General features: G+C 38.6%; 1 protein-coding gene across 5 annotated transcripts; it reads left to right on the top strand.

The window, feature by feature from the left end:
* Positions 1 to 45,541: 45,541 nt before the first annotated feature.
* On the top strand, positions 45,542 to 140,975 carry RAP1GDS1 (Rap1 GTPase-GDP dissociation stimulator 1). 5 transcript variants are annotated; one of them, XM_082759111.1, is made up of 15 exons: positions 45,542 to 45,829; positions 77,415 to 77,522; positions 95,579 to 95,701; positions 99,401 to 99,526; positions 114,661 to 114,807; positions 122,908 to 123,036; positions 125,453 to 125,578; positions 128,688 to 128,831; positions 129,103 to 129,234; positions 129,647 to 129,781; positions 131,265 to 131,390; positions 132,660 to 132,799; positions 134,956 to 135,082; positions 136,437 to 136,565; positions 140,305 to 140,975. In XM_082759111.1, exons 1-15 carry the CDS (start codon positions 45,826 to 45,828, stop codon positions 140,430 to 140,432), a joined length of 1,824 nt encoding a protein of 607 aa, XP_082615237.1. In that variant the 5' UTR covers positions 45,542 to 45,825; the 3' UTR covers positions 140,433 to 140,975. The 5 variants fall into 5 exon arrangements, with proteins under 5 accessions (XP_082615237.1, XP_082615236.1, XP_082615238.1 ...); XM_082759110.1 differs by having other exon boundaries at positions 77,412 to 77,522; XM_082759112.1 differs by lacking the exon at positions 114,661 to 114,807 and having other exon boundaries at positions 77,412 to 77,522.
* Positions 140,976 to 142,035: the final 1,060 nt, after the last annotated feature.

Here is a 142,035-nt window from a genome sequence, read left to right as displayed (position 1 = left end):
TATCCTGACCCTGGCAATGCCAGAGAGTGCTCGCTGCACTGTGCTGGGGCCTGGCCTGCACCTACCAAATGGCAGTTAACATCATTCAGCACCCTCAGGGGGAGAAGAAGCTCTCTGAATCTTAAAACCAAATAACAGACACAGTAGTTAGACCAGAGGGCCAACTGTCAATGGCATTATCTGCTCCCATAGTCAAGAAAAAGCAATGGAAGCAGAAGTCAGCTCATTTAGTAAGGAAATAAGCTCCTCCTAAGAGCTCTGGAAGGGAAAACTGTAAGGGGCAGGCTGATGTAAGGCAGGGCCATGACACAAACTGTGGCTTGAAGGCCACAGTTGGCTTTCACTTGGAGGACTATCCAGTACACCTGGAATCGACTGCCTTCGTATCTCCAATGAATTTATCCTTTTCCATTAGTAACACGGCTGTCAGAGTGCCCCTCCTAGATTCGACTTGCTCAGGGATCTACTTGACTGTTCCCATGGGGCATGGCTTTGAAAAGCCAAGGGGCTCAGGAGAGCTGAGCTGGTTGATATTCAACACTCTCCTCAAAGTACATTCTAATGTGTGAAAAGGCTATCAAGTGTGGCAAGAGACCAGCCTGGATGAACAGTCAAAAGCTCAAGCACGTTATCCAAAGTCGATTATATTTTTTACAAGCCATCAAGTATAAAGTAAATTGACTTTCAGTAAAATAAACCTGTAAAAATGTGTTCATTGCTCTGAAACCACAGCAAAATTAATAACTACAAGGATTAAGTTTCCAGTGAAACAAGTAAAAATGTCTGCATATGTGAAAGGAAATCTTAGTGACGTATATGAGCCCAGGAGTAGCAAAGAATCCTAACTGCTGCAAAGAGAAAGGTTAAAATCATACATACAAATACATATATAAAAGCATAATTCGTATAAATCTGAATGCCATAACAAACTAATTCTAGAGAACAAACAATGATTTGGAAATCAACAGCTAGAAAACAAAATAAAATATCCTGGCATATTTTTACTTAATGAGTCACATCGTATTGCCCAGATGGGCATGAGGTTTAAAATCAGTGTTTTCCCATTATTCTTCTAAAATGTAATCCTTTATATCTCATGGCAAATTAAGTAACACTCATGTAAATGGGAAGGAAAAAAAAAAAAAAAACAGTTGTGGTATTTTCCAATTTCTTGGCTACATTTTTGGCATATTTACAAAGCACAGTGAAAATATATAATAGCTACCAGAAAAAAAATAAATAAATGTAAACATTACTTACATGCTGTGGTGAATCTTATGTACATGTATTTTGTTTGCTAGATATTCCATAATTACACTACAAACCACAGAGTAGTTTTATTTTATTACATTGCAAAGGCCTCCAAGCAGGTTTTCACCTCATTTCCTCAGTTGCATGATCTCCATCCCACTCAGTTTCACTGTTCTCTACGGATACCAATTCTGAAGCTAACAATTCCCTACTAACATCAGTTTGTTTCACTAATGATGTTGTAATCGGTAATGCCGAAGTTAGAAAACAACAGCCTCAGTTATCTGCTAGCAGAGCTTTGAGGATTTACAACTCCACTGCAGTCCAGCAGGTAGGCAGCTTGTGATTCCAGAGAAGATATTTTACCCTAGAAATCTTTTAAAATGCTTTTTCATTTATTCGGGTTAAATTTTTCATTTTAGTGTCAAAGCTGCTTCTTAAGACAAAGGACACATCAAGCAGAGAACAGGCCTGACTCCAAGAGATGCACTGAAAACTGCCATAAGAAAGTACTGATTAACAACTTAACTTCAAACTAATAATATGGAACAGAATGCATAAAAACGGCAAATATAACAAAATGTAGGTTATCATAGTCCACAACAAGCAGCTACAGTCCTCAAGACTATGACCCTGCTCAATGGGCCACTTATCTGTCCAATTACACTTCCTGCACACATCCACATGTTCATTTTCATGGTTGTCAAATGCACATACAGTTATGTCCTATTCCAGATCTTATGATGGAAGTTAGACCAGAACCGACAGTTCTATTTAATATGATGTGTGTCAAAATTTTTGAAATTTTATGTTCTTATGTGTCATTTTCTTCTATTACGTACTTATGTCACACCCCTTTCTGGTTGTTTGTTTGCTTCTTGGTTTTAACCAAAGTTGGGGCCTAAATTGCTGGTTTCCACCATCAGTGCATTAATATAGCAGTCATGAGTTGTAAATGACAGAAAGAAAGTTACTAAGCTGGATATAACACAGCTTTTTTGACTCTCAACGGGTTGTATACATGTTTAGTTTCACTTCGTTACCACCTTTTCAGCTTCATACTCAACTCTATGTGAAATTCAATCTAGGCTAAAAGTCATTCTACACTAGTTAAAACCAAGTAAAAACACTAACTAAAAACTATTGGAGTTTGTAGCAGATCTTACAGCATTTAGTACCAAATTCAATAGGTGGAGCACTTAAATCCACAAAGTTAAATCCATTGTGAGCCTTCACACAAAACATAAAAATACTTTTTTGATAAAAAGAAATAGCGAAACATCAGAGACTGCTGTTAAAGAATTACCTGGGGTATGCACGTTTCTTTGTAGAATCTGATTTTACTAGGATAGTACAATGGAAGATCCACAAAACATTTCACAGACAATATGTAGAATTCTACGTCTTGACCAGTTGTATATGATCTCATCTATGCAAACTTACTCTCCCAGTTCAGTTATTACTTGCTCACAGAATCAAAACTGTGCTAAATAAACACCACACAAGAATGGAAGTAACGTGGCCTGTAGACTGAATGTATTTAGAGATTCAAAAAGCAGAAAAGCAACCAGATCAGCAAATATGTTAGATACCTAAGATTTCAATCACTAATTCTAAACCCAATCAACACAATTCACAGCAGTTTTTACATGATCTCTAAAAAAAATCTGTTCTCTCTGTGATGAATATATCATTACTCTCAGAATCACAAGCTAGGAATAACCTGTTCTTCCATTCAGCTTCTGCTTAGAGTGCACTATCTTTACAGTATTTTGAAAACGAGGCTCTGCCACCATTAAAATAATACAAATCCAGGTTAATCCTGCATATTTTTACAATTAATTCAATAATTTTAGCATCAACATCAGTCCTATCTCAGGGAAAATATATATATATATGTATTTTTCCTTCATTTTGATTTTGCACAGGTAACCTCAGAATCATGAAAAAATTCAGTTAGTGTCTTCCTTGTATTTTATTCCTTCTTCATAAATGTGTATCAGCTATACCTATATTAGCCGTTACTGGAAAGAAAAAAGAAAGACAGAAAATAGAAGGTAGAAAGGAAAGTAGGAAAGTAGCAAAAAGTAGAAAGGAAAACGAAAATATTTTCCTTGCTTGTACATTTCTGCCTCTAACATTTAAAGCACCTTCGTATACCATCATTACAAAAGAAAGATGAGAGCTAAACTGAAATTTCTGAGTAAAAGGGTGACAGCACCATCAAGTGGCTTCGGTATGGCATTATTTACTACTGTTCTAGTGCATGATAGAACAAGCATTATTGTCCAGATATGTACAGAATTAAATTCTTAAAGTTGTTTTAAATAGTAATATATTGGATCCTATAGAAATTTGATTTATTTTGAAGTCTATAATAAGGACAAGCAGACTGAAATTGTATACAATTATTTTTGCAGAATTATCTACATTTTATTATACTAAGAAAGGAATAGCATGATATATTAATGCAACAGACCTTTCTCACGGCAGGAAAAGTCTTGTATGTTCAAACCACACCAGTGGAGGTCTGTGTGAGTCGGATGGCCCTGATCGCCAGCATATCCTCTATGGTCCAGGAAAATGTTAAGCAGATAGCAGCCTCACATCAGTCAGACTTATTCTCTTTGGCAGCTAAAATTGTAAAGTGAACTCCAAATTGAATCCCAACCAGAGGGATGACAGCTGGGAAAAAAAAAAAAAAAAAAAAAAAAAAAAAAAAAGTCAGTTTGTGGGTTTGTGGGTCTAAAGGAATGAGGTTAAATTACTAACAGAAAACTGTAGAAACTGTAGAAATATAAAGACCTGTTATGGAGAATAAAGTGTGCAGATTGTCATTTTACCATGAGATGATGTACATTTTTCCTTCTCTTTTCTGAGGGCAATACTTGACAAGTAAATGAACTTGTCACAGAGCAAGAATATTATATTCAGAAACATATATTAAGCATTTTATACCTCATGGAATCATACACTTTATCACAAAAACAAACTAATAGTATGCTATTAGAAGGGATCCATGCTTTGCAAATCCAAATGAAAAACAATTAAAAAGAAAATGACAAACATTATATCCTATTTACACAGGTGAAGTTTTCTTTGAGAGGTACCATTCTTACAGAACAGTGAGCCTTGTGGGAATGAAACAAATTGCAAAATTATGAGCAACTTCAACTACCACTGCTGAGTGAACTCAAGATTAGGAATTTTCTGATTAAAAACTGAAATCGTGAACAAAGTGTTAGATGTGGTCTCTGCTGTTCAAATAAAAATATTTAATTCTAATCACTTGCTAGTACAAATGAACATGTATTTCCAAATCAATTTAATTTGAGAGAAAACTTTACCACAGAAATACATTATCCAACCGTATGATTGGCATTTCTAGCCACATTCTTACACTTATGGAAGAATGCTCAGCACAACTTTACCGTAAACCTGAAAACCAATAAAAAAAAAAAAAAAAAAACATATATATTTTGTATAAAGAGATGAAAATATTTATATACCTAGATTTGAACACATGATTAGGTACCTTCTTGAACTGAAATCTTTTCATGCTACTTACTATTGCTAATGTCTATGTGTGGTGCACTACAGTGGTCTACTATTGAGTAATTTTGCCCACTACTATTCAACATAATCAAAAGTATCCAAGGCACCTCAATCTCAAGGTGCCTAGAGAGAAACTGCACAGCCCAGAACCTGTTTAATAATTTATTAGACATGATACAGAGACTGAGAACAGAGATTTAGGATTAAGAAAAATAGATTACAGTAATTAAATCATATGGTTTCTCAGTTATGGTGTATGCACGTCGTGATGACTCCATTAAAGTCAATTTTTATGGCATATTAACTCAATTCTTGAAGGCAAAACAAAGGGAGTAGGTTGTTAAAGATCTGATTGAGGAAAGACGGAGGGTGGTTTTTTTTTTTTTTTTTTTTTTTTTTTTGTAATGGCCTGTAGTTGGCAGTACTATCAGCATATGGAAAAATAACCAGAACAAGTGAACTATGAATGTATAAATCAGAACATTAAGCTTAAAATATTTTTAAGTAGTGATATTTACTTATTTCTAAAATGACTAAGGTTCTTTTTTATCCTTGAAGTCAGGTACAATTTCATATAAAAATGTGAGGAACAGGAACTAATGGCAGCTCCCAGCAGATAATGTGCACAAATTTAAAGTGTGATTATGTATGCCTCTTGATTAAAAAGACATGCAACATCAACTTTCAATAGGAGAAATGTTATAAAAACTAACAGAGAAATACAGAAACATTTTTAATGACATAATAGAGTTCATTCCTGCAGGCATTTGTCCCAGATATTATTCTGGTTGCCTAAAATGTTCAAACTAGCCCAATGTAAATTACATCTAAATGCAAAGGTGTTTTGCATTATTATTGAACTATGACTTCTATATGTTCTGGTATATTCTAAATATTTTTAAGCTGTCTAAATGTAATTTTATTATTCATCCTTGTCTTAAAGAAGCATTCATGAAAAATCAACATCTTACTCTGTTCAATTATACTAGCATTTTTTTTACACATATGGTGAAATAAACTAGACAATGATAGAGTATAACTTGAGATACTGAAATTCAATGTCTAAATATTTATAAATGTATTTATATAAGTAGCTTACACCCAAGAGAAATGTGACAGTAATAAATTGCATTTGTAGTGATTAAAGCAACTCAATTTTAAAAGACGATCCAATTTAGTACACTTTTTCAAACTCAGAAATAATAAAAATGCCGTCATACATACACCCATATTTAAAATCTGCAGTAAAGATAATATAAATTGACTGTTACTTAACTTACTAACCTGTACATTATTCAGGTAAAGTATCCTATCTTTAATGGAATTAAAAAGCTTTTCAAAAACACTGACAAAGAGTGAAGAATAAATTGATGCACTCTTAATAACTCTAAATCACCTAGCTCTTTATACCAAGAAGTGTTGACAATACCAACTTCAAGGTCATTGTCAACTTGGTAAGTCATTAGCAAATAAAATATGGCTTAATTGGAGCAAACTCAGCAAGGAGCTGCATTATTTTAAGTGAACACTGCAATATAACTTGAAGAAGAATTACTAATCGCCACTCCCGTTGACAATGAAATGGATGAAGAAGGTGCTTTGTAACTTTTTTCTATGACTTTCCCGTAATTAAATATGGAAATAGATTCCGTGAAGAATTAAAAGTCCTTGAGAGCATTAATTCAGGCACTAATGGACTGCCTTCCAGTGTTACAGCACACAGGTAGTTCCCAGCGTGTTACCAACATTAGCTAATAGATCAGTGTCAGACACCAGCAGTCCTCTTGGTTTGAATACGCAATGCTGTAAAGCAGATTTAGGCTGATTACACACGTTGCTTTAAAAGGACATATTTCTCACATTCTGAAATATTACCTCAAACTTTATGCGCATTGATGAAAAAGCTTGGTTTAGCCCTGAGATCCAGTCGCCTGAAGATGTATCATGTACCCACAGCGCATATGAAGCCTTGCAGTGATCCTCACTAATGTGTCACATAATTATCAATGGCTTGATCTTTAAACAATTCTTTAAATACAACACTCTTCAAAAAATAACCTCATTTTAATATTTTTTCATTTCTCCTAGCAAAAAAAAAAATATCACAAACTCCATAACACAATTACACCACCGGGGGTTATAACATTTCAACAAAGGGAGCTCCTCTCAGCATGGACCTCTTCCTACCACTGCTCTGTTCAATCACTCTTTCCTCACTTTATGCCACCTCCTCCAGCTCTCCCTCCAAACCATCCTTTACAGGCAAGCCAGCCTAAATCTGCAGGGCTCCCTAGGCCCCAGCCTGAAACACCAGCCACATATTTCATATTTACATATTTCTTAAGCAACTGCTAATCTATCAGAGCAACTGAAAATTAAAAGATTTTTCTTTTAACTAACTGTGTGATATTTAGAGTGCATATGTTTAAATAGCTAAAATACTTGCATTATAAAATACATGGGGTTTTTTTGATCAAAGATGTTGCAGACCTGTATGTGTATCAGAGGGTCTCCTTCAGTACCATAATGCAAATCTGTTGCTCTGCCTTTGGCACTACACGTAGGCACCCATCTGCTAAAATACTTCAGTATCTAGTTAGTTTAAAATTTGCAAGCAGTCCTACTGCAGACAAATGTAACAGTTACACATTAATAGTTAAATACAATCTTAACTGCTCTGCTGGACTGAGACCTACATTTGTTTGACAGTCAAACTGTGCTTTGGGAATTCAAATTATCCGAATTATGTGCCTAAAATAAGAAAAAAGCAACAACTTGAAGGACCTCAGACAAATGGATCAGGTTTGAAGGATCAGTGAAGGAGCTCTGACCTAGATGTAATAATTATGTAAATATAAATAAAGATTCGATTCAAACAATTACTACATATACTCCGTCACTTCTCTAGGGAAAAGATGATGCTGTAGGAGCTGCTGCAATTGCTAAAAGACCACTCAAAATAGAGTATTATCTGCTAAAGAACTTAATTATTGTATTTGTTTTCCATGTTTCATGTTGTGCCATTATTTTTTAACTGTGAAAACTCATTAAATTATTAAAGTTTATGTACTGTATTATAAGTAATTTTATATTAAACAAACAAAAATGTGTTTCTAATGAGAAGGCACTATCCAAAAGAAGAAAAAAAAAAAAAAAAAAGAGAGAGAGAGAGAGAGAGAGATGACAGAATTGCTTTCACTGTATTTGAAGGCCCTTTCTCTCCTGAGGATCATAATGCTTTAGCTTTATATTGTTGGTGTGCAACCCTCATACTTTCATACTTGGGAGCTGTTATTGCTGACATACCCACATGCAAAGTATTAACAGATGCTATTGATCCTGTAATAAGTATTAAGAGAAATGTACATCTGCAGCAGGTTTTCTCTTGTGAAGTTACTGTGCAAACAAGTCCTTGGGACAAGTAAAAAAACGTCCCATTCTTAGGGATATGGAAGGGCGACAATACTCAGGCATGGTATGATAAGGGAATCAGAAAGTATTGCTTTGTTTGATATGTTTAGTAGAAAAAACTGATTTGTTGAACAAAAAGTTCAACATATGGAAAAAGAATCATATATATATATATCACATACAGTGATTCTTCAAAGAATCACTATAATATTTTCCCCTCTAACCCTTAGTTATGATCACTTGGAAAGTGTGATCTGAAACTAGGACCAGAGTTTCTATGCTGCATCTATGTCTAAAATCTGACTAAAACAGGGCAATGACCCTTGAGAAGCAAAAACAAATAAAAATAAGAAATCCTATAAGCAGAAACCAAGAAGAGCTACACAGGATAAGACACACACACAAACCAAAACCAAACAGGGCGATATGACAACAATTTAATAATCTATTAACAGTGGTTAGAGATATGGTAACAACTGGCACGATGATCTAAGGACTTAGAAATGTACTGAGCCAAACAAACATTTTGATCTTTAAACAGAAACTAATAATTACACTTTTGAAAGATGCCTCTTCCTCCATGAAAGTGTTCATTATCTCCCTTAACAGACGGAAACAAAGCTCCTGTTTGTCCTCAAAAAGTCACATTTTTCCAACAAATTCAAGATATAAATATAGTAGGCAAAGCCCTTATAGAGCTTTATGATTTTGTGGCCCAACCATTTATGTAGAATAACTAACTCAGAAGTAGCCAACCTTTCTAAAATACCATCAGTCAAACAAAGTGAAAGCTGTCATGGTGAAAGACCTATCTCAGCCACCAGAACACCAGAGCTGACAAAAGGTGCCTGCTCTTCTTACACAGTTTCTTTAAGCTCCTTTGTATCAATATCTGGCAATATTTATGCCATAACAGTACTAGCTGGTATTTACAAAGGAATTTGCATCCATGCAGAACTTGCAATGCAAGCGCTCTGAAGTTCTTGTGCATTCATTCATACACACCAGAGCATGGAATATTATATTGCAGTTGTTGGAGTTTAACATGGTCAGCATTCTTTAAAACACAACCATTCAAATGCATCTTGAAAAGCTGTCTTTTTACACCACCCAGTTAATATAGAATTCAGTGTTTCTGAATAAGTTACAGAAGAGCAATACAAATTTTGAATAAAACCTTCAGTTGCAAAACCTACCATGTTTTTCTTGACATTTTGTCTCTCCCTTCCTAAGATAAAACTAAAATACTACCTAAAACATTCCAAATCTAGAAACTGAAAACTTACTTCAGATTGAAATTCAGACATTCCCAAGCAAACACCTTGTCGGTGTACCATTTAATCTCCATTCATATAAATACAATAATTACAGGTAACTACACAGATTCACACACGATTACTTAAGAACTGCTCATTTTGCTTATTCAGTGTTTAGAAAACAGGATGCCTTAGATTGGTGCAACAGCATTCACAAAAATGAGATTCCTAACAAAAATACTGAATACTGAAGTGCTCGCATTAGGAACGGTTGCAAACTGAATCAACTACACGACTCTGCTGCCCCCTGATGTATGTCTTGGAAAAATATTACAGGGCAAGAGTAACCAAAAAGAAGTGATTAATTATTCTCTTTTGTTTTGGTTAATTGTGAACTATAATTCACTCTATGCAATTAGAATTGCTGAAGCATCCCCTTTGTCATCAATGCTATATATAGCTGAAGTTGCTACTTCAGAATCATCTGTAATAAGGAACAATGAACATTAGCTATTTCGAGGAGGACAATATTCAAATAAAAGACGCCTTTAATTTACAATTTGTTTGAGAAGATACAACAGAAACATTAAAGAACATTGTAATAAACATCGTTTATTACAATAATATAAAAAGTTACATCACATTGCAGAGCAGAAGAGTTATAACCCATGATTTACAAAATTCGAATCCATCACATTTTAGACTGGTTTTAAAGTAGAACTGCTAATCCATATACATGTATATCATCTCAAAATAAAAAATTAAATAATTTAAAAAAAAAAAAAAAAAGCTTTGTAATGTTGAGTTGATACCAGATTTATGGTCTTTCAGCTCTAAAAGTGATTTAACTGTCTGAAAAAATTTAAAAGCTTAGTTATTTGAATAAAGCAAGAAGCTGAGCTAGAATTAAAACTGCAAACAATTCAAAGACTTCAGTGTTAAAATAAAGTGGCAATCTACACACTTTGAAACAAGCATTTTTTGCCACAGACTGTGCTCTACATCTGCCAACTACACCAGAAGCAGGAGTCACTCAGTTAAATCCCAATTATCTTTTTGAGAAGAATAAAAACCAAGAATACACCACTATCCTGACCTACAATGATACTCTCTTAAAGACAAAAAAAAAAAAAAAAATCAAGATTGTTGAGGACATAAACTTTATAATCAGGAAATTGAATGTTGCAGCCAAAAAATGATCAGCAATAACTACTCAGTATGTAGATTGCTTTAGTGATGCTTTAGATTTGGAACTCCTATTTTTCTTATTAAAGTTGCCAGACTTTACTGTAACGTCTGACACTTTGGAGAATTACAAATAAAACCACAACCTACTAAGATTCAAAAACACAGTAGAGCTAGCAAAACTAATTATTTTTTGAGTCCTTACTTTTCTAAGATAACAAAACTATGAGAAAATCAATTCAAAGAATTCAGGTATGTCTGTCATTCAACAGGTCTCACATATGGAAATTTTTAGATAAAATACTAGAACTTAAGTGTTTTCTGCAAAAGTTCACCTGTGACATTAAAATAGAATTTCTGTTTTATATAATACAGATACATACATACATATAGTTATGTGCTATTGGCCATGAACATCCCCAGGGATGGGGCATCTACAGCTTCTCTGGGCAACCTGTTCCAGTGCCTCACCACCCTCAGAGTAAAGAATTTCTTCCTAATATCTCATCTAAGCCTATCCTCTTTCAGTTTAAAACCATTCCCCCTTGCCCTATCCCTCCACTCCCTGACAAAGAGTCCCTCCACAGCTTTCCTGGAAGCCCCCTTTAGGTACTGGAAGACCTCTATAAGGTCTCCCCACAGGCATGATCCCCCAAATCTTGTGTTTGAGCCTTAATGTTTTCCTTTTATATTTAATCTCATGTGAAAAAGTGAAGAAGGAAAGCAGCAATTTTGTGGTTTAATTACTTCTCACTTCTAATGTTCTAATAAAATGGATGGCTACCTCAAAAGCTTCAACTGCTATATGCAATTCACATGATCATGGAGGTCCATTCCCTCAGACTCAATTAACAGAGAAATGAATTTGCAATTCTTAGCTCTATTTGCAAATAAATTTAACATGTACGTTCTATCTCAATGGAATGCTTTATCAAAAAGGTGACTGTCTAATTAAGGGCTGCAAAAGCAACATACATTTACAGGGGAACAAGTCTGTTGTACAGACAGCTCCGTTGCTGTGATTTCTGATTTCAGTGTTTTACTCTCATTCATAAAGATAATTTTAATGTGGGAAGGATTTATTTTTGATGCATATTCCTAAATTATTTGGAAGGCAAACTGAAATCCCTGAAATTCTCTCCCATGGAATGATACAGGTTCTATATGAAACTGAAATTTCTCCAGAAATACCCTATATACAGCCAGCAACAGAGTGGGAACAGGTTGCTTTTTTGTTTTGTTTTTTAATTCTAAGAGAACGTATAGCAGGACAATTGTAATACAAAGGCCTCTATACTTCAGTATCTCAAACTAGAACCAATAGACTGTGTTTTTATAAATGACTAAGAACCTACAGCATTATTTATATATATATATATATTCTGGAGAATTTATACTGTTTCATAAAGCAGCTCCATGGTAATTATTAAAACAAAGGGAGTAACTATTGTACGTCAGAAATCTGTCATCATCTGCCAAGAAAATTAAGTAGGAAATAAGACTGAAGTATTTAAATTTGTAAATACTTAAAATACTTTAAAATTGTAAATTTACTCTTGTAAATTGGACCTAAGATATGAATCAAGAGGAAAGCCATAGAGAAATTCCAAACAATTTCATCATTAGCGCTGCTACTGTGACTGTCAACCTTTCAGGATACTTGTTTTAAAAACATGCAGAAAATACATCTTTAACTGGTTTAAATTTTCAGATACAGCTTATCAACATTATTTCACATCATAAAATATTATTTATGCAGTATTATGGCAGGTGTGATTGAAAATTGTGTAGCACAAAAGTAGATAGAAGTACATAACATGCATCTCAGCTGAAACATGACAAAAGTCATTCTACAAAGCCAGTCATATGCCAATTTTTGTAGCATATTCTTCTCACCACTACCCTCTCATAAAACACAGGTGATCCACAATGATCCACAATAGTCAAATAGAAGTGCCAAAGTTAAAAGGATTATACATTTATATCACTAACTTCAGAATATCAGGTCTAACAGCAGAGCAAAGGTTCTCGTATGTAATTCCACTAATTGATGAGTTATTTAATCTCTTTCTATTGTAATTCAAGCTGGAGGAAGATTCAGGAAAAAGATGATAAATGAGGAAGAGCAGTGAAGACACCTTATGATACTCTGCCCTATGACTGTCATATCATCATTCTAGTACAACACTGAATGCAACAGCATTATCACCTTTTCCCACCTGGGGATGTACACAGCAGTCAGCCTGTCTTAAATGATTGTGCAGTAAGAAAAAAAAAATAAAAGCCCTAAAAATAGGTACACTTCATTATGTATTATGCAACTGTAATAAGAATTTTTGTCATTATCAGTTAGCCCCATGCTTTAGACAGTTCTAATTGTTTCTGTAGTCCCACCGTTTTATATATTTCATAACTGTTGGCACTGATACCACTTCAGAGACATGCTATTCTCTTGTTCTGTAAAGTTTACCTGACATATTAAAGTTTAAAAAGCTGAATTTACATTTTTTCTTTTGGCATATGAACTTAATCATACATCAAATTTGGATTCCATTTCACGGTACAAGCATCACTCTTTTCTGGAGTTTTAAGTACTGCCTCAGGCAAACAGCATCCCTGCTCAGCTTCCCGTAGTGAGAGACACTGTTTCCACACATTTAATTATCTTTGCTAACAGGAGAAGAGCCAGAAATTTTCCATGATGCCTGGAAGTACCCAAGAAAGCATTAGGAAGATCAGCCTTCTGCATTCCCCAGAGCACAGGGCTGCAACTGCAGCATTTCGCAATGCGAGGACAAAGGAATGGGGAGAACTTGAAGTACATCTCTTTCCACAGATATCACAAGATACATGTCCAATTCTGATTTTTTTTCCCCCACCTGATCCCTGCTTTGTGCTTCCTAGCTAACTACCTGCAGCCCCTGTGGCAGCAGGTTAACAGCATTGCCTCCCTCCATCTGCGAGACGTCACGCAACTGCAGCTGTGGCTGCTGCAGTTGTATAGGAAGGCATGCAAACACTTCTCTGCAGTCACTGCCCCGTTTTGTTCCCGTGACATAAAAACCTACGAATGGCAACACTGGATGAAAACAAAAGTCCATCTTGCCACATATTACCATCTCCCTGGCTGATCTGCTGTTGGTCACTGCAGAAGAAGCATGTGGCAATCTTTTTCCTAACACTGACTGCTGTATTTTATCAGCCGGCAGCTAAACGAACTCCTCCTGAAGCACATTTAAGAGCTCTTTGGGATTCCTGCTTCCACCAATTAGCCCAATTGTTGATCACATATCTACGTATCCTCTTGTTATGAACATCCCATTGGATACCCCAGTTTGTGCATTGGGAGGACTGGGTGAAGGAACTGATCAGCAGTCACTTCTTGTTCATCTTTCTTGTGCAGCTCAGCGCTACACAGACATAACTTTTCCAGGCTGAAGAATCCCAATAGCTTTAATGACTCCTTAAGAAAATGTCTTTTCATATCTATGATCATCCTTGTTGACCTTCTCAGCATGTATTTTAGTTTTATAACACACTTTCAGAAGCTGGATAACCCAAACTTCAGGTAACAATCAAGCTGCAGGCAAACTGTGTCATTTCTGCAAGGGCACAATAAGGTTTTATGGTTTGTTCTCTATTCCTTTTCTAATAATTCCTAATAGTCTAGTTGCTTTTATTTTCTTCTGTCTGCTCATGTGCTTAGAGCAGGCATTTGCGTACAATGAAATGTTGTAATTTGAAGATCTCTCTCCTGCAGTAATACATGACTCAGTGCCTTTGGTTTTAATATGGAAAATTAAGATTGTTTTTTCCAAAGTAGACTTACCTGCGCTGAACCTCATCTGCCATTTTACCACTCCATCACACAGCATCATGAAATTTTTCTAGAGCTATAACTATTTCATTTTTACTACCTTGAATAAATTAGTAAAATGAGCAAACTTTAGCACCTTGCTCACTCTTCTCTTCAAGATCACTTATGGAGGTATTAGATAGTACAGACCCTATCGCAAATTCCCATGAGATTCCTTTACTAAAACCTTGAAAAGTTGAAGTTCAATTTAAAAGAAAAAATACTCACTTGGTGAGTGACACTGGTTAAAGTCTTCCTGTACACTCTTGTCAAATATGTCAATCTAATCAAACTATTGCTTGTTTACTGGCCCTTTCAAATGCCTCTTGTAGGGCTGTAAGACATCCTTTGCAATTTTTACAGTCTTTCCCATTTTGTCATTCTTATCCACATGCCTACAGCTCTATCCTTTATTACATACCAAACTCATACCGAAGACAGATATATTACACCTAGAGATCCCAGTGTTTCTGTTAAAGCTCCTCAAAAGCAGGAGGTGTCATGTTTGCCACCAGCTGTTCTTTGAGCGCTAATGAAATTGTAAGCAATGGTTTGCACACCATAGTTAGTGATTTTATACATGAGTTTGATTAAAACTCCGTGGTGAACACCATATTGCTTGGGAGCCACGTGGTTACTCATCTTCTCTATTTCTTCTTCCAGTATTGCAATTTGAAATAAGATTCTCCGAAACTCATTCAGAGAGACTGTACCATGGGAACCTCCTCATGCCCCTCTCCAACCAACAAGGACAAGATTCAGTTTTCAGCTTTTCTTCTGTTTTCTTTGGATAATCCTTTCACACCTGTAAACGGATGTGTTTGCCCTGTAAATTCTCTGACAGACTTCCTACCTGTGATGGATTTGTATAGGAATTATTAGTTATTGTTTCTTTGAAAACTCATTCATTATATTAATTTTCACCTGGTCTGTTTTGTTTTTATATTAAATTTGTGAGCGAGAGGGTTTCATCTTACTCTCAGTAAATTGCTTTATCCGTTTTTGTTGTTTATTTTTATGTACATTGCTTTGTTATAATTATTCTAGAATCCAGCTGGTAAGTGACAGGCATTTGCCCTGTAACTCCAGCATAAATTTTGTTGAAAAGCTCAATGCTACTTGTACCATTTTCCCCATTTGGCTAAGCCTTTCTATTCCTTTTTCAAAAAGATTTATCACTCTATATAATTCCCCTTTTTGAAATTAAGTACAATAACCATTAACTTCTTGTTCCTTCTGTTCTTTCAGTGCTAGATTTAAATTTTTCATGGACACTCTCAGAATAGCTAGGCAGTAGTAATTTTCTGAAGCATGCTGCTCAGGTCAGAATGAGCTCTCTTTTGCAGTCCATAAATCTGTTGTTTACGTTATGTAGAGTGATGTGCCACTCCTGCACTGCCAGACCTGGTGAGATCTCAGCCTAGAAGACAGAAGATTAACCAAAACTTTCCCCATGATTCTGTTTTTTTCATCACAGCCTTTCTGATCTTCCTTCACATGTCTTCACCACCTTCATCAGTCTAGCACCATATATTTGCTCCTGAGGCATGTAATTTCAGGGCAGCTTATAAGAGCTATTGTTAAAATTAACTTAATTGCATGATATGACTTTAATGGGACTCAGGGAGGGGGAGTTTGTTTGGGAATTTGATTTGTTTTACAAACTGCAATTAACACCAAATGTCCTGTTGTTCTAGAGAATTTGTATACTGACCGTGTCCAGCTGATTGGTTAATTTCCACCAATTTCTGATAATGTTTTCTCTCTTTGAAACCAAGCCTTTCCCATCTTTCACATTTCTGACATCTATTCAAAAAAAGAGCACAACTACTTAGTCCAGCTGCCCATTTGTTTCCTAAATGAGTTGTATTAACATCCATCCTATCTTTATTTGAGACTTTATAACAACCAAGAGGATATATCATGCCAAATTTTGTAGTCTTTCACACGGGTAAGCTGTGCCTCCAGGCTTAGCTTAACCAACAACAGTCAACAAAAACATCTACTAAACACACAGAAAAATGTCACTAAACTAGATTACAAGCTCTATGTTGTGTTATTATTTAAGAATAAATATATGTGTAAAATATAGTAGTAAAAATCTGCAAATCTTGGGAAGATCTCTACTTTTGTTCTCAACACACAAATCCACTTTTCTCTTTCGGAGACATCTATGTGGCAAAACAAATATATAGTTCTTATTTCTTCAGGAATGGTTCTCTTGTCAGTTCATTAAGCTACGAAGATATTTTTTACCTACAGCAGAATCTATAACTTGAAATAAGCAACAGAAGTGAAATGTTTAGGACAACTATTCTAAAAAGACTAAGGCAAAACTGAGCTTTCTAGACATCAGACAGCTCGCAGCTTCAGGGGCCACATTATTGCTACAGAAAAAAAAAAAAAAAGGTAAATCACTGATAAGACAAGTAAGATTAAATAACAGTCAATAGTCAAAAATCTTCTTTAATTCGCACAGTAAATGTTAAATCTCAGCTTGGTAATGAAAGAAATGGAGCATACCCGGGGGTGGAAATCAGAAAGAAACACACACACAGGTAAACAAACAAAAAACACCATTTTGAAACTTTGAAAAGCTCATTTGGGCATCATACTACTCCTTAGTAATGGAAACGTTTGGTCATATAACACACACACAAACACACAAAAAGATACTTACAAGCATAACCAAAACAAAGTTTGAATGTAGGATGCTGTGACTGGCAGTTCTTCAACAAATATTCACAAATTTAGAGCTATTTAAAGCCACTATCTTCTATAAAACCTTCAGGTCACTGGTAGCAGAGAATTAATTGAGTTTAAATGTAAATGACACCATGATTATATCTACTCTGATTTCGTCTGTGGACACAGGAGAAGTCAACCATAAGAATCACTTGTTACAGTTGGAAGGGTGTTGTCTTTTTGTTACTGCTGTTTGGATGTTGTTTGGTTTTTGTTGTTTGTTTGTTTGTTTTTGTCACTTTTGAAATGTTTTTGCTTGTGGTGTTTTAGTTTGGGGATTTTTGTTTGTTTCTAAACATAAAGCTTTCTGCTACAGGGAGCACTACAGGAACACCTACAGATGTAAAATTTCCTCACTGCAATATATATACTCTTATATTGACTACCAATACTCTTCAGTGGTTCAATTTTCATTTTCCAGTACATGTTTTTAGAGAAAGACCAATACAACACTTGGAACTTCATTTCCTTTTTCAGTCAGACCACTTAGTGAAGGAACCAATTTCCCCACAGTCTGGTTGTCTGGAATTTCCCTGTTTCTTCCTTTAATTTACTATCTAGTCTATTCACATTTAAATTCAAGCACATCTTTCATCTAGTCTTCAACTCTCCTTCCCTATTGCTTACCTCTCAAATTGTTATGGAACTTAAATGCCATCTTAAACCAAAATTGTTGGGCTCACATTGCCTAATAAATACAGTAAGTAGAAAGGGATGAACACGTAAAAGCAAACAACAACAACAAAATTAATGTTGAATCTGTTTCGCTGTGAAAGAAGCAATGCCTAACTGTAGATTTATTTTCAGCTGAGACCACGTTGTGCTCAAATGTGTTGCTCTCCTCAGGGTCATTGGAGTAGTTTTCTATCTAGTCATCACTTTATTTCTAAGCTGTAGCAATGCTGAAGTCAAAAGAAAATAAGAATATCACATTGTTTTTCATGCTTCTGGTGATTTCTGATGTTTTCTTTAGTCAAACCAAAGTAAAAAAGATAAACTTTTTGAGTTGGTTTAAAGCAGAAAATTTTTCACCTAACCATAAATATGAATCTTCTGGGCTTAAATGCTTCTATTCCAATAAACTTTATTTTTAATGCTACCATTACAAAACAAAAACAAAGCCAGAATTCTACAATCCCGGAACAGCTTTTTAAGAAAACAGTGCTGAAAGGGTTTAGAAGAATACCTCAAGGCATCATATGCCCTAGTAGCTGCAGATGCAAGGACAGGGAAAAGACTGATTTTTACATAATATTTTATAAATATATATATATATAGCTCAAGGGCTAACAGAAATGAAACTTGACAAGGCCAAAAAGACAAATGTATGTGCTACCAATAGAAATACGAAGTCATTGAAAAGTTCAAGTCATCTTAAAGTTTAGTGAAGATAGAAAAATTGAACTGCCTTCATACTGTCACATCATTGACATGATGCTATGTGGCCTTAGTCCTCATAGGCACAGAAATGAAGAACTTACATGGAGAAAAACAAGAATTAAAACATTACTGTGCGCTAACTTCGTTCTGGAATCCATGTTACTTGACTACTGGCTGTGCTAGCGGTTCTGAAGTGATTTGTAGTCTTGAAGAGGTGGGCAGGGGGGAAGACACACACATTTTAGGTACAGCGCAGTGGTCTCTAACCTAATGAACACCGGAAACAATCTTGTTGAAGAGTGAAGCACAGGTAAGCCCACACTGTGGAGAAACTGCCTAGCACAGAGCTATGAACTGAGAGGGCACCTCTCAAAGCACCAGCTGAACGCTGTCTTCACAACAGCCCCCAATGGCCCCAATGGCCCCAAAGGCTCATGCTGCCTGAGGAGAGCCAAGTGGGATCAGCCCGAAGCAGGTTGCCTGGCCCTTTACCTGGCCCTTTACTGTGCCAGGGAGGCACAGTAAACCCGACCCAAACAGTGCCCTGGCACTTTTGGGCTGTGTCGTTTGGTGTGTTTTAACAGGCCTTACCTGGCTCAGAGCCCCCTTTTGGGAGTCCGGAGTGGAAACTTTTGGGAGGCAGGTGGCAAGCCGCAAAGCTTTCCTCCAGCAACCCTCAGAAGGGTCTGAACTAGCTGCCTGAATAATTATTGCTCATCATTATAACTATTACTACCTCCTGAGCTGCTTCCATCTTTGTTTCCCAAATGTTGCTTGCATGGCTTCGTGCTCCCACAAGGTGGCTGAGCTCCATGGATCATTTCTAGCACTGCATCCATGCAGCACTAATTCTTGAACTGCTGGCAGCTAGGGGCTCGGCTGCCTGCTCTCTGAGCACAGCACCGTGTTCAGACGTGCCTGATTTCTGCGTGGGCTCCAGCAGCAGCAGCTAGCTGGCTTGTTTCTTTGCACTAAGGTCCTCAGGAGAGAGTACAGGGGATTTCCCGAATAGGGATACCTCATCTTGGCATATCCACTAAAAGCATGAAGAAGTGTGGAAAGAACAAAGGAGCCCATTTTCTCCCTTGACAGGCATTCAGGTAAGAGGTATTTCAGGTGAGATATTGGCACACCCTCACTGGTGTAAACAGTGAACAGACAGAACAGTGACAGAACTCTTGATATGGTTTTCAACAATAGCTTTGTGGAAAAGATGTTAAAAAATCAAATGATACAACCACAAGAATATAAGTACTACAGCGGTAACTGTAGATGGCGTATTCCCCCAATTTTCTCAAGCTATATGCAGTACAATTGAACTCTGCCCATTTCACCATTGCGAACATGATGCAGCAGAAAGCTTTCCCCATTTTCAGTACTTTCACCAAGAAAAAATACTTACAAATGCTATCATCAGACTACTACAGCTCTGAGATTAAACATATGTATACAGTGCTACCTGCTCACACAAAGAAATCATGTTTCTTCAACACACATTCCAGAATTACGTGCAAGAAAAATCATTTTAAAAGCTGCTGCAAGTAAAAATCTATAATGAAACTCTTTTGTCATAAATCATACTCTTTCTCTTTTGAGAAAGTATTCACCATTTTAATTCAGGTTACGTCTGGAAAATGCTACTAGAGATATCACCTAAGCAAAATCTTAAATTTGCATGACAAAGATCATGCATATGATCTTTGAATATGGGCCTCTGTTCAGGCCTGACAGTGATCCCAGTGGGCTGTGCCAATAACTGCACTCAATATACAGAGATCTCTGCTCCTCTAATCATTTCTGGAACAGACGTCAGAAAACAAGACCTGCAAGCTCCTCTTTTTTTTGTTAGCATCCCTGTGGACATAGGCAGAGATTCTTGACTGATGTTGGAAAGAAGCTGCTGTAGTGTAAAATCCTGCAAGGAAACAAGTAAAAAATAGATGTGCTTTGCATCTCCAAAGAAAATTTAGAAGATCCACACAGGCCTCCCCGCAAAAATACTAACACAACATGAAATTTGCAGAGAAGGTCTATAAAAATACTCGAATGATACATTTTGGGGTAGTTCACAACAGAAATCCCAAATTTAAAATGCAGAGGGAGGGGAAGAGAGAGAGATTAAGCACAAATGAAAGCTTCATAGTACTGCTTCATGAAGCTTCTAGGAATAAAAGAATAGTGTTAATTGATATTTTTAAATAAAAATCCAAATATTCAAACATTGAATATTAAAATTAACAAAACATTGAATATATTTAAAAGGAAAAGATGCAGCCAAGGCATCAGGTGCTCTGATAAGGCTATGGTACTATTTCTGACTTCTGACACATACAAAATACTTTAGACTCTGAAATTCATCTATGCTATGAATTACACTATACAGGAATGCTTGCTAGGGGCAACATAGCTCTGAGAAGACTATATTTTAACAAAATCATGGGAAGAAGACAAGGAAAATAGGCTTATTACAAAAGAAACAATGAAGTGGGAAGCTGAGAGAATGTTTTTAAATTACTCAGATGAAATAGTCCAGATTTCTAATCCTAGACCAGATGTCTTTTTGTTGGGAATATTCCCAAGTGATGATTCTCCTTACATAGTGTTTCCTTCTACATCCTGCTGCAAATTTTGCATGTTTCATTTTTCAAGCCTGTCATGTGAAAATATGTAACCACAGTTTTCCACCAGTGTTGTTTCTGTGGCTGAGACATCACTCTGTTTCCATTATCACCTTCCAATTTGATGTGAGATTTATGGTTTCATTTCCTTCTCCCGTTTCCAAATAGCTAGCCAGTCAGCAAGTTGTGATGCTGAAACTGCTGCTACCAATTGACATGGACATAGGTACATGTAGAGTTTGTATGAAGAGGAGATGCCAGCCTGACCAAGAACACTTCTGATAAAAAGCCACATATTTGTTCTTCCAGTTGTTTTCCCTAGTTTCAATACCATTCTCTAAATCTTCATGCATAATTTCTATTTATCATGATTTATATCTATTTCTGTAGCATCTAATAATCCAAATCCAGGATTAAATCCTCAGTGCAGTAAGCGCAGCATGCACACACAAATACAAAGACTTACGCAGATAGAGAAATGCCTACACCATCAGCAGAATAATTTTTCCCATTAAAAATAAGCAAGCAGCATTGATAAATATTTTCCTAAATTGGCACTTTATACTGCCACAAAATGTTAGAAACAAGAAACAATTGCACAACATCCAAGACATACTGTCAGTTCAGAAAGGTAGCATGTTGCATTACTTAGTAAAGTTAAACATTAGATTTCTAAACAGTGGAGAACAGCCAAAGAAGTGGTCTTTTTTTCTTTCTTTCTTTCTTTTTTTTTCCCCTTTAAATAGAGAAGAAGATATAAATAAAAGTATTTTATCACATCAGTGATTCAGAAGAAGTTCCAAGCTTGCACTCCATGTAATATAAACACATTATGTATTACAGCTCTTCTCTCCAAAGGGTGATTATCACACAGAAATGCTTTGGAACTCTGAAGTTCTCTTTACTCTAATTTTTTAGTAGTTTCTGGCAACTACTCTCTCGATTTGCTATCACCCCAAATGTCTCTTGACAGGAGACAATTAAAATGAAGAATAACTGTCTCCTGCTACAAGACGTTTTCTAGTGGGGGGTTTGCTCCTTTGGAAGCAAATCCCATCAGCTATTGCAAGGAGCAGGACAGTGACCCCAATGAGCCCAATGGGCCATGGATATATTTTTCATAATTTGTAGGTTTAGGCTCTAGTTATATCCTCTGTGTTCAACCATGCCTGTGAAAAAGAATTGCAGGGCATTTTGCTGTTCTCTCATCACATCACCATTCTTTGAAAATAACAGTCTGAGACTCCCTTATAACACATGGAATCTCAGATAAAAAGTATAGGATCTGGAGTTGTATTTAGTAGAAAAAATGTATTTAACTGTGTCTAAGACAATGGCAAATAGACATTTCTCAAAATAAAACTACTTAAACAGTATAATCTACATAGCTAGCTGAATTTAGTATGTTCTATCTTGTTTTCATTAGGAACTGGATAAATGAACACATACTCTTGATATAAATACGGCACCAGAGTAATCTCTCTGTAACATATTTTTCTTTGTTAATAAACTGGTGACATTTTTTCCACTTGGCAGCTGAGAAACTTCTTTTTTCGAGTTAAATTCTATAGTCTTACAACTCAGATAAAATTAATTTAAAAGGGTGTTTCTCAAAAATCACCTAAAAATCATTCTAAAATATTCAAATTTATTTTTTTTCAGTGTCTTAAAAACATAGCAATTCAAAAGTAAGATAAAACTATTAGAAAATAATTCCCGTGTTCCATTGGGCACAATGAGGTTGAATAAAACCCATTGATTTGTAGTACAAAGATTACACAAACATAGTAATATTTAGTGGGGGGAAAAGGGTTAGTCTTGTCTCAGCTATAATACAAGTAGGTGAAAATGAGTGTGATGAAATTAAAGCGTAATTCCAAATTCATTGCTACAAATGAGGCCAGGATCTAGCATAAGCAGTTGCAAAGTAGTTTGTGATTCAAGTGCAGTCCAGGGAAGTAGTGAGAAGTGGTTTCCTTTTGCCACCTGTTCGGCAGCTTATGGGAACTGAGAGAGCAGTGTTCGTACTCCAGCTGCCAGCAAACAGCTGTCCACCTCACAAAAAAAAAAAAAAAAAAAAAAAGAAAAAAGTAGTATCACAAACTGACAGTGAGACAAATCAGCAGTTTTGCCCATTTTCTCCACGGGCCAAAGCCATGTGGCTACAGTTGGAGCATCACACCAGCCCAGAACTAATAAGCCTGGGGACCACAGTGGTACAGTCAAATAACTTTTGTTGGCTTAAAGAGCAGGTCGACCCATGGCTGCCTGTAAAATACTGTGTATATGTACCCAGAAAAATGACTGCTTTCTCTGTATTGTGCATAGGCCTTTCTTGCCCTTCAAAGCCCTTCACTACCTTCCATCAAGAAATCAGTAAAATATAGAGAGCATTGTTTAGTAACTTTTCTGCTAAACATTCACAAAATCCTGGATAACAAAAATCTGTCTTCAGCTAAATCTTGAAGTTACAAATTCATTTTTTTTTAAGTCCAGCAAAATGGGCCTTTTCCTAGTAAATTCTTACCATGACAGAAGTCTGAGAGAAAGACAGGAGGAAAAAGAAAAAGAAGAAAAAGAAGAACTCAAGCTTCCAGCTCTTCAGTGTTCTGTGTATGCAGTTGTATTGCTTCAATGCCACCCAAAATCCCACCCACATGCAGAGGCAAATTGGATTGTCAAGGCTGAGCTTGGATGCCAGATGAGCTTCTGCTGCACTCACTGGCTACAGTTTGCTAGGCTGCAGCTTTCAGTCAGCCTCTGTATTCATCAACTCCCGATTTATGTAATCATTTACACCTTCTCTATAGATTGGTAGCAGAGCACAACTCGTGTTTGACATTCACATTGCCCAGGTGTAAACAATAACCTAGACCCTAAAGCTGCAGAAAAACTAGCATCACCTCTATTGAAAGAAAAATGTGGATTGTGTCTCAGAACTGAAGCGAGCTGAATTCAATTCTGCTTACCAAGCCAGAGTCCCCTAACAAAAGGAAGCATCCTACCACCTGTTCCAACTGTTGCATCTCTAAGGTGCTTTCTTGCACAAGAGCTTTGCCATCTTCCTTACCTGCTTGCTTGGTGACAGGTCAGTTTGAAGGCACGGTGACCCACAAAGGCACTGTGAAAAGAACAGCAGGACTGGAGAAATGTGCATTTTCTGGAATAACGTGTTATCTGAATGTACAGCACCACTCAAATTCACACTTTGCTGGGTGTACATCCTGGGCAATTAGAGGGAGATTTGTTCTCATCCCTACATTTATTATTCTATTTTGGGAGCTGAAAGACTCATCCCTTCCTCCTTGCCTCCTCGGTGGCTTTGCGCAGCCTGTGGCCAGTTTCTATGGTAACTCTAAGGACAGGTGGAAATGAACCGGTGCCACGTGGAGCTGCACTTCCAGCAGGCAGCAAGGGGTCAAGGTGAGAGGACTTCACGGATATATCCTCCTCAACGCTTTTAGAAGTTAGGTCAGGGATGAAGGGAAAAGAGATGGCCAAAAGTTAAATGCAAAGTGATTAAGAGAAGAAAAAGGAGAGAGAAATTTGAAAACTTGGAGCACAAAACAGAAAAACTAATCTCAGTAGTAAGGTGAAAGCTGTGAACTATCTCTGTGAATAGTGTGTGCCTCGGCAAAAATTGCTATTTGCTCGCCACTCTACAAAGACACATACATACTGAAATAAGAGAAGAAAGACTTGCACAGTTGGGTTTTTGTTAAGTTCTTGCCCTCTGCTTAGTGCTGGTCGAGTTTTTGTTTAAAAACAGCACTGGTTATTAAACACAGAGGCTTTTACTAAAATCCCACTGCTAATTCCCTTTGGGATATTTGATAGCATGCCAGCTGTATTATGAGCTCAGAGGCAAGCAATGCAGGCATTTTAAACACCAGGCACTATAGGCTCCAGAGCAGCATTCCCTAAGTTTATATATATATATATATATGTATATGTATATATGTATATAAATATGCAAACTGCACTTTAAGAGACCTCTTTTGCTGTGGATGGGTCCCCTTCTCACCTCATTTATGAATGCTGGGCTCCTCTTTCCTATTTGAGAATGTGTGACATTTTTTAGTAATTAAAACCCTTAAGCAGAGGCAAAAGTTATATTAAAAACTGTTCTGTGTATTTTTAGGGAAAAGCAACGGGAAAGAAACAGCAAGCCAGCATAACACAACGTGGTACACAACTGCTCACTGTGGATTTGGGCCTGACAGACTCTAACAGCTTTCACTTTGTTCCAGTTTACAGCCATACGCACATCTAAGGACAAAAGGATCTCTACTAGAGCTGGCACGAAAGTGCACATAACACTGGGGTGAATCCAGTAGACAGGCGAAAAAAGGATGAATGACATTGTTCCTCAGAGTTACAAGGTGTTGCACTTCCATCCCTTCTCTCCCCTGGCAAATAAAATCTAAAGCCTCCTTTTGTTTATCAGCTTAGTTCAGCTCTTTCACAACCAAACCACACTTCAGCATCAACAAATAGAGAAATAAAATTGTAACACAGTGGGTCTGACAGAATGCTTGCCAAGTACTACACTTTGCTATTTCACTCATATGAATTATAAACACACACAAATAGTAAAACATGACCAACAGAAATAATAATAATAAATGAAACACACAATATATAGATACTTAACTACGTTATACCCTCCTGTCCATCTCTGGAAATGTAAAGTCTTCAGGGAATGGATGATAATGTTACATTTGTGCAGTATCTGCAGCACTATGAAACCTTGATCTTAGCCAAAGTCTATGTATGCTGCTAAAATACCTGCTTTGTAAACAGAAATAAAGACAGCAGTGACGCAGAATTTAAGATCTCTAACCTACATGCCTGGAGGTTGCTGATGAAAAGGGAAAAGAATTTCTCCTTTGTCTTAAACACTGATATACAGACAGCTAAAACGTGAAGTCTGAGGAATGACTGATGACTCTGACCAGCACTTTCCAGAAGTAAAGATTGTTCCCCAAATGCTAAGCAATATTGCACATTTCTATTGTTACACTTGGAAAATATATTACATAAATATTTCCTCTGACATGAAAATGAATTTTTATTAATATTTTCAGAATTATTAGTTCTTTCTACAAAATACATGTTTTGCAGGGTGGCTGATTTAATGTTGTAAAAGCTTTTCAGGATTTTTCTGCTTTTTATTTAAATTTTAAATCATACCTATAGCTATTGGATTAGTTTCATGCATTTAGTTTCCAGTAAAGTGTATGTATCCCTACAAATATTTTCACAAACCTATGCAAAGTAGTTCTCTACATTATTTGGAGAAAAAATCAGTAATATACATAGATTTTAAAACATACGTTCATGCTATGACTTTACTTCTTGCTTGTTTTCTCTGATTTCTGTTTGCCTTCTGTGTCTAGCATACCATACACAGCTGCAGCTGCCACTGGCCTGTTCCTGACTCCAATCTCTTCTTCTTGAATTAAGTTCCTCAACCTCCCACACATGCATTCATGGCACAGGACGCTGGGCAGACTTCTGAGTTTTTACACTACCTTACAATAAAGAAATTTGTCTGTCTCTTCCCTTTAGCCTTTAGGAAGGATGATTAGTACATGCATTATCTTGAACAAAGTCTGCTGTTGCTACCTCACGCTTGCTCCTGCATAATGTAGTTTCCTCCCCCGCCTAGCAATTCTAGCCCATAACTACTGAATCGGTCAAGTAATTAACGCTCTGCTTCATTTGACCTTTTTCAAATCCTCTGGAAAGGGAAAAGCTAGTGTGTAAACTATGCATATCGTAACACAATTCATTAAATGTTACTGCTTGCTTTAAAACTGTAAAAGCCACCTGACAGGTATCCTTTGGGCTGTGTAAAATATTCATGTTAATGGTTTTATACAGAACTTGCACAGACAGTTCTGTTGCGTGATCTCAAGTGCCCAAAGGCCATTTCAGCTTCAGCCTCGTACACAGTGAATCAGAGAGCCCTCAAAACTTGCAGCACCTTCCAGTGCCCTCACATACGAAATCTCAAATCAGATGTGTGTGCACTGAGCATAGACCCAGCACTGCAACCAAGCTAATAAGCTCTTTTTAAACTCGGATTAATAGCACAGTCTGATAGTCACACACCTGATTTGCCCAGAAAGAGACAACAGGAGACCTGGCAAGGCTTTAAGCTGCAGCTCTTTGCCAAACTTTGCCAACTCTGCAGCACTCTTAGGTCTGTCTCAATGTTCCTACCTTCCATACCTGAATTAACCAAGTGTTTTTATTAGTGTTTTCTCCACTGCTCTCAGAAATGGACTGCAGACTGCATAAAGATTACATTCTGGCATGCCATCGGCTGTAGAGCATACCATCAAAACAAACAGTGGTTAGCTGACTATCATCCTTTTATTTCCTCTGCTGGCTGGAGGAAAGTGCTAGAACGGCGACTTTTTGACTGCTTGGAATTAAATATTTGCAATTCAGAACCCCAGGAACAATGGAGAATTTAGCCAACAGAACCTTAGATGCTGTTACAACATTTTGGATTCCTGCCAGCTAAATTTCCAACTATTTTGTAGGTTCCTCTACCAGTCCATGTATTAAAGAATACAAACTGCCAGACTCTCCCAAGCAAAGCTCTCACATCAGTATTCACACAGGCAAAGCAGTTTCCTTTAGTATTCCTCCTTTGCAGTCAGTTTGTCTTCTGCTGGGGCTTTTCATCTTTAGCCTTAAATTCCAATGAACAAGGAATTGGCATGCTACCAATCTACTCTAGAATGCCTCAAGGGCTTTTGCCTATGTAAGGAACAAATATCATCTCACACCTTTAACAGTTCAGATTAGATTTACTTTTTCTCTCTCTTTCTCGTGTTCAAGTGTCTCCTGGCCAGCTGAGATGGATGGCTAGTTCTAAGGTGCATATTACAGATTCGTTTAAGGTTTGGATGATGAGATTTCTTTTCTTATGGATAAATTCTGCAGCACCCTCAGAGGTGGGTCACTTAAACTGCTGACTGAAATCCCTCTTTTTGTCCATTACAGTCAAATAATCATCACAAAGAGCTTTTTCCTCAAAGATAATATCATTTAAACTGAGACAATCCAATTTCTTCTCTCTGCCTTCTGCAGATTATGAATAGAGGGTAAAATAGGAGTAGGATGGAAGAATATCTTCTCTTACCTAAGTCCTTTGGATGTTCCAAAAATGCACCCAGAAAGCTGGCTCCTTTCTGAAATCTTTTTCTTTCTTTGTGAGCTACTTACTTAGCTCTTTCACTACCTACAGCATCTTATCTCAGCATTTTCCTTGTTGGCCAGTAGTTTTCATGTCTCCTTTATTTCCTGGAAAACTTTCTGGGTCGTGATAGTCAGGTCACTGAGCACCTCATCAATCTGTCTTGCTCTTACAGACCAAAAGCTCTGCACTTTGGCTTCTACATTTGCTCAGACACTTTTAACTGCATGGCTAACAGAGGTTTTATCTCCTTTGACAAGTCATCTCCCGATCCCTTCTGAGATATGTATAGCCCTCAAAGCAGAACATGTTTAGCAAGGTCCACTATCATTTAACTTTTTAATGCCTGTCTTCTGTCAGACATTAACATAGCACCAAAGCTGCAGGCTAACTGTGAAGGCCCTTAGCAGGCCAAGATGGTAGCTCAAAATTACATCCACACCTTCTTTACCTGCCAATCGCCTCTCTTCTGGAAGAAGAGAAGTGTAGGAGCCATTTCGTGAGCTCTGCATTGTGCCTGCACTGTGATGCTGCTGTTACTATTAAGGCAGCTCTAGGGCTGTTTTGTACCTCTGGTCTGCCCCAAAGCAGTTATTGCTCAATTGCAGAGCAGCATTTTTGTGTCAAATAAAGCTTGAAAGAAAAATAAATAAAATAAACCCTAACCTGACAGCATGCCTGAGATAGGAATGCAGATTGCACTAGTCCAAGGGCTAGTTCTTGTTCAGATCAGTCTGGATCAGTCCCACAAAATATTACACTGGAAGAGTCCCATTGAATTCTAGCTGCTCTTGAGTCTTACAATACTACATTTTCTGTATTTTGTACAATTTCTACACCATTCAAAAACAGAGGACCTCACCTCACCAGTAATAATGAGTTGCTTCTAGAATTGGCATGGACCACAGTTCCAAATCAACGTGTTTGTTAACAGGCATCTATACCCAACAAAGCAGATCAAGGACTATTTAGACATTACCAAACCAGCAAATGAAGCTTTAAACTTGCTTAAAGTTTACAGACATATTAGAAACTGAAGAAAGCAATGAACTTTCACCTTTGTAAGGTAGTTAGTGCTGCGTACAAGCACGTCCATCTCCATCTTAAAACAGTAACGTACCTCAACTCTTCAGAAGGCTGTTCCAGAAGCCTGTTTTTCTTTTAATTAAATGGGAAGGACAGAAGAAGCTAAATTAATGAAAAATCTATGTCCATGTGCAATCCCTGTTTTAATTCTGTTTCTCTTCCTCCTTGATTTTTTACCTCAATTCAGTATACTTATAGAGAACAAATGTGGTCTTTCAGCCTGCATTTCCAGGCTCCACAACAGGCCACAGTAGCCTTTTAAATTATGCTCTCCATCTTCCTGTACAGCAAATTTCTATGAGTTATTCTTGAACAAGGATAATCATACTTATGTATAGATTACAAGTAAGATCTAACCAGCAAGATGTAAGATGCCTTACAACTTGAAATGTTATGTTGGGAACAGATCAGGAGAGCTGTGAGATGCTAATGAGGGTGCAGTATTAGGGATGAGAATGTTGACCACTTACGAGGATATGAGGCTATGGATTAATGCACACGCCCTTCTTAGTTGAAATCTCTTAAACCCCACATTAAATTACTGCAAAAGAAAAAAATAAATAACATAACATAACATAACATAACATAACATAACATAACATAACATAACATAACATAAAATAAAATAAAATAAAATAAAATAAAATAAAATAAAATAAAATAAAATAAAATAAAATACTGATTACAGGCTAGGTTGCAAGAAGCACAACAGCCTGACCATATGTACTTTGTTCTCTTACTAACACAGCAAGACTAAAAAGACTAGAAGAATTATTCTTTGCTACTTTCTGCCTTGTTTAGCCCTTTGAAGCTAACGGATCAGGTTAATGCAAGTCAACTAAGACAGAATTTCATGATGCATTTTGAAATCAAAATCATTTTTCCTTTTTTGTGCTTTTATTTGAAGTTGTTTTTTGATTTCTGGGTTGTTCACAGAGATTGTGCCATTTGCACCAAGGACCAACTGTGGCAAAAATGCAGGTAGAATCCTCTTGTGTATGTGTTATGTTATGTTATATTATGCCAGGCCAATATCCAGTTCAAATGTTCTTAATGAAAATTAGTATTAGCATAAAATTTATATTAAACTAGTAAACAATAAACTGTACTTAACATTGACACAACTGAACTGTTAACAGATCCTCATCTTGCAACCGATGTTCATACCAAGAGAAATACTTGATTTCAGCAATTATCTTCCAAGTATTCTGGAAACAGGCTTCATTATCATTAGCACCAGAGTGCTTGGTAGCTTTTAGATCATTTTCCTTCTCATTTCTAGTTGTACTATTAAAAGCATTTCCTCGGTACTGAGGGCTGCAATTATATTCTGCCTGTGCCTTAAACCTCATACCCAGTCCATTTAGTTTCTCTGACAATCTCCCATGAGGCATAAGTCTATTTCCCTCACCAAGCTCATTAGTATCTACTCCCACTCCAGCAGGTAGATCTCAGACTTCAAAGGTCTTTTACTTGAAAGCCTATTTTAATGGCAACTGTATACAGAGAAAAGAATTGTTATGAAGAGAAGATTAAAGGAAATCAGTGGGTATCAACTTTTAAATAAGAGTAACAACATCTTTGCCAACAAAACCTTGCAGTGTAGATCTGACTTGAATGACCACTTGAACCAAAAGTCCAGAAAGAAAAGTGGGTTTACATAACAAGATGCTAATGATATGGTTAAACAATATGCATTTTACTGACACACTGATATCTGCAAAAAGGTAGATCCTAATGGCAGGTATGCATGCTTAAAGTGTATCTTTCCCATAAAACTGCTTCCACACTAGAGTTTTTGTCATTGTGCCAATTTTATATTTTAAAAATGATATCTTTATCTATTAAAACAGAGTAATTATTCATAGCACTGCACAACATTAGGATCTGCTAACCCTAACCCTAACCCTAAACCTAACCCTAACCCTAACCCTAAGGTATGGGTAAGATATTACTTAAATGAAGCCCCTGACCCTCTTTCCCTCATCAACTGAGTTTTTTGGTTTTTTTTTCCTCCAAGAGTCGATCATGCTGTTATAGTTATTGTGTCTGTGCTCCAAAAAAGATAGTATTTCTTCTGAGAGATATATTTGCATCTCACTATATGCCCTTGATAACACTTAAGACCTTCATGAGTTTTCCTGAACAGGATAAAATTCTATGTACATCTCAAAAGCATGACATACCTTGCATTTTAAAAGCATTCGTTAGGAGGTATAATACATACAGCTCTGTCTCTGAATGGTAAAGCATAAAAAAAATCTGACAGAGGAAGGGAAAGTGTGGATGCGGATTATGGGAATGCTACCAATTCGTATAGGAAGAGAAATGACTCATCTTTTATGAAAAGTTATCTGAATGCACTTAGCCAATGCTAGCGCTTTATATCTGTCAGGCTTAGAGTATTTCTGGGAACCTAAAGAGCCTGACATTCCTGTCAGCTCCAACAATGTGTACTCTTAATTTAGATATGCATACATACATTTATGAAACATTGCTCCTGTCAAGTGATCTGGGGGCTCATCCGCAGAGGGAATCTATTCTGGAACACGCCAGGGCGTGAATGTAACCTGTCCACACAGGGAGTTGCACAGAACTGGTACTGTGTAGCTGTTTTATCCTGATTCCCCTTTAGTCAAGGATGAAAAAAGAAAATAATCACTATTTTGCTGGCTTTTGTGAACTTGCAGTCTCATTAATTACATGTCTCGTTAATGCCCAACTCTCAATTTTAAGACGATACTTTACAGGGTACATCAGGAAGGAATACAGCACTTACATAACAGCAAAGACAAAATTACTCTGATTAACTAAGCACTTGATAGATTTAAAACACTAAACAGAAGAAGTAAGAACTCTTAAACAGATATGTTAAATTGCTTTAAAAAGAAAAACACGTGCTTACCTGTGGTATTATCTTAAAAAGGCACTTGCAGAAGTATGGAAATCAGCAAATCAGTTGTTGAAATCAAAGACTGTGGAGTTCTAGTAGGGATCACAGGCAAAAACTTTGCTGAAGATCTAAGAGAATCACAAGCTGTGAGTATTTGAAAGGAGGTCATCCTTCAGACTGCTTGCAGACTAGCCTCCTAGGCAGCTTCTGCAATCATTTATTTTCAATATTCTGGGAAATAAACACAAGATTTTGCTTTTGCAATGTATGTATTTCTGGAACTATTTTGTTTTCACTAAGTTCTGAGATATAGAACGCGAAAAATAATAATTTGATAACCAGAACCTGAAGATCTGGACTTTCCTCCTCAGAAGGAAATTAAATAGAAATAGTGTATTGTGTATATCCCTCCTGATCTGGATACTTCTACCTGTGGTGCACAGTTACTCTAAAATAGAAGCAGACAGCATAAAATGCCCGGAATGCAGTCTGCCTGGTCTTTTTTCTTTGTGATTATTTTCTTGCACTGTCTGTGACGTGATGTAAATGACAGTCTCAGTTTCAATCTGGAATTTCACTGTGGAAAGCCCAAGCATGTCAAGTTAATTCTATTATACAGAACGTCTGCTCTACAGTTTGCAGAACTACGCTGACCGCTCTAGAATAACATCTCTGATGTGTGCCTTAGCATGGCAAATAGCAACAGACACCCTTTGCAAGGGAATTGCATTCCCAAGACCACCAACAGCAGTAAGACTGACCAAATACATACAATAGAAACCACTTTGAGTTATAGAAGGCGAAATTGAGAACGATTAATACAGATCACCCTTGACATCTTAATAGTTTAACTCTACACGATGCAGTCAAATAGCATAACTTCTCTAAAGATTGCAGTGGTTAAGAGTAATTTCTTTTCCTCCAACTTGCCCATGGCAATATTTTCTCGTACAGCCAACAAACTTAAGAGAAATTTAAATTTTTATGATGAAAAATGATCACACTTCTTACCGAGCAGTTTACAAAAATGAAACTACCATAACTCAACGACTGTGCCAAAGACTAGGAAGTAAAATTAATTATGCTTTTCAATAAAAACACAGAAGTTCAAAGGCATAGCAATCATATAACAAGAGAGCAGTTGTCCCATAATGCACATACCCACATACCTCATTACAAGGGCCCTGTCATTTAGGAACTACAAATCTCAGTTTAAAGCACTACTCATTACCGAGTTTGAGGGCTTCGCAACTGTGAGTAGAGTAAAATGTTACAGGGGAGACTGCGGTGGAGCAGGACAAGAAAAAGATGGCTGGAGACATGGAGGTGTTGACAAGGTTGATGGGAGAAATTTAATTTTGAATTGTATTTAATTGTATTTGGCCACTTATATTGACCTTAAAGCATACACTTTAAGTTTCCTCTTCTAACATTCAAAAAAAGATCAAGACACTATTGTAAAGCATCATAAATACTAATAAATGTGTTTTAGTAACATATTACTGTTTTGAAGATCAGTCACACAACTGTTGTACACTTCAGGCTGTATTTTCACATCCAGGCTTCCTAAGGGATTTATAATTTCATTTTCCTCTTACCCAAGTTCCCCTCCACCACCAAAACAAAAAGATGTAGCTTCTGTTTAACTAAAAGGTAATCTCACCAAGTTTATAATATAAAACACGATGAAAGCAAACAAAGAAGCAAACTCAACTCTGTTCTTGTCACAGCCTATCTGCTTGGATTATCTCCTTTGGTTTAATTGGAATTGTATCCTTTTGTACTGACATAATGGTGAAGAGCATGGCTAATTATCTTCTGGGTTTTCAGGACATCACCATAAAAATACTGTAAAATCAAGAATCAGTAACCACAAACCTGCAAGAGATTAGATTTGTTCATTCTCCGTCTAGACAAAGTAGAAATGAGTCAGTGTGTGCCTTCCCGAGTCAACAGAAATACATGGAAAGTTACAATAGGTTACAAGGACTCCACAAAGGGGTTACTTGAGCTCATTTCCAATATAGAAAAGGATCATTTTTCACATCACTAGCCAATTAAATGAGTTCAAGCAAACCTCTTATATCCTGGGGCAATGCAAATTCACAAGGAATAAAAAAATAGCACTCAGTCTTAGAAATCCAAAGTAAGAGATCAAAGGAAAACACACAACAATACTGCAATGCAAATGAGGTTTTGCCTGGAAAATAAAAAGCTCTGAAAAAATGTCCACAACAGCAGAATTCCTAGAGCTCTGCGTTTTATAAACCCAGTTAGCAGGGCTTGACTCATCATCTTTTCGATACAGAAGCATGACCCTTAGAAAGAGATCTGTGCTATTGGAAAGGCAGTCTCAGCTCCCCAAAGTTTGACACTTCAGAAATATTTTACTTCTGTTAAATGTTGTATTGAATTTTTTTTTGTTCATTTTGAAGTGATTATATCCTATCTACCGTGCAAACTTCCCATTAAAATAGGAAGCTTCGGGAACGGGAGAATTTTTCAGTCTGAGAATAAAGAACCGAACCCAAAAGCCTACAAGTGCAGAATCCCTTTACTTTAGACCCTCTGACAAGTATCATCTGTCTTAATAATGCTTCTAATTTGGTAGAGGAAGATATCATGGGAAAGTGGACCAAATATTGCAGTGAAACTCTGAGGCAGAAATTACAGTTGCTGAAGACTCCAGTTACTTCTGGTTTTTCCCTCTTGTAAAATTACCCACAAACTTTTTATTTTCAAGGTTTACAATCTATCAGGGTAATACGCTGTCAAGCACTGATCATTAACTTTTCCCTTCTGAACAGCCCATTCACTAGCCAGCGTTTGCTCTTACTTCCAGATATTTTATGTAGATAAGCCATTTGTAATGCTGCATTTCGATAGCATCAGATCCCACAGGCATCTGTGCATGAGCCCATATGGGGTCTGAGAGGCTCAGCTTAGACTTTGCTGTGCATTGATGCTGTCAGAACGTGCAGCTGCTCCGATTAAGGCACTTCTCTCTGTTGTGCATGTAGTCCGGTGGGAGACACAGAGGTTTGCCTGCAGTTAGATAAGCACAAAAAGAAAAGGAAGAGGCTTCCCTGCAAAATACAAAGCCCTACAGAATCTCTCTGAAGATGATGAGACAGGGAAAACACAACACGTACAGAAAAAAAAGATGAATTTGTCTCTGTGTGTAATGATGCAGGTATAGATCTTTGATTAGACATCAACTTTAAGCAAGCCCTTTGCATGAGAGGAGTTACCAAATTTCAGACCTACATCTCTGTGACATTTGCAGATATTCCACATATAGATTCACACACACTTCATAATGCATGTGAGTTAAACTTCCAAGTCCGATGTTTTCATAAAATTAGCATGAATACACAGGTGTACCCATAGGCCCAGCTCTAGCTAATCCCCAAACTATTCTTGGCACATCACCAAGCAGCAGCAGCTATAATGAATGGCAACAGCAAAGCAAAGATAGCCTTATCTTTCTGGCAAGAGCTCTGAAAACTCCACAAGAAACTCATTATCACTAATGCAAACCCAATAAAGGAGGGAAATGTGCATTTGCTAAGCGGCACTCTCACGGGGGCATCTGTTCAGAATAACATCCATAGGAGCTTATAAAACTTTCTATAATAAAAAACAAGCAGTAAAGATTCTTGCAGTACAAAGCACGTGGGGAAGCAAACAGCCATTTTAAACCATCCTGGATCATGACTTTTTCTATATTGTTTTCTCCTGCTTATTTCCCCTTGGGGTCTGTTCATTTATTTATTAATTTGGTTTGTGAAAATAAAACCTTTTGGGGAACTATTAGTTGAGAATATCAGAGATTTTTTTTAACAAGTTTCAAATTATGTTTGTAAATTTAAAGCTTGGGTAGTTAGTAATTTCATGGACAAAAAGAAAAGTACTATGTTGTGCCTGACCTCAGAAAAATAAAAATTAAAAATAATCAGCAATACAAAGCAATAATGAGGCTCCTTGAAACCTGTTCTTAAATACCCCTGCAGTCCATGCCATCAGCACGTGCAAGAAGCGCAGCTGTGGTAGGCCCTGCAGTGAGGAGGTCAGGACTTCAAAGCCAAGCTTTTCAAAGGCCTCTCAGTTCCTTGCAGCCCTGCAGAAGACAGCAGTGTTTCTGTTTCAATTCCTTATAACTAAAAATACGAAGATATGCATACCTACAGGGTGTCTCTGAATGCAGACTAACATTAAATGAGAGGGGTTTTTTTAATGCAAAAAGCATCAATGGGCAAGCCATGGTATCAGTGGGTGGAAGGCAGGTGTCAGGGCCGTGTCAGAGCCAGGAAAGGTGCAGTACGCTGCTCTGGAATACTGCCATTGAAATCAGAAATGTCTTTAAGGCTACAGAAAATGTACCTCTTAGAAAACTTCCATTTTAAAACTCCTTTATATGAGCTCTCTCTCCCAGCTTCAGTTTTTGCGCCCCGTGTCAATGGGCTGGATTTCCTCTTGCAGGCTGCAAGTCCTAATGCTGTGGCAGCCCTCCTCGCCACGCCAAAAACATTCAGATTGCACTCAGTCAGCACTGCAGGCCCTGAGTCCTGCCTTCCTGACTCTCCCCCAGGGGAAATCACTCCTAAGAGCAACTTCCATTGCCTGAAGATCAAGAAATGCAGCAATTATGTTCATCGTGATTGCCACCCCCACTCGCACCACTATGGGTAAGATTTTCAGGCATGACAAATACCAGCGAGGTCTTGCAGTTTGTCACAGTGCCTGACATGCTACATTCTTTTTAATTCATGTTTTATTTTCTTTGTGCTTTTGGTCACTAGCCCAGTAGACAGTGAAAATACAGAGATATTAATATATTTCTGCATTCCTAATCGCGTCTGGTCTTCAATTCTTTGAATATGATCTCATCTTCTCCTGCTTTCTGATCTGATCTTCTCAGGCTTTAGCCTGCACACCCCCTGGTCTTCTAGCTTGGCAGCTTTTGCTACGTGTCAGAACACTGCTGCTGACCACAGATCCCTTCTCTTGCATGTGTTGAAAACATTAGATACTCTATTGCCTTGTTTTTTCTTGAAGCATCGCATATAAGCTTTCCCTTGCTATCTAGAGCATAATAATCTTACTTATTTCTTTTTCTCAAATGTAATTTCCCAACACAAGTGTAAACTCTTCACAATCCTACTGTCTTTCTTACTCCTTAGTCCCTTCCCAGTCCAGCAGCTGCTGGATCTTGTATCAAGCTGCTGTCTTGTAAGTAGTGTGGTACTTGTGTCAATGAGGTACAAAGTTGTTTTAATAGCATTTTATGCGAGGAAGGTAAAATTGAGCCACTTCTCAGATTTTGCACTCCTCTACTGCAGTTATTAGAGTGATTTACTTTTTTGGGGTTAAGGAAACAACATTAAGGAAGGAGAAACTGCCACAAACATTTTGAGACACCCAGCCTTCTCTGAATGCAAAGCTCAAGAAATCTCATGAACCAAACATCTTGATTTAACTTATCAAATACACATAAATTTTACAGTTACACATCTGCTGTTAATCACCTTCATAGCATAAGCTGCTATTCCACTCCAACCTTCCGAATGATATGATATGGTAGAAGGAAATACACGGAAAAGAATCTGGCAGAAGAGATCAGACCAGAGCGCTACACCTATCTGAAAACTCAGTTTTCTTATCAGATGCTTCAGATGCCTCAGACCTGCCCAACTGCAGCTTTCAGCTGTCAAAACCACAGCTGTTATTACAGGCTACAGTTCTTGCAGTGTCTCAAATACTGTATGAGTTTTGAGGACTTGCCTGGGAAACGTGACAACTCAAAAGATGATTTCCAGTCACCAGGATATACCTGCAGCTGCCTGCTTGCAGAGTAGGTTCTACCTCTGCCAGCCAGGATAACAGGGTGAGACTAACAACTTCTGTTGTGGAATACACTCAGAGAAATATGGGTTGCAACAGCTCGAGAGGAAAATAAGAGTGAATATATGTATACACACACATATATAGGTATATAGCTGCAGCAAAATGGTCCATTCAACAGGAACAGGAGGACTTCAACATACTTGGGAAAATGCCAAATTCTATAATACTGAAAACTAAAGTCTAAGATTCTGTCTCTGATATTTAGAGTCATTATTTCAGACCTGCAAATACAGAAAGACTCGTCTCATTCCATTCTTAATTTGTATTTTTAGGATACTCCAGAAATATATATGCATGTAGGCACGTATGTTTAAATATATTTAATATGTGTATGTCTCTATATATGCACATACACAAATAAGTGAAGATATAGATTTGTTTTAATTTAGTGAAACTTCTATTTCTGAAATCCAGTGAAGCCCATAGCCAATTTTAAAGTTAAGGAATTATGAATGCATACATTAAAGAATTTCTGCTACCTAAAGATACAGCCTGAGTTCCTGCTCTGAAGAACCAAAAATTAAATAAACCACAGAATTCAAATTTCATCTGCTTGAAATGAAGACAGGCTTTAAAAGGACACATTCCAGGCAGCTCCCTTCCCCATCTTTGTGTAATACTAACATGTTGTGGACAATAATGTGGCAAGACACTGCCCTAGGAGCTGCAGATTCCTCTGAAGACAATCATCTGCATAATATATTACTCAGTTACTTTCAGTCAGAATGAGTTCAGTTACCTGAGTATGGCAAAATTATGTCCTAACAGTGATGAAGCAAATGGGGTCAAAACAAAGAAAGAGTTAAAGAGTACTCAGAGAGACCAAGCTTGCTGGATTGCAAGGCTGAAAGGATACAGAAAGATAGAAGGGGGAAAAAAAAAAAAAAATAGAAAAAAGGAAGAAAAAGGCTGATCTACACAGTTCTCTAATACCTATTTGAATTCTGAGAGTTTACTGACACTTGAAGCTCAGTAGAATTGAACCTAGCACTGAGAAATATACTCTGTGGTACAGCAAAGTGTATTTTTTTTTCTCTGTTATTTTGCCTGAATATATATAATGAACAATAGACCAATTCTTACCCATCAGTTGCTGGAACGTTGTCCTCATGCAAAGACAATCGGACAATTGCAGCACAAAGACATTTGCCTATAACATCAAGGAAATATAAAAGGTAGAATTTTAAATCAGGTAATTTTTGTTAGAATTCCCTAAAAAATCATTTTCATTGTATTGCAGTGTATTGTTCTATGCACCCCTCTAACAACTGATCACAGTGGCTTTACTTAGTTACAGCTCGACTCTCATAATTATTATTGTTTAGGTAGAATTCAAACAATCTCTGTTAGTATTATCCAGTCAGAATCTGTTGTTACAAATTAGAAGTTGCTTATGTGTCTTATTTTTATTTGAACCAAAGTAGATAGATTGATAAAAGCACAGAAATTAATAGAAGGTAATTGTCCCACTGGAGGAGTAACATTTGCGTAGTGACAAATTATAACATGTACCTATAAAATGCTTCATAACGATCAAATAAAAAACCCTGTAGCAAATTCTGCTATGGATGTGTGCACTTCACTGGGGTAAGTCAAAAACCATACGATTTGCATAATAGAAGATACAATGAAGATAGACAATTAAAAATAAAGAGCAATGTCTAATTTATATGCTTATATATGTAATATGCTTACAGAACAGATAGAGATCTCCATGGACAGAATCTCTGTGGTGAATATTTTAATGTCTTTCATTTTATGGCATTTAAATTGGCTGAAGAGAGTTGAGCTTCTGCTCTCTCCAGTTTAAGGGATATCAGGCAGAAAGCTGGTCCATCCTTTTATAGTTTCTTCTGCTATCCCTCTCAACGTAACACCAGAAGAGGCCACAAGATCACCTGTGTGTCACAGGCCACTAAATTTACCCTAGACGCTCCACAGATCAGTCTGACTTTACTCTCCTGAATGCTGAAGGGATTTAGTCAAATTCAGCTGTGTAACACCTCCAAGGAATGGGAACCACCAAGTTACCATGCCATGGGGTTTCACACAGGTAGCTAAACACCACACAGCTTCTCCTCAGGACAGTGGGGAAAGTACTACGAAAAAAAATCTCATGGGTTGAGATAAGGACAGGAAGATCATTCACCAATTACCACCATGGGCAAAACAGACTCAGTATAGGGAGATTAATGTAATGCATTGCCTGTTGTTAACAGATTTGGGCAATGAGAAACTAAGAGCAGACTAAAACCACCTTCTCCCCATCCACCCTCTTCCACCTCCTCACCCTGAGCAGTGCAGAGGAACGGGGAATGGAGGCTGCAGTCAGTCCATGACGCTTCATCTCCACCGCTCCCTCATGGTCCCCCTCTGCCCCTGCTCCATGTGGGGACCCTCCCACGGGATGCCGTCCTTCCTGAACTCATCCTGTGTGGGCTTTCCACAGGCAGCAGCTCTTCAAGCACTGCTCCCACACAGCTCTGTCCTACGGGGTCCATCCGTCCATCCCCCAGGAGCAAACTGCTCCAGCACGAGTCCCCCACGGCTGGGCGGCAGCTCCCCCCAGACCCCCTGCTCCTGCGTGGGCTCCTCTCCATGGGCTGCAGCTCCGGCCCGGGGCCTGCTCCACCGGGGGCTCCTCCACAGGCTGCAGCATGGAGATCTGCTCCATGTGGGACCCATGGGCTGCAGGGGGACAGCCTGCTCCACCAGGGGCCTCTCCACAGGCTTCAGGGGAACTGCTGCTGCCTGCCTGGAGCACCTCCTGCCCTGACCTTGGGGGCTGCAGGGCTGGTTCTCTCTGCATTTTCTCATTCCTCTCTCCCAGCTGCTGTTGCACAGGAGATTTTCCCTTTTTTGAATCTGCTCTCACAGAGGCCCAACCAGCATTGCTCACAGGCTCAGCTCTGACCAGTGGTGGGTCCCTTTGGAGCCAGTGCTGGAACATGCCCTTATCTGACACGGGGCACTTCTCACAGAGGTCACCCCTGCAGCCCCCCAGCTACCAAGCCCTTGCCACACAAACCCAATATACATACTCAGCTTGGCTGCATGGCTGGACACTGTTTGGGTGAGATTTACAGAGAGCATCTCATCTAGCAAAGGGAAAGATGAATATACCCAAGGCCCCTACCAATCTAACCTGGAAGCAAAGTCTTTCCCAAGCCCAGATCTTGTGACTAGGTCATTCAAGATTACTTTAGACATACAAAACTATCCTGGGGCAAGTTTTCCCTCCAGTTGATTTCCTGTCTCTTCTTGAGGGCTTCAAGAGAGTCATAAAATACAAAGAGTAGAAGTTAACAAAAATAACACAACAGCCTGGTTATATGTGATGGGAAGAATGAAGAGACTCTTTCCTGTGTAGGAAATCTGCAGTTTTGAAATGTAGGGTGATTCTATAGCTACAGTCTTTATGTGTTATGAACACACCAACCACTAACTGGCCTTTTTACTCTCCCAGAACCCAGGAAGAAAGAAGGAGACGTGCCATTCAGAAAGTCCCAGATCTTTTGGGACTTTCTTTTCAGGAAGAATTTCTGCAATATCTGAGCTTGTTGAACAACGCATGCATGCTCATGAACAACACACACAGAATGAAGCTAAAGCTTTGCTTTTTGAATGATAGCTAAGCTGGGGTGCAACAAACAAACAAACAAAAAAATTACATTACACTTTCCCAGGTCAGTCATTCTGGTATTTAAATTGCACTCACAGCTAGAAAATTGCACCTTATGCCAAGGTTGGAGTTTTCTAATTTCAACTTCCAGCACTTAACAGAAAGACTTTATCATGAATACTTGTACACCGGACATGGGAACATAAATGAGTTATCATAGGACAAGGTCAGGTGTTAGCTTCTGTATTAATAACTGTTCTTATCCCATGGAAAATGTGAGGCAGCTTGCTCTCAGGGACAGCGAATGTCTAGCAAACATCAAGCCACCCCTGGGAACACTCTTTCCCTGATCACATTTTGTTGTCTTCCTATTCACATATTTCAGGAAGACCTCAAGAAGTAGCTTGTCCTGGTTTTTTGCATGCATGTTCACAGACAGCCCTGCAACATCTCCACCTCTAGTTTTACAAGAACTTGAATTTCTCACAGTGCCAGGACTCACAGGGTTGGTTGCCTGTGCCCTAATATCAAGCAGGGGCAAAGCACTACCCACACTTCTGCTTTCTTTGCCCTTCTTTTCTTAGGGAACAGTTTATGAAAGTCTATTCCTGTCAGATGATCCCAATTCCACTAAATTACAGTAATACCAACCATATCATATTTTCCTATGTATTTGAGCATCCCAACATCCTCTTGTTGATCAGGTAGGTTTCTAACATTAGTACAGAGTCAATTAAAATATATTTCTTACATGCACCTTTGTGCCAAATTAAATTAGATAATGTATGCGAGAATATTTTCAAGGAGTTGCTGTGTCAGGGGTGAGGAGATGTGCTGAGAATTTGAAACTGATGCAAGATATGGAGAAGAAAATTTGTGAAGTAGTAAGCACTGGAAAGTCACTTTGACCCAATTTTCCATTTTCTTGCAGAATGTCAGATTTAGTCAGTATCTAGGAGTGCACAGACATAGTTAGGTAACAACTTCATAATTTCCGCAGTCTACAACTCAGTTTTCACAGCTGCATTACAACTGCAGAAACAAGCGGTGTTCTCATCAGCTGTTCCAAAGGATGTTCTTTTCCCTTTCATTCTCTTGGCTGAAATTAAACATCCCCTGAAATCCACAGAACATGCTTGTACAGCTTTCTTCCTCATTTCTATTGCAAACCTCACTGGCAACTTAATACATTGCTTCTATTTCCCAGTTTTCCTCAAAAACTTGTTTTTTAATTAATTTTTTTTCCTTGATGAATACACGAAGGATATCATCATTTCATTGTTTTTAATGAGACATTCTCACAGGCATCACTGCATCGTACTTTACAGTTGCTAATTCCTTTTTAGAAATACAGTGCACTGATTTTGCATATTGTCTTTTATAGCTATGGCACCTTAAAAGCCTGATGGCCTAAAGCTTTCCTGTGTATGCTCTTGGAGATGGAAATTCCTTTCCTAAAGACTCTTCTCCCTTCTGCAATGTACAACTACATTCTCCTTTGTGTATGTACATGCATACAGAACTTGCATTCAACTGCAAGGCATGTTTTGATATGGATATTTTTTACAGTCCCTTCCTCATGTTATAAGCTTGTAGCTAACTGAGAGATTGACAAAAAGCAAGTCCTCAATTCCTTCAGAGTTTTCTTTCTCCACTAGAACTAAAACTCAGTCCAGAGTCCAAAAAGTCTCCCTAGCTTAGTGCATTTGGGGGGGGGGATCTGCTAAAACAGTTGCAAACAAATAAGTTTTGCAGTGCCGGGCCTCTTTATAGCAATTTTTTTCAAAAGTAGAACCCTTTGAAAGTCACTATACTCCACACCCTCTCTTGGAGTAGGTCATACTCTTACCTATCTTGGTCTTGCAAGGATATTTTAATTAAGATTTGCAAGTACATTTGTGAAACTCATGAATTTTACAGAATGTGCTGATGTATCCCAGGTATCCAAGTCGGGGATAACATGGAATAATACGTGGAAAACTCTCCTTTATGATCCCTCATAGATGGATCAATGAGAATTTCGATGCTTTTTTCTCATGACAAGCAAAAGAAACATTTAGGACACAGTTATAATGCCATAGGAAAAGTTTTTGCAAACAGAAAGAAGTAATTAGGTAAAAATATAGGAGAAAGATAAATTTCAGGCTAGATTTGAAAACAGATGAAGGCAGAAAAAATGCAGGACTTAGACTCGTCTAGGAATTCCTGTATTTTGTTGGAGATTGAATTATGCAAACCCTACAAATAAAAATATATGTATTCTGTTTTGAATGAATTTTCTGCAATCTCAAGGCAATGAAAACTGTTTTATTTATGTAAGCATTGTAAAAACATACTCATTTTCAACATCAGCTGATGACAAAATTACAGATTTTCAGGGTCAAGATCTACATAGTGGGACTGTGGTTAACCCCACTGAAGTCAGCAGCAAAATTCCTCTGGAGTCCAAAGGAAAGATGTGGTGAATCACAAGGCTACACCAAAGTAAATGGACAAACCTCAACATGTTTTGTCTGTGCTCCCCAGTAGGACTGATGAATTACTCTGCCTGTCATGTCACACTGCCCTTTTTTAGGCATAAAAACTGCTTGGACCTCTTCCAGAGAGGAAACCCCTGGAAGCTGCTGACTGCTGGTGTCACTTGTGAAGCCACTGCAGGGCTTGACTCATTTGCAACTTCTTTTTGCCTCGCTCATCTTTCTTGTGTCTGCTCTCCATTTCCACACAGCAAGCAAGACCTCCTGTCATTGTCTTTGCTCCCATGCTGTTCAACTGGACTTTAGTATTTACTCCGGTAAAGCTGTGAGTACATAAATATGGAAAGATCTGCAGAAAGTGAAAACGTTACAAGGCCTATTTGGTTAATTTTACCATTAACAAAAAGGTTCCCAGTGGAAGAGATATAACGAGAGGACTGTAAACGCAAATTGTCCCCACTTGCTCCTGTTACAAAGATTGAGTCTCCCAGGGCAGAAAGGAAGGGGGAACGCAGTGATTCATTTGTTCGGTAGAAAAAAACCCTTCCACACACAAACAAACCACCTTGGGCAGAAGCCTTATAGCTGCGGCTGCAAAACTCCTAAGGTGCCTTCAGGAACTGGAACCTGCCCGCTGCTTTCCTTCCTCCAGAGGGTCTGCACTGAGCCCACCTCAGAGATGCTCTGCCACCCATCTCAGCCCTCCCTTGTGCCCAGGGTCTCCTCCAGGGCTCCAGCAGAGGGGCACACACCACAACACACCATAACACAGCACCACACACACCATAACACACCATAACACACCATAACACACCATAACACACCATAACACACCATAACACACCACGGCCCCGCTTCCTCCCGCAGCCCCCTCGGCGGGGAGGGCTCGGGGCGGCTCCTACAGCCAGGGAGGCAGCCGCAGCCCCCTCACAGCTCGTCGGCAGCCCCCGATCCTCCATGCCGCTAACAAAGGAGCCGAGGGGCGGCCACAACCGCATCCCCCCCCCTCCCATCCCCATGCCCACCCACCCCCGGCGCCGCCCTCAGCTCCCTCCCTCCCCGGAGCGCGGCTGCCGGGGGCGCTGCCGCTGGCCCCGCAGCGCCTCCCCCGCGCCTCCCCTTCCCTTCCTTCCCCTTCCCTTCCCCTCCCCGGTGTCGGTGTCGGCGGCAGGGTGCCTCCGGGTAGGGCTGAGCGGGCGGGGTGTCTCCCTCCCTAGGCGGCCTTGCCCGGATGTGCTGCCCTGACTCATAGCAGCGCCGCACGCAGGCTCCGCGCACACGGCTGCCCCAGCACCCGGAGCATTGCGAGGAGGAGGAAGAGGAGGAGGTGGAGGAGGAGGAGGAGGAGGAGGAGGAAGGCTGCCGCCGCCATGGGTAAGCCCCCGCTGCCGCCCCTCCGCCCCCAGCGGCCGCTCGGGGCGACTTTGGTGCAACTTCCCCGCCGGGCTCCGATCCCTGCGGTGCAAAGTTTTCCCCGGCTGCCGCCGCCCCCGAGCCCCCCAGCCCCACCGGGAAAAGGCTCGGGGTTATGTAAGGCAGCCCCGGGGGGCTGGGGGGCAGGTGGGATAACGCGGGCAGGAGGTGATGATATGAGCCCCACGCGGGGTCTGCGGGAGGCATCGGGGTCTCTGTGTCCCCCCCACCCTCCCCTGCTTGGGGAAGAGCATTGCTCGTGCCTCCCGGTGCAGCCATGTTCCCTCTGCCTCTTTCTCTTTAATATTGTACTTTCACGCCGTGCGCCGCTTCCCTGAAGCCCGTGTTGCGCCTGGTTGTTGCCTCCACAAGGAGCTCGCTGAATTTCTCCTCCCTTGCCCACCTTGCTCCCCTTCCACGCACCACGGCTCCTCCGCCAGCAGCGAGAGTCACCAGCAGCCTGGCCGCAGCGTAGGAGCCACGGGGGGCTAAGGAGAGACCCCCTTGGTGTCCCCCCAAGGGCCCGGCCACCCTGCCGAGTGGGCTGCGGGTCACAGATCCTGCTTGTGGTGGTCCTGAGGGCACCACTTCACTAGCAGGGCGAGGGGGTGGCAGCCCCCAAATTGGGCTCAGGGGGTTGACAGCGGCACTTCCTGTGGCCCTTTGGTAGCTGGGTTGGTTTCTCTTTTTGCTGCTCGCACGCGCCTGTCCCTCGTAGCTAGAAGTTTCCATGGAAGGAAGCAGTGGCAGGGCCTCGGTGGTTGCTGGTGGTGAAGTGGGGGTAAATGGTCGCTCGCCTCCCGTGCAGGAGCGGAGAACTTGTGGGGAGCTGCTCAAAATGGAAGCTGTCAGGGTCAGGCGTAGAGAACAGCTACTGGGTTTCCTCAGAATAAGGTACAACAACATAGCAAAGTTGTCTTTATTTTCATGCAGGTTGAAAAGGCAAGGCACCAGGATTCAGTTTGAATATATATCCTGTCTGTGTTCACAAAGTACAGCTACTAAGCCCATCATTCTGGGCAAAGTATAGATGTAACTAATCCTGTTTCGGCTTCCAAAAATAAAAACTTCAGGACATCAGCTAAAACCTGTTCAGAAAAGCTGATGCAGAACTAGTGCAGCTTGCCTTTTTAGATGAGACTACATTTCAGTTGCAAGCAAGTTTGTAAACGGCTTGAGGATCTGCTGCAGCTTGCTGTATAAGTAAGAGTAATTGTAATGTTTTTCAGGAAGACTGAAATAATTTTCTTGGAGAATCTGTCATCACCTGTCCATAACTGACCAGAGAGATTACTTGTGAAAATATCGAGGAACCTTTTTTTTTTTTTCCCCTACTTCTTCACATATCAGGGCCCGACAACATTGTCCTTAAAATCAAGGCAAACTCCGACAGCCTCTGCAGCAGCTCTTGTTGCTCCAAGGAGTGCATGGCAAAGGCTGAAATTGGTTTCACCTTGACTAGCAACTAATAATGACTTCCCCTGTTGAAGGTCTATGTTTAAGATCACAATCAATGCAGTAGCTTCCCTTTTTCCTTGTACAGTATTTGTTTCATTGCATAGCAGCTGAAGATTTCTAGAATTAAATCAAGGCAGAGTATTTGCGGTGTTCAGTTTGTTCTTCCTATAGCTCGTACATCATTCCATAAATCATGCTCAACAAACAAGCATTTGCAGCAGAGGGTGCAGTAGTGTCTTACAGTTAAACATATGTTTTATTCTGTGCTTAGAAAGGCAGGTATGGTATTAGCTGATTTGTATACTAATGATATAAAGTAAGTATAGAGTGAGTAAGTATATTTCAATTCCAGTCAAAAGATTTCTGCCATTAAAAATATTTATTGTGTATACATGGATCTGCATTACCTTTATTGTATAGAAATCTTTCTGCTGCCACTTTAGCTCCATGTGTCGATTCCTCTGGAGTTTCTTGTGGTAGCTCTTTCCTCCAAGAGGACAGTGGCTTCCTTTCATTAATATCAGTTCTTCCCCAAATTGTTACTTTTGTTGCTTGTATTTATGTTGTTTTTTTTTTTTTTTTTTTGTAAGTCATGTATAAGTACAGTTTAAACAATATTCATCTTTTGGCTTTGTGCGTCAAGTTGCTTGAAGTACTCCTGGCAGTACAGCACTTTGAGTACTTGAGATGATGTGCGCCACCAGTAATTTACTTCTATTTTTATAAGGACAATTATAGGTTGTTACTTTTCAGTTACTGATGTAATGCTACAGTTTCCCAATGAATAGTCCCTTTCCTAGTCAATTTTCTTGTTTTGTTTTGTTTTCAGTCTTGAAAAACACAACTTTGTATACTCTTTTGCAAACATACTGTAGCAAGGGTAATTTTACTGTTTTAGGGCAGTGGCTCATGGAGGTTATTGTAAGCAGGCTGCAGTTACTTCACAAACACAAATCAGTAAGATAAAATCAGGAATATGATTACGTGCTGGCAATTCAACAGTAATCCATTGGCCCCAAAAGATGGAGAAACACCATGAGAGTTTGTATACAGAATACAAATACAAATCACAAGATCATTTTTAGAGCGTGTATCAGTTTGCCTGAAATGTAGATGTTATGGTCTGCAGTAGTGAAAGCTCATGAACAATGTTCTTGCATTTTCAAAGCACTGTTTTTGTTAGCAGGAAATGGAAGGCAGCCTCTGTTCTGATGAGGCTTGATATCCAGTTGGGCAACAAACTGTGGAAGCGACCTGCCAGTTACACAAAGAGACCGAGGAGTTTCTTAGACTCTCTTTACAATACCTAGCAGTAATACCATCATGGCAAGATACAGGGGATACACAGGCTATAATGTAGATGGACTTGTTTAAGTACTGCCTATTTAGCTATGCTGTTGTCAGAACAAAGGTTTATATTACCCTTCTCCTCCCAAAATACTCAATTTTCTCTCCCAGTTTCCATACAGGTTTACCACATGCGGCTATGTATTAAGCTTTGGGGTCAGCCTGGTGGCCGTGAACTCCAAAGTGAACTGCTGATCAGGATATAACAGGCCATCCTGTCTTCAGGACATTGATTCATTAAGTAAAGGAGGCAGAAAGGCATGAAGATTCAGGCATAGTAGTATGCAGGAAGATGGGGATAAGCCTGCATGCTTTCTGTTTTTTTAAAAAAAAAAAAAAAAAGTATCAGTAGCTTCAGACGTGAAAAGAATGAAAATCTTCCATCTTGAGAGCTCTTTTGGTACTTCTTTTACAAGAGGTGCAAGTCAGCTTAACAGATTGCTTGGAAAAGTAGTGTATTAATTGCACAAAAAGATCATTTTAAAGTCTTCCAAAGTTTTTGCCAAAACAATGAGATTTCTTACAACACCAGCATATTAGTTCTACGCAGCAAGAATACACCAATTTAAGCCAATACAAAATGTATTACCATTTCCCAAAAGCAAGACTGATTTTAGCAAAAGACTTGACTTGAAAACACAAAGCCAAGAGGAAACTGATTTTAGACTCTCTTCTGTTTCAGTAATGTTCCTCGATGCCAGAGAGGTTAGGTTAGTTCTGACTACCCTTCCTTAATGAATACTGTTCCTGTTTCTTGGCCAATATTTGTGGTCTTTCATTATTATATAAGACAGAAACCAACCAACTTTGTCTTCAGCTTCAGGTTAAGGGCTTCATTCAAAAGTATGTTTCCTAAGAACAGAATATCAGAGGTTGCTTCAGAAGTCTGTAAGGAACATCTGGCTTTCTGTAGAGTCAAAATAAAAGTGGGAAGAGAAAGGGCAAAAAAAAAAAAGAGAACAGATGAAACCTGAAGGAAACAAAGCAGTGATAATGGAAATGAGAGAGCTACCAAGACAAGAGACAAGAATAGAAAAGAACAAAAGTCCCTTAAGGGAAACGTGTGGAGGGTGAGAAATACTAGAAGCAGAGGAAAGACAAGGATAAGGAATGAATGAATGGAACAATAGAGAACAGAAATAGCAAAAAGAAATTGGGAACTCTACTACCCATCTTTGTGTTCTCCCCACCACCATCAATCTCCCAAGCTGAGAAAATAGCCAGGGTATAAGTGATCTAAATAAAATCAGAGAATTCTTACCCTCTTTTCTTTTGTAGTTCATTCTGGCTGCAGCTGACAGTCCTTGAGAAGACTCATTATAATTCTCAGCCTTCCTCAAGTAAAGCTGATCTATTTCTGGAAATTCTGAGGACTTCATTATTTATGAATATGTAAAAAAAAATAAATATGAGATTAACATAAGCTAACAGTTGTTCAATAAAGGGGAAAATAATGTCACCATTTGACAGGAGAGAAAGCTAAGTTCCATCTGTGGCATCTGTCAGTGAGGCTGGGAATGATCTCTTCTTAAGTCTGTTGTAGGATGCAGTTCACGTGTTGGGAACATTAAGGGTGACCCCGCTACTGAGATAAGAGAGAATCCACTTTCCACTCTTGGTTAGGCCACCTGGGTCTGCATGTTGAGGAAAAGAAGTATCCTCTCTGTCTTTATACTGTTGGAGGTGTTACATTTAAGATTGTAACTTGTTTCCAGATTAAAATTGCTTAGGAGCTACATATAAACTTCTGAAAGTTGAGTCTTAACAATGTTTACGTGTATTCTTCAGCTACTGGAGAAATATTTTAATGACAGTTTGGATATTAATTAGACAAGGAGCTTTTCCTAGTAAGGCATTTTGTCCTCGCAGTGGAAGCTGCTACTTACAGTCTCCCAGGACCTCTTCTTGTTAAATATGGTCTAGAAACTTGTTTCTGTTTACAAATTCTAATATAATAGCAACCAGATGGAATTGGTTTTGGTAGAATAAAATGATGGTTAAAAACCACAGACTTCTGAGCGTGAAACTTGCATTTAGTCCAAAAAAATAGCTGATGTATTTTAGAATTTCCATGTGCTCCAGATATGCCTAATCGAGTTTGTAAACTCTCCGAAACAAATGGCTTTGGTTCGAGGAGCTTCAAAGCCGTGCACCCAGCCTGGCGACGTGTGTTCAGCCCGAGTCGCGCAGCTCTAGTTTAGGGAGCTTTGAAGTTGTGCAGAGACCCTGGTGATCTCATACGCTCTTAAGCTGTGGCTCAAGAAGATTACGAACTCGGCAGATATCCAGAAGAATTCGTCAAGTCTATAAACCAGATAACTGCTATTCACTTCTCTCCAGATAGAGGATGGAGTTAAGTGCAGGGTGCTTTGATACCTGCACATGAATACAGCATACCTGAAGTACTCACGTAAGGACGGCTCTTAGAAATGTCCCAGGCTCCAAGCAGTTTCCAATACATCTTTGCAAATTCTGATAAGAAGTGGCAGGGAATAAATGTGTGTGTGTGTGTCTGTAGTAACTGGAATTCAAAACATATATAAATTGAGAAAACGTGGATGTCTATATAAAGTTGTGTTAAAATTTGCAGCCTAAAATGAAAGCATTTCATGCTTTCTATCTCCATGTTAAACAAAAACCTCTTATAAAAATTACATTTACATATTTAAAAATCAGGGAAAATTAAAAAAAAAAAAAAAATCATGCTTTGCAAAGGAAATATTTCACATTATCCATTTCAATACTTAGTCCCAGTTTTCTCACACTTCACATCTCTTAACAAGCTTATGGCTTCCTAATCATGTATTACAGGAACATCCGAGGGAGAGGTCAATTCTGAGCTTTTGTTAAATCACTGAACTCTTCTTTGTGTTAGCGATGGCTTGGTGAGATTCATGGAAGATAAACCACAATTGTTGACATTCAGCAGTTGGTTTCTGCCACTGATACTTGCCAGCCTGACAGGCACAATTATTTTGAAGAAATATACAAAACAAAAAAACAAACTAATTCTTATTTTAATTTTTTTGTTGACATTTCCTACCAGTTGACTCAGATTTGGCAAGCCATGTTGGCCTCTGATTAAATCCAGCTAAGCAGGTGCTTAGATTCACTTGGTGAATAAGCAGCCTTTCTTTCAGGCTTAGCACCTCTGCTCTTGCAAATCTACTTGGGACTAAGGCTGGACAGAGAGGAACATGGAAGTGATCGAAGACAGGGATGGAGACTGAAAGAGAAGACTGAGATTGAGGGAGGAGATCAGCTAAACAGAATAGGATGTATGATGTGACGAGGATTGACCAGAATTTGGGAAGACTTGCAACTAGTCCTGTGGGGATCAGGCCTTTGGGAGGCCTGGGGAGGTGACAGCTTGGTATCTCCTAGTAGCCTGGAACCTGCTTGTCTGCTGTCAGCCACCTCTGCATTTTTAATGGCCTTTCTGATACGCTAACATGGGAGCGTCAGGACACACAACCAGTTAAAAAGCCCTCTCCTTACTGAATTCTTCACTTTTCAGTGATGTCTTTATCTCTAGAATACACCAGTCCAAAAATAACCCCAAATATAACATTAATCATTCTCACATGCTGTCTTAAGTGCAGTAAAGAGGTCTGCAGTTTAAAGACAACTCTCACACACCTTGCACTTTACAAACTCTGTTCTACCCCTTTTTTTCCTTAATTGTATCCAGACTGGAAACTAAAATGGCATTGCACCGTCCGGATTAATTCTGTGATAGCATTTCGTGGATGGAAGCTGAAAACTGGTGGCTTAACAATTCAACTTAAATGTAAAAAGACAAAATCCGGACACCTTCAAGGCTTTGTGGTTTCCAGGTTAAGTGAAGCGTTTGGCTGGGGAGATGGACATGGTGCTGAGCACGGCCTGCTATCTGGCAGCTAGGAACTCCTCTCGAGAGCGTGTTTAGAAACATTTCCTGTCTTTGATGCTGTAGCAGTCTCATGACATGATAATCCCGTGACATTATTGGGACTATTTTAGCATTTCTAGCCTTAAAAGAGCCCTTACGAGTACATGTGACTGTTGCACTGTAGCACTCGCGTTCCCTTCTCTACCCTTGCTAGGTTCATTCCCATATCCCTTCTCTGCTGAGAAACCCAAGATGCTCTCAATTTGCAGCGCCCAGTGCCCTGCAGGCATAACTGAGTTCAGTACTGCCAAATAGCTGCTTGTGCTACATGAAGGCTTTGGAACGATTTCCGTAAATCAAAATGCTGTTTTATCTTGACAGCAGGAATAAAGCATGGGAAGAGAAAAGGGCTTTAAAACCAAAGCAGGATTGTACACATCTTTCTTATCCAAATCTTCCCTGTCCACAGAATGTTTAACTTAACCCTCCTGGGCCTCTGGAGGAGCTGACTGAAGTCAGTCTTTGAGCCGGGTGTGTATGGTAATAGCATGCACCACCTCTGACTGTTTTCCCAAGCACACCCCTTCTGAACTTCACCGAGCAATTGAAGAGGAAACGCAGGGAGTGAATACGACCGTCGAGAAGAGTGGCAGCAGCAATGAAGTTTTGAGGCATTTCACGCTTGCTGCTGCCTCCCCCTGAAGTAACTAGTAGCCATCATTTTTCCTCCTTCCCCTCCTGTGCCTTCCATGCTTATGCACTGACCTGGTTTTAGGATCAGGACGTAGTTCTACCAAAAAAAAAAAAAAGAAAAAAAAAGACAAACCACAGCAGAACATTGGCCTGTGAACACATTCATTGTAAAAATGTCTGGTGTGATTAAATTCATTCAGAAGTACATTTAATAGGCTTTATACAAACACATTTGCTCTCATCGTGCCAAGCCTGTTGAGCAGTCCCCTTTGGTTTTGGATGTCTTCAGAGTTCAGGGGGGTTATACAGACCTGCTGCTCCTGCCATATAGAATTAGGGGAAATGATGGAGATTGAGGGAAAGGTACAGAATGTACATATAAGAGATGGCTGACAGGAACCAAGCAGGTTCAGTTTTGTTGTGTTTTTATTTATTTTTTTAAACCTCCACAATAAAAATTTTATCACCCGTGTATAGTAGGGTAGTGCTTCAGTTGAATCAGACACACTGATCAATAAATTTACGTGCAGCAGTGCCCGAAATACACTGTGTACTTCCCAGGCAAAAAACATACTTCTCTATCCAATGCTACAGTGTCCTTATTTTCTTCAAGTCTTTTCTGCTTTCCCTAAGAATCCTTCCCACTCTCTTCCACAGCCATCCTATTCCTTCAGAGTTCTTTGCCCAGCTCCCTATTTCATTGCCCAGTTTTCTGTAACATCTTCCTCCTCTCTACCTCCTCCAGCTGTCTGTTCTTTTCCATCTTTCCTCCCGTCTCCCACTCTCTCTCCTCTTCTGGTTCTGTCTTTATTAATTATCTGTCAGCTTCTTCCATCCTCTGCCCTTTCTGCTGTCTTTGTTAGAGAAGGAATTGAAAAACTGGTATTCCACTTTCTAAGTTTCAAAAGCGTTTTCCTTTAATTAACTATCAGCTAGTTAAAACCAGTTTAAAATCATGTTTTAGTTGTGCCTGATGTACCGTAAGCAAGACTATGTGAAAGAATGTATCTCGCAGGAAAGAAACCATCCAGAATTGGGCCTTACTCATGTAAACGCTATTTATACAGCGTTCTTGTACCCACACAAAGCCCACACCGAGTACCGCTGAAGTCACTGGGATCCTGCTTTTCCGACTCAGCAATAGTAGGGCTTAAGCTGCGTAGTTTGGGTGAAACTGCAAAACGGCATGGATCTCCCCATCCTTTCGATACTTAGAAACACTGGCTTTCCAATCTATGCAGTTGAGGGAATGGAAATGCTAGAGACTGGGCTGATTTTGACTATCGGAAGCACTGTTACAATGTCTTTTATTGATAGATGGTGATATTGATAGACTGTACCAGCATATAGCATGTGAAGGAACTTGTCAAACGAAGAAAGCCATATTCTATGTTGATGAAAATGATCTGTTGAACTCAATTTTTTCTTAAAAATTGATGGAATGCTATGGTTTATAGTAATATGTTATTTCAAAGAAGAAACCAATTTAACATGGAGATCATATTATTAGAACATCATCCTGTAAAAGCAATAGTAAGCACAGTGTCATAAGCTATTAATATTCACACAGTTCTGTCTTGTAGCAGCATGGGGAAAAAGAAAAAATATGGTTTCTGAAGTCTGTTTCAGAAATTCATTTTGCAGCCATCAGATAATGCCTTTTGATGCTTTCTGATATTCCCAGAAAATGTTAGGAATCCCTCTCTGCAAGGCTGCTACACGTTATACTTCTAATGACACGTATTAGTGTGTGGACACTTACTGCTCCAAGGGCAAGAATGGTGAAGAAGAAGAGGGAAACAGGAACCAATTCAATGCAGTTCTTCAGAATGCATCATCATCCCAGAAATGATCTGAAGTGCTTGTTTATCTTTATGAAGGCTGTAACTTCTCCTTTTATGAGGAGGGTGAAGGCATCACAGTTTCTTTTTTTGGCTGTGGAGAACAAGGTAGAATTTAAGTCTTCTCATACAGTCTCTGGAAGAGTTCTCTTGTGAACATAAAATTCAAGTTCTGTACATGTACCTAGTTCAAAACAGATGGCTGGAGGGAAAAATGCCCTAGATAATACAGCAGTTTATGTTAGCAAGGGGTGGACTGTTTTACTTTTTTTTCTTTTTTCTTTCTTTTTTTATTTTTTTTATTTTTTTTTTTTTAATAAATTGATATTGTGTAGGTTTTCTGATAAAAAGCACCAGATGTGGGCTGCTGGCTTACTTTTAGCATGCTTAGCCCTTCAAATTCTGAACAGTTCACAGTACTCAGGGCTCACAACAAACAAGGTGTCAGTCAGAAGCCAGCATACTTCAGCAACTATTTAAACTGCTTGCTTTTCTAAAATCAGAAATAAATGGTCATCAACAAAACAGAATTTTTGGCTGTACATAAAGAACTTGCTGACTTTTTCTGAAAGCTGATTAATAGGCACATTTTACAAAATGACAATACTTGGCAGGTTGCTTGAAAAACTGGCTCTTCTTTTTGACCCTTTTTATGCCTTTAAAATAAATAGATCAGTCTATTAATATTTTTTCCATTACTGGAAATACGTTTCTTACAGTCAGAAATATGCTGAGAAGCCTGATGTACATTAAGTTTAGACTATATTTGAGGGTGCGGAGATGTAGCTTTTCGATATCAAAGAGTAGATATCAGAATTGAAAGTTCAGGAATTGTTGCAAACTCCTGGTATTTCCCTTCTGATCTTCTCCCCAGACTCACGTTCTTCTTGCAAAAGCAGCCATGCTGTCAAAGTAGGCCTCTTCTGGTTTTGGTCAACAATTCAGAGTGAAAATATAGCAGCAATTTTCATTTTAACACTCAAGTCAAGTTAGACTTGCAGAGAACATTCAGGATAGGTTTTTGCTGGCTGCTGTGATTGTTTTATTTCTATAACAGCAAAGCGTTCTGTACTTAGGCTTTGATCACAGAGCATGTGTTGGACTTCAGTGTTCATTTCTAACACCTTAAGGGTGCAAGTGCAAATTTAGAAGCCAAATTCTGCTTGTTTACATGAGCACAGTGTTATTCCACTCTGCGCTTGTGGAACTAATTTGTCCCCAGAAGTCAGCATATCATCTGAATCTTTTCATTAGAGACGTTTCTGCTGCTTCATCTAATACAATCCAAGGGTAATGTAAAACCATCAGACAAGAAAGTCTGCTTGCTCTGACGTGAAAGGTCTGCAGGCTCAACACAGAGTTTATAAAAAGGCATTAATTCAATGGAAGAAAAGTTGTTGGTTTTTTTTTCAGTGCTGAGACATGACATCTTTAACTGTGATACAGCAAACTCCATCAAATGACAGCTTGAAGTGCGTGTTGATTTAAATGATGCTGGATTGCAGTGCTTCAGCTGACCTGGTTGCAGAGCATTTAGAAAAGGTAATCTGTTGAAACCAGCTTTGCTGCTGAAGCCTCTGTGTAGTCAGATTATGGCCTCAGTTCCCCATTGCCCTGCATTATGCATAAAGTGACTGCAAATTTGATTGAAGATGGTAATTGGGCCCAAATTGTAGCTTTTATGTTCTGCCCGGGCATAAATGACCATAGGATAATGAGCAATAAAATGATAGGTAATAAAATGATGCCCATGGTGCCTTCATATCTGAGATGACTTGAAGAAGTCTTGTTTTTAAATACTCATCCTGGTTTAGTAGAGTTACTGGTTTTAAGATCTGCATACGGTTTTGAGGGCTGCAGTGACTCACAACTGTAGAAGCCAAAAAAAGCTGCAGATGTTCGGTGTGCTGGAGAATTTGCGGCACCAGGGAATTAGAGGTTCTATTCTCCAAAGACTACAGCCACTCCGGTGTATCGTGGTGTCAGACTCTGGTCTGAGGAAATCTGACTTTTCATGCATTAGAGAGAAAAGGTAGATGTGCTAGTCACAGGTGACCAACGGTGACTGAAAAGATAACAGTATTGAGCTCTATCATTGAAAAAGTCCTCTTCAGAGGGATTTATAAACATTAATTCATCAAAATAGCCTTTTAAATGAGAGATTAAAGACCATACTGCGTTCAATTAAAGGAAAAGTGAAGCAGGGAAGTAAAACCAAATTCAAATTTAGCACCTTCCATCCAATCCATTTCTTTAAAAAAAGTGAAAACAAGCAAAAGAGTAGATTGTAAAAAAGGATTTCTTCCTCTCTACTGCTATTCTCATGCAGATTTACAAGTGAATGGACGGCGGAAGGCTGCTATTGACTCAGACAAGGAAACAGGAAATAAGTGAAACCTGGGTAATTGTTTTCTACCGTAAACTCTGAAATGTGAAAGTAAACAAGTAGCCTAGCAAATGAAAGGCGGGGTGTGCAAAAGAGATGTTGATTCACTATTTCTGAAAACATTTGCTCCCAAAACATGGTTATCTAATGTGGTGGTGCACCATTACGAGATGTATCAAGGTACAAAAGTTGTCAGAAAGACAAGTAGAATAAAAGCAGCATTTTCAGGCTTGAAGGCCTGTGTGCAGTCTGCAGCTCCTTAATTACCTCAAAACATAAGGTTTCTGGTCATTTTGATATTTATTTCATTATCTACATATCACCTCCTAACTATTAATAGGCTGCAAAGTTCTTATCAGCTTGTTTTAATAGAGTTAATGTATTTTTGTAGTTTGACTAGAAAATAGTTTACAAAATTCCAGCTGTGGTAATCATGTTCCATTTGTGTCATGCATGCTGTCATCTCACAAATTTTGTCATTTTAAAAAAAAATCAGAAATCACATTTTCATTTTTTTCTCTTAAGATCTAGAAATCATAATCTTTGCCAAGTATTTAAATCTTGCTACAATAAGCAAGCCTAATTCCAGCTCTTTTTGTTTGCTTTCACAACTGAAGACTACAGTGAAAAGGAGTCCACTTTCTCTGTTCATCAATGGTACGCTCAGATCCTTCTGGAATAAAATGAAGGATTTACCAAATCAAGATCATTTTGCCTCCTAGATAATAAGTTTCTTTGTCTGAGTAGTAAGACCTAACTTCCATGGTATTTTACAGTCCTACCGTCTGTCTGATTTGCAGGAACTCTGTTCACAGTAAAAAAAAAAAAATACACATACTGCTGAGTAAAGAAAGATAAGAATCTCAGAATAAAATCAACAATATGTTAGTAAGAGAAATGAAACAATTTTATACATACACAGGAGTCCTCTCTTATCCACGATGGAGGATTTTCCATCTCGAGCCCAGAATTGTAGAACTAAAAGTTGTATATCTGTTTGGAAAGGAGGGGAAAAAAAAGATCTGTTACCTAAGAGTTCAGGCAGCAGGAATAGTCAGATCAGGATTTTTCCAAGCTGTGCTCTGCTGATTTTTAACGAGACCGAGCAGTACATTTCTGTCACATAGCAAGACAGACTTAACCTATAATAAGGATGTCCTACTTGGAAGCACTGTTACAGTATACTTGGAAGCCTGTAGTAGAAACAGTGAAGGTGTTTGAGCTGCAATTTGAATAGATTCACGAACTCATAGGAGGAAACAAGAGCTGTCATCTGGAAGGATTTTGAAGCAGTACAGTTGCCAGCACTAGAAACAGGTCAACTGCGTCTTTGTCTAGGTGCATCTTGAGGCCTCCGTGGTCTTTGTAACTTCTATTTAGGTAGCTGCACTATTCAGTAGCCACTTAACTTCCTCTTTGCCACACTGAGGAAGTCTAGGTCATGTCCTCTAGGCACAGGTTCTTTTTGGGAGCCCTGTCCTAGACTTTCTCCAGTTTCTCAGTATCACTGTTGACCTGGGACACCCAGATCCAGAGAAGGAGCTCTGGGACATGGAGATCTTCATCAGGCATCAAGCAGAACCTTGGTCTGCTGGCCACACTCCTAAAATAGCCAATATATACATATATTTATTTATTTTACTTATTTTATTTTTTCATTAACAGTGTGCTAGTGACTGACTCATGTTTTTCTTGGCTTCCACTGTAACTCCCTGGGTATTTTCAGCTGGGCTGTTCCTCAGCCTGTCAGATCCCTTCCTGTACTGATGCTTGGGGTTGTTCTGCCTTAGCTGCAGAACTTGGTGCTTACCCTTGATGAACTTCAGGAGACTTCCCCTCATCCAGTCCCCAAGTTTCTGAAGGGGGCTGTGGAGTGCTATGTGATGTGCCAGCTGATCGCCCAAATTTAGCATCGTCTGCAAAATACTACAGCTGTTCAAATGCGTATCTACCTTCACACTATACTGGTTTCAAACAAAAAATCCACATGCGAAATCTGCAGTTTGACCAATCCGTATAGAGCTGTGCAAACTCGCATTTGATTTCTTGATACTAAGTAAAGCAATGATAAACACTTCATATCTGTGGCTCTAGGATAACTAAAAAATGATTGCATACTTGAACAAATGTCTGGGAGTTTGTTAGACTAGCATCTGCAGTTGCACGCGAACTTGTATTATTGGTAATCATTTAATTCAAGTGAGTAGAGGATGGCAAACCTTAATTTGTAGACACCCAACAGAATTAATTCTGCAGAATTACGCTGATGATGAAATATGGATTCTCAGCTGTAGTCTAAATGAAATTCCAGGAGGAATTTCTGAGGATAAGTGTAGAGAAGACTGACTCGCAGGAGCAATTCTTGGGAAACTGTTGGGTCTGATAGCATCTACCACTGTTATTATTCCTCTACAGCCCTGATAGTGTAGACTTGAACATAGGACAATCAGAGCTTCTGCTCAGCTGTTTGAGAGAATAATTTCTTTTGGCAGTGGCATCTAATCCATCTGTAATGGGACGTAACTGCACTGTTTCAAGGGATTATCGTGGTGCATTTTACTCACAGGCAAGACGAGCTTCAGTATAAAAGGGTGGCAGTGCACAGATGTGCTTTCCCTAGGACAGTGTGGATTTTGTGGTGCTGGTAGAGTTTGTTATTCCGCTCTTTCTGGGCCTTCATGTAATCTTCTGCTTGGAGCAGTCAAGCTGAGATTACAGCTGGAAAGTGCTGACAGAGAATAGGGGAGTGCTTGGTCTGAGAAGGCCAAATGAGACATAGAAGGAGCTGTGCATGCCATGTTGTCTGCAACATTTAGGGGGGATTTAAAATTACCAGCAACTACCAAACTACTGCTCATTGTGCCTAAGTGCATATTTAAGTGTGAAAGGAGGAAGGAGAAAGAAGAGTCACTTTATCTTGTGCTTATAGCTGAAAGATTAGCAATTTTCCTGATAAATATTGCTGTAAGGATCAACTGCTGGCTGTATTAATTAATATTACCTCAATAACTTTCTATATGAGGCTTTTGAGTGTTAATAAAATAGAGAGGAAGGATATTAAAACTGATAATGCTTAATTTTTTTATTATTATTATATGCAGCTTCTGGAAGTAAATGGAATACAGCGAGCAACAAAGCTGCGCTGATTTATGCCTGCCGATACAGACACATCCTGGCCTTTTCCTCTCATTTCATTAAGACCTCAGCATGTGAATGGTAGTTAAAATGACAGCAGCAGCTTTTGGCATGTGTATAATCCACACATTTACTCCATGATTTGGGTCTAAGCTTTCCTCCCATAATATGATGACTTCTGAACTACTCTTTTTCTCTCCACTTTCTTTTTTTTTTTTTTTTTTTTTCTACTTTCAAAGGAACAATAATAGTTAACCAAAAGAAAAATCAGAGAAACATAACTGGAAATCTTAATAGGAGAGATACTTCCCTCAGCTGTGGTCTCTCTGTTCCAGCAGTGGCTGGCATCTGTGGGGGTTATATGTGCTGACCAAGAGGAATTTCCTCAGCACAAGCACTGTAAGCATATGCTGGAGAGAAGTCTGTGCTGTTCCTTAATCTTGCTGCAAAATGCCTACGGGAGGAGGGGCTAGGGCACATTGTTGGAGGTTTTCAGACAATTGACTGACTTGCAAAGGTTCTTAAGTGTCTCTTGACTGTGGAGCAGTCCATAAATAACTCCTCAGTGCACTGAGTTATGCTAAAGACTGCACCAATCCCAGTGACACGCAGGAGCTGGTCAGGAAATCACCTCTGCCTCTCAGTCTTGCTGGGTTTTGACTTCTGTTCTCTGCATCTCTGCCTTCTGAAGTAGCACAGCATCTCTCAGCCCTAGTGGCAGAAGGGTTGGCAGTCGATCAGTAGCTCGGTCGGTGTTGGGTGGTTAAGGCCAATCCAACAGCACAGCTGCATCTAGCAGGGGTGCAGCACTCTGAGGCAGTCCTTGAAAGTGGCATGAAATAAATAAGAGGGATATTTGGAAACACTGCAGTAGTTTTTCTGTAGGCTTGTGGTTAGGGATGGACTGCACTATGCATATCCTCTGGATTTTAGGTGTTGCTTCCCTTTGTGGCATTCAGAGATCTGAGGCAGGTGCTTTGCCTCTCTAAGCAGTGCCTGCGGAGTTCAGAGCAGGATCAACTACCAAGCTCAGCGGGAAGCCACCCATAATTAACATGCATGCTATTTCTGTTCAGCACAATTTCCTCCTTAAGCCAAGGGCACGGAATTATTTCTGATAGGTAGGTGCCTGCACCCTTTCTATGAAAGCCTGAGCCTTTGTTACTCCTCCTTTTCAAATGTCAATGGAGGATTCACCTTCCTTGGGATCTTGGGATGGGCTGCCAACCTTGGTAGTCTTTTGGTTTACACATTTACACAGGGAAGAGTAGTTCAGTCCTTTCCTTCTGAACTTGAAGCTCAACCATGAAAGAAACAGGATCTTGGTATGCTTCTGGGAAGTTGTGTTTAAATCACTTCAGGCAGAGGATTGAAGACAGTTTATTTTAGTGTTTCAGCCAATGCGTAAAAGGTGCTTCCATTTTTTTGCCATCAGCTTTCTGTTGATCACGAGTGCTTTCTCCAAGGCTTCCTGTGCTGCCCGTGTGCCCGGGCACTTTTTAGGAAAGGCCAAGAGGACTCAGTCCCTCGGAGATCCCCATCAGGCTGATGCGTGGATTCAGTTACTGAGCTGCCTGAGAGCTGTGGGTTTGGGCTGAAGCCAAACACATGTGCAACTCCAAAGGGAACAAAGGTTAAATTTCTCCAGAATTTGGTGACAGATGAATGGGACCATTGGAGGTTCGCTTCCTAGAGCCATGTCTGTGCATAAAACTGATTTTTGTTTTGTTGGGACTGTGGTTTAAGGGTCAGTCAAGATCTGCTTGGTCATCAGAAGAATAAATGTCTTTGGAGGTATACTGGATGTTCTTGATTTGGAGGTGCTAACGTTGATAACTTTGCAAAAAGAGCTTTGCATCCCTTGTGAAACATATCCCAAGGACTTGTCTGTCCTTTCCATCTCCTTCAGGCTCGGCCCTTCCTTCCCGAGGCCTGCAGATCGCACGCTCCCTTCGGGTGCTGTCAGTGTGACTCTCCGCATGGTCTGAGGGATGGTTATCAAGCAGTGAGAGCAAAGCACTCCTCCACTTCTCTGCAATACACTGAGGTCTTGCTTGTGGGGGAAACAAATGACTTGCAATTTAACAAAGTGGCATTTTGCAGTAGCATCTTTTGTCTTTTAAGAATATATTTATCTGGGGAAAAACTCAGTGGCCTTTTCTTATTCAGCTTCCTATAAATACATGTGTTTTTGGAGCGTTTCACTTATTTTTGGGCTGTTGTCTGACCACAGCTGATCGCAGACTGGGAAATGAATAGCCTAATTGAGAGTCGTGAGATTTAAGACATAAAATAGCGATTCCTTTCAGATTTTTTTTTCCTGATTTGCACTGTCAGATTGTCTTGCTCTGAAACCATATTTTCAGTGGATACATATTGCATCTTCTTACTCATTCAAATATTCATCAGAATGGTTTGAAGTAATACTTGAGGCCAATAACATTTGGATGATGATTTACCCAGCTGTGCATACATGCTGTAATGTGCTGCCTCCAATACAATAGTGTCATGTTTACTGCTCTGTCACTGTTGTATAATTTTTACTAAATAAAGCTCCTAAATGTCGTGCAAAGGTTAATGATCACTTACAACTACAGTAATCATGCAGAATACTAGTGGGTTTTGTGGAAATGTTTCTTTTAAATGGGGCTATGTTAAGCATTTTGTGCACCATTTAAATTTTGCCTTCTCATTAGACTGCAGGTTTGTGTCAGCAGCAACATGAAAACCCAGTTGAATCCTTTTCCTCTGGAGAGCATCTGAGCTGATCCTATCAGTGCAGTGTTTTTACTGATGCTGTCATTCCTATCCATTCCTAAGTGAGAACAAATAACATTGTTAATAGATAAATATTTATCACTAGAGGGATTAACCACAGATGTCTACAGATCTCAGTAGCACCAGGTTTAAGGCAATACACGATACCTTTAAAAACAAACTCTGGAGTACGTTTTGCCCCTAAAAGCTTCCAGATGAATGATATCAAAACCTAAGAATTGTAAACATTAGATAAACTGCTAATTTGAAGGACTTGCAGCAGCAGACAATCTCACCAGCCAAGAACCAGTGCTTTTCAGGACTTGCTTTCCTTTGTATCCTTCACTGACATTAGAAAATATTTAAATCCTTTTTCTCCCAGGCATGAGGAAGCTGTCACAATTTATCAACCCTTCTGTGGCTAAAGGAAATTTTTGAATCACAGGATTTAACAATGGTGGTTTCATGAGGAAAGGTTATTCTTGTGTCCCTTTCTTTCTTGGGACAAAAATGTTTTACCAAGAGTAACTTGGTAGGAAAATACATGCAGATAAGCAGTTACCACCACTTGAAACAGAAGTTGTAAATAAAGGCTTTTAGAGTCTCCTATTAGTCACCTATCTCTTTCTAACAAACCTTCCCAGAAAGCAGAACAATAGAACAGATTGAAGGTCATTTCTATTATGATTTTGTTTGCCTGTATTCATCAAATGCAGTGTATTTTCAGTGCTGAAAGCTTTCATACATAGTTTGTAATTATCATATAGCTTGTTATTAAAAATAGTGATTTTTTTGGTAAATTTGGGAAAAAAATAAGTAGAAACAAATGAAAAGCAAATGAAGGACATTCTCTGGAGAGCAGTATAAGCCACCATTAGGACTTAAATCTAAGGAATATGTGCCTTTTTTGACATCTTTGTAAAGTCCCTTAATCTGACAAGATGCAGAGGCTGCAACTCAGCCTTCTACTGAGATAGAAAACTGGGAGAACTCTGCATGTTTCAGTAAGAAGTAAAAAAAAAATAGCACAGGGACAACTGCAGTAGATCAGTTGGTTTTCGGAAAGTGAAATTTGCAGGAGTGTGGCTGCATAAGGAAATTATCGTCTTACTGTCTTTTTAGTTTGGAACAGTTAAACTAATTTCATTTATGACATTCTTTATTCACCTGTATTATTATTCACCTGTAAGTAGTGACAGAATCATTATTTTACCAGTGATATATATATATCTATTATATTTATGTGGCTGTATAAAATGTAAAAGAATAGAATATAATGAGGCCTTTATAATTTTGTCAGGGTAAATACTTACTCTCTTCATTGAGGTTTTGTTGAAGTGCAAGCCCAGGGTCTTTCAATGTCTAGTGTTAGATTCTGCTTCAGGCATCAGAGAGGTTTCTCACAGAGCTAACATGCAAAGGGAATTGTATCAGCACAGGATACCACAATAGCAACTGCCAGGGAGAAACTCAGATCAATAACTGGAGCAGGGAGAAATGCTTGGCTGGAATGCTCTGATCTACCTTGAATTTAAAGCCAGCTGCTTGAAAATCCATCAGGCAAAACAAAGCTTGGAAAATGGCTAGGAAATACAACTCTATGTATTTTAAGAGTTTTTAAAGGACTTAACCATTTAGGGCAGCGCTCAGGGTCCAGGCTTCCTTCTAGAATGCTGTGCATTTGCAGGCAAGTACAACAATTTATATCCCATAATCACATGCAAAAAGACAGTAAAAAAACAAAGAAAAGTTATTAATGGATAAAAATCAAAGATTTTAGACCAGGAATACCAAAGCAGGTTACATTAATTGTTCATTTTCAGTGACAACTTCATCTTAAGTTGCCAAGATATCTTTAAAAATGTAGCACCAAGTGAGTAATTACGGAATATGTAGAACCATCATTGTGCCCTGTCAGGAGGTATTTTATAGCCTTTTCTTAAAGCCTCAGAGCTTTTCCTAGATGAGACACTCTTTTTCCACTTCTTGGACCTGTTTTATTTTCTTTAGCTCTATGGATCCTAACCATATATCTTACAGCTCTGAAGAAGACTAATTAAGAGTCTAATTAGAAGACTAATAAAGTCTAATATGGTCAAGACTTGAAAAGAACGTCAAGGTGAAGATCTTCTCCAAATCGTTTCCAAAACTATGTTTTTTTAATTGGTCACAAATTAATGAAAATGACAATAAAATAGTTTATACTTTTACAGTCTTATTCCCTCTCATATCATGTTGCACTTTATGATCTCCAACTGTTTATGCATTTGTGGAGGACAACAAAAATACTCTAGGAAGAATGAAGTTCCTCACCTGTAAGTAGTGACAGAATCAGGCCCTTATCCGTTGCCTTATCCTACAGAGATTGAAGATATAAATTAATCCCATTGATTTAAAGAGTTTATGCTTGATTCAGTTAAAAGGTGTTAAAGGCTAGGAGTGAGGAAGGAAAGTTACTCAATCACGACTTGTACCTGAAATAACTTTTTTGTCTCACTTTGTACTTCTCACATCCCAGACCAGTGATCTTCTAGCTGAGGGTCTGATGGAGCACTGAGCGTTGTTTTATCTGTCTTTTGACTCAATATAATGCAGAAGTGGATTGCCTAAATTACATCTGCCACTCCTGCAACGTGTTGAATCCTTGAAAATTTAGCTATTACTGTGATTATCTTACAGTGCTGTGTATTTGTGATGTACACAACCTCGTCAGATAGACTCGGAGCGTTGCATGAAAAAGCAGATTGTTAGGGACCTTGGAGGCTAAGCCAGGCTAACTTTGATGCTAGATCATGTAGCTTCTGTTTATTTGCCCTTTTTTCTTTTGGCAAGCCCAAAAGTAAATTTTACTTTTCCAAAGTAAATTTTAATGCAGGTTACAATGTAGAATATCTTTTCACTATTAAATATACATATTTTAGCACAACGATTAAGGAATAAATCTATAACTGATTTTGGCACTGAAAGATATGTACTTAATACATATTGAGTGTAGGACCCATCTGTTGCTGAAATCTCTCTCTCACCATTCAGAGTGGTTCTTGAGATGTTTCCCCCATGAAGATATTTGTCACAGGACATTTCTTTAATTTGCTGTGTACTGGAACATGATTTCACGCTACGTACTCCCATGCTCCTGGCCTTGAGGAGGCTGAGCAGAGTCTTGCTATGGTTGCATTTTTAGAACAACCGTGCACCAGGTCTTCACTTCTGATTTGCCTAAGAAGGAAATCAGAGCAGCAGTAGACTGAACAATCCTAAATGTTAGAAAAAAAATACATAAAACCAAGCAACAACCCAAAGCAGGAACTCCGCAGTTTACTTTCAAGGGTAGTTTCAAGTTTACATGCAAGTAAACTTGTTACAACCTAGCCATCTGTACACTATTAGGTGCGTATCTGACAAAAAAAAAAAAAAGAAAAAAAAGGAGGGAATAAATAAAAAAGCTGTCAAATGACTCTTGAACGTTTGAACGGCTCAAAGGCTCTTTGTGTGGTAATGTTGGCACAGCTCCTAAGTGACCAGATGGAATTTTGTTAACACTCAACAGGACAAGGGCTGAGATTTTCTTTCTTAGCTTACTATATTTGAAAAGCTTGCATAAAATGTGTCAGAAAGCTTAATATTTTTTCCTAGTATGCAGAAATACACATATACTTTCCCTTAATGCAGATATGTTGGTTGACAGCTTCAGAGGCTATCTGTAAGGTGGGTAAGAAAAGAGATGCGAGAGGCTTTTGTAATTTCTAAAGCTGATGCCAATTAAAAGGTAGGAAACTTAAAAAGAAAATGCATACATTTTTCCTGTTATAATTTTGGCGGTGTTTGATAATTTAAATATTACAATTTATTAGTGAACTTTGAAAAGGTGTTTTTATTTACACAGTGATTGTGTTAAAACCAGAATTTAGAAACAAGATTTTTTAATAAACAGGCAAAGTTTATATTTTTGTAAGAGATAACAAAAATATATAAATATAAAAAAAAAAAAAAAATCTTGGTTTCTCACATCAGGTACCATATCAGGTAGTGATGTCATATTTCTATTTAAAGACTCTGCTGAATATAGAAAACCACGTGAATGTCTGTGAATCCCCCTATTCTCCCATCATCGTGGCTTCATTGTCAGTAATAAATTCCAGAAAACTGAAAGTCTCCATAGTCTCTGGTAAATCACAGGATGACTTTCAAACCAGACAGCTTAAGAAGCAAGAAACAAAATCTCTTAACACGCCGTGGACTCATCATTTGCCTTTTAAGTGCTTCGTTTCCATTTTCAAGGCTTTCAGGGAATCCATGATAGCCAGAAACGTGCTGTGTTACAGATTACTGTTTCATAACATCTGACTTATTACAGTATCTGAGGCTACAGCAGGAACATTAATGCGACATACAATTAGAGTTAGCCGTACTAATTTTGAACCTGAGTATCTTATTCAAGCAGAATTCTCTCTGTGACCAGGGAAAGATGAGCCTGGGGGCTTTGCAGAGACTCAGATCCTGTGTTTCTTCAATAACTCAAACTGATAACATAAATACAGTTATGACAGATATTGTACTGTGTGCTTATATTGTCTGATTTATGTATACCCACTTGCATAGTGTAGGCCAAAGACTAGATCTAGAGCTCATTGAGGTCCGAAAGAGTTTTTAGCTTCTTCAGTACTGGAACTTTGTATCCTCCACCTTGTACTGCTTGATTTTCATTTACTTATTTATGTATATATTTTTATCGAAGCCTAAGTTCTGTGTATAACTTGAATGTCGGAGAAGCCCAGTATCATTTAGCAAGCAATATTTTGTACAAAACTTGGAAAACATATAGAGAATTGGGAGCCCCATTAAATTATTTAAAAAAAAAAAAAAGGACAGTTTGTTCTAGTATGTCAGGGAAATAATTTAAAGGAAAATTCAAAAACATTTTTTGGAAAGTGTTTTCCTCTTACTATTTTTGATGTGATTAGTAGCATTTGCCATCTCTAGTCAGTTAACTGGAGTCATATTAGGATCAAAACTTTTAGTGTAGGTGCAAGCAGAAAAGGTTATGTGCAGTCGCATAGGTGCAATAGCACCCCAAAGGAAAGATCAAGCTGAGTAATGAATAAGATTTAAATACTCAGTTTCTAGACAGTACTATTTTCATAGATGACTTTTATTCTATCACTTGTTCTCTCTTCTTGCTATCTTGACTTGACAAAGTCTCTCTTGGTTGCTAGATTAAAAACGCTTCAAGCAGAAAGTGTCTTGTGCAGCAGGAGAGGAGACAAAAGAACAAAATAAACCAACAATTATGTAAACACGAGTGGAAGGAAGAACCAGTAAAGAGAAGCTGGCCTTTCTGCGTGTGTGCATGTGCATGCATGTACACGTAAGCTTTCCTTTTCTGTGTGGCTGTTTATTTCTATGTAATGTATCATAGGGAATGATGACGTTGATTATTATTTGGGTTACACTTTATTTGCAGGATTGTTTCAGTCATTTGCAATATGGCTGAACTTGACTCTTCAGGAAGAGCTTTTTAAATTTTCTTTTTCAGTTTGCTCATCACTCAAGTAGTATATTGATTCCATCTTCCCTTATAAATACTCTCTGAAAACAAGAACATTAATATCTTTGAAGCACTGTGACATAATGTAATGATGCTAACTTTGTAATTGCTAATGAGGAAGGAAGTAATCTTTTAGAGAAGGATTTTTGAGTAGTGTTTGGCTAGATTCACATGAGGGAGGATACACCAAGACATTAAATTGTTGTTCTCTGACAGAACATTTATCCTAAAAGAGATACTGCAAAAAACAATATTCATCATATGTACATCTTGGTATGGAAAAGAAATATGGCAAAAAATATTCATGCATACATCTTGGTATGATATTGTATTGTATGTCATATGGCAAATATTTTCCAGGGTCAAATGTACATGGGGTGATTGTATTTTGGAACTTTTTTTGTTTTTAATATTTCTTTGCAACCTAATAATTTTTTTGTTTGCAGTAGTGTATATATGCACTATATAAGGCTTTGTGTATACACATCTATAAGATGAAGGAATTATGGAAATCTTATGGACTGTATGAATTTTTTGCACGGCTATCTGTTTTATTTATTTTGGGGATTGCACTAGTAATGGTAGCATTTGTTTAAATCTAACCGACGCTTAAGGATATTGTGACAAGTATGATTGTAACTGTGCCCACATAACAGAACCTGAAAATGGCAAATTATGAGCAAAACTGGGGGAATGAGATTGGTGTAAAAAGTCATTTTTTGGGTTACTTAATAGTCAATTTATATATATATTATTTGTTTGTTTGTTTATTTTCTTTCAAACCTGAGTGGTGAAAAATGTATTTTGAGATGCTGAACTTGATATTCTCAGGTATATGAGACTGAGAGCAATGCCTTTGGAGAAATACCAGCTGACACGTGATAATATTATGACAATTGACAACATGGGAATTGCATCATTTCAGCTGTTCTTGGGAGCTGGTGTGGGAGGCCACAAACACAGCAATTCATTGCCACAGTTGGGCTAAAAAGTCAGAATCGAGCTGCTAACAGAAACAGGCCTTTTGTGAACTAAGTGGGCAGACAAGAACTAAATAAATTCCTAAGATGCTACAAGTTATTCTTTAGACTGTCTAGCATCTCTTAAAAAAAAAAAAATGTTATTGCTGACAGTAGCTGAAGTGTTCAAGGACATTTCTGTTATGGAAGGACACAGGGCAGGTGCCCTGCCCTGCTTTTGCCTGTTTCTCCAAATGGGAAAAGTACTGCAATGAATTTTGATTTTCCTCTGGATTCGAAATTCTGATGCTGCTTTCCAGAAACACAAGTGCACTGAATAGTAATCTGGGGAGAGAAATCACTTAAGGATTGTCTTTAAAAAACTTTTTAAAAAGGGAAAAAGGGTAAGAGCTCCAATTCAGTAGGGTGTCTGAAGAAATGAACTGTGATACACATGAATTTATGAAACTAACATATTTATAAAGAGTCATATGAACATACGAGAATTAAGCCTGAGGACGTAGAGGAAAACCAGATATTAAATTTTATGTGTAATTTTGACTGATGTAGATAAAGCACATCATTTAGGATAAAGCAGGCATCTTACCTGTTTTATTTCCACTTTTATAACAGAGCATTGAATCAATTCACTGAAGGGATTCAGTTTTGCTTGTAGATGATGATGTGTGTTTCTTGCTTACTAAGGATCCAGTGAGAATTTAAAAGGCTTTTGTCTAGCAAAGGTCCTAATTAGTATTTTACGTTCTTGCCCTGCATGTCTCCTGGGTTTTGGTTGTGTGGCTCAGTGAATATCAGGCACCTGGAAACAACAAACTATATGAAAATAAAATGTGCAGTTATTTGTCAATTAAACGTATTTTCTTTAAAGAATAGTAGCCATACTGTATATTGTTTTATGTTCTACTCCTAGTAATAAAGTACCAGAAAAGATCTTTCCATAAACTGAGAACCATGTCTTTGCTAGTTGAAATCATTTTTTCTAACATCAGCTGACTTTTAAATGAAATTTTAGTACAGATTCTCTGTATCAAAGAATGTATTTCTTTTTTATTTATGAAAAGATCTATTTCATCCTTCTTTTAGACAATGTTTTAAACATGACCTTTAAGGGTTTTCATGTTTTATACCCCCTGCAAACCAGTAAGAATTGTTATGTAGATTTCACTGAATTTTGATCAGTTTATTTGGACCTTAAGATAACTCCAAATCTTTAGTATTTCATTCTGAAGTATAGAAATACCCAAATCTGTATCACATTTTCCTTAGGAAGGGACGATAATCTTCCAAGATCCTGCAAAATCTTCTGAAATGTCATTCTTGTTGTCTTGCCTTTGTAACTCAGGACTAAGTAATAAGGAAAGGATTGCTAACATGTAGAAACCAATTACAGCAGCTACAGATCAATGTACCTTGCAGTAGTGTAAATATGTTTTAAAGATATGAGATTGTATTAATTACAAGGGTTGATGCTACTTAGGTGCAAAGGTGTATGTTTCTTGCATCTTTTCAGGCATTTTACTGAGGGAGTTCAGGGGTGAATAACAAAACAAAATGCCCTTTTTGCATAAAACTGCAGCAAAGTGAATAATCTGCATTGGTAAGAAACTTGAAGTGAACTGGTTACTAGATGGTGCTGGTTTTGAATACAAACTAAGTAGCTGTTAGCATGTATAGGCTGACCTGATAATTACCAAAAATAATTAGGTAGATTACTGCTCAGGTGGCAATGAGCCATAGTGTGTCAGTATTTTCAGGTAATAAAAATGAGGCTCTTTGAGAGATTGAGGTGTCAGAAGAACAGATGCTGAAGCAAATGGATAAATGAAAGAGTAACAAGTCTCTAAGACCAGATGGTATATATCTAAGATTCAGAAAGTGTTTAAGAATGAAGCAGTTGAACTGTTGTCAAAAATAGGCAATCTTATTAAAATTAGCTACTATGCTGGAAAAGTAGAGCAAGTATACCTAAGTTAAAAACAGGTTGCAGCGGGAGCCCTGCAATTAATGATCTATCAGTATTTCCTTAGAAGTAGTAAAATTGGTTGAAAAAAACCTTAACCCACCTCTATGAACAGGGTAAGGCAGAGGCAAACAAGGAGGATTTCTGTTTTAAACAAACAAAAGTTTCTCCTGGATTAGGAGGTGGATTCATGGATTTAACTGCTAACCTGCTTTAGAGCCAGGGTCAGCCTCAGGACCCGTTCAGCACCGCAGATGCAGTTAATAACAGAGGAATTACCTTACTGGCTATGGTAAAAGAAGTCTTTTCCAGGATGCTGGGTCCAAACAAACAGCCCAATAACATCCAAGCACATCTGGGAGATTTCTTTTCAAGGTGAACTAGAGCATCAAGGCACAATGTGACCACATGAATGCCATGTGCCCCCCCTGTAGCCCTGTGGGTCATACTGAAAGCTGGGGCACCCAATTTGTCCTATTTCTGACAGTGAGTGCCCAGAAACGTACATCTGGGAAAACACTGGGCAAGGCAGAGACAGGATGGGGTAAGTGCAGAGTGGTATTCTCCCAGTTTATGGTAATCTGCAGGTTAGGAACTTCCTACTCTAGAAGTTTAGTGCATATTTTAGTATTAATAGCCATGGGTGGGTTTTAGTTTCCACATAAAATTTTTCTCATTGAATAAATTAAGTGAATCTGTTTACAGTTCCAGTTTGACAGTTTAAATACAACTGGGGTGAAAATATACTTTCTTTTCTAAGTTTGTTACTTGATGATTTCATTTTGATACTGTAGTTGTTGCGTTAGGAGAAGTAGTAAATAGTAGCTTTCTTCTAATTGTTTTAGGGCTATTCTTTATTCCATATATCTCAATCATTTTTACCCTCAGTCATTGTTTTTTCAAGGTGAAGAGTTCTCGCCTGTTTAATTTCTTGAGGCATTCCTTACCTTTGTTCAGCCATGTCTGTGCCTTTTCTAGTTCTTCAGGGTGTCATTTACAACATAGGGTACCTAGAGTTGCATCCAGTATTCAAGGTGTGGGACCAAAGAGGAACCCTGTGCTAGCTTGTCACTTGGAAAGGTTACACACCAAGAGCACCAGTGCAGCCAAAAGCATCTTGCTCAAAAGATGCTAAGTGAAAAGAGATGCCTGCCAATATAACCAGCATGGCTACAGCATCTATGCCTCAACTTTCCAAGACATGTTTCTCTGTGCCCGGAGATCCATCTCTGATTTTGCAGGCTGAACAATGTCTGCAGAACGTATGTCTGTAGTTCCTGATCGTTCTGGTTCAGTACATCCTATTTATTTTGAATTCCTTGTCTGTCAAGTTGCATGTATAATCCAATAGTACCTGTGCTCACAACAGTATACTGACTGTCAATCAAAAGATAGAGGAAATGTTAATGATATGTTCAAGGAGGATTTTTTCTTTTCTTTTTAAATCTCTATACTGGGTAAGATCACAAAATCCAGAAAAATAGACTGTGCAGACAAAAGCTATCCATCTAAATACTCTTCGGAAACATTTTAAATAATTTTTTTTAATGCCAGTCTTAAGATTATTTTTTTTGTGTGTACCTTGACTTTCTCTGTGGTTTGGATGAAGATGCTGTGAACTCAATGTAAGATTAGCAAGTTGGCTCTTGTACACAAAAGCTGCATCCCCGGATATACTACTGGCTACCCTGTAAAACTGTTTGTAGCATATCCAGCATTCCTGTGGCCCTGACCCAAAGCAAGGCTGATCAACTACCAGATTTTTATGAGATGAAGGAACAGTAATTTTGTATAAAACAAATTAGTGGTTGAAAATGAGTCACCGAAAAGCTCTCGGAAACAGAATGGAATATTAAAGCATTTACTTACATTAGTCATCTTCTATTTTTCTCTGTAAAAAAGCCTGTGCAAGAGGTAGTAGTAATAATGTGTTGCCACCAAAAGTAACACGTTACTACAGGATTTAATCCACCCCATTTTTGTGAGTGTTTGTGCAGGAGTAATTTTCAGGGGAAGTCAAAATGAAACAGGAGATGGAATGGGCCAGACAGTTGGGTCTGACAGCCCTTGCCAGACTCCACGTCCTGACTTACCAGTTTGTGTTGTTAGGATATCAAGTATAAAGGCTGTGGGGTTCAGGATTTTCTGCCCTAATTATTCTGAAAGCAGTCCTTTAAGCCAGGTGTAAGTATGAGTGACTCCCTGTGCTTGGGATAGACAAAATGGTTCATCCTACTGTTAAAATGCTGATTTGATGCCTCACAAACTCACGACATGATACCAGGTTGCTGAGCAACTGTATCATATGTATCACTACTAGCCTTATTTTTGCCTTTACCATCCTGTCCTGGTCCCCTTAAATCTTCCCAGCTAATGTAAGCTTTCATGTGACCTCACGTATTGACAAAATCTACTTATTCACATTTCCTTGTCACGCAGCCAAAAAGATTCCTTACATTGGTTTTATCCCACGGGTTTTTATCTCTGAGAATATGATCAGCCTGTGCAGTAACAAGCCTACTGGAAACAGATTCTACAGAAACAGAGGAAGAGATGGAAAAGTAAGCAAGAGATGATCACAAGAAAACAACGGGGGTTTTGTACGTGGAAGAAAAGCATCTGCAGCTTCCGCCCTAAATGACAGGTTCAGTGCAACTGTGAAACTGCAGAAATCGGGAGCCTTGTGTAATTATATGGTAGGAACCCACTGGACCACTGCAGTCTTTTCACTCTGAATATCCCTGTTATTGTCATCTCAAACTGTAAGGTTTGTTCTTTTCAGAACAGCAAAAGAAGGGAAAAAAAAGGAACAAAACCTATGAATTTGTTTAAGATGTATTTGCATATATCCGATACTTCCCGATTTCAAAGATAAATATGTCTCTCAAGGTATTAACCCTTTTTAGAATGGGGAAAGCCCTGGCTTTGACAGAAATATACAAAATGAGCACGTAATGTGTTTCCTGAAAGGTGCTTTTTCCCTCTGTCGCTGTGGCCTTCTGACTTTGTGGCTAGAGTTCTAGTGTTCCTGCGGTATTCCTGCATGTGTTTTCTTTTACACAGGCTGAGGGATGGGATATGTGTCAAGATGCAATAAGTTTGGAATTGTAGGCTTGAGAGAAAATCAAACATTATTGTAATTTGCTTTAAGAACACATTTTATGCATATAGTTTCTAATTTAATTTCTGTGTATTGTATTTTTAAATTACTTACAGTGTTTAATCATATCTACTGAGTGGCAGTTTCACATTTTAAAGGTAATGTGGCATACCACTGCCACAAGCATTGGCTGACTTTTCATGTCTCAAGCTAAAAGTCTGTGTATGTCAGTGAGATTTGTACATGCTCAGTACCATGAAAAGTTGAGGGATTGAAATATTTAGTCAGTCCTGTTTGAAGATTTTGCCCGAAATATATCATGGTGCACATCATATGTGGCTGTGGAGTATTAAAATGGTAGACTTACCTCAGAAAAAGTAAGCACAAGGCAGCCAGGAGGGAGTAGGAATAAAAGATGGGGGAGATGTTCCCAGTGCCTCCTGCAGGTTCTGATGTGGCAAGGAGTGGAAGAAATTACAAACATTTGAGATAGAGCACTCATCTCTTTGTCCAGTCAAATACAATTAAAGTGGGAGTTTGTTATTTATCAGGCATATATGTAAGGTAGAAGAGGCTATAAGAGAGAAACAAGGCCTGGGTGAGGTCTCTGATAACAGAAACCTTTCTCCATAGTCTACAAAATCTGGTGTGAAGGTAAATTTCTTACCTACGCATTTTCTTCCACAGACACTGGGAACCCCTGCTTTTTTGATACCTATCTCTCTCATAGTCCTCTTGCTATAAACAGCTGCTGCGGTTTCAAAGCTACATGTGTTAGCATGCAGGGAGATGAGATGAGGTACCTGTGTGGTGGAAGAAAGGTAGTGCCACAGTAGACAAAAACTGAAGAGAGAGAGATATGAGAGAGGGTGGTGGGTGAAGAAAAAGGAAGAGGAGGTGAAGCACAATGTTAGTTTTGCAGTGGTTGGTCATTGAGTACCCTGCAGTGGTGTAACCTAACAATTCCACTCACATTTAGGGGTGATGAGGCTCCTGCCTGTAGCCTAGCTAAGGCCACATGTGTATTGGTCAGTAAAGAAACTAACTGTCTGATAAACAATTTAATACCTAAAGACTGAGAACTTAAAAAAATGAAGCACCGTACTTTTATCTGCATGGGAACTTGGGCTACAAAAGGATAGGTGAATCAAAAATGGAAATGGGATGAAAGCCCCAGCTTTGGCTGAGAAGCGAAGCAGCTCCAGGAGTGCGATTTTGCTGCCTCCATGGCACACCTTCTGCGCCTCAAAGGCAAAGAAAGGCAACATAAGGGAAGCTCTTGCCTCCTTCCCTTTGCACCATCCCGTATGTGGGCAAGTGAGGAGGAGGCAAAGTGCAGCAGCCGCCAGCTTGCTTCTGAAGGGGGCTTCCTACGTCGGTGCGAAGCTCTGAGGCAGCGCTGGCTGCCTTTCAGGCCCAGAAGATGCCAGCGCTGTGTGGCGGAGGGACCGTACCTACGGTTCGGTAGGGCTGGGGTGAAGGCTTTCTGATTAGTCACCGGGGAATGGTAGGCGGCTAGACACTATTTAACATTATTTGTTTTGAGTAACAATTCCTGCTCACTGACAGAGTTGGCATGGAAACCGAATCAGCACTCAAAAGGGTAGTCCATTCAGAGGGAGGTTAGTCATCAGCGGGCAGGCCGAAGAGACCTGGGCTGCAGCTGCTAACGCGCTTATATTTTGTCCCCAAATAAGCAGAGTACTCAAAATGGTAGCAGGGATACTGCCCTAACTTGTATGAGGATAAATGGGAGTCTGTTGAGAATTGTATTACATGGTTTGAATTGATTTGTTTATTTATTTATTTATTTATTTTCCTAAAGAGGGAAGAGTTATTGAATTACCCTGAAATTCAGAAGGTTCTGATTTCTAGAAGATGCCTTATATTTTCCCAGATCAGCTGAATTTAAACAGTTAACACAGTTCATATAAACCGTGGTGCTCGTAACAATGTGGTGGAAAATGGCATAGTCCTTAAAAGGCTCTAAGCTTAGCACTAGGGCTTTGTGAATGCCTCGTTGAGATGGAATCCTATATAGCACACACAAAATGGCATTTTCAATTACTTTCCCATTGATGATGAAAAAAATCAAGATGTGCTTATTTCCATCATATTTTTGCCACGCACAAGGATAGAAGCAAAGATTCTGCTGCTGGTTTTCTGAACCAGCTAGACTGAGGCAATATTGATGGCTAAATTGCCATTCAGCAGCATTTCATAAAGTGCCTGCTGGCATCCTGTTCTCAGATGCAGAATGATAAATGTGTGTATAAATTTGAAAAGTTTAATTTCATGCATAACCTTTGACTCCTGGCTTTTTATATACTCAGAAATATATACTATAGACCATTCATTCCTTCTTCATTGACACAGGATTTTGTTTACTTTACAGTAACTATTTACATTCAGTGCTGTTACCAAATTGCAAAGGACACTGATTTCTCTTCTCTTTGTGTTTACCAAGCAGATAATCTAAGTGATGCCCTGAAAAAGCTGAAGATAACAACCACTGACAGCACGGCAGATAGCTTGGAGGGATGCTTGGACTGTCTGCTTCAAGCTCTGGCACAAAACAGTAAGTTCTGTGGACCTTTCAAATTTTAAATCATATCATGAGATCAGTGAATAAAAAGGGAGATAATAAATTATGTCTGAAAGACTCACTCAAGCAATGGGCTGCTAGATTGATTGCTCTGGGTTTTGTTGTGTTGTTTTTTTTTAACCCACATATGTGTGACATTCAGGTGGCAATGAAGACAGTAGTAGTTAAATTCCTGATGTTTGTAACAGCTGTAGTCCAGTCCTTTTTCCAATATTATGACATAGCACAAGAACTTTGAAAATTGAAGATTTCTTCACACAAAAAACAAAGATGGACAAATGAGCCTGATGGGACAGGGAGAGGGATATGGGAGCTGCTTGCTAATTCTGGTTAAAAGAGCGTGGTTTCTTATCCATAATGTATTTTTCCTCATATTTCCAGTTTATATTTCTTAGAAAAGTAGTTTTAATTAGCAGAAGTGGGCCTGCTATCCCAAGATAGTCCAAATTTAACAACTAGTATGATAACAAAAATAACTTAAGAATGGAACAAGAAGAGGGTTTTTTTGTTTTGTTTGTTTGTTTACTGAAAGCTGTGGAATGTGTGCCCCTACTCTTTGCAGGCAGAAAGGTATGGTAAATTAAGATGATGAGACTCTTCCAGGTTTAACTTTCTTAGCACTTCACATGGTGGCAGAAGAAAAATCTGTGTACAATTTCAGGTCAAAAAACTTGTCAGAATAGATATAAGTCATAATTACACTTCCTTTTTTAAAAAATAAAATGATGGTCTTTTGTAAATATCTGTACTCTCAAAAGTATATGCTATCAATAACTCATGTTTCTTCCCCATGATGTTATTCACATCATTTTGGTTTCCTTGGTGTAAAATGAGGTTTTTCACAATAGGATATAAGTTCCATCCATATCACATCAAAGATGTCATGTGGATAGTAACAGTCTTTGCATTGAATGGTAGTGGTGTGGGTTTTTTTGTTTCATTTTAATTATTTTGCAAGGAGATGTCAGCCAGGAAATAATAAACTCCGTTTTTTAGATCAACTCATTTTTTGATGATGAATCATTTTTATAACAGGTTTATTTATTAGTTGTATCCAATTCTTTAATCCAATTTTCAATTGGCTTTGGTATTTCCAATATTTTAAAGTCTAATGCTTAAACTTAAGCAATAAAAAGAAGACGGTATGAATAATGACGATGCACTTAGTGCTTAGTATAAATAGCAGAGTTTATCATTTTGCCTGTGAAGGTTGCATAGCTATGTCACAGCACAAGTTTGGCAGATGCAAAGTAATTTTGACTAATGCACAGCAAGCATACCAGTGCTTCCTTGCAACCAGATGACTCTCTTCCATTGCAGTGAGGGGCTTTACTCTTCTTTCCAAAATCCTTTCTCTTCTGATCTTGTGGCTGCCAAATCAGATAAACAGATTAGGATTTTGACCTATCTTTTCTTGGGTAGTTTTACAGAATCTAGCTCTAATCCCTGCCTGGTTTACCATGTTTTTTACATATAAGTCAGTAATATGAACATAACCCTGATGAACTGCCATGCGATACAGATCTGTACATTTTTTCAGTTGCCTAAGATAGACGTAGATTTGGATCACTTCACTTAAAGAATACTGAGCTAGATTCACAAGAAGCAATAAGGGTTCTTAAATACAAATACCTTAAAACATACTTTGCTTGCCCTAGTACACTTTGTCTTTTCTTCTTTCCATTAGCCACTGAAGATGGTGACTCTTTTTTTGCTATTGCTTGGTATCTGTTTTCTCGCATGATATTTTCTGTGCCTTGTCATCTTCCTTTCATCGCATTTTTCTCTGCCTAGAAGATAATCATTTTATCCACCACCTATTCATTCTCACAATGATTTTATACACATAGTGACATTGCTTACCAATTCCAGATTAGCCAAGTATCAACTCTAAGTGGAGGTAAGGACAATTAATTTCCAGTGGATATAGAGGTCTTCGTCCACTAAAAGTCTTAAGTGGGCTGCCCTCAATGAAGGTGCAGTTTCAAGTTTTTTTCAAGGTTGACCAAAAAACCACAAAAATTTTTAATAATGATCACTCATTGATGACTGGCGTGAACTTTTCATCAAAAAGTTTAAGTAGAAAAGCACTATTGCCCTTTTTTAAATTGCTCAGGCCATTAACTGCACCTTGAATATATATATCTGAAAGACAATTCAGATGATATCCTTCAAAACTGCATCCTTAGAGAACACGGCAATCTTTTTCTTTTGGCAGAAAAAAAAAAAGGAAGAATTAAGTGCCCCACCTAGAACTTTGGTAAATTGCTGTAGGATATTTCCAAACTTACTGGAAAGAACAAACCAAGCAGGAAGTTATCCTCCAAAATGGAGAATAAGGTTCCAGCTTTGGGTAATTAAACTGACCTTTCCATTTCTAGGTAATTAATTTTCCGGTTTGACAGTATCCCAAAGGAGAGGATGTATTTTGTGATAAAGATTACTACCCTACAGCTACAAAGTAGAGGAGATTAGGTGCCAATATGCTTATACCTCTGCCTGTGTTCTGTGGAGAAGAGAGTCAGCTTTCTTAGTGATCAACTATGCATCCAAAATTTGCTTCTGATACCTTTGAACTAGGGAAGAAATTCTTTGCTAGTCCAAAAAGCGAGTATGAAAAGGCTTGTTTTACAGAAACTATCAAAGTAAAGACTTTAAAGAAAGTATGTTTGATGATAATCCAATTTAGGGGGAGGGAAGAGCCGAAATGGCAAAAGCATTTTGTCTAAAATAACTCACTAAAAATTAGATGGGTTAGATAGGACAGCTTTTTCAACATCTTGTTAGTAAATTAGAAGCCTATAAATCAGTTGCTTTTCAAGTAAATTAGACAGTTTGATACCAAAGTCTGATGATTTTGAAAAAAAAAATTCAGAAAGAACACAGGCTTCTCTTTTGGCATAAATTTGTAAGAACAGCAGCGCATTCAGAAGACTTCAGAGATTATTAGGTAAATGGCATGTAATAGATTGGTTCAAGAAGTAGTTATATTATATAATTGTCTTTCTAAACACTGCAGTCTGTGGGATATAATTGAGCTACCGATATAGTGGGATAGTCGTTCTTCCTTTGACCAAGCAGCCAGTGAATGTCCTTTCTCATAGTTCTTATCCATCTAGTTAACTTCTTAATATGGATTTATTTATTTCTTTATTTGGTACAGTGGGTACTGTATGTACAGATTACATGTGTGGTAATATCGTATAGATGTGTTACAAACTATACCTCTGTGTATTAATACATCTCTCTCTCTCTCTCAATATATGTATATCAAGCAAACAACATTTGGGGCTAAATGATCACAAATGTTTTACCATTAACAAGAAGTCAATCATTTCACAGAAATGACATAATTTATATAGGTAGATAGGAGCAGTAACACGTAACCCGTAAACAAAGCAAGACAACATGACAGAATGGTTTAAGAGATGATTCCATACACTTCAGAGAACATAGTTTAAACTGTTTAGAGTCAAAGAGACGTTTTGTCATTTTAAAATGTGATTTTTTTTCATGAAATATTTTTTTAATACTTTAAATCAGTTTATTTTTTTTTTAATAACTTGATTTCCCCCAAATGAGTTGAAACAGGAGAACCAGTGAGCTACAGTGCAAAGGCATACTGTTAGCAAATTTCTGCCAGATAAGTCATGTTTGGGTACCTTAAGAATAACCTATTATTAAAGCTAGTAGTCTAACCTTTCGTGACTATATATATATATCTATATACACATACATCTATATGTAAGATAAGGGAATTTACCAGGACTGCTCTGAAGACTGTTCATACTGTACAGGCTGTCCCCAGAGTGCATGGAGTGATGCCACAATGATTGATTCATAGCTAGTCTCTTCTTTTGCGGGTAGAATTAAATAATGTCTAGGTAGATAATGTGGAATATGTTTTACATGGGAAAGTTTTATTAGTTGTGTTTTCATATAACATTAAAATAGCAATGTTTCCACTGGAGATCCTTCAAAGAAAGGTAAAAGCTGAGTAATAATAATTAGAAGTCAGATTGTTTATACTAAATTATAGGTTAATTGTAACAGAAATAGTTTTAATAAAATTTCTCAAATAATGATTCTACTTTCCCTTAATATATTCCCATGTGTATGATAATATTAATGAAATTTGCATTCTGCTTATAGTTCAGTAAGTCATCATATTAGAGTAAGAACAGAAAAATAATCCATGCAAGGAGTAGGGTTTATTTTAATAAAATTTTATAGGTCTGTGATTTCATTGGGAGTTCACAGTGGTATCTTAAGTCACATAACTTATATTCACTGAGACTTAGAAATGTAAATATTATTTTAACTTACATAAAATTGACTGTATTTTTAATACACTAATGGAACCCACTCCCATGTACCACCAGCCAAAAACCACAGTTAAACCCTGTGTTAGTACAACATTGTGTTTTTAACAAAGGAAATAAAAATGTATCGTTCCCACAAGTTCAGTGTAGACATGCTGCATCTACAGGGGAATTTTTCTACACAAAGAACTATTACACTGCTTTTAATTGCTAGCTGCATGCATGCAGCATATGTTGTGGTTGTTGCAGAAACATAAGGTAATTTCCTTAGTCTCCAACAGTACAGTGACAGGTTTGGTTCCGTTTACTTTGCATGCAATCTTTTAACTTTTTCTTATGTTAAAATGTTACAAATTACTTTCTTCCAATATTATATGACATGCCATATAGAAAGGGATGGTGAAATTGAGATGAATGTTGTAGCTCTAATTGCTTTTTATGTCATCTGTTGTTTGTCCTTTTTCTTTTTTTCTTTTTTTTTTTTTTTAACAATCCTTTTGCCAACCCATCACTTGTTTGATAATTGTAGTGCCCTGGAACATGATACCCCTTGTCTAGCCTTATGAGCTATTCTGCCATTTGTCACACCAACCAAATTAAGGCATATGCATACACACGTACTATACTACACAAGGGTGAGTCGGAGAATAATTTCTGATAACTGCCCGTAAATATTTAGCAAGTCAAATTGAAATGCTTTTAGCTACTATTTGTCTAGGGAGACAGAAGTAAAGCCTTTCACATCTGAGACCTGGGCCTGAAAATTCTGCACAGATGGTTTCTTCAGGAGACATTGTTTGGAGAGACATTTATTCCTATTTATGCAGATGTTTTAGTTCTTATGTGTCACCAGCGCTTGTGGCTGGGGCCAGTCATATATGGACGATCTAGAGGCACTGGATAAAACGGAGGGCTATAGGCTCAGAGAGGTAGTAATGACAGGGGAATAAGAGATAAGCACGTGTTAGAAATGCTTTACAATAGGAAAACACACCTTATTTCATGAACTTCCTTCAGCATTCCCAGTGAAGTCAACTGGCATAGCTGGGGACTTTGCACCCATTCTGCCCACCGTATTTCTGAAAGCAAAACACAAGTGCTTGATCTCCTTCCACCCAGCAGCATTCATAATTTCTAAACAGCTGAACTTTCTGTATTTTAGATCTCTGAAGGCAGGCTGTGGTGCATGATACATAAGCAGTGTCAGCAGCAGAGAAATAGAGTCAGTCAGCCATGCACTGAATGAATTACTGGCTTCTACCAAATCAGGAGGTGAAATTCATATATCACATGTGTTATCTTTTAAAAACTATACATTAAACAAGTGGCTCCATTGTCTGTCCTGTACAATTTAGATGTATAGACATGGTTTGGTGTGTTACTGTCAGGAACGAATTTTGCTGACCTGTAAGCAGATAGTTTACAGTAATATGAAGTGCAGAATTATCATAATAATTGGAAAAGACAAAAAAAATAAAAAGAGGAATTAGTTTGTCAGAGCATTTGATTCTGAGGTTCTGCAGCTTTTTGTTTCAATTCAGCTTAAAAACAACAATGCTAAGATTAACAGTGCATTGCAAAATGTAATTTCATTTTGTGTGTAATATATTAAAATTCCTTCCATTATAATTCGAAAATGTTTAACAAACAGGGGTTGTTTTCTTCCCCCTTCCCACCCCCACCCCAAATAGGCTAGAGTAATAAACAGTTTGCCTTCTAGCTGCTTTATAATAAAGTCTGTAAAGACAAAAATGAATTAAAGTCTGCAGAAAAAATCCACAGGAGGCAATGAAAGCAAAGAGAGCTCTGGTAGGTGAGTCTGAATGCATTTCTCTCAGAGAAACATTGTCGTGTCATCTCCCTGTGTTCACTGTGAAGCGGGGAGTAAGTTCCCTTCCCCGGGGCTTCAGACTGCCCTCTGACACCACAGAAATATCACATACTTGTCTGAAGCCCAGAGCCATCTGCCTACGCGTCTTGGCCATAATATTAAAAGCTTCATATTTGGTGTGATATTTTTGCTAAATTGCTGTCGTATTTAGCAACTTTGGAATCAAAGGGTATTTTGCATGTTTGTTATTTTGTTTTAATTGCAATTACAGAAGGACATTCTCTGAAAAGTCATTCTTCCCCTACATACAAGTGGAACTGAAGATGCAAGGGAGGCATATTTGCTTGCCTGACTGACAGAAACTCTCAGTGCAGATACTGTAGAAAAATGACATCTAATGACACCATCTCTAGTGGCATCATTAGACTTGGTGTATTACTGAATATTATTACTTTTTGAATAACAAAAAGCAGCTGAATATTACTACGTGCTCACATTATTTTCTATTTTGGAACCAAGAACTGTGTTATGAAACAGAAAACAATTATTTGGTTTCAAGAGTTTTGTTTTAAGAGCACAATGTTACGTATTTTATTATTGTCGTAATTCAGAGGATGTAGTAATTGGAACTTAAATTGTTTTATGCAGAAGAAAATCTGTGAGACAATGGATACATCTTCATCCATTTATGATTTTATTGGGTCAAACATTTTTAATTTAGGCCTTAATCAATGACAGCCTAAACTAACAAAAAAACATGATAGCTGAATTGCAGCTAGGAATCTAGTTTTTTATACATAAAGCCTAGGAAAGGTAAAGGTAAACCTAGGAAACATTACATGCTGGATAAGAGTATTTTGACAGATTATAAACTTAGATTTCTGAGAAGTAGCAGATGCTCTTTTCTCATATCCAAAAAGATATATGACTATGTACTACCAGATTTTGGGAATGGTAGGTTAATCATGGTAGGGAAGTACAATAGAAAACAATATTGGCCGTCACTGCATACATGTATTATTATATAGTGATTTATACCTATGAAGTGCTGTCTCATAAATGTTACGTCTATCAAAAAATAGTTATCCTAAGATTCTCAAATAGAGGTCCACAAGAAAGGATTGCCTGGAAAAAGAAAACTGGGAGGAAATATTGGTTTTCTTTTAAACCACAGGCCTTCTGGGACAATTATTGCAGTAACAACAGAAAAATGAAAATGTTATTGCTAGTCCAGACATGCTGCATTTCAGATACAAGAGGTTATAGCAGACATAAATAACCCAGATTTGACAGATGAGGAATCTGAAAATCGGCTGAGAACATTATTTTTGGCTCTGATATTCTTTCTCAGCGTAAGAGGCTGAAAATGCCCACTAATCCCAGCCTTCAGCACCTGGCTCTGAAAAATGCCTGGTGTGTGACTGAAGTGCAAAGGGAAGCACACGCACTTCCAGACATTTTTTACACATGCTGTTTGAGAGGCTGCTTCTGAGTTTGCACGTTGGTGTGTAAAAAAAAGTGCTGAAGCAAAATTATGCCAATAAAGATATGCTTAGGTGAGAGGGCAGGGCCCCATTTTTGAAAAAGGGGTTAGAAATTTTGGAAAGCAGTTACAGTTTAATGAAGAAGGTTTAAAATAACACACTTTACCTTCAAGATGTGACGGGCTAAGATGCATAATTTTCTGTTTATTGAGTTATGCTGATCACTGATAAGGAACTATCAAATGACACAGGAAAATTTTAGCTTCATGTCTGAAACTGCAAATTTCAGCGTTATTCTAAGGCTTCTTTGGTATGTCATTTTTTTCTGCCTTTTTTTTTTTTTTTTCCCCTCCAACATATTTTAGCTATATACTGTAAGCCTTATTTTCATTTGTATATACTCGCTGTGTCGCATCAGAGAAAATAACATGATGTTACAAACTTCCTGAGCAAATGCTAGCAGGTCTTTTCCATCACTTCCTGCTGTTTCAGCTTTCTGGGGCTGAGATCGTGAGCTCAGCCCTCCTACCTAAAGCTTCTGTTCAGGTTTTCTCTTGAAAGTCACCAGTGGGTTTTCTGAAACCCCTTGGATCCCATTTGATGGCATCACAGAGGAGGATGCGTTGGCATCTGCTAAAGAAAATGGTGGATTTCAGCAGAAAGAACTGATTTCTCACTTCCTTCATCAGAGATGAAACTTACCATCCTATGCCCTGAATCTTCTGTAGACACTTGCTTTCAAAGGCATCTAGTTTCCTGTCTTTAATGTTTTGGTGGATTTCCAGTTCTCACAACCATATGTTAACACAGAGGTTATATCTGAGTTGGAAATTCTTGATTTTGTTCTGTTCTTTATAACTGTGACTTCCATATGCTGTCGAATTTAGCTTGTACTCATACTCTTCCTATAATTGACGTTACTTTTTCTGATCCTTACTGGCCATAGAACAATTCAGAACAATTCCTGTACTGGAGGAAAAAAATCACAGAAGATTCAGAGACAATTTTTTTTGTAATTGCTAAATTCAGATCTCACCTAAGAAATATCAGCTTAACTGAATTTTTTCAAATGCATTGCCACTGCTGATGCCTTTGATTTATGAAAAAAAAAAAAATCTGTTTACCTACCTGTTTTTCTATTATCTTTTTATACATTTATGGCAGCTCAACATACATGTACTTAATTGCAGAGTCAAGTAAGTGTCTCTCTGCTTAACTTTCAGCACATCAGAATGCCATGCTATTTCAGAGAAATGTTGTGCAGTACATACAGTATTAAGCAGTGGTCATTTCATGTTTTGTTTCTGTGATTGTCTCACACATTACTATGAAAGTGAAAGACTGGTTACCCCCCCAACCCAAACATAGAAAAAAATAATCTATAGAACCCTTTGTCCTAGCAGAGTTATTCTAAGACACAAAAATTACCTGAAATTACATTCATTTGTTCCCATTGATAGGTATTTTAAGCTGACCTTTTCTGAAGTATAGAGAAAAATCTCTGCATTTCAGATGTTGCTCAGTCAAACTTTACCATAAACAACACCAAACTAACCTTTTGCAGTTTTGAAGTCAAATTTAAGCAGAATAAGAGTAAAATGAGGTGTCTCACTTCTTCAGGTACACAGTGACCGAGTAACAATGCTTTCATAATTGTGAACTTTTCCACAGCATTTTAGCCTAAAACAAAATAATAACCATTTGCAGGCCCTATTCTGACACGCACATGTAGGATTAGCTTTTGGCTACTGTCGCTTCACATAAATAAAAAAGAGCACTCAGCACCCCCACAGATTTAATGCTCATTACTGATGAGTGAGCTGCAACAACACAAGCCTGTGGACAATCACAGCAAGACAGCGTAGTGCAGGCAAGTCGGCAAGCAATGATACCGATTAATCAGTGGCCTATTAATAAGTAGTGGAGTCAAGTTGAATGTTAAATTTCCTTGCTCTCTAACTTCTCTTTGATCTTTATCATTGCCCATTCTTCTTAGCAGCAGTCTCCTTTCCAGGTGGATTTCTGAGCCTTCTGAGGTCTGCCCTCCATATTGCTAGCATCTGTCAACCATGAGTGATCTTGGAGCCACCCACGGGTGCCTGTTGTGTCTGAGCACAGCAGCCCTGCCTGCCTGTTAGTCCTGGTGTCTGACACTGTCCTAGCCTGAACACTCAAACGGGCAGTGGTAACTTACGAAAAGGAAATATGCAGGTGAAAGCTAGAATGCCCTCCTCCAAAAAGGCAAGAACAAAACCATATTATTGCTAATTGTCTACTGCAATCCTTAGTTGTCTACTGAGATGATGGTATTCTTTAGGAAGATGATGCCCTTAGCCCGTGACAAAGATTTTACTACTTTGTTGTTCCTGCTTTGTCATGGAAACTGCTAAAATACTAAGAGTAGTACTGAGCTACCTGTAGCACCTTCAGCAACTCCTGTGCGTATTGGAAACACAAAGTGGTGCCTGTTTAGCAGCTGCTAAGTCTTGATCCAGCATCTTTGGATTCAGTGGTGCAAGGATAATTCATTTAATCTGTCTACTCAAACCAAGAGAGGGAGAGGGAATAGAAATGGAAAAGTTGAGACTAAGTGGATGAGTAACAAGGAATAAAGTAGTATGCATTTTTTAAATGAAGGAAAGAAATGGGAGAAGGGTAGGACAGATTTAAAGATATACATTTTGAAAGAAAACCAACGAACTAAATGTACCTAGGTACCTAGGCAGTGATGGATGCCATATCTTCTTAATTCCCATCACCTTCTGCAACAGCTGCTCACACTCAAAATCTCTATTGTTTTACCTCAGTTACTGAAGCATGAATGTTTAGAGTAAAATTAGTAAAAGGAATATAAAGAAAGGTCCTGATTCTGCCAATATTTCCATATATCCATATCTTGAAGGACATAAATTCATACGTGTTCTTAGTCCCACTGAGTTCAAGAACTATACTTGTATAAGGTTATGTAGATGTTCAGATCTAAAATGTGTGTAGCCTCTTCTTGCAATTCCTCTGTTATGTGTCACCATCAATGTTGATTTCTGCGTGACAGTTGGTGTCAAGGAAAGCATTCTTTCTTCAAAGGTGTATTTCCAGTTTATTTCTTCAGCACACCATCTTTACTATCCTATAAACCTGGTCTTCTTGATGGGGATTATAATGTAATGAAATGTAAAGCAAAAGGCATAACACAAGCATTTAGCATTTACAGTTGAATTATATTTTACATCTAGATTAGCAGAAGTTAATATAACATTTAACATAATTTGGAATATCTGGCATGACAGAATTAATTTTGATTGGCTTGTAAGTATAAAATCCAAGTCTTAACACTCACATAGGTGGTGATAGTGGATTTCAGAGGAAGAAATTTTTGACAGGAACATTTTCATAAATGGAATGAGTTTTGAAGAGAAAATGAAAGTAGTACTTAAAACCCTGAGGAAGGTGTTACATTCTGCTGCCAGGGAAGGCTTAGGGAGGATGGAAACCATCTTAGTACAGATGCTGTTTCTACTGGCTAAAACATTCCTTTGCTATACCTTACACTGTGCTATTCCTTTATAATAACTTACACCACATCCCTCAGAAAGTAACATTACCAAGAAAATGCATGTTAACTATTTTTTTGTCTTTCGCCAGTACAGTTACATCAGCAATAGGGTTTTGTTGGCAAGAAACTGTTAAACTGAAAAGACCACATCTTAGACCAGCGTGCTCACACAAGCAAGAATTTCGACTCTGCCTCGGATGCAGATAATCTCTTGTAGCAGAGGTACGAATCTAATTGGGCCAGCTCAGCCAATTAAGCTCATTACAGTCCATTAGGTTTACTTTGAGAAGGCTGGTAGTCAAATGCCTTTCTGGAAGTTGGGGATTCTGATGGATATTCTGTAAGAAGGAGTTTTGTCTCATATACTGTGTTATAAAGCATTCCTTCCTTTTGCTACAGATGCTTGCTGCATCTTAGCTCATGAAACTGCTGCATTTTTGTGGCACTGTATACACATAATGCAGAAATGTTTCATCATAAGTGCTGTATATGATATATTATTACAGTATACCTATTTAATTGGAACATACTAAATCAAGGTGACTGCTTTTTATTGGACTATCTCCCAGTAAACTGGCCTAGCCTAATGATACTGGGTAGTAATCACTGCTGCCTAGTGGGGTTATATTTTACATAAATTCCTCTTAATAGTGATATATTTAGTTAGTGCCAAATACTTAAATGATGTTTATCCGAGTGTTAAATTCCAAGGACTATTTGTTGAATATACAATGTGCCAAATAAAGATTAAGTATGATATGTTCCTTCTTCTCAGGAGGCCTCAGTGAACAGTAGTTCCAGATAACAAAATATAAAAATTTCTTTTTGGATTTTATTTTTGAATTGCAATACAGAAGCAGAAGAAAAGGCCTGTTCTTACAAAAAAAAAAAAAAAATACACAAAATAAACAACAGTATTTATAGAGAGCATGTAATTCTCAATTTTAGGTCTGAAATTTCATAGCTTTGGCACAATCCCTTATGACTTACAAACATAATCTTTTTTAGATTAGGTTTTCCCTTAAAATGCTTTGGCAGCAAATCATTTTAAAAATATCAATTCCTAAGAAAATATATTTTGTATGTAGACACAGTCTCTCAGATAGCACTGGGCAGAATTTTACAATAGGCATTTGAGCTTGCTTGAGAGCACTCTTAAGAGATTGCTTACAAGGAATATGAAACATTTCCTGAATATAGAATATGCAAATTTCAAATCTGATTGTATTTTTAAATTAAAACCTGTTACACAGATTGAAAAACTAAAACGTGAGGATACTTAAGGTTGTACCTAAGGTCCTGTAATAAATCCAGTTGGTACAAGCAATGGAGGAGGCAAATTAAAACACAAGCTGAGTATAAAACATGAAGGTGCTCGTGGATGACATTTGTTCTTAGAGGCTAGACAATGAACTAGGCAGCTCAGGCACTAATCATCAAACTCTTTAAGCAACTGAGCTACCGAAGTGGTTGCCTCCTGCAGAGGGTCAGTCAGAACGGTGGACAGGGGGAACTAGCAGCTCATATAAATCCACCAAAATAAGTGTCAGGGCACTAACTAGGTCCAGCTCAGGAAAACAGCCTACACTTAATATTCTGCTTTGTGCTGCAAAGCACCCATGGAAGTATCCATGTGTATGTTTCTTTACAGAACACAAAGCTGGCATGTGTGTTTATTAAATTTCTTCACTGGTACCTGCAACAGGCTATTCAAGTCCTGAGTCTCATCCTGCAATTCACTTTTATTCTTTGGATACAGCTTTTGGGGAATTTAATCAGTGGGAATCATGCAGCTAGCTGGTTGGTGAATCTGTCTCTCCATCTGTCCTTCCTTCCTTGTTAGAGCTGAGATTTTAATTACAAACATCTGTGCACTATCTCTGCTTCTTCATTAAAAAATAGGAGCTGAAGTTGCCCTGTTGCTGCTGGCAGCAACAGAACAGAGCAAACATCATGCTGAAAACCTTCACACAGCTAAGGGAGAATCTTCCCTCCCTCCTAGGGGTCTAGTTTGAAGGATATGTGAGCAAGCAGATTATATTTGTGGGGAATTCCCTATGTGGGGAGGAGTGTGCCAACAGAAGATGTATTTATACATTTCATTCTCTCTCTTTTCTTTTTCTGTAAAAACAAATCTTGGTAATTGGAACGGTCTTTTTGGCTAAGGTATGTTAAACAAAAGCCTCCTTTCTCTGTGGTGTATGTCTTGTTGCATGAGATCACATTATTTGTTTTACTGAGGTTCTTTACAACCCACTATTTGTGTTCTTTCAGTCAGACTAAAATCTCCATTTTGTGGTTTGGAAAAAAAACAGCAGTAGGATGCAGAGAGACAGACAGTGCTTCTTGCGAGAGGCAGTATAGGGTATGTGATGCGAGCATCAGTACTTACTCAGTACGTGAACTTTTTTTTTGCTGTGGTAGATAAGAGAATGCGCCAGTTAGAAAGATATCCCTTGCTCCCTTCGTTCTCTTCCCTTCTGTCTTTTGAGGGAACAGATGGAAGGTTCCTTTCATGATATACGTGGTTCATCATTATTTATTCATGTGTTCATCCTCCTCTTTCTGATGAGTACATGTGGGAGGGACGTTGTAAAGCCAAGGTAATTTTCTGCAGTGGTTTCTGGAGGTTTATAAAACATCTTTGCAGCTAGAAATACATACATTTTTCAAAAGACTAACATGGTTGGCTTAATAAAGAGGGCGCTCGTGGAGCTGCTTATTTACAATTCTGTGGTGTGCCTCATTTCTCATGTAAAGCTCCACAACAAGGGAATTATTGCAGTGCTAGCCTTTGCTAATATTGGATTATTTTAAACTCTTTTTTTCTTCTGGAATAAGAAATTGCTTGCACCAACAAAATATCTAATAGTGTAACTTAAACTCCTTGCTCAAAGAGAGCAGGAACTGTGCACCAATATTTTTCTTCTGCTAGCAAGTAGTGGCAATTCTGACAGCTATGCCTTTCCCTTCCCTTTCCACTCCCTGCCTTCTCTTTCACTTGAAGATGGAGGAAATGATGCAGAGATGAAAAAAGAGTGAGATAGAGAGGAGTAAAATCTAACAGGAAATAGAGCTGAGAGGGGAGAGACAATTTAATTTGAGACACTCATTGGATTTTTTCCTATAATGATTTCTGCCACTTAATTAAGCAGTCTGATAGCCCCGGTGCTGAGCTCTCCAGCTCTGATCTATGGCATTAAAGAATTGCCTGCCCACACCCGTTATTATTCTGACTTCAGGCACTGCAAAAACCATGAAAAAGCGAGGATATTGACATTTTAATCACCCTGCTATGACATTAATAAGATTTTGGAACTATGTGATCTAACATATTCTTCATCTTGATATCCAGTGATATAAAGAGACATCTAAAGCTGCAGTAAAGCTGCAGGTTTGACCTTAGGGCTTTCCCCCCCCCCCAGTTGTGCTGCCGTGGCACAGCACCGTATTGTATTGTGTGCAAAGGGGCTGTTTCTGAAGCAGCGTTATCACAGTCCTGCAGTTTCTTTCCTTCATGATAAGGGCAGTCGGTGCTCTGTGGGGGGGTTAGTGCGCGCAGGCTCAAAATCGGGCTTTAAAAGAAAGCATCTGAAATCTGGGCGTGCACTTAGAGCAAAATGGCTTTGGGGTGTGGCACCCTGATATCTGGCTGCCTTGATTGCCAGGTTTCCTTAAGGCACAGATTGAACGGATGTGAAATTTAATGTGGTTATGCTAAAGGGATTAAAATGGTGAGCATAAGGCAACTTGCTAACACATGATTAACATTGACTATAATTCCTGTTTTCTCCGTTATAGAAAGCATGAGGAGATTACATGGTGGAAGTTTTGTCCAGATCTTTCTTGCTCCTATAGGAACATTTGGTTTGCATGCCTCAACTGCAATTGACAATACATCGAAACAATCAAAAGATGACAGTTGAATTAAAATAAAAGTAATAAAAGAATAAAAGTAGTATGCAGCAGGTACACATCCTTAGCAAAGACTCCCTCTTTCTTGCATACACACACAAACAGGACTTCCCCAGCCTGTGAAGAGAACAAGCGAAGGGAATAAGTGAGGGTTGCCTATGCTGAAACCATTTCTAATGTTCTGCAGAGGAAGTGCAAGGTTTAGGGAGACCTGGAGTAGACAAGCTGGAGCACCCCCATGCCATTTTTAACTGACTCAGGGTAGAGCAGAGGTGTCCCTTGCCAATGATGGGAGACGTATGCTCGCTGCTGGCAAATTCATCAGTTTTCCCTCCTTCATAACTACCAAAAGTTTGGTGGTGGTGCTCAGCCTGGGTAACAAGAACCAGTGGGATGCTGTTTTTTTGAAGGGGAAAATATATGCTGATGTGGCTCCTGTAGTGCTTAAGATTAAAAAAGTCAATGTTCCGTTTTCATCCGTGTGATATCAGCTAGCTGAGATCCCAGTTTCCAACAGGTGTATTAAGCACTGTGTGTCTATTGATACTCACTTGCTTATCACAGTAAAATAAATCAGAGCATATCTGCTACATAAAACTGGCCTGGAGAAGCATTTAATTTTATTTTCCCACTTCTTGCAGGATATATTTTGTCCTGTTTATGTGATTTATTCTTTGCACAGTAGTAAGTCCATCAAACTACAGATCATAAAAATAAGACTGGATACTGTATATCTTAGCAGCATGGCAGGAAAAAATGCATTAATGTCTCCTGCCTACTAATTCTGGTTAACATCGTACAGGTTCACAAATACCTACATGTCCAGTGTTGAATTCTGTACTCTCGTTTTTGAACTTAAGAGAGGAGAACCTCTTCTTTAGTAGACACCTAAGAAAAGTCCGGACCAGTATCTGGTCCTGTCATGATTTTTTCTGGATTCAAACTTTTCTTTCATCCTTCCATATATATACAAAGTATGTGCTGTAAGTCAGAACTTGCAAAAGCTTGCAAATAAGTAAAAAGCTCTTTTACGTAGCATCTTCAGAGAGAAGTTTTCAAGGAATGTAAAAAATCACAATTAATTGGACTGCAAACAGCTTAATAATAATTAGCATGTTCATTATGCTTATATCAAAATTAATCTTCATTTCATACCTAATCTGTTTGTAATCAGATGTCATCACTGTATTGCAGATGAGTAGTCCCAGCCAAAGACTGGCGTCCCAAGGTAACACGAGAAGTACAGAAACACAGAGGCATGACTGCAATCCAGGCTAGAAGTTTTCTCCCTCGAATCCCTGTTCTGTCACCTAGACCTCACTGGCTCCGGGCCAGTGAAGCGTGTACACACCATATGTGAGCCACAAAGCCAACGGGAGTGACCTCTACCAGGCTTGTGGGGCTGCTGCTCAGGGTCAGCTCGGGCAGCTGTCCCCAGCGCTTGGGGCATGGGTCGGCTTGGAGCTGCCACGAGTCCAAAAGGCAACTGCAGCCCTGAGAGCAGGGAAGGGGAGGAGGAGGAGGGTGAGGAAAGAGGAGGCAGTGTGCCCAGTGAGATGTTGTTAGCTATTCACAGGTGAAGCTCAGCTAAAAAATGGTTGCAAATTGCTACTCTAGAAGATTACCTGGTCGTGGCGCACAAAACAAAACAAAAGAAAAAAGGATTTACTTGTCTAGGGGGAAAGCAGAGAATGTTTTATTGGGAAAAAAAGAAAAAAAAAAAAAGCTATTGGATTAGTTTAAGGCCCCTGCTTTGCTGTTTAAGAGCATCCGTCCCTCGCTTTACTCCCTGATTTGAAAGGTTCTGTATAAAAGCAGACCCATTGATTACTACTGTTGCTGCCCAGTCTGACTGTCTTGTTAGCTCCTGAGAGCACCACAGTAAGGGTGCTTTTGAGAAGCTGCAGAAAGCAGTGCTGTGAGGTCAGCCTTCTCAACACTGAAATGCCTGACAGCCAGCTAAAGGAAGAGTCTGCATTGGTTTCTTGCTGTTACTGGCAAGCTCTAGCATTTTTTTTTTAATTTTATTTTAACTTGCACTTACCTTAAAGCTTTTATTTTAAGTGGTGTGAGGGGTTTTGTGCATGTTTTATGCATATCACACTTGTATTCAGCTCAAATATGCTGTTATTGGAAAGCATTAGCAAAATACATTTAGCATCTAGTACCTTTGTTTAATTGCAGTTCATGCTCATGTTCAGTGTTCATTTTCAGGTTGTACAGAGCATTAGGCCAGCAGCGCTGGGTGGGGCCTTATTACGGAGCAGCTGCACAATTCCTGCAGTGTAACAGGCAGAAAGAGGAAAAGCCTTGTCCTGAAATCTTCAATCTCTATTACAAGGACTCTTATTTTTCCCTTCCTTTCTACCGGGACTATACTGGAGCTACTGTAGGTTAGCAGAGTAACATAGAAGATAAGCAAGCTGAGCATAAGAGGAGTCTAGACTAGAATCTCTTTAGCTCTCCCCCTTCTCCAGTTTCTGACTCCTGTGCTGCAATATACTCTGCCCTCAGGTGTTAGGATTTCCCCATCGTTCTTTGAATGTTTGCCATAACTAGTCACTTCAGAGTACCATTCCTGGATTTTTTACACAGTACTTTAGGCTGCTGCATATCACTCCATAGCCTTTAGTCTTTCTGCCAGTCTCTACAGTAGTTGCTCTATCTATGCATGAGTATGTGTGCATATTTATTTATTTAACACACACAGGCACCCTGTAAAGATCGATTGATTCTGAATGGCAAATTGTAAAGATGTATGAGCACATCATGTGAAACAAACACGAAGTAGCCGTCTGCTTCTTATATGGGAAAACAATCACTTTGAGTATTACCTTTGAGAAGATTTACCTTTCCTTTCTTTCTTCTTTCCTTCCCCCATACAAGCTGATGCACAAGTCATTTTTGTGTGATGTGTTTTTCAGATACGGAGACGAGTGAAAAAATCCAGAAAAGTGGAGTGCTTCAGGTGTTCGCGAGTCTGTTGACGCCACAATCTTCCTGCACAGCAAAAGTAGCTAACATCATAGCAGAAGTAGCCAGAAATGGTGAGGTTTTCTACAAGAACTTTTCTGCTGGAACATCTTCAGTTTTTCACCTCACTTGTCAGTATGTTTTACTTCATTTATGTTTTCATTTTGTAGATTAGACATCTTTTTCATATCTCTCCTTTTCACTCTTTTTGTTTTTGTTGTGTCAAATTTTATTTCTCTACTTTTCAGTACAATTAAAACAGCATTTGGCTGCTGGAATATTTTCAGTCCTGACTTTCGTGCTATTTAGTTGTCAAGACAATCACTAGTGTATATTATCGGACAGAAATAGCATGCCATTAGCTTTAAGAAATGCATACGGGAAAAAAAAGATGTCTATCATTACATTACTATGTCACACACAGTTATAACAGATGTATGTATAAATGTGGTTAAGGGGTAGCAGATAGTTGGTTTGGTCTGAGATTGGTGATAATATTATTATAATTATGTGGCCATTGACACCACACCAAAAACAGTAATTCCCACCTGAAGAGCACTGTAAGTGTTAGAATAAGAGCACAAGATCCCAAATGAGAATCAGTGGTCCATTTTCATATGCATTATAAACATGCAGTCATATAATGTGGAAGATAATCTAAAACTACTTATTTTTTTCTTCAGAAATAATTATCTTAGAGCTCACCCAGTACCCTGCATACCGTAAGCACACAAGAATGGCCTAATTTTTGCAGGCAGGGGATACTGGCAAACCCTTCAAGGAGGGCAGAGGAGGTTTGTGGCTGACTTTCCTCACTCCTTAACTTGCTGCTCTACCAGCCAAAGAAGCACTGATAGCGTTTCGTACTTTCCTTCCCTGGGGGCAAGGCAGAGAAAAGAAGGATGCCCCTTACCTGCTGTGCACAAGCAGTACTGAATTCTCATGCTGGTGTCTCTTCAGAGAAGGGCCTACATTACTGCTGATTGTTTCCACATTCCTTTCCCACCTTTTCCATGGAATCACAATACTACAGCTTCTTACTGATAGCCTCTCTGTAACCTCTTCCACCAATTTTCTGTTTTTGAGACAAGGATATATATATATATATATATATATATATATATATATATATACAGGAATGTTCAGAAGCATTACCAAGATAAGAAGATACACTTTGTTAGTTTATAAGTTTTTAGATAAATAACCTGTAAAAATGTAAACACGGAAATTTAAACTTAGAAATGTTTCAGAATGAGGGAGATTCGTGCAGCCCTGTCACATGTTCTTCCATACTTAATAAATGCATAAATATATTTAGACTATTCCAGTTGACTGTGCATCTTCAAGCTCATTTAATCCTCCCTTCTAAAGTAGGAGCTAGGAATCAAAGCAATGTTCACAGTAGTTTCACTGATTACGATGCATTGTTTCCTGAAAGATTCTCTATAGAGCATTTTAGCCAGTATCTTTCACTCTGAATTAATAAATGAAACCTCTGAATAGTTTTTAATTTTTCCCTTCTCCCTGCCAGGTTTTAAATTGCTGTTATGAGCACGCTCTTCAGAACAGCTGGCATTTTACCTGGTTCATCATGCAAAATAGCTTTTGTCTTTTTCTTGGAGTTAATTAGTAGGCACAACTAGAACCTCTGGCAGCTAAGGTTAATGCGAAAGTATTCAGAAGTGTTTCAAGGTGCCTACCACTTTCAGGACTGAGATGAGCTGGGGTGTTCCTCTTTGGGTTCTCTCTCTGTTGAAATAGTTGCTTAAGCAGCGTAATAGGGAACACCTCATTTGAATTCCATGATTTTCTTTGTCCTCTTACATAAGAATGCAACTGTTTCATGTTTATATTGCATCTTTTTTCAACAAGCTTCAGGGCACTTTGAGAAATTTGCATTATTGACATCATACAGATAGTAGGCATTAAACACAGGCAATTGAAATTATTTCCCTGTGGTCTTGCCATGCAGCTCTGGCAGAGCTGGGAGTAATGCCTCTGACACTGAATCTGGACTTTACCAGATATTTCATTTCTTTATCATATTTCTTCCTTTTCATCACTTTGTGCCCTTGCTCAATTTCACCTCTCCAGCTCACATGACTCTTCCTTTTCCTAATACTATATGTTAGTCTCACGTATCTTAAAAATCCAAACAGACAAAAAACACTTGAGTCACTCTAGTCTCACCAGCTACAGCCATTTCTCTTTCAGCTATGGGCCTACTGAAGGCTCAGATGCATTTGCTACCTGGAGTTTCTCTCCTCACCTTTTAAATCCTCTTCTGAGGTCTTCAGTCTCTTCTTCTTTGCTAGATTTAGGAATGAGAAAAACATCTTTGCAGTCTATAATACCACAACACAATTAAATGTCTCTGTTGAAATCTTGTCTTCCACTCATTTATGGTGCTCTGTCCTTCAGTGCTTCTCCTAACTTTTTAAGTGATTCTTCAGTGTTTTCTTCAAAGGATCTGCTTCATTTCCCCTCCAGGTTAGTGGAAACCTTCTGAATGTCTCTGTTATTGGTTACTTTCCTTTTCTGCTATTACTTCTGTGCAAATATAGTTGCAGTTACCACATTTTTGTTGCTGTCTAACAGATCAGTTTTGCTATGTATGGCACCACTTCTTTTACTTCTTATCCTTACATGACCTTGATAAATACAGGCTTGCTCAGCATATTGCCTAATTTTTTTTTTTATTTTTTTTTGCTGAATGGGAGGCTGAAAGCTTCTGTTCACTCCACATAAGAGGGTGTGTGGAAAAAAGGTTTCTTACCCTTTCTCACCACATGAGCAAGACCCCAAACATACAACAGCACAGACTGAGACCTCTACCTCTAGAACAAGTTACCATTTCCTCTCACAGACCAAGAGTTAAAAAAAAAAAAGAACAAAACCAAAATCTGATCTCTGATGTTGCCCCGTAGTAAACTATCAAGTTCATACTACTGGTGTCTCAGTGGATGCCCCTGTAAACTTCCCTTGTGAGATGAACAGCGCAGTGCCTAACTACAGATCCTCCTGGAGAACAGTGCTTCATCTCTCTGGCACCAGGATAATTCTCTCCCTATGACTTGCAGAGATGTAAGAGAAATACTTTGGTTCCCTATCACCAAGGGACATAGCAGGAAAAAAGGACAGAAGGGTAGAGAGTTTCCCAGTGGATGGGACCTCTAACTTTCCTCCCATGGTGGGGATCAGTTAGACTGTGGAAAGGCACAGGTCTCACATAATCCCTCTCGTACTTCTCATTCCTTACCTTCCAAATAAAGACCCTGTTACTTGGCTTTGTTTACTTCTCTTTTATTTTTTTTCTAAAGCAAAAGCTTTTTAGGAGTTCTAATTATGGAAAGAGAAGGTTAAAAAGTGCTGCTTATTTTGGGAGTATGAGTACCAGTTTTAGGTCATCTCTTGTGTAATTCAGTAGTTTAATTTATGTTTGTTCAAGTGGAGAAAAAGGTTGTGAATTCACTTGCTCTTTTCAGCATTTTTTACGATTCTGAAAACATGCTCAGTCTGATCTCTGTTAAATTAGTTTCCATGGAAGTCAATTAAATACTCTTAATTCCTTCTAAATTAACAAGTAATGGGAAGAACATAAGCCCAAATCCTGACCTTGGGCTTGTTCTCTAAAAACCTGCATGCAAACTTACATTGTTTGTCCATGCATACGTTTATTCTTACAAAAGGCCCAGTTGCGATGCCAGTGTAACTAGAATGGAGGAAACTGAAAATAGCAGGCTTTCTTTAACAGGCTTTTCCTTTTTTTGCAGAATTTATGCGGAACCCATGTGTGGATGCTGGGTTGATCCCTCCTTTGGTGCAGCTGTTAAACTGCAAAGACCAGGAAGTATTGCTTCAAACAGGACGTGCCCTGGGCAATATATGCTACGATAGCCGTAAGTGTTGAAATATGCCAACTTTTGTAGACACACTTGTAGGAGGGAAGGGAATGTTTTGGTATTTGTACATTGTGTCCTGGGGGTTATTTTCCACTTTTCTTGACTTTTATTTGCCACACGCAGCTATTCTGATTGCATGGACACTTGTGCATCACACTTGCATTATGCTTTTGTGACAGAAAGAATAAAAAAAAACTGTTAAAATATTGTAGTACAATTGGACATAATATTAGAAGAGATTTGTGGGCTTCAGTGGTTTGTTTTGTCTTTTTTTAAACATAATGAACTATTTTTTTAAAGACGAGGTGCTACATATACAGTGTCCTGAATGGCTAATTATTCTCTAATAGAGTCAAAGGGGAGTAGTTAGAAGGGAATATTTATATCTTAACCAGTCTCAAAGATGTGCAGAGCTACATATGTGGGTGAGAGGGATGCCTAAACTATGTTGCTGATTCTCAAAATTCTGAAGTGGCCAATCAATTGCACCAAGATTACATACTGATATTTTTGATAGTCCAGATTTCGGGTTGTTTACTTTTTAGGTTTTTTTTTGGCCACAATAAATATTGCAGTGTCAGGCATTAGCAAATTGAAATGCACCTGTGACTCCATGTCTTTATACTCATATGAAGCAATTAGAAGCCTATGGATGTCTGCAGATGGGAAATGAACTGAAATTGCATAAGGACTTTAGTATCTTCAGACTTAATGTCTTATTTCATATGGCATGAGATTTTCTTTGGGGTATATTTTGCCTTTACTAAAAGTTTTTACTATTGTGAATTACTGTCTGTTTTAAAAAATAAATTTTTAGTAGGCTGTTCCTTAATACATTTTTCAAGCTAGTTTGGAAATTTGCATTTTATGTTGTTTTAAATTACTTTGTCTTTGACCTCAGGGATGTTAATCAGATTTTTTCTGCTGGCATTTCCATTTACAGACAGCTACTGCTTGAGGATGATAATGTTTAATTCTTTCATTTAGGGTTTTATTTAAGGTGACCAATCAACTGAACACCTGCTTCCCCATGGAAACTTCAAGACGAAGCTGTTGAGCTTTCCCTAACAATTTACTTACTAAATTTTATTTCAGGGTCATATATGATGTAAACCTCAGTCCCAGGTGGCACTGGTTTATTTCATATTAGTAAAACCTACATAACTCTTCATATCATTCCTGTTCAACCCACATGTTTCATGAAATACAATAAAGCCACGTGAATACTGGTTTCAAAGAATCAGGTATTGGGGACTGCTGACGCTGGCTTTTACAGTGCAGGATTTACACAGTAGGGGAAAGCTGTACCTGTGATGCTCTTTGCTGTACTTGTGAAAGCCTCGTTATGCTCTTCCATGGAACAAAACAGATGCTGTTAAAATCTACAGTGCACAGTGATGTGTTCTGTATGTCATGTGTTGCTGTGCTCCTGCAGGAGGACAGTTGCTACCTTCCCTGTGTATTTAAATGAGAATAATGAATAAAGTGTAATAAGACATCACAAAAATCAAGACTAGCATCCTAGATTTAAGCGGAAGAGGCTATTTGCAGTGCTTATTTATTACATCCACCCCATTTTGCTTTGTTTTGTTTGTTATCTTAAAGAGTAATGATTCTGTAGTTATAACCTATCCTGGGATCTGATAGAAGATGAATACTTTCAATGTGTTTATTATTATAAAATTGAGTTTATTCTCATTTATGACTTATTTACTTATATTGAAATGATTTTTCCATAACAAAGAGCTTTAAAGGATAACAAAGACAAGGTGTAGAGGACAGTATTTCTAATCACAGACATTGTTATGTACAGATAGTCTTTTTCTTCTCAACTGAGACAAAAGCATGTGTTACCCCTCTGATAAATGGGGCTCTCATGGAAACGTGGAATACCTCAGGAATTCTATTCTACAATATACACAACTGATTTTTCATGTCTACTGCCCTACAACTTCTACAATGCGTGCAGTAATGAAGAAGGCCCTTAGGTCCTAAATCAGTGTTAGGCTGAAATTCTGAAATGAAGCCCACATAGGAGCATTCCTGTGTATTGAAGGCCCCAGTTATCTTGTATTTCATCCAAGCAAGCATGTCATTTTGTTCAGTGACACTTTTTGTGACAAGGAGCTAATCAGGTCTTTATTTTAGAGGAAAGTCTGCACAGAGCAGGATGGAAGCTGTGGGCTATTTTTCCTATGGGGACCCAAAAAAGTGCCCTTCCAGAGGAGGACAATTCCCTGATACTTTTCTCTTGATAAAATGGAAATGGCACTGGTTTCTCAGAGATCACAGATGCCTGAGTTTCTTCATGAAGGCAAGGCCACTTCCACATAACCACATAAGGGACAACTCCTGCAATGTTCCCGCTGCAGAAAAGGTAATTCACCGCTAAATCCCAGTGCTAGAAGAGGTTTAGTATGCTTCCACAAAGAAAAAGGGGAATTAGGCACATGCTGACCAGAGACCTTACTGAATAGATGCACCTCCTCACAGAAAATGTGAAATGGAAACCTGTTGACTTATTGACAGATTCTCTTCTCCATTGAATTTGAGGTATGTGTGGACAGTGTTAGCCCCCTAAAATTATACAGAATAAACTGTTTGAGCAGGGAAGAAAACACAGGTAATTAAATGCATTTTGTAAACAGTTAAAGAGGGAAAATAGGTCACATTTATTCCAAGCAGTCTTGAGAGCGCACTTTTTAAGGCATTAATGTTGTGAAGAGATCTGCTTTATGTGAGCCTCTGAACACCAAGAATACGGGAAAACGTAATTACGAAGCACAGTAGAAGGAAGCTTTGTTAGTACTGGTAAGGCTTCTAGTCTCCCAGCCTTTCTCCTATATGCAGAGATAAAAGAAACAATTGAGGCAGCCAAAAAGATTTTAAGTCAGGAACAATCACAGTATGCAAACTGTTCAGTGCTGTCCTACGATTTAAGAACAGATACATCACTGTGTGTTCCTGTACAGCCTGTAAGTGCTCTGCCTGCTTTATCTAATAATGCCACATACACCTCGTCCCCCAAATTTCAGTCATAACAGAAAGTTCCAAGCAAAGAAACAGAGATGTGATCTCTCTGTTCTCCATCCTGCTTTCTCTCACACTTTATCTACATGATGTACTGAACGCAGGCACTTGTTCTTCTGTATCCCCAGACAGCGGATTCCATAGCGTTGCTCAGGAACAGAATTATGCCCGAACTACATTACTAGGTGCAAAGATCCTAGCCCACTCATTCCTTCTAACCACCAGTTACTTTTTTTTTGCGTACAAGCAAAGCTAAATTCTTAGATATTGTCCAGTCAGCCCATAAGACCCAGCTTTCTAGTCGGTTTGCCACTCTTTCCCCATGAAATAAATCATAGCTACCTTTCTACTTTTCTCCTTTCCAAAACCCCATGCCATTTTCACTAGTGCTGCTTCTTCAATAAGTTTGTTCATTTGAGGCTCTTACAGATGTACAGGTGTTACAGATTCATAGGGCATACCTCCAAAAGTCTTCTGAGTTCCCCCTGCATCTCGGTTCCACATGCAGCATTCAGACCTCATCCCTATTGTTTGGGAAAGGTTGTTTAACATAGCATGGTTCTTGCTACAAAAAGCAATGTCGTAACTCAGAGCATAATGGTTAATTCAGCTGCAGATAAAGCCTAAAAGTGATTTGCTGCCATCAGCTCTGGCGGTTAGGATATTAAGATAAAGAACAGCATTTCCCAGTTGCAGCTTGTGATCACTTTGTGAGCAGCCTGATGGCTAAAACACGCATCAGCTCTGCTGGCTTCTTTCCCACAAATCTAGGAAAACTCTGTTGACTTGACTCACGTGGCAGGTTGAGTGCTTGGGGAAAGGGAGACTGAGCTCACAGTTTGTGAATTAGGATTGCCTTCTTGCAAGATCCACAGGAGAAACAAAAGCCTGGCTCTGTAGCCTACTTTTATATACCACACACCAGTGCAGTTTTTGTAGATGATAAATCAGGCCAACCAGATGCATTCTAGTCAAGAATGTTCATGCTACATTAAAACAGCAATATTTCCTTTGCAGATGATAACCTCACAATATTTTATTATTAAGTTTGTGGTACGCATGCTATCTCAATCTCAGTGATCTTTCCACAGATAGTTACTACACACTTCAGTTCTGAATTTACTGGTGGACGAACTATTTTCCTGTGTTCTTATTCAACGTTAAGCACACTGTAGAAGCTACTGTAATCATACTATAAAAGCAATAATTATAAGAGGAGGCAAAAAGCTGAGATATTTAGAGCCTGATTCATGCAGACCAAAGGGAGACATTCAGAGTGACTTCAGCTGACACTGGATTAAGCTCTTACCCACTATGAAATAACTCCTCCTTGCTGTTCAAAGCATCCAAATATTCTGAAAGCTTTCAAAGTGAAATAAGCTCTCCGTATACCTTAAAAGGGAAATGGAAAATTTCCCATTCTGCCCTTCCAAAAAATTCATATTAATGGTAGAGCTTCAAGACCTCTTCAGGGAATCTCAGAGCAATTACTGTTTGTGCCCATTCAGACCTTTGTTTCTCCATGAAACCTCCAGCATGAGCTCATGTTCTCAACAAACACACTTCATGATATAAACAGCTATGGAATTGGAAAGAAACTAAAAATGCCAACTTGTTCTGTAAAGCTGACAGCTGCTTATCTTCCTTTTCTGCAGGAAAATTACTGGATCCTTTTCTCATTTCCCAAGCCATACATTTCTTTGTTATCTACCCGGTCTTACTGTATTGATGGCAAGACTCCTTGATGTATTTCACCTGTATGGCCTTTCACATAGATCCATATCTGTCTTGGTCCCACCGTTAACACCAAAACATGAACATTATACCACCTGAGTTAAAAAGAACTTATATGTACAATAAATTCTGTATACTCAGCTGCCCATCCTATAAGGATGTACAGACTTCTTTCAGAAGGAAGACTATGTACAAAAAATAAGAAACTACTTAATTATAGAGTTACATATATCTTTCAGGAGACAAAAATAATTTCAGGATCCAAAGCAGCTGAAAACCAGTCACTTAACAATTAAACGTACTGGAAACAAATCAAATTCATTTTTCTTCAGAAAATGGCATAACCTTTCCCCGTACCATATGGAAAAACAGCAGAATCCTAGAACACAACTGGTGTTGATAGTGGCACAGTACTGGCTAATCATTTTATGAAGGTCACCCTGATTCATGCAGCCAGGCAGCATCATAGCACAGTCTTTCACTTTTCTTTGTACTAGGTCCTACCAAATGCAAATACCAGCTACTTAGCTGGTCATGAAATTAAGACCAGAGGCTTTAACTCGTTGCTTGAAAACTGATTGTTTAGAGCAGCTTACAGAGATTTAAAACTCCGCTTTTCATTGCACAGCAATACTGTGTTGCCTCTAGATCTGTCCTCTGTAAGGCATGTCTGAGTCTTGGAAAACTACACCATTTTTAAGTTAAGAGTACACAATAATGCAGTATTTTTTCCAAGCCTCAGCAGTACAAGCATTGCATCAGCTAAAAACTAAGTATACCATATGCATGCCAACACGTATTTTCACAGTAATATTTGGTACTTATCAGTGATTAATCATGAATGTTCTTAGGAAGCCATTAAACAATATCATATCTTATGGCTGGCCAAAATGGAATCAGAATGAGAGAATCTTCCTAGACCATTGGAAAGAGCTGTTTGAGAGGTGATAAGAAAAACATGAATTCTCATTCTCAGACTATTACTCTTTCCAAATTTATGTTCTATATTTATTCAATATTTGACCCTATTAGAACAAGTAACAAAATTCTCACGAGTTAAGCCAAAATATAACAACAGTCCACATGGGAAAAAAAAAAATACAGTAGATTTTTTCCAATTCCTTACCTTTACCTCCCTCCAGCAGTTTATTCACCAACTGTGAAGTTTGTCTATTACTCATACTCCAACAAGCTCAGAGGCACCTAAAAAAAAAGGATAGAAGGTGTTTCCATAGCAAGTACCGCAGAAAACAGTTTATTAGTTGAGTGTCTACATATGGCCAAAGAGTCTAGTTTATTCTATGTTAGAAAAGTAGGCATTATTTGACCAGAAATATCAACTGTCACTAAATTAGCAATAGCAGAAAACATCAGCTGAATTACCATGGGAAACAGAAGAAAGGATGTATTAGCATCTTTGCTAAGCGTTGTGTATTTGTAATTGGGAAGTAAGAGTTTGTTTGCTTGTTTTTGCTAAGCTTACAGACGTCATTCTTCTCCTTTTAACATTGTGTTTTAATTCAGTAAGTAGAAAGAACAAAAGTAGAAAGGAAGTAGAAAGACCAATAGAAAGTTGGTCTTTGAGCCCCGTTGGTACTGAGACTGCTGACCATCTGCATAGCTGTCCAGCCAGCCGAATGGCCTGAGGAATCAGGGTGGGTGCCTTAATTGCCCTGTCTACAGCAGCATTCACATCTCTGAAAAAGATTCAGTTCCCTGAGACAGTGTCCGGCTGATTTATCAAAGACACCTTGACACCTGGCCTCTTAGTACGGGCTGTTCTGCGGTCGTAGCACGTTGCTGCTTGCCCTTAAGTCAAATCAGGGGGCTGCCTTCTGCTAAGGAGGTAAACGATTTCCTAAACCAAAACTGTAGTGGCCTTTCCCAAGTCTCATCCCTTGAGACACAAGCATCTCCTGCTGGTCAGCTCCTCGTGCAGGCAGTCCTCAGACTGTCACCAGCCCACACACTGCTTCTTGAAGCTGCTTCAGAAGGCCAGAAGCTGCTCCCTGGGGCTTCGTGCTGTGCGGCAAGGATCACACTGGCCTCACACCCAAGACTCCCTCCCAGCCTTTCCCAGTTTCAAGGGCCACTTGTTACTTCTCTGAGTAATTCTCTTTCTTCCCAGGGCTTAGTAGGATCTGCAAATACGCTTTATGGTGTGGGATTTTTTTTGTTTGGTTTCGCTTCTTGCCTCTTGGGCTTCTCCCAACCTATTCCAAATCCCCGTGGGCCACATGCTTTCTGAGCTTGCTTCTCTAGCTGCTTTGTGGGAGAACCAGAGCTCCTTCAAGCTTCAGCTCTCAGTACTGCTCCTTGCACAATGCCAGGCCAAGCACCTTGCCAAGCTCCTTTCAGCAGCACCCAGCAGAAGGCCTCTGCCTTGCACCAGCCTGCGACCAAGAACACCCTTGTTCTTGGGCAAATGAAGCTGAGAGACATCATTGCATCCAAGGCCCTGGAGTAAAAAATCTAAATTAATTGATGCATGCAGATTTATTCTGTTAATATCATGAGATGCTATGAATCCCTACCTACTGGTGTAGAAAAACTGCCTGATGCGTTATTGTATAATTGGATTCCATGATTTATTTCATGCTGTATGAAACAAAAAGCATAGGTTGGCTTCAGTTCTGACTTACGTTCTCATAATCCTAGAAAAAATTGTTTGGCTGCAATGAAATGACTCTGGAGTTGCACAGAGTTATAAAATCAGCTGAGGAATCTGCTGTAAGCATTAAATGTGGAAAGGAAGGCAGAGGGAAGTGCTGCATTCAGCACTCAGGGCCTTTGCCTGTCTTTTGCCTATCTGCTAGAAATTTTTCATACTGCTTGGTTTCTTTCTGTCTTTTTTTATTTTAGTACAATTTACTCGTAGAAATTACTACACCTTAAAATCTCATTGGGACTCAGGACAAATTGCTTGCCAATACTGTGACTAGTAGTATTTTATGTCTTGTTGCTGAAAAAAAAAATGTTTCTTCTGTTACATCAAAATCTCAGGCTCACTAGCAGAATTTGACTGGAAGAGAAGTATTGAAAAGCCTTGAACAATAAATTAATCACCATTCTTTTGTCTGAAATCAGAAACACATGGTTTTTCTTGTATCTATCTGACAGAAGAGGAATATGAAAATCGAGCTTTTTTTTTTTTTTTTTTTTTTTTTTTAATTAAATTAAATCAAGGATTTGAACTGGCTTGCATTTGGTTGTTGCACCAGTGGAACATTAGGGACACTGTGTTATTGGCACATTTACCTGTCCCTTCAAATGCTCAGCCACACTCCTGAACCTGTAGACAAAAGAAATCCTGTGATATTCCACAGGAAAGATGAAGGCTTGTTAGTATTGATATCCTATGGTCCATTCATTTAACGTATTATAAGGAGTCTTCTAAAAGTACTGCTAGATCTCCGTATGGATACAAAATTTTAAAAAGTTATTTGCTGGAATAAACTAGTTGAGTAAGTGCTATTGAGCACCTGGCAGTTCATTTTTAGTAGACTTTTCATCCATCATCTGTCAGTGCATTGCCCAAACTGAACCAGGTTTTCGAAGCTGTGTGTCAGGTAGCAGCCTCCAGGCCTGTATGCTGCTGCTTCAGTTTTTATTACCCAGCAAATATGCTGGAAACAGTTATATCCAGAAAGACCAATACTATTTTCAGTCCTTGAAGACATGATATTAAAAGACAGCTTTCTTTTTGCATTTCTAGTTTACTCTTAAGCTATTTTAGCAATCAATTCTGAGACAATACCCTCAGTGAAGCTGGAGTTAGGGCCAGGGATAGATAGCAGCAATATAAGATTGACCAATTACAAGACTGTTCTACATATCTTTGCAGCAAGCATGACTAATTCAAGATGATTTTTTTCTTCATAAAGGAAAAAAATTTAGGGCTATACTGGTTGATTTTTAACCAGTAAGCAATTATAACAAAATTGTACTTCTGGTAACCAAATTCTACTAATTCCTGAAGGAATTAAATAAAGGGAAAGGAATTTCAGAACAAGACAGAGCAATCCCAAATCAATTTGATCTTTCAAATCCTTAAAAAATGAATCTCAAAGTACAGCATTGCTATGCCCTGTTGCTTTTACACAAGTGCACAGAAGATATGGAAAAAGCAGCAAACAGTAACAACAATGCAATATAATTACATGAAGCTTGCTTTCCTTGAAAAAATAAGGTCAATGTAATGCTGCTCTCTGTTCTGCAACAGGGTTGTAGCTGTAGTCCTGCAGTCAAAGAATTTACAGGGTCCAGAATCCACTGCTTTAAAAAGCATAAACAAACAGATTCAAAATAAACAGGGTCAAGTATTAAAATTGAATGTTAGCATTGCATTAAAAGTTTCACCTTTACAGTGTTCACATAGAAAAAAAAAATAGTAAACTTCTACTTAACACAAGTGATAATGTTTTTTTCCTAACGTCTACGTAGAAAATGGGGTTTGCATTAGGTACGGCTTTGCCCCTAAAATTTAACAGTTTTGTTCTGATAATTTCTTCTATTTTCTTATTGAAAAGGAAAAAAGAGTAAGAGCAAGAGAACATGGAAGCAGGGCCTCTCTTCCTTTGAAGTTCTACTCCTGCTGCTTTTTCCTCATATGTAGTCACAGTATTCTGAGTGTCACATCATAACTTCCTCTGCAGCTGCTAGTTTGATGACACAGAAGATTATGACTTCAGGTAAAGACTAAGCACCAGGAACAGATGTACAGTAAGAAAAGACATGCAAATAGGCCCTAATTAAAAAATAAAAATAAAATTAAAATTTAAAAAAAAAAATAGAAGAAGAAATTTAAAAAATAGAGCATGTAGAACTCTTTTTTTTTCCCCTTCCTTGGGCTACTGCAAATTAATTTATCTTTAAAAAAATATATATATATATATTCTCCATAAAATACTGGTCCAGTCTAAGCAATATTTTGGTCACAAAGATTGGAGCCAAATGCAATAAAGGTGAAGCACTTCAGTGCAAATAGCAGTATAAAATTTAAATAATTTGATCATTACACCCAATTGCAGAGGAAAATAATTTGAAAATTAATGCTTAAAATAAAAGTAATATTTTCCATGTCACCCCAAAGCTACTCTACAGGGAGCTTGGTCTATGCAGATCAGGGACCTTTATCTAACACATGGTGCTTTCCCTCACCAAGTTGCACCGCTTAACCCAGTGCAACTATTTATGCCAATAAACTTTTGGAGCACATGAACTGGAGAAGAGAGGATTCAGGTTTCCAGTTGCAAGACGAAACCAAAACATTTCAGAAAACAAATCCTAAAATTTGTTTATGTCAAAACATATATTTGTTTAGCCCAAAAGATGATTTTTAAGAAATGCTGTCAAATAGTTTTCTAGCTGATTATCTGAGATATAGGTGTATTTTTGAAGCCTACATTTACAGTGAATATTATAATAGCTTGCTAATTTGTGATTTTTGGTACTTTTAAAAAGTTAAATCTATTTTCTGTGTTTCAAGTCTGCAGAACAATATAAGAGAAATGCCATTATATTTGAAATACTATTGTGAATCATAAATTTTGGATTTCAGAATGGAGATATGGTAACAAAGATTTGGGAAATAACTGTTTGGAAAGTAATGGCACTGTGGTCATTCATGATGTAAAGGTGTAAGAGGCAAAGGTAATACGGAGTATTCATATCTTACCTTATTTTATGAGGAAAAAATGAACAAGCTTTCACACAGCCTTTCAGTACATAACGACACCGAACATAATTTTCTGTGCTTTTACTTAATTTAATAAATTTAATATTAAAATAGGCCAATACAAAAGCAGCAAGCTATTTAGGGTTTAGATAAAAGAGCATTTAGATGAGCTACTTGCAAAAATATTTTCTGATATCTGTCTGTATTATGGCAGAGGCCTTTGCCTGATGTCACTGTGTTTACAGAAATAATTGCCTCAGAGTAGTGACAAACATCAAAGTACCAGTGTGTGTATTTTAGAAATAACTCATTAGCTGTATATAGCTCATGGTTTACATGTTTTCATGTTTTAAGCTGTAGGTTTGTTTATGGTGTGTTGTTTGTTTTTTTTTTTCCTGTTATCTTTTAGTATCCAGTAGTTAGTTTTAAGGTTTAGTAAACCAGGGAAGAAAGCTCAAGGGAAAATGATGCAAACACATCTTGGGAAAAGCAAATTGAAGCTATTCAAAATTCATGACATTAAGAGTTCTGGGAGTACAAGTTCAGACTCTCAAACTGCATCTGAATTGCTGCAGCTCTGTCAGATACCTGAAAGCATGGTAATGCATAGGAAAACAATTTCTAACATAACGTATTATTTTAGTTACGCGTATCGATCATACCGTATCTGTATGGCGACATCTCTTTATATTTTTCTTAAGGGTCTTTCATTCTTGGAGCAAAAACATATACTTGAATGAAGAACAGACAAATCGCATGAGCAGAGGGTAGGCACAGAAGATAAACATACTTTGCAATGTGCAAACAAAGACATGATCAGACTGAAGAAATGGCTGCACCAGCTCCTCTCACCTTGGAAAAGTTTGTTGGTTTTTTTTTGCAGTAAATGAAGGGAGAACTCCTATAGGCCCTAATTTATATCAGGTACCCCACTGACAAACAGTCCCAGCCTGGAGAAGAGCCAAGCATGGGTCCTGAAGAAACCAAACACCAGTGAGGAAAGGTTGAGATTCTTTAGAGAAATAGGCTTTAGGCTGTCACATCTTCCCGGGTGATATTCAAGAGGAACAGGTGGGCAAGACACTTTCTCCTGCCCCCGTGGCTGAGTTTTAAAGATCCCCTAGTCACACATTAAAAATAATTTGCTCTTTGGCTGGGGCATCCCTTAGATCACTTGTGACTGGGCTGTGGCAAAATTTGACAAGAGTGTGCATGTGAGCAGTCACAGTCATTTGATAATCATACTAAAACCCATTTTTGCACAAAACTGAGCAACTAAGGATGGGAAAAAAAAAAAAGACTATTAATTCTTAGAGATAGGGTTGGACTAAATAACATTGGGGAAATAATAACTTACTCAATAATAAATCTCACTATACATTTTTTTGTAGGAAAAAACATCCCTCTGGTCTCCTGGCTTGTTGTCATTCTGGCATCTTTAAATGGCATCATGCGTACTTAGAAAAAATAATACAACAGCATTGCCCTTTGTGAGCTGTAGAGAAACATTTTTAAGCAGAAATGTGAATGCTTATTAACTGTTCAAACGTTGATCTCATAGGAATAGCAAATGTTTATTTTAAAAGGTCACAGGAAAAAAAAAAAACTTCAACACAGCTTCTGGGAGGCTGGAAGCACTTTAAGTGTGGGAGTTCATAGAGCTGCTGAACTGCAAGGTAATAGTTGGACTGAGAACAAGACACAGCAACATGCTGTGGTCTTGTTTTGACTGTAAATGATTTGGAACTCGGTGAGTATTCTTGTGTGCAAAATCTGTTTCTTAGCGACAGAGCAGGGAGAAGCGAGTCCGTAATAAGTGCACGTAGCACTCTGAGTCAGAAATACACTTTTTGCTTGGGGATGCAATGGGGTGTCGTAGCCTGAGCGTGGAGTGGGAGGTCAGGACCTTCAGAACCTTCCTCCTACACCTGGTGCAGGATTCTTTGGGGCCCTGCACTAACGAGCTGAGTTAATCCTCTCGGGCACATGAAGGCAGCACCAGGAGATCCTAATTATAGTGCCAGCCCAGGTCTGCTCTTCACCCAGCTGCCTTGAGCAAAAAAGCAGCTACACAGGGTGAGCTCTAACATGGGAAAGAGGTACAGCAACAAACTCAAGTAAGGTCTCTCTCCTACTTCAATCTACCAGCTTATGCAGTCCTGTCAAAGACTGGCACTTACATCCTGCCACCTACCTGGGAAGAATCCTGAAGTTCATTTTATCCTACTTTTTGAGTACTCTGTACAAACAGACTGTTTCTTGGAGTGAGATTTGTTGCTGAATCTTTCCTCCCTAGTTTTGCTGTTGGTACAGTAGAAGCTGATTATCTACCTAATAAAAATATTTTGTCGGTAAGAGTGTTATCATACGCCAGAAGTGAGAGAGTACCATGTACTTAAAACATAGCAGTTCTTGATCTACACCTTCTTTGACAAACCAGAGAGAGAATGGAAGTAGAAGGATGTGTGAGTTCAGATCTTCAGTTGTTCTAAGGTATTACCACACAGTTATTTTCAGTGGAGTTGTGCCAAATTCCACCCAGGTAAGGAACTTGGCTTGTAACTGTTCTTTTTTTGTGTGTTTTTATTTATTTATTTATTTATTTATTTATAACCTTTGTTTCCAAACCCTTTGCATTATTTGTTGTTTACATATTTTATATGCAGTTCCATACCGAGACATGGAAACTAGCTCAACACCTGATTCTTATCTCAAGCTTAATTTTATCATGGTTTTAGTTTGTTGACTTTAATTCCATTATAATAATAAGAGAATGATGTTTGGTCTATTTAATCCAGAATCGCTGATTCTCTTTTGTTTTGACTCACAAAAGAAGTGAGTCAAATACAAAATTGTGTAATTGCAGAACTCTCATAATCAAAAAAAAAGTTCTACATAAAGAAACATAAAACGGTATGCTGGAGTATTAAAGGAAAGTTTATTTTTTCTCTACTGATTTGATAAACATAAGTGCTTAATCTGAATGACTGTATTGTCTTACTATATTATGCTGTAGAGTTTTATTTCATTTTCATTTTAGCATTATGCCTAAGTTTATCACTGCATCAAGGATGAGAGAGGTGTTTTTTTTCATGTTTCTCCTTTTTCCACACTCCATCCTTGACACAGAAGTTCTTACCTTGAATTTAATAGAATCATAGAACAGCTTGGGTTGGAAGGGACCTTAAAGATCGAAGTTCCAATTTGTTTGGCCATAGATTCCAGTGTCTAATTTCTCAAACTGAAATATACACACCTGGAGTGAATCACATTCCTCTAATGTCCTGAGCAGGTCAGAGGTGGAGACAGTCATGGCAATGACATTTTGCCTCTTCTGCATGTCTAATTTCATGGTTATTCAGCAAAATGCTTGTGACTGTGGTAATATAATAGTTAAGATCCACCAAGAATTTCCCTTCCAACTCCACTCAGCAAATTATCTGAAGTCCCTGCATATACCCCTTTATACACACTATAGTTATCTCTCTCTCCCTAACTCAAGGGGTATAAGAGGTATATTACAGAAAATTACAGAGCTCTGGAATGCTTCTTAGGGGAAGATTGTATCATAAATGAGGGTAACCTTGGTTTTCATACTGAACGTGTTGTAGAATTAGGAAACCTCAGTATCTCAACCCCCAAGCATGATGGGGAGAGAAGAGTATGATAAGAGTGCTGAATACCAAAGGAAAAAGGAGATCTGTTGTTGGGCCGTTAAGAAATGGAGGGGAGGGTGTTGGTTTTTGTTGTTTGTTTGTTTTTTTTTCCCCTCTAACTTTGCCTTTAGTGATATATTTTTTTTCCGCTTAAGATCTTGTTTTCATCCAGATTTTTGAGTTGGTTCCAATTGTAACTCACTTGGAAAGCTCTCCTTTTGGAAGCCGTGCAATTAAGGTTATTGACTGTTGTCTATTGCTGACTGCCTGCTGGGAAAGGAAGCGGTATTGTTGATTACTGTAATAAAGGCCAATTTTTCCTTTATTCATACACTGATAAATCAAATTGGATTTGTTGTACAGAGTTCCATACAGAGATTATGGTGTGTTATTTATGAAACCTCAGAACACTGTAGTCTGTTGCTGATGCAAAGTGAATTTTTCTTTTAGCCGTACAAAAAGAATCTGATCATGGTATTAAATTCCAGGTATGGAAGTACAAAGAACATTCTGTGTGGCAGACTGAGTGCATGAACACAGTTTGTCACTGAGAACTAGTACCTCTGGTCTGCTTTGTCCATTTTTTTCCCCATTTCCCATTGCTCATGGTGTACTCCCAAATATTCTCTATATTTTGATTTCTCAATCTGCATAACAGTAAGAGCAATTTACCTGACCCACAAAGCCATAAGGATGTATGGACTAGGCACTGCAAAATGCTCAGTGCCTTCCTCTGTGTAATCCAATGTGAATCAGAATATTATTTATCAGCTTCAGGGGCTCTGCCTCAAACTAAACTCCTGTACAAAGTTATTAGTGCCAAGTGGTTAATCCATTTTGTTGTAGATGTTTTCACTTTCCTAGCTCTGTTGCACTAAAAGCTGGCCCTTGAGTATCTCTACAGATGAATTCGACAGCACTGGAGAAATTATTTCACTGTTTAAAAAACTTGCTTTGTATAATTACTGTCATGTTTGGGACTCTATGGTGGGTTTTGGTTTCATTTTTTTTTAATGTAACTCTTTGTTTTACAGATGAGGGCAGGAACGCAGTTGACCATGCAGGTGGTGCACATATTGTAGTAGACCATATAAGGTCACTGTGCAATAAGACAGATCCAGCCAGTGAGAAGCTCTTGACTGTCTTTTGTGGCATGCTGATGAACTATAGCAATGAGAATGGTAAACAACACCAAAAACTTGCTTTATGTCTACCAGGAGAACAACCCCATCAAAAGAGGGGGAAAAAAAAAGATAAACGTTAAACTGTAGGTTTATGTTGTGGAAACTAACACTAAGTTATTTAAAAAGATCAAGTAACTCCATTCACATATACAATTTTCCATTTCAGTAAAGTCATGTTCCAAAAATACTGTCTTCCTGAGGCAAATCCATATAGCAAATCACATAAAGATTTAAAGTCAACATTTAGAATTTACTTGTGTCTGAAAGCAATACAGATTTGTAGAAGTAAACTAGATGGTTACATTAAGTCCTCTTTTTCATTTAGTATCAAGTGACACTATAATACTGATTTGTCCCAGGCATTCTTTTGTTGAAATTTGGGGTAAATACGCTAAACAGTTCATTTTTCTCCATGAGAAATGTATACAAAACCATGTTACTTTCATCTAATATAAATGGGGAATAATTTATGTTTATGTCCAAGTGTCCTGTGCCTACAAAATATAAGCGGATGTTCTTTATCACATTAAGTGGAGGTGTTTAGGGCCTGGGACAAAAATGCGAGACGGTAGCTTAAGTGAAAAATCCTTGACCACCGAGGCTAAGAAAACACTGTTCTACAGTACTTGTACAAATGTACTGCTATTTTAGTACCTAGCTTGCTTCTGCATGCAAGTGTGGTAATATGCCAAGGCACATTTTATAGCATTCACGTAGTTCCAGGTTTTTCTAAATTGGAATTTCTGAGAAAATGGGGAGAAATGTAGAAAGCTGAATAGAGGCTGTTCTCCCAGCTTGAAATGGCACAGATTGCAAATGTAGTTAGCTAATCACATTGTTTCTTCGATCATGCCCATTTCCTAATTTGTAGTCTTTTATCTTAGGAAGAAATAGCTTCTGTATTAGCTACTTACCATTGTAATTTATCAGTTCCTGTGATAAATCCTGTGATCACTTCCCAAACCTGTGTCTTCCAAACTCTTCTGCTTTTGAGGAAGGTCCTTAGGTTTAATTTTTTTTTGACCTTTATAAATTTTTAAACTACTTTACCATCTCTTCTGGTATAGCTTTTCCTTGTGTGTTTGCTGCGCCATCTCTCCAGAGCTCTCAGCTCCTAGTGTTACTTTTCTGCCTCCAAATATCACTGCTGTATATGTCTCTTTTCTTTCTCTTGTTCTTGCATTCTTTTTCTCTCCTCTTTTCCTAGTACTATCCAGGAATACTTGTTTACAGTACTTCTGCCTTCTTCACCAAATAACAACTTTCTAGCTCCTTTATTTCATATGGTTTTCAGGAACTTTTTTGCTTGATGTCTGTGTGTCACATTTTTTTCTGAATTTTATAGAATTAACTCCATATTTTCTTTATTTGTTAATTTTTTTGGAGCAAATAGATTTTCTCACCTATAAACTGCCACAATCCTCTGCATTAAGACTAATAAGCATCCACTATATTTGGTAGCACAACACAGACCAGTCCCAAAGAGCTGTATAGAGATACTGCATCAATTTTGCTTCAGTGGCCAAGCTCCTAGCAAATCTTCCCTAGATAAACTAAAGATAAATCTCCAAGATAACAGTTGAACTGTTAAGAACATTGAGTAAATGACTTATCCCATCTAGTAAGATAGCTTATTCTGATGCAATCAATAAAGCAGTTATATAGATCAGTGTCAACTAGGAGGATTCACTAGCTGCTCTCTACTCTGCTAAATGACATCTTCTCACCTCACACGAACTAACAAACTGATGCAATGCTCGCAGGATCTACTGAAGTGGTGTCAGAAGTGAGAAACAATCCCAGCTCCTGATTTTGGCTGCAGACCACTGCTCTGTCCCACCACCACGTCAGGGAGGAGTGCTGGGGACTTTCCAAATCCTCACCTTCGGTCCATGTACCTGGTGGTCTCTGTAAAGGACCTTTCTGTAGGCACCCAGCACCCATGGCTATGCTGTGTATTCTCTGGTCCTGTAGTTCTGCTGTGGCCAGTGAGTCTGCCCTCCAGCTGTGGCAACCACTGAATTAAAGTCTGAATTAAACAAACAAACAAGCAAAAAGATAGAGTTTTAAGAAGAAAACTCAGGAGCATGTGCGTGGTGAGACAGGTAGTTGGCCTGCCTTGCCAGAATTGTTTTAAGAGCCATAGGTACAGCTGTAGCACGGTTGTGAACTGCTCTGAAAATACTACCTGCAAACCATATTATGTGTTCAGTACGACAGTCTGTGTCAAATGTAAGCCCAAGAAAAGCGCTTACTTCCACGTATCACAGCATCAGGTGGATCATATGCTGAGTAAATGCAGTTCTCTACTGACCTGTTAAAGAAGCAAACTCAGGTTGCCCTGACAGTGAATTGTATGCACAGATTAACAAATACTATTTTCAGGATTTACATGCAAAAACTCAATCCCACGTTACTTACGAAGAAGATAAACACTGTATTGGTTTTATTGAGAGATGAGAAGTATGAGATTGCATCCTAGAGCCCCAGATTGCTTTGCCTGTAGTTATGGAAACAAATTGGGCAAAAATAAAAAAGAATACTGGAAGCATGAGAAGGAAGTGTTTCAGTCTTTGAAATAGCACTTCTACCTTCTGTTTTATTGTTTCTCTAATCTTTCCCTGCTTAGCATGCTATGAAACAAAGTTGCAGGTGGGGACTTTGAAGATTCCTTTACCACTTTTAATGACTCACGCTCCTTCAAGTTGCACTAGCTATCCCCATAAGGATGATTACAGTGTATTTGGTTTAGTTGTGTTTAATTATCTGTGAACACCCTAATATTTTCTAATTCTTAGCATTTTATGAGCAAAGGGCATATAAATTGTTTATTTGATTCTAAACAGCTCACTATTCTCAGTCTACTAATTGCCCTCTTTTTCAAGTAGTGACTACTTTATTTTTAATAGCTATAAACTACCTTTTTTTTTTTTTTTTTTTTTTTTTAAACATTAGAGACTCATTCTAGAGTGCTTCGTGTTTTTGAATTAGCACAGGGCATTTACCACACATGAATTTTACAAAAATGGCAACTAAAGCGCAGCTACAGGTAATATTTTCTTTTCCTAACCAGAGCAAATTAGCATTCCTGTATCTTGTGCTAGTTCTGGACGCTCAGCTTGCAATTGTAACTCCATTCATAACGTTGTTGTCTAAGCTTTAAAACTGAGATTTCCTTTGTAAGGTTCTTGTGCCATCTGCTCATGTTCTGGAATTATTTTTGCCTGCTGTCTCTCAATCCTTTTGCTTCCCTGGTATCTTATCATTTCATTAGGTGCTACAATGTTAACAGAACAAACTTGGCTTTAGCATCTCTTCCTGTTCTTTTAAGCTTTAAAAAAAAAAAAAAAGTGTTTATTTTTAATTGCATTGCTAGAAATCAGAGGGATGTTTTATGGGATGCATCCCTTTGTCTTCAGTCTAGGATTATCTTGACCCTGTCTGTCTTAATCGTATTTTAATGCCTGTTTTCAGTCAGACTCAAATAGCTCATCCCTGCTTTCCATTATTAGTTCATAAAATGCCAAGTTGCAGGTATGGCTAGGAATGAGACAAGCGTGTTTGTGGACATCTTTGCTCGTGGCATAATTTCCATAAAGAAGCAAGTCTTGACAAAAGCCTGTAGCAACTATTTCTTTGTCAAGCCATGCAAACTTTCTTTAGGGAACAGAGCAACTGTGCTTTAAAAGAGCTGTTTTGGCACCCTTTGATGTGATCAGTGTGTTGTTATACTTCTCCCATTCTGAAGACGTATTGGTACGTACAGTCTCTACATAGCTACGAATCTGCTGAAGAGCAAGGGACAAAGCAAGCTTGGATAAAGAGTGAAAAACTAATAATTAATAAAACTAATAATCACATGCAAATAGTCACGTAAAAGAGCTAGTGAAATGAGTAGTTATTCTGCAGATCTCATAATCCTGTGACCTAAGACTATTTGCAAGTTAATGGGATCAGTCTATAAGGTAGCTAATTGTCTCTCTTGAGACTTACAAAACAAATCACAAAAGCATTTTTAAATGGATGGAAGAACTAGGTCAATTGGATTCTTAGGTAGTCAAGTTGTAGATCAGAAGTCAACTGGACACAGTATGCATGTATATGTATTTACGTATGAATATATAAAGAAAAAGTCTGTTTATAGATTACTTTCTCATCTCATTTCATATTAAACTTTAGTCTGTCAAAGTTGTCTTTTTCATTCAGTGCCTTTGTAAAATGTAAAATTACGATGTTAAATCATACAACTGCCAAGCTTTTCTTATTCTCACAAAACTCTTAGTGACTGGAATGAGTGTTGGGGACTGTCTTGCATTGTTTACCATCTACAGAAGCTACACAAGGACTGAAAGGGAGATTTATGGTACCATGATCATGGTCTAATAGCAGTATTTCAACGTTTCCTTCTAAGACTTACCTTTGCTAATTTTCATGCTTGCCGTGGTTTTTGTTTCATTTACATCACAGCTAAAAATGTTTAGCATGCTTTCAAGTCCTAAATATACTTAAATGCAAAGTAACATAAAGCATGTAAAAGCAGATAAAAAGTATGTTTGTTTTTTCTTAATGATAGAGAGGTATGTTATATGATGATTTAACATAGATGTGGGGGTCACAAGCAGTTGTGTTTTTGTTTTTTTTTTTAGGGTATGAATTTATGTCACCAATTTGTAGAAAACATTAGTGATATAATCACTGTTACTGATTAAACACAAAATGACTAGCTGTTTTCTGAAATTCTGTCCAAAATCAAACAGCCTAAATCAGCATTTTGAATTCAAATGCCCCCAATAAAGTTCTCAATTTGGGATATTCTCCTCAGATCTTACTCTTTGGAGTTTCCATGTGTGTCACCGAAGGACATGGAGCCATTGAAATTCAAGTTTTAGGTAGGTAATTATTTGTGCTGGCGCATGTATTGATTGCCTTTTATCTACCTGTATATGCATCTGTGCAGCATCACTATCAGTGCTTTTCAGCCCCGAGAGAACACGGAGGCGTCTAACTAGTGCAACATTTGATAGCAGCGTAAAATTTGAGAGTTTCTTTTCTAGTTTTAAGTCAGAAATTCAGAAGAGGCATTCGGTTTTTCATGCTTCCCATTCACTATGCACCAAGTTCTGCTTAGGAAGCTGGTAGGAATGTTGTTTCATCCTGAGACATGATGTTGCCGGGCCTCGTGGTTTCATTTAGCCCTGCATCAGGCAACTTCTTGTAGGATGGATTCATATTTCCCCTGTGACTGTCTCCTGCTCTAATAGGGCCCTAGCACTTCATGCAGTGAAGGGTTGACATTACGCAGTTATTCCAGGTTACCCAGGCCGTGCTCTTTCACTGGAGAGCATGAGAGCTGCTGCTGGTCCCTGTTCTGCAGGCTGAACCATTCCAATGTTTTTCATTTCTCCAAACTAAAAGGTGCTGCAGGTCTCCATACCAGTGAGAAGCCAATTGCTTTTCTCCCCAAACTTCATGCTAAACTCATTTACCTCAGGGCATCACATAGGGGCAAAATTCAGATGAGAGAATCTTTGTTAAAGTTTACCCTTTAATAGAATTTGCTCTTGCATTTAATAGAGAAAGAGCCTCCTATTGGTGATAACAACAGATATAAAAAACAAATTCAGAATTTGTATGGGAAGCCCAGGCTTAATTATGGCCAACAGCTGCTGGCGGCCTTACATTTTTGAAGGTTTTGCCTCCTGTGCAGCTTTGTGACTCACAGGGTTGTCCTATCTTTGTCAGAGGAGAAAATACGTCCTGCTTACCGCAGCTAAGGCATTGATACAGTGCCTGGATTTTCCCTTGCTGACGATTCTTTATATCCCATTCCTGCACTAGGCCATTCCTGTGCTCAGGTACACTCCTACACCAGGGAAATAACTCTGGTATGGAGTCAGATGCAACATCTGACTTTTAAACCAGTGCAATTACTCTTTCGTGGTATATTTTCTTCTTCCTTTTTTCCTGTTAGGGATTTCTAGAGTCCCTTAAAGCAATGCCCTCTTGAACAACATATCCTTCCATTTAGCTCTTAAGATTCCTTTTTTTCTTTCAGGGTTGGATATAGTTTCCCTTTTTCCACTCATCTTTTCCTCCAGACTTTTTGTATCTATTGTGTTAAGAGAAAGACAGCAGAAAAAAGCACTGCTCGAAGTACAGAGTTTGTGTTTCTGGTGTCAGAATGCTTTGCCAAGTGGAGCCCATAGAGATTACTCAAAGAGATTCTCTCTTTGTCCATTAGAGTTGGATGAAGTGATTTTAGAGTGACTAAAGGCATAGTCTAGTAACAAAACAACTTCTTTCCACATAATTTTCTATGGCATTTGTGGTTTGTGTCTTTGTTCTCCTACTCTCCATGACTACCAATTTTCCTTCAGCATTTTTAAGTGTCTGCAGGGGACAATCACAAATCAAGGAGAAAAACAGATTATTTACCAGTAACTTGAGTTCTCCTACACAATCATTTTCTCCAAAGAACCATTCCAGCTCCCCCCCCTCGCCCCCCCCCCCAAGTTTCTCTATTAAGACGTAGATGTTTCAGTTTGGGACGAAGTAGGAGGGCATTGTAGTGACTCACACATCTGCTGGAGGTAAAATGGCATTCAATGCATGCGCTAGTGCAATTTGTACTTACCTGAAATTTGACAACTTCAACAGCTCTTTGATGTCTGAGATGGTGTTCTCATAAATCTCTCTAAAGACCATGAATCTGTGGAAGAGGTAATACCCCCAGCCCACCCTCCCACCCCCCAAAAAAAAAGGAAAATTCAGTTACTGGTAAGTAATACAGTTTTATTAAAGACATCAAGCCATAAGGATTCCTGTTCATTCCCAATAACCTGTAATAACTGCAACATTTACTTATTTAGTGCATCAAATTGATGATTATTCAAAAAGCATTTTTACTAAATATAAATGAACTAAACATTCCAAAATCTTTTCATAATTTTAATTACATGAAAATTTGAAATGCATTCGGCAGAATCTTGAAGGCAAAGACGTTTCTGAGAGCATGAGATGATACAGTTGTAAGATATTTTTATCTCCCTATAAAAATTGCAATTTCTATGGCTCTGATTCCACAGATGTTAAAAACTTCAACTGATTTCAGCTGCTCAGAATGAATTCCTTAAATAATAATAATAATTCCCCCTGTAGGGCTTGATCCAAAGCTAAATGAAGTAATAGAATTCTTTTGAATTCACTGGGCTTTGGATCCTTATCTTTTGAGTCTATAACATTTAAACATAGCTAAAGTGCTTAGAAATAAAGGAAGAAAGATGCTTAGGAAAATTACTTAACATCTGGTGTGTTCATGTCTGCTTCATTCTATTCAACTGTGAAACAATGTTTTTCTTCTTTGCTATGTTATAGGTAAAATGTGTAAGAGAAAATATGGTTATAAATACTCCTTTAAAACAATCATGTTTCTGCCTAACTATCAAAGCACCTTTCTATTTGCAGACATCTAGGAGCAATAACTTTCTTACTTGTAAATACTATAAACTTTCATCCTATGCAAGAAATTATCAGAATGGCTTCTAAGGACTTTTCTTAAACCTTCCATTTTTTTTGTCTTTATTAAACTTTCTTTTTTCTCAAGCTCCTCATAATCTACATTGTGACTTCCTGTGTTTATAAAACTTTTCATGTTTATTTCAGTACCAGTTTATATTCATTCTACTTTTAATTTTCCAGTTTTGATCTTTAAGAGATAACAGTATATAGAACCACGCTCTTAGATAAATAAGTTTTTCACTGATGTAGTTTTGTTTGATTTCAGTCAGCTAGTCTCAGTCAGCTAAGAACCAAACCCAACATATATTAGGAACCACAAAAGGACCAGTAGCTGCATAATTCACAATACCTAACTACCAGAGCAGGAGGGAATATTTCTGGGAAGGTGTCCCATTGCCAAGGGAAGGGGGAATTCTGAGTCCATATCCTGTGTCTGGACCAGATCCTAGTGTAGAGGAGACAGCCATTTTAATGCTGCTTAGGCTAGAAGTTGCTTTGTGTGAAAAATGCTTTTTTGATTTAAAGAATACTACTACACACAGAAATACTAACTCATTGTTATACTTTCTTTTTATGTAGATACCCTGCAGTCGCAGCTTATCAATATGGGTGTTATTCCTACGTTAGTGAAATTGTTGGGTATTCATTGCCAAAATGCAGCTCTGACAGAGATGTGCCTTGTTGCTTTTGGCAATTTAGCAGAACTTGGTAAGTCCGCAATATTAATCTCAAATTTACATCCAATTTTCTTAAAGTTAAATATTAAGAATAACAAAAGTCTTGCACTGATGCTTCTTCCATTCCTTCTGGTATATTCAAAATTTAAAGCGAGCAATTTCTGCTTATCTCTAAAACCCATAGTTGTCTCTTTCCCTCAGTAACTTAAATTTATTTGGATACTTAGTACACCTTATGTTTTATGTTAATGTTCTTCAATGCAACTGGGCACATTTTAAATCACCAACAGCATTTCCTGAGCAGTATTTCCTACTTACAGTGAATTATTTATTAATAATATAAATAATATATCCTGGTGCAGCTCCACAACATTGTATCAGGATTAAATTGGGCTCATGGAAATCACTGAATGGAACTGAGACAGGCACAGTTTGTAAATCTGCCTGTACAATATTCTTTTAGGTGTTGACTTTTAACATGTAGTAGACTAAATACTTGCGTATATAAATCACGAACAGTACCAAGCTAGAGATGGTATTTTTAAAAAGTTTACTTACAACTTCATTTAAATTGAAGTTTGTGATCATGCTTTGATCCAGAGCCTTTGCAATTGCATTGATTTTCATTGGTAAATGAAAACTAAGTGTTTCTAACTAACCAGCTGGTTATTAGGTCCTGCGTTTTATCACCTGTGTTTTAAATCAGTGTTGTTCTTTTGCTAACCTATTTTGTGGAATTCTAGTCCTCTTATTTTTTATTTATTTACTTATTTACTCTGGAGCATAATAATATAGCAGTTAGGATCATCATCCTGAATTTCAAAGGACATTCAGCAATTCAAAATGTGAAAAATGTATCTTTAAGTTAGTACTATTTGGAGGCCTGGAATTATTTAAAGCGACGTATGTTCATAGTTTTCAAGGCCAGAGGGAATATTATGTCCTCATCTACGCTAGTCTGATCACACACATAATACCTTTATTCACAGGAGGCAAGTTTGCATAATAAAACAACAACAGAAAGACTCATCATAATAGCACTAAAGAAATGAGTAGATCAGAGATCTTCAAGATAGGCACTGTGTCTATCTGTCTGCACAGGAGAAAGCGTAATACAACTCATTTACTAGAAGTCCATACGGATATTAAATACAATAAATGGTATCTTTGCTGAGAATGCCATTTCCTTTCCCTGTTTGGGAAGAGCCAGCACTGCCCAGCTGACCAAAAAGAGCCATGAGAAAGAAGCTCAACGGCAGCCACTTCCCTTCCTGCTCCTGGGTGGTGAAAAATAATGCTTGTTCTATGAGATTGGCACAAAATTAATTCAGCTTGTAATACTTTAATCTCCCTTAAGCAAAAGCTTAGTTGATCACATCGTAACTGTAATATTTTATTTTTGCCTTATAACTTCAGGGAGTTTTATTGTTAGGTTGTCATCTTTCATCACTTAGAAAAGACAACTGCAATGCACAGATCCCTTGAGAAACATTAAATGAAAGTTATTCTGTGTCAAAGCAGGGCAAAAACCCAATAGAGAGTAGTAGCTGTGCTTTTATAAATACTGGAAAGGTCAAAAATCCACTTAGAATATGCTACCCGATCTTACATATAGAGAGAGAAAACAACAATAGGATGTATGGAAAAGGGGCTGGGTCAGTCTGCAGTTCCTGCTTTTTCCCAGTCCTTGGTCAATTCTACATTAAAATAATCCCTAACGATCCATTAGAGCAGTAGCAAAGGTGCTGGAAGGTTTTTTAACTACAGATGGTCCTCAGGAGGTGGCAACTGGAGAATGCAGAACACCAGTCCTACCATCTGCATCCCCTGTAAAACTGCCAGTGAAGAAGAATAACATGCAGGTGATGGAGGAGGAGATGCTTTTGTTGAATCCACGATGTGTGAAGAACCATTATCTGCTGGCTAACCTCCTCGTAGCAAGCTAGCCTATCTGCAAAGCTGCCCTGTGTGATCTGCGCGGTATGAAACAGCCATGCACAGATCTCAAAGGAAAAGTCACCATTGCAAAACCATGTAAAAATTTTAAAGCTTTCAGTATGACTCTTCATCTCTCCCATGAAAAATGCAGTATATAATCTGTGATTCTTCCTGTTAAGCTGAGGGTAATCAAAGACTTAATATCTATTTTCATAACGTTACTGTTTCTATAGCTACCTTTACATTCTCTGGGGCAGAAACAGCCCCAACAGCCTTGATCATAAATATAGATATTTTTTTAACAGTCTTAATCATAATTAAGTCAGTACATTTGTTTAGAAGCATTAGACATTTTTCTTTTCATTTAGTGACAAGCGCGAGTCTATAGTGCTTTTCACAGACAAGAACAATTAATCATCTTACTGAATAAACACGGTAACAGAGAGAAAATAGTTCTACTTTTTGATTTGTTTACTTGATATGGTTTTGTTGTTTTTTTTTCTTCACAGAGTCAAGTAAAGAGCAGTTTGCCTACACAAACATTGCTGAAGAGCTTGTGAAACTGTTCAAGAAACAAATAGAGCATGATAAAAAAGAGATGATCTTTGAAGTTCTGGCTCCCCTGGCAGAAAACGGTGAGAATTTTAATTTTAATCTTACAGTATTTTTTTATACCAAAATGCTATAAAGGAAAGGATATTGTTGTCTCTTTTAGGGACTAAAGGCGGAGTAACTGGCTGCTTTGTTCGGAAGTTTGCATGGTTGATCCTTGTGATGACAGTTTCAGATAAAGCGAATGTCAATTGTCTGAGCACATGATGGGGGGCCTACAAGTTGTTGATGCTGATTCCACCTCTGATTCGCTTTCTGTATGATTATGTTACGTTTGATTTCCCCGTAACAGCAGTGGGAATATTAAAAGCAGCTTTTTAGAGGATTTCACAGTATTTTCTAGACAAATGTGAATATCAAAGATGCCCATAAGAGCTTTGATATAATTTTCTAATGATAGATGCTAGGAAATATGTAGTAACTATCACACCTCTGCTTCATATTAATGTACAATAATAATGAAGCACTATCTTGTAGAACTGTTAAGTGTTATGCTCGCCTTCAGCACCATATTCTTCTCCTATATTTTGAGCACAGTCCATTTGATTGAAAAGTTACATTTTAGACTCAGTGGAGCTTATTATTGGTAGTTACTTCTCTAAAGTAGCCAGCAGATTTATCTGTGAAATGAGGAGAACTCCATTTTCCCCTCAAAGCTCACAAGAGGCTGTTGTAGTTCTGTAATCCCTGAGGAACAACAGGAAGAGCACCACGATCGGCTAAAGTGTTCATAGCCCATTACAGCACCAAAAAGTCAGCCACTACATCATTTCCTGGGATCTCAGAACCACCAACAGTTTCATGTCCTATGGAAGTATTTTTACAAGGGGCATGCTAATTGCAGAGCTAAGACCAGGACGCTCTCTGCTTACTATTCATTAAGAGATCATTTAAATTTAATTTGGGGGTTTGGTGGAATATATTACTATTAGCCCCGGGAGACCTAGGTCCATTGTCTGGTTTGAGCAGTGAATGACAGGGATGTGTGCAGGATCATCCCTGCGGGATGTTCCTCCAGAAGGACTTCTGTGTGGTTTGTATAATCTACCATCTGCCCTTAAGGGAAACTAAAAAATGAGTTAACCTGTGGAGCTAGTTCTGGCCTGAAGTGGGAATCAGCTCAGTATGAAGACAGCACAGTGTTTGATGGCTCTTTACTTTGTTTTCATCACCTCAACATTAAAATTTCTTTAAATGGAATAAATCTTAGAATGGTAGATTCTGAAGATTTAAGTCTCATCCTACTCTTTTCAACGTCTATCTGTTTTACATGGTATAAATCAAGATAAATCTTGACTTCAATTTAAAGAAGTGGTAATGTCTATTCTCAGCAGTTATTTTGTCTTTTATTGTAAATGATATGTGAAACAGGATTCCTCTCTTCAGTTCTAAAAATGTGCATTTTGCCAAAATCTATTCATTTATTATATAATAACTAGCATGCAGCTCTAAAATTGTTCCATCCTTGGAGACTGATGCAGAATCGGGTCCAACTTTGTGTTAGCTTCACGTATCTCAGTTCAAATGCTTAATTTTTCTCTGCGTTTTATGGTCACAGTAAACTTTGATGGGTTTACTGCTGCTGAACATAACTCAGCCACTGGCACGTTACAAGGTAGTCAGCTGAACTCTGTCACTGTGCATTCAAGGCATGTTTAAAGGGAGTGAGTTCACTGTGCTGGTACCGTTTAGGTGCTTTTCACTGTAGATCATTGGCAATAGGTCAGCAGGCAAAAACATCTAAATGAACAATTTGCAGAATGGATTTGGGGGGAGTTGCCTTGTTTGTTTGGTGGGGGAGGTATTTTAGTTCGTTTTGTTCTGTTTTTAAGGACCCTGGTGCAGCAATTTATCTTTCAAATCACAGCGACCTGATGTTCCGCAACTTTTTAAGGGCCTCAGTGCAAAAGTACCTATTTAAAAAAAAAATCCCAGTTGAATATTTTGTGTTCCCTAACAAAGTTCATGAGAAGGCCAGCTGCTTTGAGAGAAACCATTTCGGTCAGGCAAAAAGCCTGGCAACAGCAGTAAATGGAGAGGATCAGACACATCCTTCACCAGAGGTGCGACATCTCCTCACCCAATTGTCGCTTGTGGAAAAAAAAAAATGCATCCACGGCTTTGGCCTTAAAATGTTTTTAAACTTGGGCTAAACTCCTTACTGTTAAAACACCATCTCATGCAAAAAAACTATGCACTATCCATTTGTTTGGACATTTCTGCAGAGCTTCTTTTGTCTAAAGTTGGTATGAAAAAACTACCAGAATCACTTTCATGGAACAAAAAGAGGTGACAGAGCATCAGGCAACCTGCCATCCCCTCTTAACAGAAAAGGAAATTAGGCATGTAAAAGAGGAGATGCCCAGCTCCAGTCGCAGGGGGAAAAAAAAAGGTGTTAAAAATTGTGTTGCAGAGACAGAAAATGTTGCTTCCAAATCCTTCCTATTTCACCACCTGAGTAACACGTTCATCACCTTCTCTGTTGAGCCTTATTGCTAATAACTAAGCATCGAGTTTGCTGTATCAGTGTTCAGGTTTTCTCCAATCACAACAAATTTCTCTCCCAGCCCAGCCTGCTGGATTTGGCCTTACTGTACTCCTCCTGCAGCCTTTTCAACAAAGGCCGAAACCTTGGCTCAGCTGAAAGAAATAGGTGATTAATTGCTCTGAAATTTCATCAAAAAGTTTTGTATTTGATATTTGCGTGTCTGTGGGAAGTCAGTTAGTTCTTCTGTGGATGAAATAGAAGGTGAGACGTTAGGTTTGTTCTGCAGCACACTCCAAAGTCTTCAGAGATCCCTAACGCAGCACAGCCCTTATGAGCATGCTGTGTAAGGACTGAGATGCCAGATGTTTTCTGCAGATAAATTTGCTCATTTTTGAGAACAGAAGAGCAGCCCCACACTGCTTCACAGTGTGTAGACGTGGTCTAAAGGCAGTCCAGAGCTGGGGGAGCACCTGGTAGATGAGCAGTGATGGAAGTTGACCCTGAGAACCTACAATAATTAAGTTGCACTGACGAGCTGTCAGTGAAACACTTGGCATTGTTACGTGTTTGCTGTCCTGCATGCAGGTACAATAGATGTGTTTAAACTCATAATGTTGACTCCTCCTCTCCATGCTGTTCTTCAGATGTCATTAAACTGCAGCTGGTTGAAGCAGGCTTGGTGGAGTGCTTGCTTGAGATTGTCCAGAAGACTGTGGATAGTGACAAAGAGGATGATGTTGCAGAGCTTAAAACAGCTTCAGATCTTATGGTTTTATTATTGCTTGGAGGTAAGTACAGTGTAAGTACAGTTTACCTTTTGCAAAGCAACAGCAGACACCTGTATGCCATTTGGCTGCTGAAGTTTACTATTATTAAACTATTTTTTAAATAACCTAAAGGACCTGCCATTTAACATGTAGTAGGTCAGATTTTGTCTCTCATCTGATTGCAGGACTGAATAAATTGTAGTGAAGCCAGCAGAACTTGACACATAAAAATAGAAGAATTTTCCCTAACATTTTTTTGGCTTGCTGACAAAGCTTTGGCTTTTTATTCCAGATGAATCCATGCAAAAGTTATTTGAAGGAGGAAAAGGCAGCGTGTTCCAAAGAGTGCTTTCATGGATTCCTTCCAATAGCCATCAGCTACAGCTTGCAGGAGCATTGGCTATTGCAAATTTTGCCAGAAATGGTAAGACTATGCTATAGTATCTTACATGTATTTATTTGTGCCTTTCTGTCATGCTACATCTGTACAGAGAAAGTGTGTGCAGTGTTAAAGCTGGTATGAAGCTATACAGCACCATTGGTAGTTTTATACTTTAAAATCCTGGAAAGTGTTAAGGCTGCTTTAAAAATAATAATTAAAATAAACCTTTCACATTTGTGATAGATGTATAGATTTCTGCCTTCTTCAGTTTCTCATATCACTGTTCTAAATTTGCCATGAGCACTGTAACCCCCCACTGACGACGGTGGTCAAATTCTCCAGCAGTAAGATCTAGAAAGGAGCAGGGAAGTGACACTTCTGTTCTTAAAAAGCTCAAATAAAAATCTTAGCAATATTCTTTCACTCACAAGTGACATGGTCTCATCTTGCACAGACGGAAACTGCATCCATATGGTGGATAATGGCATAGTTCAGAAGCTGATGGATCTGCTAGACAGACATGTCGAGGACGGAAACGTAACTGTGCAGCACGCAGCCCTGAGTGCGCTCAGAAACCTGGCTATTCCTGGTAAGCCTCCCTTTGCATTGCTAATTGCACCAATGTGAAATTCTGCTCTCCCCCTGCAAGCCCCAGGGGCTGAGGGTGGGACATTTCTGGAGGAGGTCAGCCTGCTGCTTTTCATTCAGGCCCATAACTGCTTTTGTAGTTTCTGCACAGCAGCTGCAGCCGGCAGTTTTAAATAAATCACTGACCCATCAGCCATCCTTTGGCCACTCTGAACCCACGGTATCACCCCCCACCAAGGAAAGGGCAGCTTTGTGGCAAGCAGGGAGCTGAGGCCTCAGATAGGATTTCTCAAACCCTTCCATGCAGAGCACTGTGTGTTTCCATTTTGGGTTCTCTTCCACAGCTGAGGGTCCCCAGCAGACAGCAGTGCCCAAATTGCTGAAGCACTGCATCTCCCTGTAACTCCTAGAGCTTTGACAGTTCAGAAGTTAGAGCTGGAGCTGAACTGCTCCAGTTGGTTACTGTTTGTAGGCAATGAACTGAATGCTAATTTTGTCATTTTAATAACTCCACTTGTGTGAGTTTTGATTACCCAAATGTAAAAGACAGAGTACCTGCACATAAAAACAAAACAAGCCTATAATAATTATATATGCTTTCTAGTACAAGGCCACAAAATAAGCCTTTTATCCATTTAACCTCATTTTACTATTTTCAGTCTTCACAAAGAGTAATTTTCTAAAAATGATTGTGCGTACATACTAAACCCATGCAGCTTTAGTGGCATGCCACTTGCTTATATTTCTTGGGCAGTTCTGTTAACTTCCATTTGTTGGAAAGCTTCCCTGTAGCCTATGCTCGGGGATGTCAGCCAGAGACCGAAACAAGATTTAATGGATATTGTTACAGAAAAATGAGCAAGGAATAATTGGCCCCGTGATGAACTGCTTGTTAAACACTACTTTGAATATGAAAGTAGTATTTTTTCCTAAGTACAGTATTGGACCCATGGAAGTGGAGAACTTAAGACTAGTGGAAGGGATGAAGGACAGCTTGCGGGGGCCTTACCAGGACTCCAGACATGTCAGGCCACAGTGTTTTTTGTGTAAAGTATTGGAACTGGGTATGAGGTTGCTCTGCTAATTGGATGCTTTAGTTTCTTTCTCTATGAGAAACACAAGAGTGTTGTTGGGAATCAGAGATGTTTTCCCATATTTTAGGGCACAGGTAAGCTCTAGCCTGGGCTTCTGCTCAGTGCATTTTGTGGAGGACTCCTTTCCTAGCCAAGGTGGAGGAGTCTAGCCTTCAGTTCAGGGTGAACACTGGAGATTAGGCGTGCATGCTGGGACAAAGCACTGCATTTCATACCTGTGTCTTAGCAACCCCAACGTTTTTCTAAAACACAGCATTGTCAGCACATGCTGTCTGTGTTCACGAGCTATTTTTCAAATGTTGTCTTAAAAATTGCATCAAGATTGTCTTGGAAATAAATTGCACCTTCCAGAAATGTTCTTGAAATCGTTCCTGTTCTTTATTCATGCAGTTGTAAATAAGGCTAAGATGCTATCAGCTGGCGTTGCAGAAGCAGTATTGAAATTTCTCAGATCGGAGATGCCCCCTGTTCAATTCAAGCTGCTGGGAACATTAAGAATGTTAATAGATGCACAAGGTAAAAATAAGCTGTTCTCTATGTTAAGTAATTCTCTTTGGTTCAGTCTATGATATAATGCTAAGAGAGAAGGGAAGCAGAGGGGGTTTTTTATTGTTTGTGTTTTTTTTTGTTGCTGTTGTTCTTTTTAATTTTAAGCCTGAAACCTTAGAATAAACCTAATACATATGCAAAGGGAGAGAAAAATGTGGGTTGACTTTTTTTTTCAGCACTCCTAAATTGACTACTCGGGACCCTCAGAATAGGTGTCAAATGCTTGTTTACTTTTGTACTTCAGAACTCTCCTACACTGTCACATTATGAGTATGCGTTGAGGCGTGGGAGTTTTAAGCTACCACTCCAGCTTTGCTGTTCACTTGCTGCATTTTCTAGCTGTACCTAGCTTCTTGGAGCACACTAATGCGCTTGCTAATTGATAAGCTGCAATTTAAAAGGAGCAAGCACCTTTCAGTTCTGCTTCTTGTTCTTGTACCTAAGATCTGTATTTATGAAATTAGACAGCTAAAAAAAAAAAGTTATTAATGAGATAATTAGCCAAGTATTTATTTTTGACCTAGTAGAGCAGATTTTTTTCAAAAGCTCCCTTGTAGTTCTAGCATAGCTATTAGATGTGAAGTAGAAATTCATTGAAGTAACTTATGCAACTTTAACATCTTGTGGTTTAACCCGGTCGGCAGCTAAGCACCACGCAGCTGTTTGCTCAGTCTCCCCCCTCCCTCTCTGGGATGGGGGAGAGAAACAGGACAGTGAAGCCTGTGAGTTGAGATAAAGGCAGTTTATTAAGACAGGAAAATAATAATAATGATAGTACAACTAATAGTAATATGTACAAAACAAGTGATGCATAATGCAATTGCCCAGCCTAACCCCAAGCAGCCGGCCCCCTACCCCAGCTAGCCACCCCTATATATTGTTCAGCATGACCCCAGATGGTGTGGGATACCCCTATGGCCAGTTTGGATCATGGTCCTGGGTCTGTCCCCTCACAGCTCCTGCTTCACGCTCAGCCTGCCCACTGGCAGGACAGAGCGAGGAGCTGAAAAGTCCTTGGCATTTTTTTTTTTTTTTGGTTATGAGTGTTTTTGGTATTTTGTTTCCATTTTGGCTTTACTTGCTTCCATGCAACCTCGACTTTTCACACTGTTAGCTCAAGCTGGCAAAGTTCTCCTTCAACTCCTTCTAGTTAGTGACTTTCAGCTTATTTTTCTAACACTTGCTTTAAAAAAATGACAACTTCTCTGTTGTGTTGTTGGCTCCGGCAACGTGTAGCAGAAGCAGCTGAACAGCTGGGAAAAAATGCAAAGCTGGTGGAACGGTTGGTGGAGTGGTGTGAAGCCAAGGATCACGCAGGTGTGATGGGAGAGTCGAACAGACTACTGTCTGCACTTATACGACACAGCAAATCAAAAGTAAGTGGCGAAAATTTCAGCTTTTAAGCACAAAGAGTTACCTCTGCACTTCGTATCATTAGTAGCCAAGGCCTCTGGTACACAATCTTTCTAGAAAGCCAGGTTGCTTTCACGGAATCACAGACCTGTAGGGGTTGGAAGAGACCTCGAAAGATCATTGGGTCCAAACCCCCTGCCAAATCAGGTTCCTCAGAGCAGGCTGCCCAGGTGGGCGTCCAGACAGGCCTTTATTCATATGTTACATCCTCTCTGCCTCCAGGACCTGCCAGTCAGACTCGAGCACCAGGTTTAAACAGTCACTGGAACTATGTAGGTAAAAAACATAGAAACAAAGCAGAACAGTCACAGAGTTGCAGGCCAATTAAAAAACATTGTTAGGGTGAATGTGGCTCAGTCTTGACCCATTTGAATTTGTGTTGTATCCTGTAGAAGTTCAGCATGCCATATTTTCTACTTTATGATGATATATGTAAGGAGGCATTGCATTCAATCGCTGTTATCTTTCTATATAGATAGATATTAAATAGGCATTCACAGAATGACTATTAGAAGAAAATGTAGAGCTGAGAAGGTGGTTTTATTTTTTGGTGTTTTTTTTTAATGCTTTTACTGCCCTCTAGGTTTGGTTATGGGTACAACTGGTTCTTTACTGCACACTAATTTGAGTTCATTTTTTTATTTAAAAGTATTTCAGCTAGTATTTAGAAAGGCAGTGGTAGTTTAGGAACCTTAGGTCCCATTTTAAAAAATGGAGTCAGTACTTGTCTGTTAAACCACACTGGTATTGAACCTGGATGCTGTCATCTCTTACCTGCTTGGTACTACCTTTTGGAGGATGATGTTCACCTATAAAATCATTAAAATTTTCACGTCAGGGCATATAGCCAAAATTCTCCACCAACTCAAGCAGAAATTAGCAGTTCCCAGAGAATTCGAGGAAGTCTCAAAACCTCTTTGGATTTCTACCAGAAAAATCACAAATAGGAAGAAGCATCACTGCAAGTAAGGAAAAGTATAAATATATATGTATATATATTTTTATATACGCATACATTTTATATATATGTATTTCTATCTATACACATAGACTTGTATATATTATGTCATTCAGAAAAGAATAAGTTTTTTAAGTGTTAAATTCATGAGTCATTCAGCTGTGACTTGCACCACAAGCATCCTCAATATGATAACTAAAAGGATTTCAGTTTTCAAGGTTATGATCATATTGTGTCTGGTTCCCTGCACAAAGAATGTTGCTGCATAGTCTGTGCAAGCACTGGCATGTAAGTCATTCTAAACACATGTAGCAGTTGATGAGTTTTGGTTTGTGGTTGGTGTTTAGAGGGGATGTATCCTTTGAATGGAAATTCAACGCTATCTTTAAAAATTTAAACTAAATTCTTATTCCAAGAAATAACTATTTAATTGTTAGTTATTATTAATAATAATCATAAATATTATATAAATCATAAATGTAAAAATAATATTTAATGACAAACATGATAGAAATAAATAATAAATATAAGTATATAATTTATATGAATATTCTATAAAATTTAAAAATGAATATTAGCTATTATATTAGTTATTATTAGTTATAACTATTATAACTTTGCACCCTCAGAACAAATAAATAGTTAAAAAATATATATTTTATATATATAAAATATATAGATTATATATTTATATATATATATAAATATATAATCTATATATATTAATATATATAAAAATAATATATATATATTTGGACTGTTGCCCTTTAGCATGCAAAGTTACCCGACTTTCAGTCAGTATTTTGCAAGTATTTTTGCTGTGAAAAATATATATTTCACATATAACTGTGAAAACTTAAATTAGGTGCAAACTAACTTTTTAATGATCATGTACAGGTAAATCAAAGACCTCAAACACCATAAATGGTTAAGTGGCACAGTTTGACAGGTCCATCTTATAATTAGAGTAATTACAGATAATTAGGCTTATGTATTATGTATATGTACATTTATGTATAAAGTTCTTCAATGTGCATATAACCAATGAGCAGCCTTACCTGGAGACAACACAGCATCGGTGACAGATTTGTTATTTAACAGTTTGTGTGCAATGCAGAATCTTCTTTTTTTTTTTTTTAATTTCTATGCTATTTCTTTTAGGATGTCATTAGGACCATTGTACAGAGCGGTGGCATCAAGCATTTAGTAACCATGGCGACCAGCGAACATGTAATAATGCAAAACGAAGCTCTCGTTGCGCTGGCACTAATAGCAGCTTTAGAGTTAGGTGAGTATCCCAGAGGTTAACTCCGCCTGCGTTCTTCTGAGCCTGGGCCCATGAGAATTGCACAGGGGCAGTCGTGCGAGCATCTCTTGCAATGTGGAGCAGGCTGCTTCTTCCACCAGCTGCTTCTTCCACCGGCCTTTCGGCAGCACAGAAATACATGGCAAGTCATGCACTGACAAACAGGAAATAAGGTTAAACAGAAAACTGGAAAAACTGGAGTTTGCTCGTGATACAGTTCCTATTCTATTATTCTGGTAGGTAAACACAATCTAGAACACCCTCTAACAGATTTCAGATTTGGGGTAAAACCCCAAAGGCTAACTGTTTTAGAGTGGAGACTGTATGACCTAGGTCTGTGTGCACTGGGATGGTTAATCCCCTTTTGAGAGAGCTTATCAAAGTAAAGCTTTCACTTGCCTAATCTGTGAGAGCTGAAGAATACATATGGAGGTGGATGATGCCCCCAAATGTCTTTATTATTATTAAATTCCACAGAAATAGATGCAAGAGTTGCCATATGAAGGCAGAGATGAGTACATATCTTGACCTGCCTTTGTAATACTTCAGCTTATCAAACAAAGAAAGGGAAATGCCCACTGGGGGCTTTATTTATCCTGTTTGCTTGCTTGTTAACTAAGATGATGATGATCTGAACAAGCAACATTTACGTATTTTTGTTCTTGATTTCATCTCTTGTCATTGTGCACTAGCAGAATGCTACTTTCAACTTCCCAATCGCTGCCGATGCATCGGGGAATTGTTTTGTTTTAATTGAAAGGAAAAATGCTTGTAATTACATGACACTTCTAACCCTTGTCTTATATTCAGACATTTAAAGGTTCTGAGGCTGAATTCAGTACATTAATGTTTCTTAGAAAACTACAGAGGAAATAACTCATATTCTGATTTTGCAAAGCTTTTCATGGTCTTAATGGATCTCTCTCTCTACCATGGAGTCAAGAATTACACTGCCTGTATTTAAGTTAAACAAAGTTTTCAAAAGCAATTCAGGCAGTGAAAGTCTTGAAAGCTTAAATATTGCAGGTGTTGGCTTAAACAGCTAGAAAGCCAGGCAGATTTTCCATCAGCTCACTGCGCATTTAAGATTGGATTTTATTATTAAACTGTGTAATTGTCCTTTCAAGCAGTTAAGCTATTTTGCATTTTTATAGCAAGAGCTGTGATTCCTATCAGCACACCATCTAATATGTGCTTCAGTTTTATGCCAGTGAGCTAGGTACCACAGCACCAATTCCACTACAGTGGGAGATCCATGTTTCAGTAAGCGGCTAAAACACTAAAGTATCAAACCAAGCGGCACTTCCAGGTTTACAAGTTTTCACTTGTGTTTCAGTCACTGCTGAAAAGGACCTTGAAAACGCTCAGCTCGTTCAGATTCTACACAGACTGCTCTCAGATGACAGGAGTGCTCCAGAAATAAAATACAACTCCATGGTGCTGATCTGTGCCCTTATAGGATCTGGTGAGTATTCAGGAGGGGGTGCTTTTCCAAGAGATTTTTTATTATAAATTTTTTGTAACCTGACCTTTTGGAGCACATGCAAATGCACTCAGTCTTTGTTTCTGTTCACAAGGAATGTACACAGAATAGTTTGATTTACTGTGACACTTTAGTGTCACGAAAAAGGCTATTAACTCAGTTTGGGATATTAACTGCCAAAATTGGATTCAGGCCTCTGCAGTTTGCAGATAACTCCTGGAAGTTTGAGCTATCTACAAGTTTTACAAGAGAAAAACAAAAACCACCTTTAACTGTACAGTGTCAGGCTCTCTGTGCAAACATGCAGATAACAAGAACTTAATTCTTACCTTTAGCTGTAAGCTCCCTGTAATCGATGGGTGATGGCTGTTTTTTGGGTTTTGGTTTTCTTTCTTCAAGTAAAATTAGGTGGAAGAGAAGTTTGCAGAGCACCTCCTTTAAATTCCTACAATAACAGTAGAAAGTTAAAAAAGAGAAAAAAAAAAAAAAAAAGAATACTTACAGGGACACAAGTGAGCACTTCGTACAGCACATAGGCTGGCATCCTGCTCACTGACCTTGCTAGGAAGAGTCCTTCCCTTGGCAGCCTTCACGTGCTCTGAGCACAACTGTTTGTGGTTTTTTTTGAAAGATGAGCAGGTTGTGCTCTAACACATGCCAGGGCTGGACACTGAACTCTCTTCTTTCTGAGGTAACCCTCTGGCAATGGTCAGATTGCTTTGAGGATAGTGAAGAAGCAGGCTATGGCTTGCAATGCAACTTCACACCTCTGCATGGACAAAGAGGGAGGGGAGAAATGGAGCAAAGTATCATGAAGAAGTTTGATCCCCAGCTGAGGATTCAAGAAGTGGACAAGTTTCTTTCACTCAGTCCTTCAAAAAGTATTTACTCTATGGAAGGAGACCAAATTTCATGTGAGGAAAAAAAATCAGAAATTTACAAACACCTAAGGGACAAGGAACTGCATTAAGTGCAGAAAGGTAGGAAGTCAGTACCTGTTCAGTACCCATCTCTGCACATGGCTTGATGAGTGTGAAACAGCTGAAGATTTGCCAGAGATGAGTTCACAGCAATTCAGCTGAATTGATTAAACCATTATAGCTACGTGCATGCTGTCTGTAACCAAAGCTGCTTTTCCTATATAGAGTTCACCACGCCAGCTGCAGGGCTGGTGAACCCATATGTTCATGGCTGCCCGTGCATCCATGCTGGTGACTGCTGTATTACTGACATCTTAAAGGAACTAATACATGGTTTTTAGAGCAATACATACATCTCACTGTACAAAAAAGGGTGCTCAATGCTTGCTAACAAGCCTCAGCTCCCACTAAGCATTTGCTTTAATGCTAAGACACAGCATTTAGGTTTTACTCACGGCCCTCTTACCTTAAGCCATTTTGTGCTTGGAGTCGTCCATCCATTTTAGAGCAGAAGCCCTTCTGCAGAGGTTCCCTCAGCCTCATTGCAGTGCTCTTGTGAGGCTCCCATTGCTTCCGACTAAAAACATCAGCCTCAGAAATTCTGCTCAGCACTTGCATTTTCACTTCCCTGAGTCTTGTCACCTGCAAGATGGACAGCATTATTTAAGGTCAAATAACCACCTCTATTCCACTGGAGTAATTTTTTTTTCAGAGTGAGTTATCCAGCTGGCAGAGCTCAGCCAGCACACTGCAAGTTTTACATAGACAAGAGGCATCTTAGCATTCTCCCAGAGAGCAGACAGCACATCACTACACTACACAGCTGTGAAGTTAGGGCTCAGCACTTGGCTGACCCAGTGGCCAGCCTCCCTTCTTGATGAACAGACCTATGTAACAACAGCCAGTACATAAAAACAATAACTGAGCAACCCTGGTATTAGCTTTTAACCCCCCCCCACCTGATTTTTAACCAGGGGAGGCAGGCAGTGCAATCACAAAGTTTGCTCTCCATGCATGAGAAAATACGAAATACATTTCTTCCAGCCCTGCTGCCTCTAACATTTCTGCCACCATCCCTGCACAATGAGTATTTATGTTTACAAGTTCCCATGTTATACTGTAAACAGAGCCATAGTTCCACAACAGCTAGAAAGTGGTTGTCTTGGTTTTAATTATTGGGAAGTTTAATTCTCCAGGGCCTGCTGTTACTATCCTTCATTACAGGGTATCTGGCATCATATTTAACTTGATACTACTAACAGCTGTGCTTTAGCAGTAAATACACATGTATAAAAAGGATTTTTTTGCCATCTGGAAGTTGATGTTGCAACTGAAAGAATGGCTGGAAAGAGGGAATAAGCAAGACAACAAAAAATGGAAACGTAACCTAAGGAATAAGCAAAAGCAGAGCATTCCTAGCTAGCAGTCACGTCTGTGTGAGGGTCCAGCAATCTGGATTCTGAGCACAACCGATCAGCCACAGTAAGTCACAGCAAGCTCCTGAGAGGTAGTTCAGTAACATCTGCTTAAAGACAATGCTATCTTAGAAGTAGAAAGAGGAAGGAAAGCACTTACACGGTATAAGCACCCCGAGAGCTTTGCTGACACTACCCTCTGTAACCCAGTTCCCGGGTGCACGGCCGTGCGAGAGCTCCTAGCTCCCACACAGCAGGGGATAAACTGAAAGAAAACTGAAAACTTGTGAACAAGAAAGTTGGCAGGGAAAACAAATGGACAAAGCGTGCTTTTCTGTCCAGAGGAAAAGCAGTAAATATGCATAGCTGATCTGAAACAGATGGTTGGGATTCCTCCCGGGAAGCTCAGGGATGAGGCCCCAGCAGCACCTGGGAAACAAAAAAAATACCTGTAGGTGTTTGCTGCTGAGTGAGAGTTCACCAGAATGGACTAAGCAGGGCATGAAACACCACCAGCTGCTTTGGCTCTTCACTGTGGGATGCCTGAACACAGGGCTCCAGGTAAATGCTCCACATTGTATTTTTTTTGTGAATTGCACTGTCTGGGTCGTTCCCGACCTGTCCTTACTGGCACAGCGTACGACACAATCAAGGATCAGACTGGCAGCACAGTGTCACACTTTGAAGTCACACACAAACGCTGTACACATAGAATCACAGAATTTCTAGGTTGGAAGAGACCTCAAGATCATCGAGTCCAACCTCTGACCTAACGCTAACAGTCCCCACTAAACCATATCCCTAAGCTCTACATCTAAACATCTTTTAAAGACTTCCAGGGATAATGTGCACAGTGCAGTGCCTGACGTGTTGCACTGTCACAGTCAGAGCTGAACCACAGCTGGGCAGCTCCCAAGCAGTGACACAGACAGTAAGGAAATCCCTTACTCTCCTCACACTCCCCCACAAGCAACCAGAGCTGATTTACTACAGGTGAGCTATGCAGCGAACCCTCCAGGCACCCTCATTCACTCCATCAGACCAGTTTAAGTAATAAAGCAGAAAAATACTCCATTAGAAAACAAACACTTCCTAAGCATCTCTTTTGGAGGACTTACCAGGTGGATCTTTGTGCCTGCCAGGCAGCAGCTTCAGCCTTCACCTCTACCTGAAGTCCATGGCGCCTGGGCATGCCTAGGCCCAGGGAGTTCTCTCCATCCTCAAAAGCAAATGAGAACAGTAAATGCAAAGCCCGTGAGTACACACACCTGTGTGCGTATGCGTGTACACCAGGGACTCCCTAAGTGCCTCACACCCACCCAGCTTTGCTGTTCTCTCGCCCGTCTCATACCAAGCACCATTTCTTTTACTCTTTCTTTTTTCCAGAACCTCTCCAAAAGGAAGTGCAGAGCATGGCATTTCTAGAAGTCGTATCAAAACTCCGCAGCCATGAGAACAAAACTGTTGCCCAGCAGGCCTCGCTAACAGAGCAGAGACTTGCTGTAGAAAGCTGAGGAAGGTCTCTTGTTTTCAGTGCATCCCATCACAGATTCCACCTTTGTCCTTCGTCCTGCTGCCGCTCCTGCTATGTTTTCCACTGTATCACTTGTGCATGCGTGTAATGTTCCCACACAAATTGATGAACTGCTGTAGGTACCCGTCCAAAAAAAGGTTTCTAAAAATTCATAGGTGGTGTTAACATGAACCTGTCTCCACCCGTAACTGTTCTACTCGTATTCTTGTTGCTTGGGCCACATAGTAGAATGTGCATGTTGTAGTCCTATGATGATGTAAAAGTGGTACTACATGACGACTCTCTCCTCACAGCCCCTAACCGCGTAACAATGTACTACTAAATTAGGGACAATACAAGATGCAGCAAGTCCAGGCTAGTGTGCTGACTGTAGGATTAAGAAGTAAATCTAGCTCCATTTTTGGTGCTCTGGAGACGCAGGTTTGGATGCAATGTACTGCTGCTCATTCACTGGTCTTGCCTATTAATGTCAAACTCGTGGTACCTAGAGGTAACAAATAAAAATTTCAGTGCTCTCACTTTATCCTGTGGTTTGTCCTTTTCCATATTCACCCAGAGAAGCTGAGGCCACACCAGCAGGCACTGGTGAGGAGCCCTTCTCGTTCCTGGCTCTGGCCCCTGCTCAATCACTGCCTTTCAGCTCCAAGAATACAAAGGAAACAATTCCAGCCACTTCCACTGCACACACTGCTGTGCACAGAGGCACTGTGTGGTTTAACAACTGGGGGTTTTCACAGGAGCACACTATACAGTCCTTATCCCATAAAGCCACATGGGTACAAGTGCTGCTAGGTTTGCTTCGGGCTGGGTGTTTTTTCGTTGCAGTGTTTTGTTTTTGCAGATGGATTTTTAAAGGCCTATCTTGCAGCAGCTTTTCAAGAGAACCCCATTAATAAGTGAGAAACGCAGCATGCAAGTCTTCCTTTTCTCCTCCTAGGTAAAGGAGTTGGGGAATTGCCGGTTTAAGCACCTTACCTCACAGCTGCTCCTCTGTAGGATTTGTGACGACAGCAGCGAGCGGACCAGCAGACAGCTGTTTGGCAAAACAGGGAGCGGTGGGGACAGCAGTTTCCAGCAAGCCTCCACATGCTATTTGTGACTGTATGATACCATTGCCATCTTGATGATGCCTTGAGTGATTGCACAAAGATTGTATGATCTGTAACACTGTGAAGAGAATTCAGTTCTCCCAGTGCTAAAGTGGCAGCCTCAGGAGTCTCAGGCTTGTTAATCAGCCCAAGGGAAACCTAGAGGCCAAGCTATCCATGTGATCCCATGCCACATGGTTGCAAAACACTGCTTTCGACCTTTCCAAATTCACTTCCCAGCTCCGTGAAACCACCGGCTATCCCATACTGCGATGGGAAGATGCCATTCATGACAGGAAAGGAATTACGTACAGAAGCTAAGTATGAAAAGAAGCTGGACAGTTCCTTCATATAGTCAGTATAAGATCTGAGACCGTACCAAAAACCCCAAACCTAGCAGATGCTACAGGAGTATTCACACAACAGATCAAATTCCACATCCATTTAAACTAGTGCCAGGAACTAAGTGGCAACACAGTAAAGTTGGAAAAATAG

Source organism: Aythya marila (genome assembly GCF_965140915.1).
Source record: "Aythya marila genome assembly, chromosome: 4".
Classification (NCBI taxonomy): Eukaryota; Metazoa; Chordata; class Aves; order Anseriformes; family Anatidae; genus Aythya; species Aythya marila.
Note: the sequence above shows the minus strand (reverse complement) of the source record. Positions and strands in the feature narration are given on the sequence as shown.

Bases quoted from the DNA above. Each gene is read 5' to 3' on its own strand.
- RAP1GDS1 (XM_082759110.1), top strand. The intron at 128,832-129,102 runs GTAAGTACAGTG...TTTTTATTCCAG, and splicing joins GGTTTTATTATTGCTTGGAG to ATGAATCCATGCAAAAGTTA. The intron at 135,083-136,436 runs GTGAGTATCCCA...CTTGTGTTTCAG, and splicing joins AATAGCAGCTTTAGAGTTAG to TCACTGCTGAAAAGGACCTT.